This window comes from Telopea speciosissima, chromosome 11 (genome assembly GCF_018873765.1).
Source record: "Telopea speciosissima isolate NSW1024214 ecotype Mountain lineage chromosome 11, Tspe_v1, whole genome shotgun sequence".
NCBI lineage: Eukaryota > Viridiplantae > Streptophyta > Magnoliopsida > Proteales > Proteaceae > Telopea > Telopea speciosissima.
The window spans coordinates 46,740,570-46,855,129 of record NC_057926.1 but is presented as its reverse complement, the minus strand read 5'-3'; the positions used below and the strand labels follow the sequence as shown (position 1 = coordinate 46,855,129).

Below are 114,560 nucleotides of genomic sequence, written 5' to 3'. Positions count from 1 at the left end.
AACTCTGTAGTCTGTAGTGTTTTCCTGAATCCTAAAATCGTACATAAGCCCTGAAAATCAAACAGGGGAAGGGCAAGAGCAGCTCTTAAACGATTAAGACCTTACATATTGCATCAGTAAAGCTTCCATTCAAAATTATCAAAGAAAAAAGAAGCAGGGGATTATCGCAGGCTGAAGAAAATGCAATCGATTCAGAGATTAACAGTAAGTAGAAGAGATAATCGCAATGTTTACCGTTTCGGTTCTCTAGAATAGTCTTACAGTTATCGATCGAACAATAAGAACAAAAGATACAGAAACCGCAGAGAGACGAGTTGTGGCGCCGAAGAGCTAATTGTCTTGGGATTTTGAAGAAAACTAACGAAGAGAGGGTTCGCCTTGCCTAACGGCAGCAAAAGGGGATTATTTTTGTAAATCTACTTATTTTGTAATTAGTTTTTAATTTTGTAGGTTTAGGAAATAATCCCCTTTTTCCAGTTTCACGTAAAACCGTAAGTGGTTTCCACGGCTTTGGCATCGACCTTGCTGGTTTCTTTCTTGTTATGGTCTTGCTGGAGTTGCTTCACCTCCAGGCTTCCTCTCCTTAAGAAGATATGGCGAACATTACCTGTGCTCCGTAAAACACAACTGGGTACAACACGAACTTCAGGCTTGGTTCGCTTTCGATCTCCAAGTCCCACACGAAGGGTTTGTCACCATTGCCTCCTTGTTCTTTTCTCTTCCTGATGATCTTTCTTCTGTGTTTATTTCTTACTGTTTACCATGTCCTGCATTTCTTAAGAAATTCTTCTATTTGAAGTTTTTTTTTTTTTTTTTTTTTTTTTTTTTTTTTTTTTTTTTTTTTTTTTTTTTTTTTTTTTTACTTGAGAAATTTTTAAATTCAGGAGTTTTATCACTGGTGTACTAGAGAGCATGGATTGTTTTGTAAAACTAGCAACTGAATAGAGGAACCCAAATCACTTATTTGAAACTATCAGCGATATCACCTCGCAACCATCCACCGAAATTGCCGTGATATGTCAAACTGAAGAGTTTGGAATTCTTTTGTTTGAAATAAGTTTGTGATTTCTTATAATAGTTAGCCCATATTTATATCTTGACAGCTACACCTTGATTCTAGGTCTCTTAGAGACTAGGAAGTAGTGCGTATCTTTCAGATTGGGGCTGTGTTCCTCTATTGTTTGCTGCACCATAGTTCTTATGATGACAATGGGAATTCTCTTTGGTTATTTGTTTGTAATCAGCTGGTGCTGCAAATGGGTTTAACAAATAACAGCATATCCTTAAAGCCTTAGGGCTACGTTGCTTTGTAACTAAGCAAACCTAAAGAAGGGAATATACTTGGGCCAATTTTCTCCAATTACGTCCAAGAAAGGGTCAGAAAAAGAAGGTGTTGAGCTCATCAGAAGTGCAAAGATCGGGCTAGATTAATTATGCAACAAGCTTCAACCTTCAAGAAGCTGTGGCCTTTGTGCAAGCAGAGAATGTCCAAGTCCTGTCCTAAGAATCCAATTCCTTAACAGGATCCAAGCAGCTAAGCAAACATTTACCTCATAGCAGCAGGTCCAGGACATTAGTCCAGGTTGTGTTGTTTGGGCAACTGAGTTGTCAAGGATTCCAAATTGTGCTGTGCTGCAACTACATCGGGACAGAGCTCCAAGGTTTAGTAACATTCATCTAAACATTCTTTAATTTTATATGATTGATAATGTAAAGGAGTTTTATGTATGATGGTGCAGATTAGAGGAGTAACTGGACCAAAAGGTTGGCAGAAAATGACGAGGAAAGAAGTGAGGAAATATGTGAAGAATTTTGGGATGACAACAAGCATGGCTTAAAACAGAAGGAATTGTGTAGCCAACCCAATTTAGTTGGGGAAAGGGTTAGTTGAGTAGTGATGAGTTTTTTGTTCCTAGCTTAGATTATACACTAGCTATTTAAGTCTAATCAGGAGTTGAGTCTGTTTATCACTACCATGTGCATCATTTGTCAGGTTGATGTGGATCTTTTCTCAGATTTCTTAGTTTCTGTCATTGCCTTCTATATTTTTTTGTGAAACTCATGTTGAATTTGTCCCAAAGTAATGGACAGTGAATGTGTCACACGTTGGAGGATTTATCTCCTTCTGGTTAATCATGATTCTATAGTTGTCAAGGGGTCACCTAGGTGACAAGGTGTTTTTTCAACACCTAGGCGTACGAACGTCTTATTGTTTGCCTATCCTTTTTTTTATTATATATAATTGATGTCCTTTCTAACATTTTTATTGGATTGTGTTAGTTGTTTAAATACACTGGCATGCATGGAATCATGTGTTGATTAACAAATAAAATTCGCTTCCTTTTCTAGCATTTTGATTGGAATTTGTACATTATTTAGATACACTGGCATCTGATCGATAAAATCAGATAAAAGAATAACAACTTAAACTTGAGTTTTACCTTGCATCGGCCTTTTCTATCCAACCAAAAGAATATCGGAATTTTTTTTCCCCAACCTATTTGCTTTAAATCATTGATTATTTGGAAAAGAAAGATGAGTTTATCTCTCTTATGACGATCAAATTCCTGTCTCTTCAATACGTGTTGTTGAGGGTAGTTCTAGGGCTTGTCCAAAGCAAATAGGTCTAGGGTGGGTTATTGAAATCTTTGAATTCAGAATATAGTAATGTAGAGAGATTTAAAATTAGGGAAAGGCTTGGATGATTTGAGTCACCCCAAGCACCTCTTTTTTTATAAGAGTAATAAAAGAATAAACATATGTACATGAGCAATGTGGGACTAAACCACATACAAACAACTAAATAAATAAAGAGGAAAAAGTCCGAATACCCCCACGGTATTCGGCCCATATCTAACACTCCCCTCAAGTTGGAGCATATATATCATGCATGCCCAACTCGGCTAAGATAGGATGAAACAACTTGCAACTCACCCTTTAGTGAACACATTAACAAGTTGATCAGAGTCTTCACAAAGGAACACAAATGAGGCCAGCTTCAAGCTTTTCTTTGATGAAATGTCGGTCAACCTCTACATGCTTAGTGCGATCATGCTTGGACAGGGATTATGAGCAATGCCGATGGCGCAATAAAGCATCATGGGAAGATGGACAGCAACACCAATATCCTCGCAATAATCCTTTAAGTCATAGAAGTTCACAAATGCCTTGGGCCATCGCGACGAAACTCGGCTTCACACTAGACCTTGCACACAACATTACGCTTTTGTTACGCCATGTGACAAGGTTTCGACCCACAAAGGAACAATAGCCGTAGAGATAGATTTCCTGCCGGTAGAACCAGCCCAATCGGCATCGATAAGCTTCAATCTTGAGGTGACCATTGGGAGATAAGAGGATTCCCTTTCTGGAGCAGGACTTCAAATACCTCAAACTACGACTGACGCATCCATATGAGAGGAATAGGGATCATGCATGAACAGCTCACCATACTTACAAGAATCGCTATATCAGGTCTTGTGTGGGAAAGGTAGATTAGTTTGCCCACTAACCGATAACCACCCTTGTCACAACGAGTTTACCCTCTTTCTCCTTAAGTTTTGTAATAGCATCTATAGGAGATCCAAGGATGACAACCTAGCAGCCTGTTTCATCAATACATCAAGGACATATTTTCTTTGAGAAAGAAAGATGCCCTTTCAAGAGCGAGCAACTTCTATCCCTAGAAAATATTTGAGAGGGCCTAGATCTTTGACCTCAAACTCACGGCCAAGGAGAAGCTTTAAATCCCGATAGCAGACCATCATTACCAATACCACGATATCATCCACATAGACTATGAGAAGAGTAACCTTGTCACCAACTCGTCTGATGAACAAAGTGTGATCAACATTGCTCGCTTATAACTCGCTGAAATCATAGCCTATGAAATCATCAAAACCAGGCTCTAGGATCGCTTCACCCATAGAGAGCACGTTTCACCTTACGGACCACTCGCCCTTAGTCCCCATCGAGAGAAGCCTCGGTGGAATGTCCATATATACCTCCTCCTCAAGCTCCCCATGAGGAAGGCATTCTTTACATCTAATCGCTGAAGATCCCACCCAAGATTTACAAAGACAAGATAATAACACCCTGATAGTGTTGAAGTTTTGCCATGGTGCAAAGGTCTCCCGATAGTCAACTCCATAAGTCCGAGTGAACCCCTTTGCAACCAAACGTGCCTTATCTTGATCCATCAACCATCACCTTGTTTGACCACGAAGACCCATTTACATCCCACGGTTTTTCCTTGGAGGAAGAGCCACAAGATCCCACGTATTATTTTTATGTAGTGCTCTCATTTCTTCCAACATTGCGACCTTCCACTTTCCATCAGTATATGCTTCTTGCCAATTTTTAGGAATAGAGACAGGAAGAAAGAGAAGATACAAAAGCACGAAAAGATGGAGATAGAGAGCTATAAGAAACAAAGCGAGATATGGGATGTAAAGTGCAAGTCCTAGTACCTTTGCGATGAGCAATAGGTAGGTCAAGAAGAGGGGTTACTGGAGATGAAGGATCCGGGTCCGGAGCCGGCAATTGGATGGGTCGGTGCTAAAGTGGATTGCGGTTGCCCTCTTTGGATTTGCCCCTTGTATAGGTGATGATGTTGGAGTTGTCAATTCTCTTCGAAATTCACCAATAGTTCTCTCGACAGAGTCGGCTCCCCTGGATAGGAACATTAACAACACTATTTTCTATGGTCTCCCCATGAGGATTCCCATCGGTGAGGGAGAAACGGCCGGACCATCCAAAGTAGGTTGGGCAGTGTGTGGTAGTGGTAAAGAAGGTGGGCAGCAGCCATGGGTGGTAAAGAAGGCTGGACAGCAGCACGAGGAACCTCCAGTAGAGGAATCTCAAAAGGCACATCTTCACTAGAACTCTCCCCGAAGAGGTGGCGAAGAATAGTAAGAAAGGGACTCATGGAAAATAACATCCATACTAACAATGGTACGGCGGGAAGGGAGATGGTAACACTTATAACCTTTCCGGGTGGGAGAATAACCCAAGAAAATACAACGGAGGCCCCGAGGTTCAAGTTTGCCAAGAGATCTAGTATCCCTAGCATAATAGACACAACCAACCACCTTGGTAGGCACAATAAAGGAGGAATTCCCAATTAAAATATCAGAGGGGCTACGAGAGTCAAGAACCCTGAAGGCAGCCTATTGATGAGATAGGTCGCAGTGAGAACCGCATCCCCAATATTGAGATGGGACATTCCTCGCAAACATCAAAGCCCTAGCCATCTCTAACAAGTAGCGATTTTTCCTTTCGGCCACACCATTCTCAAGGGGTATCAACACAACTAGTTTGATGAAGGATGCCATGATTAGCTAAATAATTTTGAAATTGGGATTACAGATACTCTGCTCCATTATCTCAATACTTTGAGAGTAGCCTGAACTCGAGTTTGGACCATTTTATGAAAATGTTGAAAACATGAAAAAACTTGATTTTTGTGTGCAAAAATATACCCAAGTATGCCTAGAATGACAATCAATGAAAGAGACAAACCAACGATGGCCGAAATAGATGGTTTACGACTAGGGCCCCAAACATCGAATGCACCAAATTAAAACAAAAAGAACTCCTTTTATTTGAAATGGGATAATTCGAACGTGTCCTGTTTGGCGAACACAAGCCTCATAAAAAAGTCATCCTTAGTACGAAGGGTGACCAAACTAGGAAATAAATGAGCTAAAATTCCTAAAGGGGGTGACCTAATCTAGAGTGCCACCGGTAGAGTTGAAGAGACCATGGAGTTCGGTGTAGTGGAGAAGGCAATCGTGGTGGAGAGAAGCGACCGTCATCAAGCGTGCACAGCCCATCGTGCACTTTACCCAATCCAATCGTCTTCCCGCATTCCGATCCTGAAAAACACAATGAGAAGGAAAGAAAGCTTTGCGCTTAAGATCACGGGTAATACTACTAATGGAAAGAAGGTTAGTAGTAAAGTTAGGAATGTGCAAAAAGTAAGACAAGGGAAGAGAGGAAGTGCGGTTGATGATTCCCTTTCCGGATATGGAAGAAAGGGAACCATCACCACCTTAACCTTGTCTTGCCCGAAGTGGGAGAATATCTATGAAACAACCCAGAGGAACTGTTGTCATATGATCTAGCTCCAATCATCCAAGGATGGGAAGCTACGTAAGCACAATGACCTCCAAAAGGAATACCCGACCGGGCAAAGTGTGAACTGAAGGAGCAAGAGAACGGCAGGAGCTGATGTAGTAGAGCGTAGTGGCGGAAGACCTTAGCATACGTAGGAGTGCTCGTAGATCATCCCGGATAGACCAAGTGTCGATGCGAGGGCTGCAATAACGATCTCGATCCGATGGGCCTTGGTCTTTGTCTTTGTCTTGGTCTTGCAGCCCTTTTTGCTTCAAAGTCAGCCGGTTTCCCATGAAGTTTCCAGCACTTCTCTTTGGTGTGATAGGGTTTGTGAAGGTGCTCACAAACAACGTAGTAGAATCAGCAAGAGAAGCGGTTCCACTAGGTGCGGGGAGTGGCGGCAGGGCAGCAGCCTTGAGCTGATCTGCTGTAATAGGAGGGTGCAACATGGCAGCCCTACGGTTCTCCTCGAGAGGACACCAAGGCATAAGATTGTTCAAGTGTGGGAAAAGGCTTATGGCCCAACACTTGAACACGAATCTAATCATACTCCACATTCAAGCTAGCCAAAAAATCATATACTCTAATCTTGTCCATGTGCTTCTTATAGGAAGCAATATATACCACCGTAGTAGGGTGGAAGTCGAAAATTGGTCCAATCTGTTGCTGCATCGTGGAGAGTAGCATAGTATTTCAAACCGAAAGGTCTCCCGAGTGGTGTGAAAGACCTTCTTCCGAATTTCATATACTTGGGCATCATTGCCAAGCTGCCCATAGGTTTCCTGCACGCAACCCAAATGGGAGGCGGTGTCTAGAAGAAGAAAGTTATGCTTGTAAATCTGAAGTCATAGACCCTATCGGATAAGACATAAGAACACCATTATTGGCAAGCCACTTTTCCCGAAAGGTCCTTGTTCGTGGGCATAACACAAGCGCCATTAATGTGGTTGGTGAGACCACGGCCTGCAATGGCAAAGGAGGCAGATCTGGACCATAGGAGATAATTCGAGCCATCAAGTTTAATAGGATTTGGTGGGAAGCTATGGTAGTCTGTCTTGCTGTGACTCTCATTAAGTGGCTGATCTGAAGTAGCTGAAGAATTGATCGAATCACCCATACTGGCAACTAATAAGTCCAATATACACTTCAAATTAAGGGCTGAATCACCTCTCCAAAAAAACGAACCAGCAGCACAGGAAGAGCCCTATATCAATATTGTCAGGGTTTCGTAAAAAACCCTGAATTGTGGAAATCGATAAAGGGAAAAGTGAGGGGCAAAAAACTGCAGATAAATGGCTGCAACTGAAGTCGATTGACACTGTATACTGGAGAAAATAACCTGCAGAAAATCAGGTCCAATAGGCAGCAGTAACCCTAAGATTGATAGGTGTCAGGGTTTTGAAAAAAAACCCTGTAATGGTGGAATCGATCTTAGGGAAGTCTTCAAATCTGTAGGATAAGAACTGAACCAATAAAAAAATCCTGCAGCAAGTTGTGGTCTTCAAAGATAGGAGGTGTTTCTTCTGTTGTAGAAGCAATCTCCAAAAGAAGGCTGAAGAACCAATAGCGCAGGCAATCCTGGTTTGTTCCTATCGAGCAGCAGAATTATGAAGCATAAATGAGGTAATGGGGGCAGCAACTGGATCGCATGATCACCTCATCAGTGCTGCCCTATATGGGATGGAGAACAAGGGAGAAAGAGAGAAAGAAAGAGAAGGGAAAGAGACCGAGAGAAAGTGAGAGGAAGGAGATCGAGAGAGAGGGAGAAAAGGACTGAGATCGAAGGTTATTGGTCCCTAATTCGAAATCTGCTTTGATACCATGTAGAGAGATTTAAAATTAGGGAAAGGCTTGGATGATTTGAGTCACCCCAAGCACCTCTTTATTTATAAGAGTAATAAAAGAATAAACATATGTATATGAGCAATGTGGGACTAAACCACATACAAACAACTAAATAAATAAAGAGGAAAAAAGTCCAGAATAACCCCCACGGTATTCTGGCCCATATCTAACAAGTAAAGTAGCTCCTGGGTGGAGAACTTCCCCGTTTGATGGGTGTTACAATGGCTATATTTGCGATATTCCTATGTATTATTTTGGAGATTTATAATTTTTCCATTTTATCAAACTTAAAAAATCTTGCCAACTATGATTGAGGGCTTCTTCTAGTGACTGTGATCACGCCAATGAACAGGTTAGTATTTTTCTTCTTCGTCTGGCTTCTGTCCCCCCCCCCCCAAAGGTTGGGTAACTCCATCTTACAGCACCCTGGCATCTCCTCCCTGAAACCTTTCTTTCCATCTCCTCCCTGAAACCCTCTCTCTGCCCTTTGTTTTTTTATTCTCTTTCTTCTTCTTCTTCTTCTTCTCCTTTTTTTCGTCTTCACTTCTCCTTCTCTGTTTCCCTGTTTCATGTATTTTTTTCCCTTCCTTTTCTTCTTCTTTTTCTCTGTTCCCTGTTTCGTTCTTTTATTTTTCCCCTTCATTTTCCCTCTTTCTTCTTCTTTGTTTTGGTGATGCTTTATTATCCTGTTATGCAGTTGATCTATCATTTCTTGTATTGAACTATAGAAAAGCAAATGGATAAGCTTGAAATGCAAAAAGAAAAGAATAATATATGTTTCTGAATCATAGTATGCAAAAGCTTTACTGATTCTGGATCATATTCTTTCCCATTGCTTGGATAGATAACGAAAAGTACTCGCCTAGGCACCCTTCCACCACCTTGGGTCGCCTAGTCGCCTTGGCAACTATGATCATGACCATCACGGTTTCCCTGTTTCGTGTATTTTTTCCGTCTTCACTTCTCCTTCTCTGTTTCCCTGTTTCATGTATTTTTTCCCCTTCCTTTTCTTCTTCTTTTTCTCTGTTCCCAGTTTCGTTCTTTTTTTTTCCCCCTTCATTTTCCCTCTTTCTTCTTCTTCTTTGTTTTGGTGATGCTTTATTATCTGTTATGCAGTTGATCAATCATTTCTTGTAGTATAGAACTATAGAAAGCAAATGGATAAGCTTGAAATGCAAAAAGAAAAGAATAATATATGTTTCTGAATCATAGTATGCAAAAGCTTTACTGATTCTGGATCATATTCTTTCCCATTGCTTGGATAGATAACAAAAAGTACTCGCCTAGTCACCACTCCACCACCTTGGGTCGCCTAGTCGCCTTGACAACTATGATCATGACCATCACGGTGGATTCTCCCCTTCACAATTAACTGTTGCATTTGAAAACAGAGAAATGTTTACATTCTTGTGACAAGTACAATACCACTCGGAAGAGGGAAGTTGGTCATGTCTTCACTCTTCTGAGTTTTAAATGTTGAGGAGTTTAAAAAGTCCAGATTTTCTTTATTTAGTAACAGGGCTGGGAATACCACCTTCTTGTGTGTAGTTTGAAGTCATGCACTGTTTTACAGAAAACCTACATTTGTTTTTTATCCTTTTAGATCGATGAAACTTGCCCACAGAAATAAAAGGGAACAAAGTCAGTTTTTAGAACTTAAATTCAAGAACAATTGGTTTACTTTCTTATTTTGATTAAGAGTTCAAGAATTAAACTGTAAGTCTATAACCTGTATTCCTGGTCATGAAGCTCTCTTTGTCTATAAATATGGCAAACCTCATAAGAAAGCAATAGTCAATTATGAATAAAGACTCTTTGAAGCTTTGGAATTGGTGCTTCTGTTTTATACCTCACATGGAGATCTTGGGTAGTATATTCCATCTCAGAAGTTTCATTCTAGTGTGTAATAGGTTCACTTGTACCTTCTAATAAGAGCCAGTCATTCAAGGCTTCATTCATGATATATATTTTTTCTTCTTTTTGGAGCTTTAGAATTTAATTTTTAGAGCTCGTTTCGTGGATTATTTATTTCCTTTGTTAGGTTTGTTATCTTATCCAGTGCCCGTCCAATCCATACTTTTGCTAATCAATTTTGAAAAGTTATGACAACCTCATACTAAATGATTTCTCTTCTGTAACCTAAACCAGCTCTAAGCAATCCCATAACTTCAGTCCCAAAATCCTGAGTTGACAACCATATTTTCTCCTTTTCTTTTCTCTCAGTATACAGGCCATGCATACTTTAAACCTGTATCTGGAATCTGACACATCCATTTCATTGAAAATATATTTGACCAGACTTCCAGTTTTTTTGCAAATATGGATTCCTCATTTTTTCTAAATTTATTCTTGGCACGAACAACTATGAATTACAAAGGAACAAATTATAGATGGAAGGGATATGGCGGTGGTTCTCCATTTTTCAGTGGATTGTTGCTTCATTTTTTAAATTTAGAGTCATGATCATCTTCGGTGAGGGCGGGCCTTGACGCAACGGTAAGGTTGCTCTATTACAACCTGGTGGTTGCAAGTTCGAACAAGTAAACATCCTACACACAAAAAATGGTGGTAAGGCTGCATATGCATGCTCCTCCCCAGGCCCTGCAATAGCGGGAGCCTCGTGCACTGGGTCCCTTTATCATCTTGGCAGTCCTAGGATATCTAGATCATTGGGGAAGATCTGATTTTCAGTATATTCAACGACTAGTTGGAGGCTTTACAAGAGGCTTTTATATTGCTTGTGAACCAAAGGATGTTTGAAGAGTATCTCCTTGGGATGATTCAAGCTTTAAATTAGATAGCAGTTATAATTGCCTCTGGGGATGAATGACTGTTTGGGGTTCCTTTTGTAGTTACAAAGATTCATGCAGTGTAAGGCCATTCCAACCAGGCTCCTTAATGGTCCACATGGGTTTGGTTATAAGCAGCCCAAACCAAAGCCAATTCTGGCCATTGATTTGACTCCTAGGCACCCAGGTGTTGGGTATATCTCAGCCCACTGGACCATCTTTGTTCTGCCCCAAAATGCCATCGACCAGCAATATTTGAAAGATATTTTGACAGATATGGTGGACCACCTAGACAGCTGGCATGGAGGAGTGGCTGTTGAAATCTTTCAACTTATTAAGTTTCTATTTTGTTACTTTCTATTTACTCGTAATTACTAGTTAGTTATTAGCAAGTAGGAATTTCCAATTTCTAACCCCAAGGGGGTAGCGGAGTTGGCATGGGCGCTGGTCGAAATCGACAGGCGACCTGCATTCGATTCCTCTTACCTGCTTTGGACCACTAACCTTGGATTTAATTTGCTTTCTACTCAAATCCTTGAATGACCCGGTCCTGTGACTGTGGGGCTCGCATGGACCCGGGGGAATAGTCAGGCCGAAGGCCTGGATATCCTCGTTAGCAAAAAAAAAAACGAGTTTCCGATTTCTGTCTTTCTATTTCATGTAATAGCAAAGATTTAGTTTCTATTTCTACCAAGAGACCTCCATCCATGGAGAATTTCAGTTTTTTAATCTGATTTCTTACTTTATTCTAAATAGAATAAAGGGGAGTCATCCCCATCGGTTTTGGTGATTGAAATGGTATCTCTATTTAGTCATTCGAAGGTCTCTTTTATTAGTTTGAATAGCAGGGAATATCAGGGAGGAATATATTCTGTACTGTATGTCTTGCTTATCTTGAAGAAACAGCTTGACTGTGTGTGCTGAGTGATTCAGCAGCCTAACAGTTGCTATTTTTTACTTTCATTCACTTTCTGTTCTGCCGATTGTAAGGCTGCTATACTGTGGCAGAATACCACCTTAGAGGGATATCCAGACCATTAATGTCTTGTGTGATAAGGACCCTATTGTTAGCCTTCTGTTTTGGGTGATTATTGCTGTAATCAAGTGTTCAGACCTACTGTTTGGGTGTTTCTTTTATTTTCTGTTACTGGAACTGCAAACATCATGTACTGTTGATCACATTGGAAGATCCTACTGTGAGTTAGGGTCTAAGTTTTTAACTGAACCTTAGCTTACATCAAAGATCTAATAGTTTTTTCTCTCTTTGTGTACTTCAAATATGACATTAGTGTGGCTTTTGGTTTGTTTACCATGTCCTACGATTTCGTAACAGAGAAACAAGGTATTTATTAGTGGTATGGACACTGAAATTGCGTTTTGTAAGTGGTTACAATTCTAACATATATCAATAAGTTTGTGAAACGTGATTTAAGTGTACATCCTTCCTGAGAGATTATGCATCCTTCAAACATGGAGGTATGTTCTGGTATAATGCTTGTTTATTGTTTTTGAGGCTTTAATGATCCATTATGTTACTTTTTGAAATTTCCTTCGACTTCCATCTTCTCAGGTTTCTCACTGGGGAAGTAATAATCCTCAGGAGTGAGGACTAGCAAACATAACTCTCTCAAATCATGATATCTTCTGATACTCTGTCATTTATCTTGCATGTTTTTTTTTAATGGTGAATTATCTTGCATATTATTATATACTAAAACTACGCAGTTAAAAAATCTCTCTATCCTTTTGTAGGTGTCTTTATGGATGATGAGGGGATTTTGAAGGGTGACAAACTTATATTGAGAGGTCTGAAGTTTCATGGATTTCATGGCGTAGAAGCAGAAGAGAGGAAGTTGGGCCAGAAGTTCTTGGTAGATATGGATTCATGGTTAGATCTCCGAGCAGCAGGTAAATCTGACGAGTTAACTGACACAGTCTCGTATGCTGAAATTTACAGGTGAGTAGTAAATTAATTTTTCTTCTATTCTTATAGTTTCTAGTTTTCTATTGTCATATCCATGGCATACTTCATTGAAGGAGGTACTAATATTCAGATAAGCTTATCTGGAATATACCTCTTTGTTGAAAATATTGACCAGTATTAAATTCTCCTAGCTATCTTGCTTGAATTTTTTTCTGGATTCTGACCATAATTTTATGAAAAATAAAAATTGGTTTATGATTTCCAATGCCAGATCAACTTTGTTTCCGATGTCGGAGATTCCTACAGTAGGGTCCATCAAATATTTGAGTCCTAAATCTATAAGCACCACATCCCAGTAATTGAGATCTATACTCAATGTATTTCCTATGTTTAAATGATTTTCCTAGTCGTAATCAATTGGCCAAGTTGAACTGTGTATGCAGCCATAATCTCAGGTTGGTCTAAGCTAATCCTAGTTCTGTTTGTCTATAATATATATGGGGCATAGCGGCCTGCATACTCCTACATTTTTCTTTCCAAAACTTATACACAAGTGTGTGTTCTTTATTCATAATTCAAGTGTATAAAGTGACTAATAGTTTCTCCCTATTTGGAATTTCAGCATTGTTAAGGAAATCGTGGAGGGACCTCCTCACAAACTTGTAGAGTCTCTGGCTCAGCTCATTGCATGCACCATACTTGCAAAGTTCCCTCAGATATCTGCTGTCCGAGTGAAAGTTGGGAAACCTCATGTTGCTGTTTATGGCACTGTTGATTATTTGGGTGTCGAAATTGTTCGATACAGAAACATTGATGTAGAAAAATGAGCTTCATAGGTTTGGTTGGGATATTCAGTCATTATTATTTCAATGGTGCAACTTGGTTCTGTGATAGCATGTTTTGGTTTCTCTTTTTTGTGTACAATCAGAAAACGGAGTTCTCTACACAAAGCCATATAAGAACTTAAGATTTCAACAAATTTTTGCTCTTTTCATTTTTATTCCTCAAAATTTTACTTTTTTGATTATTAAAACAAGGGCTGGGTTTTCCTTGTTGGGTCAGTAGGAAAAGTTTCCTGGTGGGCATTCGATGTATCTGCTGTGCAGCCAGTTGAGTGGGATTGAAATTTTGTGGACAAATAGACCCTAAAGTCCTCTAATTCAATCCTTAAATTTTAGCTCAAATTGAATTTGCCTAGTGGCAAAATATTTCATTTAGAAATTTAGGAGTAACAAGAGAAGAGTACATACATGAGACTGCACATGATTGCATTTGAGGGTGCAATTTGAAATGTGGCACAACTAGGTGTGTGGCCACCAGCAAAACATATATGTGAGACAATCTTTCCCCTTAAAATTAAGTAATATTAAAACTTTCTGTATTTATTCTTTTTGGTTCATTGATCGAGTATGATCTGTATTGGAAATGTTCGATGGATTTTATGATTTGTATTGGTAATGTGCAAACATCAGAGCAAGTTCAATTGTATAATTTTTAGTCATTCACTTGTTCAACGGTAAAGGGTGTTCTATTGTGACCAAGTAAGTGGTCACGGGTTCGAGTCAAGAAACAGTCTCTATGAAAGCAGGGGTAAAGCTGCATACATCATGACCCTCCCCACACCCCGCAGCCCGCAATGATGGGAGCCTTGCGCACTGGATACGTTTTAAGCTTTATTCTACCATATGATAAGAGACCTTGGGCCTTCCCTAATCTCCAACATGCCGATATTAGGGTCACTCCTCCTAATTGAGGAAAAAGTACTAGAATCACACAAGAAAAATCAAGCTGCCACTTATCGTATATATTATAACTTTTTTTTGTTTTTTTTTTTTTTTTTGGTTTTGTGAAATAAACCATAAACAAAGAGATAAAGAGGGACTGCATTGTGATTTGCCCAAAAACTTGGTTTTCCAACAATGGTTAATAGTGCCAATGAAAATCAATATTTTGAACAAAATAAGATCCCAAAAGTATTTCAAACATGAAAAAAAAGAGAAATAAGAGTCCCTTTAAAATATCATCCAGGTTAACAATCGTAATTCATTTAAAAGAACACAATTAGAATATAGCGAGTAAAGAATTAAGTAGTTTTATTTAAAAGAGCTTTGTTTTTTCTTTCTGATCAAAAAAAAAAATTCATCTCCTGTTCATTCCCCCCCCCCCCCCCCTCTTTTACAAATAGGCTCTAATCAATGTCCTCTCTAAGGGTTAAACTGTTAAAGGTAGACACTTCAATTAAATGTGTACTTTAGAGCCTTTTGTGCTATTTTTGACTGGTTCACCCAATTCTAATTTAAATGCCACTCATCAATTAATGAAATTGCAGCTTATTTTGTTGAAAGAGTAGAAAGGAAAAAAATTGAGTGCCTCATCTTTTCTTCATCATCCATTTTATTCATACTAAAACTAATCCCTAAAAAGATCCCAAAATATGATTGTACTTTTTTTTTGCGCAAACACCCCAAACCCCCCTTAGTGAGGGGAAGGGGGTAATTTATTTATATATCATCGAGTAGTACACATGGAAAGAGAAAAACACATATTTTGCATTTCTACCGATAAGCTCAATGAGACTAGGAAAACTTTCCCTGGGACTTTAAACCAACAAAATGGATCCTCATACTAAATGATTGGATAATTCCGCTACCGGGATCCAGCTCCTCTCCAGGGAGCTCAGAGCCTGGGGCATGCCCAGGGGGCATCCAAGGGTGGGGTTGTGCTTCACACATCTCGGTGCATGCCTAGGGATGTGTGCAGCACAGCCCAACGGCTGGATGCTCCCTGGGCGTGTTGTGCTCCCCGGAGACGAGCTCAACTCCATCTACAGGTATATATCTAATGATTACCTCCAATAATGAGCTCTCAATACACCCTTTGATTTATTTTTAAGACATAAGTTGGGGGAAGTGGTTGCATTTTTTGTTCTTTAATGCTTATGATTTACAAAGTAAGCAATTCTTGCATAGAGTGGTAGTTGTTTTTGGTAAGACATCAATTACATGGAGAGCATAGTGGTAGACTAATGGTAGATAGGTTTACGCGTAGCCCTAGCTACTCAAATACTTAAAAGGTTTAGTTGAGTTGAATTCATTTAAATGCCAACATAATAGCATTTATTTTATTTTGCAACAACTCTGATTTGATCTACTTCATGTCTCCATATATGCATTTGAAGGTCAGCTACTAAGCTGCAAGTAATGCTCTCAATTGTATCATCACTAAAGGACCTCAAATCATCAACTACGTACACCAACTTATAATGAACTTTCCTTTCGATCTTTTAAATGTCATTTAAGATCGTTATGCATTTGTTTTATCACGCGGAAATCCAACTAGAGCCTTTCAACACTACTTTATCCATTTTAATGGTCAATTGAAAGCAATAGTTTGAATAGTTCAATAACAATGACAAGCAACAAGAGTTTTAATATCCATTTCAATGTGTCACCATGGCCGATCTCAAGTAGTTGGGATAAGTCTTAGTTCAGTTGAATTGACTTGACTTGACGTTTTGGATTTGTTACGGCTATTATCATTGGAAAACTCAATTATACAAGTAGCCATTTCCCGAGAAATCCGCTGTTTGGAATTTGAATATAGTGACGTGTGAAACCCCACCAGCGTTTGCTGTCGGTCTCAAGCCCAGATAAAGGAGGAGGATTGGTGTGTCAAATCGACAATCAACACAACAAAAAAATATCTAAGTAAACTCTTTTTACATTGATTCTAGAACTTTATATTTGTAGACCTATTTAGTTGGGATAAGACTGAGGAGTTGTTAAATCTAGGATGGATTAATGAAAAAGACAATGCACCTAATAAGATCATTTTCGTAAGAAAAAGAGAGTAGCTCTATCTATGTATGTTCTCTAAACCATCCTTAATTAGGTAATTCATCCTTGTCAACTTTTAAGCATGTCATGAGTCTATTGGGGATTTGGATCCTCTATGGCCTAGAGTTGGGCGGTCACCGTGTTGTACTCAACTCACTGGCCGCCATCTACCAACCATTGTATTGGTATTAATTCCACGTGGTAGCCTGTGAGTTGAGCACAGCACGATGGCCATTCAACGCCAGGCCGCAGAGGATCCAAATTTGTCTATTGATTATGGATTTGTTTCTCATGTAACAAGACACCAAAAGACTAGTGTTCCAGAATTATGTGAATTTCCTATAAATTTCTTCTTCTTAAAGACAATGAAGTTGTTTCTATTCAATGACAAATTTAAGAATGGAGAAAAGTTCCTTGCATGGGACGCGGAGACCACGACCAGACACATTGAGGGGCAGAAATTAACCACCCCGTTCCTATGAATGGCAAAATTTCCCCGCCCCCCAATGTGTCAGTGTAGGCTCTCATTGGTTGTCACACGCACGTGGCCCCTGCACTCCCATGCAGAGAACGATTCTCCATTAAGAATCATTTACACACAATTAGGACAAAACAACCAAGAATAGCCACCCAAGGGGTAAGAAATATCATTCATTTCTGCAAATCAGCCAGCTCATGCTTCATGGATTACCTTATTGCCATGAAGACAATGTTCCACTTATAGTATTTGGAAGTTGATGTTTAGGACTACCAGACATGGAAAAGCAAAAAAAACCAAAAACAAAACCATGAAAGCTCTTCATGAGCTCTTCTGTTTCTAAAGCCCTTGTCATAAAGACTCTTCATGCACTGTATATGATTGATAGGATCCTAGCTAGCCCTTTGCCCTAGGGATCTTTTATTATTAGGGAAACCAAATGTAGACACATTTCAACCGTGAATTCCAACAATGTTATTTGTAAGATTACCTATCTAACCTTCATATGCTGTTTTATGGAAATTTTTAAATATTTGAGAACTTTACGAATGCTCTCCTTAGTTGTGACATTGGGGAGAGGTAGGTTTCTCCATCTCAAGCAATCACTAGTGAGTTTTAAAAGGGTAAAAGATCTCTACTTGGTAGTGTTACCTACGCTCTTCAATGGGTGAGCACACTTGGGTATCTACCCAAGGGGTAGAGACGTCATCTCATGGTGCCTTGTGAGAGGGCGTAGGATACACCACCAAGTAGAGATCTCTTACCTACTTTACACACAATCCATTTAATTTCAGGTTCTTAAATTTTGAAATAATACAAGGAAAAAGGGCTTTAAGAAGATAAACTTACTTTAAACAATGGTGTTTGACAGAATACAACAAATGTAAAACAAGAATATCTTCATTGTCTTTAAGAAGAAGAATTGACCAAACATTCACATAATTCTGGAACACTAGTCTTTTGGTGTCTCATATTGTTAGGTTGCATGAGAAACAGATCCATAACCAATAGATGAATTTGGATCCTCTGCGGCCTGGGGTTGAGTGGCTATCGTGTTGCGCTCAACTCACAGGCCACCACATGGAATTAATATCGATTCAATGATTGGTAGATGGAGGCCTGGTATTAAGGTTTTCTAAACCTTCTCAACATATCTAACATACTGAGCATCCCCTCTTTTTTAATGTACCTTAGGAAAAGTATACTATGTTCATTCAATTGATTTACATTTGTTACTTTGTTATTTTTTTTTTCAAATTACCTTATCGCATCTCTACCATTAAGGGGAAAATAAGACTATGTCCGATGATTTTGCTAAGTTGGGTGAATACCCTAAAGTTTGTGTCATTGTGGTGTGTTTATTTCTTTTTATTTTTATATTATTATTATCTGTTTCTTCTGGGATCCATATAGCCGACCCCATTTAGTTGGAATAAGGCTGACTTCTTGTTGTTGTCTTCTGATGATTTTGCTTGAAAACTATCAAAATCATGGGGCTAAAGAAAGCAAAACATTTTTATTGGAAGAATTCTCATCCCCATTTGTAATAATATTGAAAGATTGTTAGGTGCCTTAGATGGTAGTATGATATTCAATTTTATGTTTTCATCTAGGTGACAATAGTGTTTCATGTCATTAATGATTGTCATATTTTAATCCACAAGCACTCTTTTTTAGGATCACGTACTTCTAGGTTCAAATGTTTTTGTGTTACTTAATAAAACATTGGAAATTATTTCTACACCTTATTCATGTTAATATTGTAAAATTTAAAAGTAGTATCAATACATATATTTTATGGACATGTTGAATATGCAATGGTTAACGATGATCATGATATTCCTAAAGAAAATGATCAAGTTGAGCAATCAAGCTTGTCGTTCAAGAATAACAATTAAATCAAAATAAAAGAGAACATTTCCAGGTAGAGGAAGGATTCCCTAGAAACTTTGAGCAATCGCACCTACCAAAATCAATTGGTATTCATAAATCACCGCAGAAAGTAATGTCCCATAACTTTCACGAAAATGATGAATTAACATCGAAATGTAACCATTTCTAAGCATTAATTAAAAGAATTAGATGGATTGAGGTTGACGGGAGCAACATTTATGTGCAGTAGGACCTTCGAGAGCCACTTCTTTTGACCTATGGCTAAATTATGAAAAGTTCTTAAAATTTCTTGAGTGAAATATTTGATTAATTCTCATTTCAAAGATAGAAAACCTAATTTTAACCAATAAATAATTCTAAATTTTGTCAAGCAACACATTCCCTATACTCCATTATTCATAGTATATATGAATCTCCAAATAAAAGAGCACCATGCATGCTACCTCGTCAATAAGATCAATTAATCCAATAATAACATTGAGAGTGATTCTAGAGCATAGAAGATTTCACAAAAAAATATTTTGTCAAAACTTACTAGAATGTTGAGTTTATAATTTAATAAACTCGCCCAAGGGAATGTTATTAGAATTTATGTGTTATGCACCTTACTAAAAATATGAAAACTTGATAATTGCAAGCTCTTAATTTCGTATAAAAATTGTGTATGCTTCTAAAGTGATAAGGTTACTAATGAACGAATATATGAACCTTGATTTGTTATTACTAAAGAATTACCCACATTAAGAATGAAAGCTGAGACAATTCACTTTCATATTAATAAGAATTACTCAGATTAAGGGTAACCACTTTTATTCACCCCCCCCCCAAAAAAATGCCGTCAAGTAAGGTATGCAGCTGACCATCAATACAAGGTTGACCACGTTACAGGCAATTATGTATGTTGTTGTCAAACATTAATTCAAGTTTATTGATTTCTCTATGAAGCCTTGATATTGCACACCAATAATCATTTAAAATTCCTCAACTTAAAAAGATACTTTTGGTTTTTTCCATTCTTCTAAAAATTTATTAACAACTTATCTAATGTCATGAGATCACATTATGGGTAGTTTGCTTTAATGATTTAACTATTTATGTGTGTTCTTATAATTTTTGAAGAATCGATTAAATCACTTAAAAACTATGAATTTTATGAAGATTTTGCAATTACTGAATTTTTCAATAAATTTCCACTTTGTTTTCCAATGTCATAATGTTATAATAATTTTTGGTAAATGGTATTGCATTTTAGTTAATAAGTTTTTCATAGTATTCTATTTGAAAGACATTTTTTTGTGAAGGAAAAAAAAAACTAGGTTTAACAAATACTACCTTTCATATAAGAAATCTCTAATAAAGCAAGATTGATGGGACTTACTTAAAATACGATATAAAGTAGGAAATCACATGATATGTAACTTCTTTTTAAAAGGAAACTAAATTGCAAATAGTTAGACTAGAACTAACTCTAAAATAAAGTTTCTAATGTATTGAATTATATAAATTTGTACAAAATTCTTCATTTGATGAAGTTCATGGGAGAATCTCCCGTGTAAGAATACCTTTCCCATTTTTTATTATAACTTCAAAAGTTTTCTAATATGATATTTATAGTTTACACTAGATTTTGATTTGCATTACAATGTATTACATTTTCATATATATTCTATTGTTTCCAATTCTTTCAACTATATATGTCTTTTAAGTAAGGATTAAGGATAAGAAAGGATGTTATCATTACTCTTCAGGTTGCTCACAGGGTTTGATAAGCTTATCCATGGTTTAAATATTCTTAGTACTATGTAGAAAGTAAGATTATAATATTAACAAACAAACAAAAGATTCATGTAATTTATCCATAACAAACTCCTATTGGTGAGGCAATGAAAAGAAATTAGGATGAGAAAATAAGAACAAATTAATGCCTAAATGAAATGTCAACGGTCATTCAGTTGCACATACTTTTGCAAAAGTGGTTTTCTTCCCCAATAGAAACACTTTCTTCACTTATTCTTTCCAACCTAATATTTCATGCAATATTTAAAGTAATAGATTCTAAGACTCTTAAGCTAGAACACACTTAATTATAAGTTTTTAAAGCAATATGTTGGTGATTGATTTATTTTGTTAAGACTCACTTGGCCTATGATGTTGATTTGTTTATATTATTTAAGCCCTCTGCTATCTATATATCTGCAATCATGGATGATTTGAAGCTCTTCACCAATATGTCTGGTTTATCAACCTACAAGTCTTTGATATTTTTCTCTAGGGTCCCTATTGATGTCAAAGACCAACTTAAGGTCCTTGTAAGCTGTGAGATTGGCCACTTGCCCATTACATTTTTAAGCCTCCCTTTGATCTCCTCTAGGCTCTCAGAGCGTCATTGCTCTCCCATTTTAAATCATTTAAAGAAAAGGCTCCAATTGTGGAAAAATAGACTTATTTCTTATGCTGGTTGGCTTGAGTTGGTCAGATTAATTATATAAGCATTCAACATTTATTGGACTGTTGTGTTTAGTATATCCCTAGTTCTGACATTCAAAATGTTGAGGCTTTTATGAGTACTTTTTTTGAAATAGAGTGATATTACGTTCCTCCACACTGATAGTTGGGTTGTTGCTTGCCTTCTAAAGAAAGAGGGTGGCTTAGGGTTGAGAAAAGTTAAAGAAGCACATAAGGCTAGCCTTCTAAAGCTTCTACAGAAGACAGCTAAGAGAAACGAAAGCTTATGAGTCAAATGGATTTATTTAAGATATCTCAAGGAAGACTCTATTGGAGATTTGGGATTGTTGCTTGTACTTCAGATGCTTCTTGAACTTGGAGAAAAATCTTAAAGGTTAGACCTTTGACGGGGGATGCAATTAAATATCTAATTGATGATCATTTCTCTACCATATTGTGGCTTGATAACATTGTATCGATGTCGAGTTCTCCTTAATGTTTTTGGAGATGGAATTAGATATGATGCAGATTGTAATAGAATGGCTTTGGTTTCTTCTATTATCTTGGATGGAATTTGGTCTCTTGGCCCCTTCCTTCCGCCGTCCTTGATCAGGTTTGGAATCAACTGTGCTTTATTCCTAGAAGACCCTTTGGTAGTGGAGATGTTATTTCTTGAACTCTCTTGTAAGCGGCAACGGAAGCTGTATAGTACCAAATACATAACAAAAATTATGGTAACAAGATCTCAATGAACACATGTGATAATGAATCAACACTAAGATGAATAGTTTAACTAGAATACACTGGAGGCATGTTCCTCCAAAGGAGTGCAGCATAATGGTGCAATCACCAATTGATTGCACCAACTCCAATGGCAAAAATCCTTGCTTGAGGAAGAAGAGGACTCTTTTGTCTCTCTCAAGTTCTCACTTTCTCTTCTCTAAGAGAATATTGTGTTTGACAAAAAAAGTAGTGTAATTTTAAGGTTTGAGTCAATGTTCTCTTAAATTTAAAAAAAAAAATCCTAATTAGGAGATTACAATCTAACGGTCAAGATCGTGTCATGTGGTGTGATCCTAAAGAGTAGCCTTTCAGTTATCCTTAATTGTACAAAAGAACATCTCTACAAAAGATGTAACCTGAAAAACCTCTGTGGTGGATATTTCCATTACACTTTCACCCCCATACTACAATATCCACATTGTACCCTCACAAGTATGGAATCAAACAATATTCCAAAATTGTAAGTGTATTGCACGTATTGCACAATAAATCGTGAGTGTTAGGATCAACGATCAACCAAAATTATTTGAAACACCTTTTAAATAATAACATTAAACTAATTTTACCGAGGCTTTGATTCCGTTTGATTATTATCCAATCATTCACATACTTGGATGTTCACTATATCATAATGTGAAACCTTATTGAGGAACACCCTCATTCATGCTTATAGACCATACACGATTTTCGTGTAGCTTATCATATATCGGAGCTACTACCAAATCATCTTTGCTACACTAAGTTTATCTATTTGACGTTTGTTAATTGCCTAAATTTCCGCATCATATATTATAGTCAGTCATATGACAATCTGATAAAATTTTCTTTTAAGCTTTATAGGAATACATTGATCACACAACATTCCAAAGGCATCTTTCCACTTCATCCATCCTAATTTAATTCTATGAACAACATTATCCTCTATATCGTCTTCTTTATTTTTGATTGAGCCAAGAAATCTAAAGTAATCACTTTATAGAATCGACCTCTCTTTAATTTTACCACCTCATTATCTGTCTTAGTGTAATTCCAGTTACACATCATGTACTCCGTCTTTTTTTTTTAATCTTTTTTCTTTTCTTCTTTTGGCAAAACCATATACTCCATTTTTTCTCTAATTATCTTAAGATTTTTTTATTCTAAAGTTGACTCCAGCTTTGTGTTATTCACTACTTTTGTCTTGTCCTTTAACACAATATCATCACTAAAAAAACATACATCTAGGAACCTCAACTTGAATGTCTCTAGTTAAATCATCAATGATAAGTCCTAACAAATAAGGGCTTAAAGTTGATCCTTGATGTAACCCAATTATAATTGGGAATTAACGATTTTGATCCCCTACAATTATCACACTAGTCACCACACTATCATACATATCTTTAATTATGTCTACATATTTATTTGATATCCTTCTTTGATATATGTCAGATTAACTCATTAAGAACTCTGTCGTATGTTTTTTCTAATGCAATAAAAACCATATGGAGATGTTTCTTGTGGCTAGCTTAGGTTATTCTACAGGCTTGAGCTGCACAAATGGAATCCAACAATGGGACCCCATCTCTCTTGGATTCCATCTGTGCGGCTTAGGCCATACGAAAATGGTTCTCCTAAGCTACACTCATCTTTTTTGCCCTCTCTAAAATCCAACACCCATTTTTTAATTAAAAAACAAAATTCTACTACTTATCAACAATTGCCTAGTGCAATTGGTGAGCTGTGGTGCGCTTCATGCCCATGCTCACCACCAAAAGGTCTCGAGTTCGAGTCTCTTGTCAACCACTCTGCCGATGGCCCACCCCTGTGAGCTTCTTCTAATCAAAACAAATTTTACAGTTTCTCACTACCGAAGATTCCAAAATAAAAGTCCTTAACAAAGGTGTATGAAGTCAACAATGGATTCACTTTTTAAATACCAACTTTCAAAAGTCGCGCATAATCACACGTGTTGGTAATAGAGCGTCACTTTTCGAAAGCTCCACCCTTACGTTACTCTTTCCAATCCCTTCTCTCCTCCCACAAATCTTTGGAGGTTACGGCTCTAATAAATCTTGATACGTGGCAACATTACCATGCACGGTGACGCACGCCAGTATCTATTCAATTATTCACACTGTGTGATACACACGCGCTCTCTCACTCTCTCTCTTACGCACAGAGGAGAAACCGAGAGAGCGAGAGAGAAAAAGTAACGGTTAGGATTTTGGAAGCTGAGCCGTGGGTTCCTCACTTTCCTTTTTTGTCCACGACAGATAAAAGTCAAAAATAATTTCCACGTGGTCAAATCTATAACGTCCAATGAAAACCATCAGACGGTTGCAAAAGCTGGTAAAACTTATCTGTGGATCCCACATGTTAGAAAAGGTTAAAAAGGCCAAAAAGTGGAAAGTGAAACCCAGAGAGTGAGAGAGAGCATTGAATGCGATTCTGACTTTTATCACCAAACCATCGTCCGACGGCATAACGACGAGTAAAGAAACGAAGTACGGAAACTGACAGAGAAATTTTTATTTTTTTAAGTATGAAATCATTTGAAAATTTTTCTGTTTATGCCCTTATTTTATTTTTATTTTTATTTTTATTTTCCTTTTGTTTGGGGGAAAGGACTATGAGGAGGGACAACGAAAAAAACAAAAAGGGGTGAAAAGCAGTCTCACCTTTGATTTTGATAGATGGATGAAAGGATGGATAACATAGATCAAAGGTCAAAAAGCCAAACTTCTTTTGTACTTCCAATCCAAAACCCTGATTTGGCCCTTTTACCAAAATGACAGATATGCCCTTGAATACTTTTGCTCTTCTTTATTATTTTTTATGTGTGTAGTGGATATGTTGGTACAAACTTCAAATTATTTATGAAAAGTGGATTTTATTCCATTTGAGTGGTCTGATATTTCGGAACAGGGTGACAGTTAGCTGGTTGGTGAACCAAAAAAATTCCTTCCAAATCTTTATATGAAAGTTTTTTGGCTTCTCGACTAAATTGTTATAGTGGTCTAGAGCACCGGACCAATTAAATGGAATAATTCTCTTTTTATGTTTTCTTCTTATTTTGTCAATGAATCTGCCGACTAGGGAACCCCTTTGTTATTAATATTACATGGTTTGAGAGTTTATTGAACTTCATAATTACTCCCTTCAACATATGAGTTTTATGTTGTGATAAGTTTAATTTCTTTGTTAAGATCATATAATTTCTTGACAGTCCTAAGGAGAATGTAATAGATTAATTGGAAAATAAATGACTAGTTTTTATTTTGTTGCAGGGTATGGAATTATGAGACTTGTCCATTAAGTAGGTTTTATATTGATTTATTATATTAAAATAAAATCGATTGATTATTATAAATTTATCGTAAGTCCCCCCCCCCGCCATAGGATATGTTAAAATTTCCTAAGTTCACAGATTCCAAAATAGGTCTCTTGTTTAATGAATCTATGGATGTTCTCTCTAATATTGTAAGAGGGTGTAAGGTATATATTCCCTTAAGTTCTTGAACATGTGTTAGTAAGGTCCATTTTGAATTCTCCTTTAAGGATCATTTGCCATTTAATTATGTTAGCTTATTGCATTCTAGATAAGAGAGGAATGTATCAAGGATTCGACAAGTCTTAATTGTGTTTCAATCCAGAATTCCAGATAGTCCATTTTATAACTTTCTTTGATGAATTTAAGAAGCTTTATTATACTTATGGGGATAATTGAATATAATAGTTCATAAATCAATGTCGTGTCTTACTAGTTTTTCTTATAATGCTTTATATTCATGGAAGTTATTTGAAGTAATGCATCATGATACATTGTTAGGATTTTATTGAGCTTTCTCATAATGCTTTATTATATTCAATAAATAATTTGATTTAATACATCATAATTCGTTGTTAGGGTTTTACTAAGTTTCTTCACTAGACTATAATATAATATATTTTGAATCATTGTTGGGTTTGATTAGAGTTTTCTCATTGGGTTTTTTATGTTGCAACAATCGTCACAGTGATCTAAAAAAGAATTAATAATATGATACGTCATTTAAAGATTGAATCATACTAATATTTGACATGTAGAATCTTGCTATTGATTGATCATCATATCTTTCTATTTAAAATTGAATCAATGCTTAAAATTCAACATATAAGTCTATCGAAATTAGGGCATTCCTTTTAATTACACATCATACATATGGAAACCAATGAACCACGTCGATGAAGCCAAGCGTCGACCTAGAAGTATTGAAAAGTCGCGATCAAAATCTCAAACTATCATGATTGTGATCATAGACCAACCACATTGTGATATTGAAAGTTGGCTATCTTTAAGGTCTATAGCCCATACTCAAAACCATTCCTATGTCCTATCATAAACAATACTATACAAATAAAAGCTTTAAAATTTGCCAAACGGGTCCTTAACTAAAAAAAAAAAAGTACACAAAAATGAACCCAAAATTAGGAAAAAGGGAAACCCATCATTAAATCAATATTCCCATAAAAGAGCATAAGGTTTGACTTTTGGGTAGAAATGGTGTATTGGTGTGAAATATGGCGAAGAGAGAGAAGTAAAGGGCACTTTGGACAATTCCATTATGTGAAACCGAAACTCCGGCGGCCGTGAAATCAACCGCCAGCGAATCGTCTTAAAAAGCTTGAAGCTGTACTACTACGACTGTGCGGATCGAACAACTAAGAAGGAGAGAGAGAGAGAGAGAGAGAGAGAAAAAAAAAGGATTTAAATGCCTCTCTCCGTGTATTCAGAAATCAGAAGAGAGCGCTTCAAAATCCTTCGGTTACCGATCATATTGGGCGCTGTCTGGTTGGCTTTTTTCTTTTGTCAAATCTTTGGAATTTAATTTGGCCAGAAAGAGAATTTTATTCTGGTTTTATACAGTATCTCTCGTGCTCCCTGATTAATGCCGATTTCACAGATTTTCCGGCCGTTTTTTCTCGTCCTGAAATGAAATGGGCAATGCAGAAGCGCACGAGGAGGAGCAGAGTAATTCAAGTCCAGAACAAACCAATCCCAAAATCCCTTCTCCGTTTAGCTCTTCCAGTGACTCTAAAGTTGTTGTACTCGATGGGTTCACTCTTACTGGACCAGTCTTCATTAATATCATGAGCAGAAGTGAAAAAACCAACTACGGAAGCAATAGCAGTAGCAACAGAAGCAACAAGAACAGACGGTGGTGGTGGTGACTAAAATGGAATCCGGTAGCGGGGGCGGTGGGTCCGGCGAGGACCCAGATTTTTCTGACCCTCAAAGGAAGAAGAAGCGATACCATAGACACACAGCTCGTCAGATTCAAGAGCTTGAAGCGTAATAGCTCACTGTTAAATATAGTTTTGTGGAAATCTGTTTCTCTTTTCATTCACCTATTTCTTCTGGAACTGCTTGCTTTTTCTTTTTCTTTTTTTCTGCGGTTGGATGCTGTTGGGTCCTCCTCTTTTTTGGGGTCCCTGATGGGTTTTTCTATTCTAGTTTCTCTTTATGTATTAGTGCTGTTGTTTGCTGTTGTGATGATACGAGTTCGTTTGTAGTTTATTATTCTGGTTTTCGTTTACTATGGAGTTTGATCCCTAGTGGAACCAAGTGTTTGTTTTAAACCGTCGTTTGCGTATTTGACTCATTTCTCGTATTGGGTTTCTTTCGTCTTTGTAAATGAGCGTGTACAGTGTTATTTTGAGTGTAATGAGTTTGTTGTTTGTGGGGATGAAGGGTTTTTAAGGAGTATCCGCACCCGGACGAGAAGCAACGGAACCAGTTGAGCAGGGATTTGGGGCTAGAGCCTCGCCAGATCAAGTTCTGGTTTCAAAACAGGAGGACCCAGATGAAGGTAATCTGTTTTATTAATTTTGGTCCAATGGGTTATAGTGTTGGTGTGTTCTTTCTGTTTCTACTATTTGTAGTTTTTGTTTTCCAATTTTTTTCCTGCTTCAGAAGTGGCAATTCCTCTTTGTTTATATGATTCAGGCACAACATGAACGTGCGGATAATTGTGCTCTAAAGGCAGAAAATGATAAGATCCGATGTGAAAACATAGCAATTAGAGAGGCACTGAGGAATGTAATTTGCCCAAATTGTGGGGGTCCTCCTGTTGGGGAGGATTCATATTTTGATGAACAGAAACTGCGAATGGAGAATGCCCGACTGAAAGAAGAGGTATAGCTCTGATCATCTCTGACCCTTTACCTATTCATCTAAGGATTTTCATCTGTTAATCTGCCCGTGGCCTTTGAAATATCTTGCAGCTTGATAGAGTATCTAGCATGGCCGCAAAATACATTGGAAGACCTATTTCACAACTCCCATCCATTCAACCTATTTCAGGCTCCTCATTGGATTTATCTGTTGGGAGTTTTGGAGGCCTGCCGATGGGCGGACCATCCCTTGATCTTGATCTTCTTCCAGGAAGCTCTGCCTCTGTTCCGTCACTGCCATTGCTGACAGGCATCTCAGATATGGAGAAGTCACTAATGTCAGAGGTTGCGGCCAATGCCCTTGAAGAATTGATCAGGCTTTTCCAGATGAATGAGCCCTTGTGGATGAAGTCTCCAATTGATGGGAGGGAAGTGCTTAATCTTGAAAACTATCAGAGGATGTTCCCAAAACCCAACCACTTGAAAAATTGCGATATTCGGGCAGAGACCTCGAGAGATTCTGGTGTGGTTATCATGAATGGACTGGCATTGGTTGACATGTTTATGGACTCAGTGAGCTCTGTTTTCCATGTTATAATTCTAGTTTTCATGTGAGAAATACCAGGAATCCATGTCTGCTGTTCTTATTTATCTGAAGGGGTTTCTTTTGAATGCAGAACAAATGGGCTGAGCTATTCCCTACAATTGTCTCGAGAGCCAAGACAATTGATGTGGTTACATCTGGAATTGTTGGAAGCTGGAGCGGTTCCCTGCAACTGGTGATTAGCTGTCTCTATTTTTGTTGTAGTTTGATTACGACACAATGTGGTTGGTAGTTTTGAGGTAATTTTTTTCTGATTTAAAATGTCCAATACAGATGTATGCAGAAATGCAGGTGCTCTCCTCATTGGTTCCAACTCGAGAATTATACTTTCTCCGTTACTGTCAGCAAATTGAACAAGGCTTGTGGGCTATAGGAGATGTCTCCTTTGACCTATCCCGAGAGATCCAGTCTGCTTTGCCTTATTACATTCGGAAGCTTCCTTCTGGATGTTTGATTCAAGACCTGCCCAATGGATACTCCAAGGTGAAGAGTTCAATCAGATATTGGCATTCTCTGCCATGGGTTTGTATTAGACCTAAATAAATTGTTATTCATTTAACCTGAATTCTTGGAAATGTTTGATAGGTTACTTGGGTGGAACATGTGGAAGTGGAAGACAAGAACCCAACTCATCGGATTTACTGGGATCTTGTTCACAGTGGAATGGCATTTGGAGCTGAAAGATGGATTAGTACTCTTCAAAGAATGTGTGAGAGATTTGCTTGTCTGATGGTAACGACTTCATCTAGTCGAGATCTCAGTGCAGGTATTGGAATCAGCGCTGTACTAACATGTAATCTTCTTCCAAAAAACTACTGGTTTTGTATAATTCAGTGGCTTAGTCATTGTTGTTTTGATGATGTATTTCAGGGATTCCCTCACCAGAAGGTAGGAGGAGCTTGATGAAGCTCTCTCAAAGAATGATTAAGAACTTTTGCACAAGCATTAGTGCATCAAGTGGTCATGGATGGACCACACTTTCTGGCTTCAATGATGTTGGTGTTAGAGTTACAGTTCACAAAAGCTCAGATCCAGGCCAACCCAATGGTGTGGTTCTCAGTGCAACAACCTCTATGTGGCTCCCAGTTTCACCACAAGTTGTCTTCAATTTCTTTAGGGACGACAGAACTCGATCTCAGGTATACATAAGCAACATCTGAAGGATTTTTAAATCAAATCAATCAGTACTAAAATTGTCTTTTCTTGTATATGTCAGTGGGATGTACTCTCCAATGGTAATTCAGTGCAAGAGGTTGCCCACATTGCAAATGGTTCACATCCTGGCAATCGTATCTCAGTTCTTCGTGTAAGTTTGTTGGAATTGATTCAATTGAATAGGCCTTTATGGTTTAATCTTCTGATATCTTACTTTTATTGTAACTGTTATTGTGGATTGGTTGGTAATTGGTTCATCATAATGGGTTCTATCCAACAGGCTTTAAATTCTAGCCAGAATAATATGTTGATACTTCAAGAGTGCTGTACCGACCCATCTGGATCGCTCGTCGTCTATTCACCCGTCGATCTCCCGGCAATCAACATAGCAATGAGTGGGGAAGACACCAGTTATGTCCCTCTACTTCCATCAGGGTTCACCATCTCTCCTGATGGCCGGCCAGATCAAGGGGGAGGAGCAGGGCCATCAACAAGCTCAAACATGCAAGGGAGCAGGTCAGGTGGTTCACTGGTAACAGTGGCATTTCAGATACTTGTGAGCAGCTTACCATCTGCAAAACTGAATATGGAGTCGGTGACAACCGTTAATAATCTCATCAACACCACTGTCCACCAAATTAAAGCTGCCTTGAATTACTCCAGTTCCTGATAGAGCTGCAAAGGCTTCTTTTCTCCATCTCCAACCTTCTTAAATATACTGATCAAAAGAACTGAGAGTTCTTGCTGGATGCATTCAATGGAGTGAGGTTGGTTGGTTGGTTTGGACTTGAATGCTTCTCTACCCAAAGCTCAAAACAACAAAACATCAACATTGTTACTGACAAAAGACCCCCTTCCATTTGATCTTTTGATAGAAAGGTCAGTTAAATAGAGGGAGTCAAGAACGCACCATAGCCGTCCTCCATTGCTGTGTGGACTCTTCTCTCTCTCTCTTTCACTCCATATCCGTTTGGCTTTATAACTCCCCACACAGCAAGGGTAATGGTTCGGGTATTGACTTCTATTCAGGGACTTCAGTATCATCTAGAATATGTTAATGACTCCTATATAGGAAAGTTTCCTAATTTAATTCTCTGTTCTGACTGTTCTTGTTCAGTTATAATAGAAAAAAGAAGTTATTTGACATTTAAATAATGTAGTTTTTGTTGTTTAGTTCTTCTGATCATAACTCTGCACCCGCATGCGCAATCCATTAATTACTATTGTTTAAAACTGGTGTGGTACAATCAGTCAATTGGTTTAACCATAACTCAGCTATCTTTCTTGGTACAAAACCTCTCGGGAAACTGAAATTGGACAGCTTTTATGGTTCGTTGTTGTGGTTGGTCACCTAAGAACTACAACCGTTTCCTGTCCTTACTTCTCTGCCTTTTATTGTCAAGCTCAAGGCATGTTCTCATTATGGTGCAACATATAGCAGAAGTCTTACTCGCTTCCTTACTGGCATACAATGCCTTCCTGTGTGCAGCACCACTCCATTCAGTGGAATGGATTGTGGTGAGTGAAAGCAGAGAGGGAGAGTGAGAGAGAGAGTGGGTGGGGAGAGGAGGGGGTGGGAATTGTAGGAAGGGGAGGTGGGGAGGACAGGTATAGAGAGAGGGGGGAAGAGGGACAGAGGGGAGAGAGAAACAGAGAGGGGGCAGGAATTGCAGGGATGGGTCCTCCCAAGTTTAAGTCCTCGTACCGCCTTCTCTGCAACTCCTAACCATGTGGGGTAGCACCCCACATGGTGAGAATCGACCAAATAGTATCTCCACCCCATTCGACACAAGGATCAGAGGGCCAGAGATATAGAGAGTATGTTTGATTGGTTCTCACCATGTGGGGTGGTACCCCATGTGTGAAGAGGATCCAGAGTCCTAACCTACTTCCTTCTGACCAAAATCACCACGGTGGGAAATGCTATCCTCTCCAGCATAGGTCATGAAGAGAAGTGGGGTTTGGTTCTACCATCTCTGAAGAATATTTACTACTCTCTTCTTAGGTGGGGTTTGGAGAAAGAAATCAATGTGTTTGACCCTTTTGTTTTTTAATCAACTTAGCTTTTTGTGGATGCAAATGCAATGCCCACAAGGATTTACGTGGTTTGATAAAATTGTCTACATCAATAGTGAGATGAGATCTACTTCACTGACAATGGAAAATCAGGTTATAATCACTTGGCCTCACACCTCTCAGATTGATTACACAGAAAGAACCCTCACTACAAAATTATAGTGAAACCCTATATAGGTAATGGGTAAGATATCTCCACTTAATCGCACGGTCTCTACACAAGCGTCTGGGTCAATGGGTGGACACGCCTGGGTATCTACCCAGGGAGCAGAGGCATCATCTCACAGTGCCCTGTGAGAGGGCGTAGGAAACACCACAAAGTACAAATCTTTTTCCCATAGGTAATTTATCGAAATACCCATATAGCCCCAAAACCTCTTAACGACCATTTGGAATAAGCCCACTTATGCAAGTGACGGAATATAGGCATTTTACCCCAACACAGCATTCATGGGATTTTACGACAATCGAGATGGATCTGGTCTAGTGCTTGTATTTTTATCTGCTCCATTTTCCCAAGTTCCTCTAATAGAGGGGGGTGGACCCCACCTAGACAGTGTGTTCGGGGTAGGGTGGTCATTACCGTCCATCTATTAGAGGAACTTGGGGAAATGGACCTGCCCAGGAAATGGAGCAAATAAAGGTCCCTAGTGCCTGGACTTCCTGTTGGGCTTCCAACGATGGGGCACTGGTTTTGCAAAGATGCAATGCCTGGGCTGTCGTTGAGTTGCAGAGCGGCGGTGATGGCAAAAGGGGAATGGTGAGGAGAGAGAGAGAGTCTGCAAATATTCCCGATTCAAATCAGAATGGGATTGGAATCGGCCAAGGCCAGGCCAATTCCAACCCTGATTCCAATTCCCTTAACCTTGATGATGATTTTCCTTGCATGATTCGGGAATCGGACTTGGATGAACATAGTATACAATAAGGTCTTGGGGCCGATTCCGATCCGATTCCTTTTAACTTTGGTTATGATTCGTCGGACTTGGATGAGCATAGTACACCCCCAATGAGGCCAAAACCATGGTAACAGCCCTTGATTTGTAGCCCATATTTTTGGGCCTGAGAGAACCAAGAATAAACTCAGCCCAGAAGCCCATTGGCTTGGGCTACTCTCTAATAGCTCAGTAGATCCAGTGGGTTTACAAATTTCTGGTCCTTCAACTAGTAGTAGGCTTTGGACCCACTGTAATCATCATAGGTCCATTGGTCACAGAAGTCCAGAGCCTCTGCTAAATGGATATACACAGGATATAGGCAAAAATATAATGTTACCACTACCCATTTGACAACATGGCTGGATCCTTGTTATAGGGAGGACCCCAAACTCAACTCATTGATGGTGAAGTTTCAGCCCCAAACAAATAGGGAAAGTAACTCAAAAGTTAGTTCAAAGTGTATGCTTCATCCAACGGTGCGAGCTGTTATTATTATTATTTTTTCTTTCTGTTTGAGCTCACACTGTTGGATGAAGCATCTTCCACGTGTCGAGCTCACAGACTCAAACTAGAAAGGCACCGCAAGATTAAGCATTGAAAAGGATTTTTATCCATGCAATTACATGGATGCCACTAGATTCATTAAAGTAAAATGACATTGTTGTTATTTTATGTAAATTTAAATATAGTGTTTTATCACATTTTTTCTACTTATTCTATGTTTAAATTTTTGTGAAATGGGTGTAAGATCTTCTATCACATGGATCCACTAAGATCCATGTATGTGGGTTCTATGGCAAATGGTGACAAAATCTAGATATAACCAACAATATTAATGATTAGATTTTACCTTATAATCTTGGGCTTTTTTTTTTAGGGGGGTGGGTGCGTGGGGGGAGGAGCGAGATACAATTGTAACACATTGTGATCCAATTCTCAAATTGTAATGCGCTAGTTACAACCCTTCATTCAAAGTCTTACTGATCTTGCCATTTCCTTGGTAACCATGTCAAAGTTGAGCTCCGACTTAAAATAGACTTTTAAAGTATGTAAGTTGTTAAGATTATCTATGGTCTCAAGCAAACTACTATGAGTTGGAACATCCATTTTGATCAAATAGTCAGAACTTTTGATTTTCAACACACTATGTGCGCATTTGCAAAATGGGAAGGCAATATGCTTCCTAATCCTTTTTGTTGATGACTTTTATTAATGTGAATGACGTGGATTGCTATCATCTATAAAGGTGTGATTGTCTATTAACTTCTCGATGATTTAGGAGGGGCAATTACATCCTAGACTTTAAGTTTGTGAGAGATCACAAAACCAAGATGTTGGGACCGTCTCAATTCAACTATGTAGACAAAATTATGGTTATATTTAGGGTTTTTGTCAAATGCCCCCCTGAAAATGTCTATTTGTCCAAATGCCCCCTTGAAACTTTTCTAATCCTAAACTCCCTTCTATATTCAATATATTGTAGCATTTTAGTCCTGTCTGTTAATTTGGGACGTTATGTTCAAACGGTTGGACTTTTTTGATCATTATGCCCTTGATGGTAGAATGACCAAATTGCCCTCAATAACTCTCAACCCTGCAACTCATCTTCCAAATCCAAACAATCCCTACTTATGCACTTTGAAGTACTCCGATTCATCCCATGGAGGCTCGTTGAAATCAGAGAACTTGAAATCAGATTCAGGCGAAGACTGTAGTTGCAGACTCATCGCTCTCTGTCAATGATGGCATGGTGCGCTCCCCACCTTACAATCTTTCGTTCCCAAAAAATCCACATTGCCTTCTAATGAATTATCCTACGGACCACATTGTCACCGTCGAACTTGCTGTTGGAGCTGGATCTGGGCTTGAATCTACTGAACCTGCATAGGGTTGAGGTGATTAACCCCTATTTGAACAACCTCCTCTGTTCTAGGGTTCTGGGTCTGATATGGATTCAGAGGATGTGTATGAAGATGGGGATTATAGGTATATGGATTCAGAGAAAGAGGATGATGATGTGTTTGGAGATGGTGATGATTATAATGTCAAGAAGAAGAAGAAGAACTTGTAACCACAGGCCAATATTTTCTCTTGAATCTGATTTCGTTCCTTGATTTCAATTAAAAGATGAAAAACCTAACAAAAGCTTTGCAAAAAAAAAAATTCAAAAAACAAATGAAAAAAAATTGAATCTCTATTCTGAACCACCCAGCTTCCAAAAAAACCTCTTCCAAGTTTGCTTTTTCTTTCTCTTTCAAAATCCAAAAAAAAAAAAACAAATCCAAAAAACCAAACCTTTGAAAGACAGAGATGATGACACAAAGGGATACAGAGAAGCGGGAATCAGAGAGGGGGGAGAAGGCCTTTGCTGCCCACGACGGACCCTACGGATTTCGACCTCCATTATTCTCAGTTTAGCTTAGAAAGTAAATCTGAAATCAGATCTCTCTCTTTCTTTCTTTCTTTTTCTTTATTTTTCTTCTATTGGGATTTGGGTAGGTGAATTAGGAATTCTGATACAATAATATTGATTGGAATAGGTCTAAATCGGGTGGAGAAGCTAAAAGAACTGGGCCCAGGAATTTTTTCCTTTGCCGCAAGAAGTTGAACGAAGTTGCGGTGGATGCGTCTTCCTCTGCGTCGTCACCGGCGATGGCATCGTCGTCTTGTTGGAATCAAGCAGAGAATGTTTCAAAGATCTCTATTCTCTGACTTAGGTTCATGGATTTCTAGCTATAGTATCTTGACTTAACTCAATCAAAGCTTATTATTATGGGTCGATCATCTATAAATTTGTATGAGATAAAATTAGGGGATTTTGTAAATTTCCGTCAACAATCTCATTGTTTTTCGAGTTATTTTATATGTTTTTTCCTGTTCTTCTTCGAAGGAATCCTCAATTGCTCGTTTGGTCATGTTATAAATTTGTTTCCTTGGCTTATAGAGCGGCTCTCTTGTTGTTTTCTTCTTGATATAATAAACTTTGCAAGAGTTTTGTTTCAGACTTCTTCACCGGGAGAGCTCAGAATCCCAGTGATGAAAGTTGTATCTGAAGGCTGAGGTCACCGTGAACTTCGCCGATAACTCCCGAAACGCTGGGAGGGCTCAGAATCCCCAAACTTCAACGCCATTAAAAGGCTGTGAACTTTACCGTTAGGGTTTGGAAGATGAGTTGCAAAGTTGAGTGTAAATGAGGGTAATTTGGTCATTATACCATATCAAGGGCATAATGGTCAAAAAAGTCCAACCGTTTGAACATAATGTCCCAAATTAATAGACAGTACCAAAATGCTACAATATATTGAAAATAGGGGGAGTTTAGGATTAGAAAAGTTTCAAGGGGGCATTTGGACAAATGGGCATTTTCAAGGGGGCATTTGACATGACGTAGATCTTTCTAAGTCAGTAGGAACTCTCATGCATGTCATGTTGTGCACTAGACTAGATATATCTGTTGATGTTGGAATAGTGAGCAGGTTTCAGTCTAATTTAGGGCAAAAGCATTGGACTATTGTCTAATACATCGTCAAATATTTGAGAAGAACCAATGATTACTTCCTAGTTTATAGTATAAATAATCTGTCAATTATTGGATATACTGATTCTGATTTCTAGACTGAGAAGAATGAAAGAAATGCCACTTCAGGTATAGGGTTCAGTCTATGAGGAGGTGCCTTCATATGAAAAAGTATTAAGCAGAAGTCAATAATTGACTCCACAACTAAGGCATTGTACCTGGTAGCTAGTGAAGCTGCCAACGAAGAGGTTTGGTTAAGAAAATTCTAACCGAACTGGAGGTAATACCTATGCTCGTCATGAACCCCATACGATTATATTGTGATAATAGGGAGGCGTAGCACATGCCAAGAAACCCAAAACTCATCAAAATAGTCAGCACAAGAAGTGAAAGTATCATTTCATCAGGGAAATAATACAACATGATGATATATCTATTACCAAGATTAACTCTACAAATAATTTCTCAACTCCCTTGACTAAGGGACCGACACAAAATATATTTGATAAATGTGTTGAGAACATGAGTGTAAAGCTTGTAAGCCAGTGGCTTTGATAAACAAGTGAGAGTTTGTTGGATTTATGTGTCCATTAAACCCAAATGTAAAGAGTTTATTCAATTTATTAATTTGCATAGTTATATTTTGGCTGATTGTTTATCCTAAGGCTAGACCTTAAATTGATCACAACTATGAACAAAATTATAAATTTTGTTTATATGGTTGTCTCATTATATATTTTAGGAATGTAATTCCAAAATACAAATATAATGGTGAGTATTCATATTATATGTGTATCAAACTAAGGGACTGTTTGACAACGTTTTGTCTCTACTGTTTCTTTGCCAGTAATGTTTCCAGCACACAAATGAAACAGAAAATCCATTTGATAAATCCATTTTGTTTCAAGTGTTTTTTATAATAAAAATCAAAATTTATAACAATTTATGCCTAAAATAACGTTTTTGACATAACAACTATTTGTTGTTTTTACATTTGTTGGCCAAAACCAAAAACTGTTACCCGACTTCCTCATCACCTCATAAAGACGAATTGACAAAAATTAACAGGGCAGCATCTCGACTCTCCTCTCTCGCTCTCTGGTAGAAGCTTCACCGGATCTGAAGGAAGCTCCATTGTTGAACGGTAGATAATCTCTCTTCCTTTCATTTCTCTCTCACTCACTCTATTTCTCGCCTCTCATCTCTATCTCTGTTTCTCGCCTCTCTTGTCTCTGTACACAGGCAATCTTGTTTAGATTATTGCATGTTGTTTCAAAAACAAAAATCTTTTTAATAGTTTATTTTGGTTCCCAAACCTAAGAGATCTTTACCGTTGCACTCAAACTTTATTGTTTTTGGTCTATTAATGGTCGATGCCTCCTCTAGCTATATATAAGTGTGCTAGATTCACAAAGTTTGTCAATCCACTTCTTGAAAAGAGTGAATATCTTAGAGAGATATCTGATTATGATTGGACGAAATTCCGAGCTCGATGACAATTTTGTAAATACTTTATAAAAACATTTAAAATAATGTATTATCTATAAATAATTAATTTTTAAAAGAAATTGATAAAAGTTTTTATGTCCAATCAATGCTCGAGATTCTTTGAGCAAGTTGTGGTGATGGATTAGGGTGGCGACAGTAATTTATTCCATGCTCGTAGGGCCGTTATGCAATTTTGCCACGTGGAATGACTAAAATGTATTTGATTCTATCTCTTTGGAGGTTTATTAGTTATATCCATCCTAGGATGTACTTATAAGTAATAGTATTGTTTAATTAGATAGAATTAGACTCATAAGTAAAAATCCTATTTACTAAGATTGAGTTAGACTCACATATGGTCACCTCGGTCCTCGGTAGGATCACTCATTAAGATCCCACCAGTTGCTTTGTTGACAATTACAGAAATTAGGTATAATTACATACTTGTCGCATTAGTGTTGTATTCCTTTCGAGGTATTTCACTTGTGGTGAAAAAGGGTATCCTTAATATCCTTCTTTTGTTTGATTGACTGTTCTAAAGCATATAAGAACAAACGTTGAATGAAAGTTTTGATTTGCATCATCCCCAACATATCAGAGCCTCCCTCGTGCACATTAGGGTTTTGGTTTTGCTTATTTTGTTTTTTATTAATTTGCATCATCCCCACCAACTTAAAACTACCCCTCATTTGTCTCAAGTATGTGTTGCATTCATGGAAGTTCTAGATATGGACTAGGACTTGGGGGATTAGAAAGTCAAACCAGAGGTAATGCACAAGACGTAAGTAGATCAGTCCTCCCCCTCCTCCTGCATGATACTCTCTCCCCATAACTCTTCTTGAGGTGGTTTGTTAAGGGTGGAGTTCCTATGCTATATATAATAAAGGAGAGGGTTCTCTGAGCAAACAACATAGAAGAGCACACCAATGAGGTGCGACAATACGACATTGTACATAGGAGGCCAGTGAGGTCATTTCATATGAGAAGGAGAGAGATAGATACAGATGTGCTAATGTACCTTGCTTGTGCAGCTCAAAGAACCTTTTCCCATTAAATAAAAGGGGATTGTCTCTCTGTTGAAGTGTTTTGGCGACAATGGTAGTTTGTATGATGTTTGCAAGAAGGGGGGATTTATTTGAATTTGAAAAGCGTATTACAAACATTTTTGGGAAATAAGTTTTATTTTTTTTTAAAGATGTATTGCTCTTAATCTAAAAGTGTAAATACTCCTACAATTACGAATTGTCGTTAATAAGATGAAAATGCTGAAGGAAAAAAAAGGAAATCCAAATTGATATAATTTAGAAGAAAATATTATTGTAACTAATAGAAAGGGCCGTACCAGTACACAAGGCTCCCACATTTTCACAGGGTCTGAGAGAGGTTGATGGTTGGCAACATACAAAACCTTTTGCTTTATCATTTTAACAAAATTTCATCCTTTATTTGTCTGCATTCTATTACACATAGCAAGAAAAGTTTTAGAAAATCATTTGGCTATCTAAACATTCTTAATCTCTTCTATAATCTTAATTGTGCTTAAGTAGTGTAAGAATAAATTTGGATGTTAACATTTATTGCTCAATAATATTTCATTGACATATAAAATAGTTACTCATCAATTCTAGCCCCAATAGGTTCTCTTGCAAGGATATTTAACAATTAAATTACAAATATTACTATTTCAAAATAAGAAGTAAATCATGATTATAATCTCTTAATTGTCTTTGATGGTGATAATATTAAGAAGATCTAAATTTAGTCATATATGATTTTTTTCCCTTTATTTTTGATACTCAACACTCAACATATATGGCTTGACTGAACCTGAATCAAGTTTACCAACCAAAAAACCTGAATCAATGTACATTTGGACCACATTGTTGCTCTATGGCTGAGATAGGGGTGCAATTGGTTCGACTTCCTGGGGCTTAAGACTTAATAGAATAAAACAAAAGCAACAGTTGGTGCCATCAAGTTCAATGAATGAAGAGGATAAGAACGAGGGGAGTGTGTGTTTTGGCAAAGATACATAAGCCTTAGTGGCACCCTGGCATTTATGCCAACGAGGGTAACAAATGTTATTATATATAATTAGGGAGAATGTTTTCTGTGCCGTAACGCAGGTTGCACCCAGGCACATGGGCCTATCACTCAGGGGAGGTAGGGTGGTCATTGCGCCAACCTCCATGTGCCTGGGCGCAGTTTGCGTTGCGGCATAGAGAACAGTGCCCCATATAATAAAACTAAGAAAAATATATATTTTTTTTATAAAAAAAAAAGAAGAAAAAATCTCTCTTTTAAGCCATTTTATAGAAGTATTTTTTATTTTCATATTTTGAAAAATAAATAATAGATTACCCTATGTGATGGCTTAGGAAACAACTTAGGCTCAAATAACCCTTTCAAAAAGAACGTTGCTTGGTTGTGTGGCTCTTGGACCTTGACATAAGAGCATGTAAAATTACTAGCCTACCCTTGTGAAATAAAAAAATCTCACACATGTTGATACCCCCTATACGTGCTATCATTGGGCCTGTGCTGGTGCAGGGCTACGTGATCGAGCATATATCAATTTCTGACCTTAAAAAAATGCAAGCAACTTTTTTGGATGGTACATACATATTGAACTATGAACAAACATCCAAGTTTTTATTTTTTTTAGTAGAAAAACAAACATCTAAATTGTCTTGTGGCAAATTGGATGAGACTAAAATTTTATTAATAGGTAAAAATCAAGGTCCCTTACTGGTTTTTTTTGGGGGGGGGGTAACAATCAAAGTCCCTTACTCATTTAATAAATTTTAGCCCAAATTGAATTGGCCATGTGATAAAATAAAGTATTGAAAACTATAAACCTACCAAGGGGTATACGTGGTAGGATATGCCCTTGCAGCGTTAATGGTTAAATTTAATTATGAAATTTGACATTTAGCCAATCAAACTTGTTTCCTAGGTATCTAAGAGTTTTAATCGTTGCATCAGATTTCGTATGGCAAAAATTGATGAGCTGATCCATATATTTCATGGGAAAATGAACTCTATCCAGGAGTGTATGCTCTGCACACAAACACATGGGGTGAAATGACCATGCCGCCCCCCATGAAATGTGCAAATGATGTCCCATTTGATGCCCTCACGTGCTCTCCCATTGACCCCGTGCATATGTTGGAGCCACGCTCTTATATATAGAATATTTCCCCATAATTTATAGAGTTTGAATCCTATCCAGCGCGCCAATGCGTCCAATGTGCATTGGACGGCTTAAGCTATCCAACACATGCCCCAAGGATAGCTCTAGCCATCCGATGCATGTTGGACGCACTGGCACGCTGGAGAGGATTTTCGTGCAATCTTATATAGGTGAAGTGTTACAATTCTGTAAATTTGTGATAAAAAATAAAAAAACAAAGAAAAAAAGATTACCATGACATTAATGTGTAGATTCTGTACACACAACACATTACATCTCACCCGTGACTCCACTTTCTCTCTCCTATTAAAATTTTTTATTCAAAGAAGATTTGATTTTTCACACAATGAAATGACATATTTGCCCCTCTATGTGGGAGGAGAGAGAGGCTTACGGAGCGCTAGCGGACGCTACGCTCCCAGAACTACAGCTACTTCCCAACAAAGATATAGTAAATAGATTTCATCTCTTTTAATGAAACAAGAAATATATATATATATAAGCATGATATTTATATATGTTGTGCTAAAACGTAGTATATTCGTTGATTTTTGCCTATTTCGTCTCCTTTTTTTCTATTTCTCTCTCCCCATCACAAAAGAGGAAGAACCCTAGAGAGCTATTTTTCAACCTGCAAGTAAGTCTTCTCTCTCTCTCTCTCTCTCTGAGTTCCTTTCTGGATTCTTTGTCTCTGTGTCCGAAATCTGTAATATTTTATTTGCATTTCGATTTCTCTTTTGAAGCATTAGAACTCTGATTCTAAATCTGTAATCTCTATTTGGGTCCTTTTTTTGGACAGATCGAAGTTTAAAACCCTAAAAGATGGTTTCTTTTCTTTTTTTTTTTGGTGATAAACGGAATGCTATTCACGAGGTATTTGTTTATGACCTTGCTAGGCATTGAAGGTGGTGTTTTGACCTTCTAAACGATGAGTTTATTAAGGATTAGGTCTGTTTTTTTTCGTTTATTGGTGTTTGATTGTTGGATCCTTGTTCAAGCTATCAATTTCTTCAGATGCTTTGGTTATTCTCTGATGTTCCGATTTTGATTTCTTTGTTCTTTGTTCTTTTCCTTTTTGTTATCTTGTTGGAATTTATTTCTGTTTCTTCTGGTTTCGAATCGTTTGTGGGTTTTGCAGGCTTTGCTAGCAGGCAATGTGGTAGATGGGTTGAACGGGAAGAAAACAAAGATTACATTTTATCAGTGATTATTCTTCCTTTATAGATATAATGGATGACGATAGCGGATTGAACATCCGTAATTGGGGTTATTATGAATCCTCCCTTAAAGGGCATCTCGGTCTACAGCTCATGTCGACCGTGGCAGAGCGAGACACTAAATCTCTTCTCACAGGACGTGAATCCGCCGTCATGGTTAGTGCCAATGGAACTTTTCATCATAGAGACTGTGGGGTTTCAGAAGCACCAGTTCCCATGGATTTTGTGAGAGATGGTTGGATGAACCAGAGAGATAAGTTTCTGCATGTGTTACCAGGTAATCCCAATTTTGCTGTTCTATCAGAAGCATCTGGAGCTCATCCCCTGCAAATGCTTCAGCAACCTGATGCATCAAAGGATGATAGGTTGATTCATATGGAAGAGGAGGTTGGTAAAAAGGAGGCACCTTTGAAGAAAAGGCAAGGTGGCCGCACCGCAAACACCCCAAAGTCTCCAAAACCAAAGAAGAGTAAACGGGCCCCTGGTGTGCCCAAGGATGAGAGTAATTCTTCTGTTCCAAGAGCAAAGTCTGGGAAGAAGAACACTGGATTTGTGAACACTGGAGTTGTCATAAATGGGGTTGATATGGATATTTCAGGTATTCCGATACCAATTTGTTCATGCACTGGAACTCCTCAACAGTGTTATCGATGGGGATGTGGTGGGTGGCAATCAGCTTGCTGTACTACTAGCATATCTATGTATCCCTTACCAATGAGTACCAAAAGGCGTGGTGCGAGGATAGCGGGACGGAAAATGAGCCAGGGAGCTTTTAAGAAGGTATTGGAGAAACTTGCTGCTGAAGGCTATAACCTGTCTAATCCTATTGATTTGAGGACTCACTGGGCAAAACATGGTACCAACAAATTTGTCACCATCAGGTAGATGTACAATGTGGATACCATAACTGGGCCTCCAATTGCATTTGGTCTGTTTCTCCTGTATATATACTTGTGGCCTGTTGCAGAGGCTTTTCGGATATTGTGTAGTCAAATGAATTTTCTGTCCTGTTACATGTCTTTTAAATTCAGACGCTCAGCTTCCCTGGACATGTGGTCCTTTTCTTTCCTCACTGTAGTTTATGAGTTATCAGTCTTATCTTGCTGCCAGGATTTAGGAGATAATGAATGAGATTTAATTTCTTGGATCCTTGTAGGACAATTTACTTATGCATTACTTTTTCCAGAATTGTTATCAACAGAACAGATTTTGTGTTGGTACCTTTTCTTTGTGTTGTTCTTAAGGACATCTCATTGTACTTGATAGTAATTTAAGCGACATTACTTTTATTGATTCAGTACTCGAACTAGTTGTTCGATTAATGTTGAGGGACGTGAGGAGATGATGCTATATGGTTTAAATTTTATTGGTGGTTCTTCTTCAATTTACCTTTGTCATTTATAGGCCTTGTATCAAGTTTGACCTTGAATAGAGCTGAATGGATGGCAAGGATCCATGTAGCCGACCCCAGTTAGTTGGGATAAAGCTGAGTTGTTGTTGTATCTTCTAGCTTCAGTCAATGGTTTTGCATACTGTCAGTGATGTATTGTATAGCAGTTGACCAATTTTAATGTTTGCATGTTGTTGTTGTTGTATCTTCTAGCTTCAGTCAATGGTTTTGCATACTGTCGGTGATGTATTTTATAGTAATGGACCAATTTTAATGTTTGCATGTCTCAAGTTCACCTATTTAAGTTGGAGCAAGTCTTCATTTGTACATTCCTTCTAATGGGTAGGTATCTAGGGAGTAAAAGGTAGGAATGTAACAAAGAAGATGTAAAAGAGGAAAAATAAATGATATTCTTACTGAGGTGAGAACCTACTGAAAAATGGGATCCTGCAGTCAACAATCTGATTTGTATATTTCATCCCTCCTCATTTAGCCCATTTGCTGCTAATTTTCCTTGTTGAAAGATGTTTGTGGGGTGGGGGGAGGGTGATGCGATTCTAATATTTCTAAATGAATTCCTGCCAATTTCAAGGAAAACTCTTATTGTCCCATTTATCAAATAGCATTTGTAAGGTTTCCTTCTTCTAGAAAGGCTTAAAGGAGTTTGCAATGTTTTAGAGGAGAAGTGGTTAGTTGCTGCCTTTTTTGTACACGACTTGATGTCTTGTTAAAGTTGCTGTATGTCTTCCAGGAAAATCTTGGTAGGCGCTCCCCCATCCTCTTGTTTGGGACTAGCACGTAAGATAGGGATATTGGAGCATAGTTGTCAAGGTGGCTAGGTGACACCAACAAGGCACCTAGGTGATGCCTAGACAATTATGTTTAGGAACAACTTACATTGATGTGGAGCATGAATGTAATAAACTCTCATACATTCTCTTACATTGATTTTGTTTGCAAACCATCTCATTTAGGTTGTTGAATACTGAATGAGAACCTTAAGGGTTTAAGCTTAGTAAGAATTAGTTTGTTTTACTTATTTGGGAGGTGAATTGGGTTTTGGCAACTTAATCATTTAAACTTTACAAAATTTTATCCTTTTAAATTTAGGATTTTCATTTTTCCTGTTTGCAGACATGAACTTGATAAGGAAGTAAGGAACCCTTGCTTTGGTTTGTTTAGTGGTGCTGCATGAGTAAGAAGGGGAGGAGGAGTAGTTCTTGTAAAAGTAGTGTTGATGTTTATTTAGAGTTAGGGTTCCTGTGTTCAGATTATCTGTCACAAGACTGATTAAAGGACAAACTGGCTATTGTGGTTGGTTGTCACTGCCATTGTTGTCTAGATATCTTCATTGATGGCTGTGTCTCTTGGCAATAGTTTGTTAGTGTTGGCTTCTATTGGTCATCTCCTTGTTAGCATTTATTTAGCCTATGGAAGCATTGACTGTTGAATGACTTGAATTCAATTCTTGTTGGTGAGGTTTGAATAGTAATTTCATTTTTCAATATTATATCCTTGAAATTGGCACTGTGTTGCTGTTCATGGAATTCTTTTTCTTGATAATTAGTTTTTGATTATGGACATCCCACCTGGTCATTTTATGGACCAGAATTGTTGACAGCCTTCTTCTGAGCCTCAAGTCTGCTGTTTGTAAGTGGATCCTTCCTAAAACTTGTTGCCATAAAATTGGATCACACTCTTATGTGGTGTGAGACATAACTTTTAGGTGATAACACTAGGGCGAACCTTGAGTTTAAGCAAATACTCGTATCAACTCACATCTCATTAGGTGACATCATAACTGCTTGAGGTCTGCGCAGAAACCCTATTCCTTAATTCCCTACGTGTGAGGCCATATTTCCTGTGAACTTGTAGGTTCTCATCTTTCTCACCAACCCAATGTCCCTTTATCCTACAATTTGCAGTGTAATCAGTTCATTGGTCTCTGTTGTATCACTTGTTTGTAGCTAAAACATCTAAATCAACTTTCCCTCTATTGGTGTCACTCCTAATCAATCCCTCTATTGGTGAATGCTTTCATTTTGCAATTATATCCTTCATAGTGTTGCCATTTATCTCAACATGTTAATTCTGCTGCAGTCATTTTATGTATGCGTTGTTTCCTTATTGCTCAGCTTTTAGCTCCATAAATTATTGGTCATCTTGTGCCCATTGTATTTTAATGGAATGAATTGATCACGTGACACTCTAAAAGTTCCTTTCCACTTCATCTGACCAGCTCTCCATCCTCTTCAGACTCTCACCCAGTTAGCCAAGATATCTGAAGTAGTTATTCTAGGCTATCTGTTGGCCATCAATTTCTTGTTAGTAACCATTGTTATTGTGGCACCAAAGCAAGGCTGAGGGTGATGCAGATACATTACCTTGGACCGACCCAAACCCATTTGGGTATTGGGTATCCAGACAAAGATGAACCAGGTCCAGTTTGAGTTTTTGGATCTAATAGGATTTTAAGAATCTATGTTATTTGGGGAAAATAATGTCTTTTTTCTTTATTTTATTTTGTTAGCTTTGTAGGATATTTGGTTTCCCAATTCTTCTTAGTTTCCTTTTTTGAATTGGTTTCCTAGTTAGAGAGGTAGTCTTTATTTTTAGGAGTTTTCTATTTCTCTTTATATATGATGTAATTCCCCATCGTTGGAGATAGATTGAATAGAATGGAATAGTTGAGTTATGGTTTGAGTAGCCTGTGTGGCTGTGCGTGTGCACTCTTCTCCCCCCCCCCCTTTTTCTTATGTGATTTCCCCCCTGCAACTCTGATATTCCCTTCTTCCCCACCGTCCCTTCACCAATTTGGTATCAGAGCCGAAGGATCCATTATCCTTTCTTGTCAATCTCTTTCAGCTCATTCTTCTTCTTCCTAGACACCTTTCTCATTACTGTCCTGTGGTAACAACAGCAAACCCCTTGCATCCTATCTCCCTAACCTTTCCATCTTCTTCCCCACTGCATTAGCAAACCCAAAAAAAAAAAAAAAAAAAACCACTGCAACAGTCTTCTTTCTTTACCATCTCCCGCAGAGAAAACCCGTCCCTCCGTTACACTCCACCCTCCCTTTGATCCCCACAGAAACCCCTCCCTTTTCCACAACTGCAACAACCCCCACTGTGCCTCAATCGAAACCCCTTTCTAGGGTTCAGCCAGCACCCAGATCAAAGAAAGAAGAAGAGAGAGATAGAAGAAAAGCAGAGAGAGCGTGAGCCAACGACCAAAAAAAAAAACAAAACATACCTGGTTTCGAAGCTTCCTTCAGCGAGTCGTCCTCCTCCTTCGAAGTCGTTGGTTGCCTGGATTTTCTCCTACAAAGTCACGCATACACTTCCTCATTTGAAGTCACACATACGATTCCTCCTTCGAAGTCACGCATACGACTCTTCCTTCGAAGTCGTTTCACCATCTGCTGTTGTTTTCCCTCTTTGGAGTAGTAGACTCCAAGTAGGAGACTACAATCAGTAACCCCCAAAACCACCATCTGCTGTTGTTTTCCCTCTTTGGAGTAGTAGACTAAAATCAGTAACCCCCAAAATCCACGACTTCTTTTTTTACCGTTATTTTCCTATTATACCCCTACCTTTTAAGTCTTATCTCTTTTATAGCAAACGACGTTGTTGAACCCCACGATCAGATTCCCATCGAAGTGACGTCTTTCGCTAACAACCATCAAAAGATTGTGACGGTTGATCATGAGATGCGGTGGATCATTGCCCCATCAAAGTCTATATTTGTCAATGCCGATCGAATGATGCTGATTCTCTCGTTTTACAAAACTCGTGGGTGAGTTTTTCTCAACACAGGGGGGAGGGGAATTGATGCAGATACACTACCTTGGACCAACTCAAACCCATTTGGGTATCCAAACGAAGATGAACCAAGTCCAGTTTGAGCTTTTGAATCTAGTAGGATTTTAAGAATCTATTTTATTTGGGGAAAATAATGTCTTTTTTCTTTATTTTACTCTGTTAGCTCTGTAGGATATTTGGTTTCCCAATTCTTCTTAGTTTCCTTATTTGAATTAGTTTCCTAGTTAGAGAGTTAGTCTTTATTTTTAGCAGTCTTTTATTGGAGATAGATTGAACAGAATGGAATAGTTGAGTTATGGTTTGAGTAGCCTGTGTGGCTGTGCGTGTGCACTCTTCTCCACCCCCCTTTTCTTCTTATGCGATTTCCCCTTTGCAACTCTGACATTCCCTTTTTCCCTACTGGCCCTCCACCAAAGGGCAAATGTCAAATTCCAGGTATGTTTGCCAGCTTCGATATTTCGATGTTTAGTTTCCATATTCCAAGTATGTCTCGTAACTCTCGACTCTCGATCATCTTTTGGGTTTGGGTGCCTCGATAGATAATGCAACTAGTCATTTTGGGCATCGAGGCCTGCCTTGTTGCTTAGGTGTTACCTTGGCATCACCTAACAATGCCTTGACAACTGTGGTGATTATCTATGTCACGCACATAAAAAAAAGGGGGGGGGGGGTTGTTATGGTCACTCTTGTTGCAACATTATTATCACAATGTGATAATAATTTTGTAGAAAGTACTAACATTTGGTGAAATTTTGGTTATTTGATTTTTTTAGTAGATTACTTTCTGGAGAAACTTAATTTAATTTGATTCTAGGAGCTGTTGGGATTCGACAAAGTGAATTTGCAAAGCAACTTCGGTACTGGTTTCAAATTTTTGAAACAGGAGGCCATAATGGAGATTGATGAGCTTAATGAGAGTCAGGTCTCTCAGTGCACCTTGGACCTCTGCTTTGGTTGGAGAATGGCTTGAGTAGATGAGCTAGCAGAAGGAGGGATGGATAGACTGCAGCCATACATGGGCATTGTTCTATTGTGTATTTGCTTATTGCCTGTAGCCTGTGTTTCTTAGTCTTGGAGGTGGACACTAGACTATCAGCTGGTGAGGAGTATTTAATGATGAAGGATCTAAGAGGTCAACATGGCTAAACAAGTAAGTGGTGAAAGTAGATGCTTGTAAAATGATCTATGATTTAATGAGACTGGATGAAACCAATGAAGATGGGAAGTCAATGACAGGAATTTGAAATTCTGGGGTAAAGTGAAGAGCTAGATTTAGTGGACTGCTGAGCTTAAATGGTTGGAAAAGGTTGACCTGGATTTTGATTCTAGTGATGTGAGGTCTTTTAACTGATGTGGGGTACTTCATACTGAAAAGTCTGAAGCTAACAAAGGACAGAGGAATAATACCTTTTGATAATTCATTAGTTTAAGGTGGGATCAATGAAGCATGTGGGATGCAATTCTAGGTACATTAGTGATCGCTTAGAATTGTATATTAAAGAGGAGCAGGGCTGAATCCCGCTGAATGGGTTTAGGGAGGCTGGTTGACTAATCAAAAGTGAAACTGTGGAAGGGGTGGAGGTTCACAGCTATTGTTATGATCTGTTCTGTTGAAAGAAGCTTAAATAGAGCTTTTTGGATTGTGATATTCTGGTCGGTTGGGTCTATTGATTGTTTGACATTCTAGGTGGGATCATGTTGTGACTTGAAGTGGAGGTTCACAGCTATTGTTATGATCTGTTCTGTTGAAAGAAGCTTAAATGGAGCTTTTTGGATTGTGATATTCTGGTCGGTTGGGTCTATTGATTGTTTGACATTCCAGGTGGGATCATGTTGTGACTTGAAGTTGCTAATGTTTGATATCTTGATGGTCTCTTACGAGTTGTATAGTGGCATCTTTAATATGTAGTGGGAGGGGTGGAGGTCCTTGGCTATTGCTATGATTTCATGGCAATATCAGTTGCCAAAGTTTTCTTCTGGTTGGTGGATCTATTGATGATTCAGGATTGCTGGTGGGATAATATTGTGAGATGAATTTGCTAATGTTTGATATGTGATGGGCTCGTGTACAAAATGTGTATCTTACAATGCTTATGGTGGGATTTTTAATGGGCTAGAATGGTTTGTAGATTGTTTCATTTGTATGGTCGCTGATGTTAAAGTCGCTAATTTTTGTTGCTGGTGTTGGCCATAATTAACGCGAAGAAGAGGAACTGTTCCTTTTTTTTAATTGCTACAAGAGTTTGTCATTTCGAAGCGTAGACATTTTATGCTATTTCTTTGTCATCTGGTGAGTTTGTCTATTTAAGAAAAGAGTTGCCATTGGAAATGCTCCTAGGAGAAATGATGCTCTTTAATCTAAGTGGTTGCAGAGATTCCGAGGGAGGAAGATATAGCCTATAGCACATGGTCATCAAAATCTAAATATGGGCTGGAGGACAAGGAATGGGATTCTGGAATGGTTCATAGAATCATGTTTTCTTATCCTTTATGTATTTGACGGCTGTTTCCTTCTTACAACATATATTCGTTATGAGGTCGGTGATGCTAGGTGTATTAGATTTTGAGAAAATTGGTGGTGGGGTAACTCTCCTTTAGTGCTAGATTCTCAATTCACAAGATTTTATAACCTTCTTAAGATGAATTGTGTTTCTGTGCATAATTGTCTGATAACTGAGGGTAATGGTCTTCCTTGGGATTTTTTGGCGTTTTAAGGGAGTTGAGATCTGCTCATGCTTGGGATGGGGCAATAGATTTTCATCCATGTCTTATGTTGTATTCATATAAAAATGATTCAGAAGATTGTCTTACAAGTGCATCTAAATCTTTTCCCAAGTGCTTTCAGTTACTATAGGTAATTTAGGAGTGTTAGATGTTTTGTTCTTCCAATCTGCAGAAAGTACGTTGCTTGCTTCCCCTCCTAACTCCCAAAACATGGGATTGTCCCAAAAATTTATTGTGTACCCACAGAAATTCTCTTTCCATCATCAGTATGTAGAGAAGAGGAAGGTCCTTCAGCCACTAGTTTCTGAAACTGTACATTAGACTCCATACCAAGGGTGCTAGATCCTTGGCCTCCAGTCTACATTTCCTTCTTGTAAGAGGTGGTACTCTCAGGGGTCATGGCCTTTGGGGGGGGGGGGGGTAGAGGGGTTGTTTTGGTTTGGTGGCAAGGGAAATACAAATTGTAGGTTTCTTTCCAATATGTCATCTTGCATTCCAAGGACCCATAGAACTGCTTCTGTAAGTGTGTTACCTGAATTGGATTTGGACCGACTTAGGACCTGGATCAGCCATATTTTTTTCATACTTTAGTATGTGTAAGTTTATAGTTGCAATCCCCCCGCCCTCCTTATATAGTGTGTTCTTGCTGCACTTATTGAGTTTGGATTTCTTTAGTTATTCTGCTACTACTGTCTCTATTTCAATTTATTCAGTTGTGGAAGACCATTAATCATTTGTTGTCATTGCTTTTGCGAGCTTTCTCTGCGTCAGTAACCTCGAGTAGAATTTGATATCATCCTGTTTTGGGTAATTTCTTTCAGAGCCTTTGCAGAAACTGATTGTTTCCATAGGATAGTTTCTCCTAAATCTGAAGTCCTCTGAAACTGTAATGTCCATTTGAATGGTTCCCTTTGTCCTTGACCAACCTTTTTTGGTGGAAGTTAAAACTCAATATGATGGACGGGTTCTTCACAAAAGATAAACAAATGCATGATTGAGGTTTTAAGAATCTAAATCTTAAGTTTGAGGCGCTTCATTTGCATTATGAGCACAGCTTCCCACATCTACCGATAAGTGGCTCATTCTATTTGATCAGCTTCAGTTGTGAGAAGACTAGGAAGTGGAAACGGCTTTATCTCTAGTATAAAGCTTCTTCTTCATTGTAGTGCTTAAATTCTTGGTGTAATTTAGAGTTATTCTTATGCCATTCGGCCCATTCCCAAAGAGCTCAAATTACTTTAGCAACTGCAAAAAGTGATGTTTGTGGATTCTTTGGTTTGGTTTTGGATTTTATTCCTAGTTGGAATGTCTTTGGGGTTGGTTTTTGTGTTAATAGTTAAAAAATTATAGTGGGAAAGACTTTTGTGTAGAGGCTATATAGCTTCATCCCTGTCCTAAAATTTTCATACTACTGCATGCTATGAGAGTATTTTCAGCTGGAACAAGTTTGTGTTTTCTGAGGTCTTCAGTTTTTTCTTTGCTTTTGGTTTCCTTCCTGATGGGAATTTGCTGAGGTTCCTTTTCACATTACTGTCAAGATCACTTGGGAGGATCTGAGGAGGGCCCTGGTGGCTGCTCTGGGTTGTACGAGGTTATAGGTATCAGTATTGAAGGTGCGATACAGATATGTCCATATCAGTCTGGTATAGGGCTGAGTCGGTCCAGCATCGGTTGAAATTTCAGAAAAGATAATTTTTTTTGCCAATTCCACCGTACTGTATCAGTATTGCCTTCCGGCTATACTGATGTATATGGATACTTTAATCCATCATCACCTAGACAGTTGCTTGAAATTTTAGTTTCTGGATGGTTATGTAGCCTAGAAATTTTAGTGTTAATGTTTGTCATTTGGAAATTGGTAAGGTGGCTCCATTGTGACTCCGCGAAGCAGAGGTAAGGCTGTGTTTATTATGACCCTCCCCATACCTTGTAGTGGCAGGAGTCTTGTGAATTGGGTACGCCTTTTTTTGTTTAGGGTAATTTACGTGATACCCCCTGAAAATCGAATGATACTCAATTCACCTCCTCTTATTTGAAACTACTCACCCGTCCCCTTGTATTAGAGTCCTATATTACAATTAGTCCCCACCGTTAGTTTTATACGGTTAAGGTATGATGTTAGCAAGGTAAATATTTTTAAATCCTTAAACTACCCTTAGCTACGGGTAGAGTTACTATTTTACCCTTAAGTAATGTTGTAAACAAGTTAATTTTGTTTAAATGTCAAGCTTACTGTATTATACTTTAGCAAAAAACCCCAAAATCAAGTGTGATGAAGGACTGAAATGTTTCACCTTCTCCAACACTGGCACCGGAGCCAAAGCCAGTATCTTCTCCTTCTCCATCTTCGATCAATCTACATTTGTCTCGAGTAAACGTTACAGATTCTAAATTTGTCCTACCCTACACCTTGATGGCATACTTCCTCATTGGGAAGTACCTCTGTTGCTTCTCTTCCTGCGGTGATTTTAAGGATTCCTGGTGCTTAGTCAAGCGTTTTCTAATGGCTCTAGTTTTCTTCAGATGAAGATCAAGCAGCAGGAACTTCTTTTTCTTGTAGGCTTCCCTCAGAGCCGTTTTTTGCTTATGTGAGATCACAATCAAGACCTGCACAATTGAGAGCCTAACCACCTTGATCTTGAAAATTTTGTTAGGTGCACCACCAGTGACCTTTGCGATTCGGAGCAGAGCAAGTTCTGGTTTCAGATCTTTCAAGAGGTTCAATAGATCTATCTTCGACTTTCCTCTGAGCTCGTGAACCTTAATCCTCGCCATGACTGTGGCTCTCCCCTGCTACTCCCCCTCTCTCACTCTTGCTTTCTATCGTTCGAAACCCTAAATGGAGCACTAAAAAATAAAGGGTAAATTACAGATCATCCCCTGGTTTTCAATCGAAATTCAGATCACCCCCTGATTTTTGAAAAAACTCAAATCACCCCCTGATTTAGACTCCAAAATGACAAATTAGTCGCTAACGTTAGTTTTTTGCTGTTAAGTAATAATGTCAGCTAGTCAAATAAATTTAAATCCTTAAACTACCCGTGACCAATGTTGAAGATGAAGGAAGGGTAGTACTGTAAATTTAATTCTAATGTTTTAGTACAAAGGTAAAGTAGTCCTTTCATATCAATAACTAATAGCAGATTAACACCGTTACTATAGAGGGGGACATTTGAGTTTTTTCAAAAATCAGGGGGTGATCTATAATTTACCTTTTTTTTAGGCAACGATAGAAAAGTAGGGTTATAATATCTCATGATACCTTGACAAATGGTTCATTAATATGTTGCCATTTGAAACACAATAGCAAATATGGATATGGTAACCCTTCTTTGTTGGTAGATAGAGAAGGGAAATGTCTGACAGATACATAGTCTTTGTAGTTGATCTGACAAAGATTGCCAAATCATTAGCTAGCTGAACAAAATCTTTAAGCTGAACCTTTCTTATCTCTTTGGTCAGTTTTCCATCCTAAAACAAGTATGGGAAGCCAAAAGCAAATATGGTTGTCAGGGGAAGAATGGAAGATAACTAACATTTAAATCAATGGATAAATAGAGTTTGTAGCTAAATCATTGTTATAAATCATATAATTATTGGTAAATTACACGTCAGCCTTTGGTTTTCAGACGTAACTCAGATCTCCCCCTAGTTTTTTTAAAAACTCAAATCACCCCCTCTACAGTAACGGTGTTAGTACGCTGTTAGTTATTGGTGTGAAAGGACTATTTTACCCTTGTACTAAAATATTAGAATTAAATTTACAATACTACCCTTCCTTCTTCTTCAACATTGGTCAAGGGTAGTTTAGGAATTTAAATTTACTTAACTGGCTGACATCATCACTTAACATCATAAAACTAATGGTAGGGACTAATTTGTCATATTGGGGTCTAAATCAGGGGGTGATTTGAGTTTTTTTCAAAAACAGGGGGTGATCTGAGTTTCGTTTGAAAATTAGGGGTTGACTTGTAATTTATCCTATAATTATTTATCATTAATTGTAAGAGGAAGATAATTAATATTGAAATCAATGAATAGTTACTGAGAAGATAAATAATATTGAAATCACAAAATAAACTTTACTATCAAAACATTTATTTGACAACCAACTAATTTTGTATAGTAAACAAAGAGATCAATCGAAGAACTATTGTTACAAATCAATTTCCCTATTTTCATAACCTCATACTCATTGATTTGTAACAATTTCCTTTACAACAAGAAATTTACTCACTAATTTTGAAATGGATAATCAAATTTTTTTTTTTTTGGTAAAAATAGATAATCAATTCACCTATTCATACTCAATGATTTTTTTTTATCGATTTCATTTGGTTTGGTTTTTGGTTTGTTATCGGTCGGTTTGGTGCAATCCAATTTTCATCCAATTCTGTCATACCCCCAGTCCAAAACCAATACAATAAGGTTCGGTTCAGTTCGGTCCCGATTTTTTCGATTGAGCGTAACAGTTCGGGCTAGGTTTGACACCCTTAATCACTGTCGAGGCATAACCCCTTGAAATGACCACCTCACCGTTTATAAAATAAAAAAATCCCTCCCAGATCGATGCCCTTGTGCGTCCCCTCATTGGCCCACCCCGCTGGCGTAAGAACTACGCAACCAGGTAGCGTTCTTCTTCCGAATAATTCACCTTTCTTTTTCTTATATTTTTTCAAAGACCTGTAATGGTGTAAACACTGGCGCGTGACATATAATACACACAAAATAACCGTTATCTGGTGTTTTGGTAGGTAACACAACCGTTATCAGTTTGACCCTTTTCGTTGGCATCTTTCACACAAAAAATCCTAGATGGAAGCGGCAAGCGCCCATACGGCCAATGCATATCCAAGTACAGGGTTTTTAAATTTGCAGTTCATAAGAACTCCGCCACCGCCATCTCTATTCTCAAATGTCCCTAAGAACAGAACAGAGCGTGCTGCTTCAAAGAGGTTGCAATCTTTTGTCGTGTAGTTATTGACGGGGTTAGAGATGGATGAAGGATTTATTTTCTCTTCTTCTTCTTCTTCTTCTTTCGAAACCTGATTTTTTATCTGTCTGATTAAATTGGAGTCTGTTGCAAGAAATTTTGGAGAGACTAAATGCAGAGTCTTCATATATTAAATCCTATGGTTAACTGAATTTTTTTTTAAAAAACCATTTTTTCCCATGATTTTCTCGGCAGTGGGATTTGCTGTGTTTGAAATTCGCTTGAATGATTAAGCCTATCGGCAAACTTGGTTTCAGTGCTTCCTGAGTTCAAAGTTTTGCAATCCAGTCTCTGTTTTCTGATTTTTCTTCCATCCTATCGGTGCAATCAGATCCCCAATATAGGTCTTTCGATGATTCTCCTCCTTTCATGTGTTTAGGTTTTTTAAGAGACTGAAATCATTCCAAATATAGGCTTAATTCCATTAATGGATCTTTCTTCTTCTTACCCTCCCCAACCCCCAAAAGGCGGGGAAAAAAAAAATCATCAGAACCCTAACATGGGGCACTTGGATGGGCTTCCATTCCCTCGCTTCACAAATCTATCATCTCCCCCTCTCGTTTTTGAATGATCTTGTTAGCTCCTAACGAAAGCCTATGTCCCTGCCTCAACCCCTTGTTCGTTGCCGATCTTCTCATCAGTTTTTTCATTTTGGCGTCTTTTAAAATTTTCAACCTTGTGATGCAACTACACCGACCCAATAAATCTTAACTGTGTCAAAGTGAGGGGGGGGGGTGGAGGGGGACGGTGTTGATTGGCAATCTTGGGATCCCAACCATTTATGTTTGGCTGATAATCTTTTCCAGCATTTATTCTCTGCTTTGGGCCATTAGCTGATATAGCTGTGGTGGTTCATTTGCTTCTTGATGGTGAAGTATATGGGTGCTTCATCTTAAAGACAAAATACTGCACTTTGTACTCTGTTCTAATGTTGGTATAGTTCTTCATAGAGTAGTTTGGGTAAATTGAGATAGGAGCTTGCATTATTTGGTCTCTTTTCATAGCACTTTGTTGAGTGATGTGTATGTATGTTGCATATTGAAGATATGCCTTTTTTTTGCTCCCGAAATTTAGTGCCTGTATGTGTCCATACCCATTTTTTGCCATACAAGTATTTACTAACTATAGCGGCATGGCCATGTAGAGTGGTCTTTGCCTTTTCCTTAATTTTAAAAAGGTTCCCTTTGCTTGATAGGGTTCTGTCACCTATCTATTGTTTTTGTACAAGAAGCTGTTGATTTTGTAAAGGCCAGTTTTGCTGTTATTTTTTCCAACTTAGGTAGTTAGGAGTGTAGAGATGTATTAGATTTGCAACTTAATAAAATTCATTCTTATTACAAGGACAATCCCCCTCCCCCTCCCCCTCCCCCCTTTTTTTGTTATGGACTTTCCTACTCATAGTCTCACACAAGATCATTTATAAATGGATTCCAATACCATATGTTTCTGTCAAGAGAATACTCAAAGTGGCAAGTTATATTTCACTGTTTTCCTATTAAGATGGTAGCAACTGATGTGAGTATTCTGCTGATAACTAATTATGAGCATATTAGGAGAGAATCGTTCCTTAACAGGCCTGTGGTAGAACCATTCCCACTTCCTCACTATTCTTTTGCCACATGGACAGTGTACGTTGTTATAATGACTTATACTGACCATTGGATAGAGAGGCCATGTTCTAAATTAGCCACATGTCAAATTTTGGAGCCTAACTCAATCTAATACCTTGCCATCTGGGACAATGCATGAGATTATCATTGTTTAATTCAAATTTTGGTCGGTAATTGAGAAATTTTTAAATAAATATGAAAAAGATTCTACCTAAAAATAAGAGTTGCATGTATTTTAAAACAAGTAATAATCATACATAACTAAAATAACTTAGTAGTGTACTCACTTTTAAATATTGGTAGCAAATGCTATTGCAGTATAATTGGAAGCATTTTAAGTAAAGCAGCAAGTTTTGCAAGTGTGCCACTCATTCAGACGTTTGTGATTGGTCATTTGGTAAAGAATAATTTAGATGGATTACTAGTGAAATTTGTAGATCTATCTCATCCATATGATTCACCTTTCATGGGGTTTTTCTCTTAGTTTCTTCTAGGGTTGCTATACTCAGTATACTGTAACTAGTTCTAAATAGAAAATCACCTTTACAGAAAAACTCATTTGAACTGTCTGGTCTTGATAAGCTAATAAGACAGCCCATCTCATTCTGCTATTGGAATGATGGTGTGGCAATTCTGCCTGTTGGGTAGCTAGTACATGCCTGGGATTAGATACATGTCAATTCAGATTCTAGTTCAATCAAATACGCTCCAGTGTATTGGCATGCATCCCATGTTTATTTTTCCACTTGACAAAATGATGCAGATACTTGGCTGGACTGGTTTGACCCATTGGGACACATAGGTCACAAGGAACTGATTCCAAACCGGGTTGTTAGTTCTCAATAGGATATTTTAGGAGGTTGGTTGTTGGTTCAATAGGATATTTAGGGAGGTTTATTTTATTTAGGATAATATTATGTAATATTTTATTTTGGGTAGGGATTAGATATGTAGGATATTTTAGTTTTAGTTCCCTTGTTCAAGTTAGCTTTAAGTTTCCTTGTTGGGTGCAATTTCTTTTCTTTATATATGCAGGTAATCCAACAAATTGAAGGGAGAATGGAATATTGATTTTTCATTTGAGTGTTGCCTGCGAGCCTGAGCAGCTTGTTGGTTGTTGTCCTACTTTTCCCTGCGATTCTGAATCTCTTCTTGTAGGTAAGCTTTTTTTACCTTTCTTCTTTGTTTGTTACTGTTACTCCTTGTTCCCTGCAATAGGCGGTGCATCTAGGATGAGAAGCGATCACTAGAACTCATCCGAGTGTTCACAGATCAGGCTGATGGTCTGAGGTTTGAATCAGCATTCTAGAGTGACCCAAAGTCCAGAATTCTACCATAGAATGCCCCATACTGTGAGATAATTCCCAGAAACCAAATCTGGTTCCTGTTTTTCCGTCAAACCCTGGTTGCTGAATTTTTGGTTGATCTTAAGATTCCAATTTGAGTGATTCTGGGGGTTGGAACCAGTAGATCTGAGCTACTAACCTCCACAAAAAGTTTCAGATCCATTGGGGGGGGGGGGTGTCATATGAGTGAGTTCTCTCACTCAGAAGTGGTTAAGTTCTTTGGCATTACGAGAGTCATGAAGAAGCAAAAATTCTTCTATTTACAGTTAAGATCATAATTTTGTAATTACTAATTTCCCTTCCTTCTTGAAATTGACTCTGTTTAATTCCCACCTTTTTTTTTAGAATTACAGAAAATCCTTTTCTTTCAAGATTAATTACCTATTAATCCCATCTCCTATTTGTGTTACCAAATAGGGCCCTCATTGTGCTGTGATATTATGAAATTGCCACTGTTCCCATTATATTTGATTTTCTGTTAATTGGGGTGGGTCCATAGTGACCCAAAGCGGGTTTGCAAACCGGGTTCGCATCACAAAATTTACTTGTGAGCAGGGGAGTGTTGGGGTCTACTTGTCCACAGCCTAGGCGCCGTCTAGGCATCTAGTTGGTGTCGTTGATTTTTTTGGCTCTGCAACTCCCTTGGATCGCCATGTCACCATGACTACTGTAGATCTGCCATGTGGCAAATATTTGGGTAGCTAAGTAAGCTTAGTATGTGTGCTGTTCTGATAAGTTTTGCCCTTTTAAAAAACACTAAAGTGACATTTGAGGTAGCTAATCAATTTCTATGAGAGACATAATCGAACGCATTGATCTTTTTAGCTACACCACCTGAGGAATTTAAAGAACCTAAAGGAGTATGAGTCATGTAATCCGCGGAACACCGGGTAGACCATTTGAATGATTCATATTGATTTAAAAATTTTAACCATGATTAGATAATGACGGAGAAATATGCCCACTAAATTTCATCCTCAATCAAACATTGTCACATGGCGGGAAAATTAGTTAGTTGGATTCCATTATCAATTATTATATCTTTCTAATTGAATGACTTTATGGGTCTTGTTTTAGCCCAATGAACTGTTCTATCCATTGACTTTAATCGTTCAGTAGTTAGCAAACGCCTCCTGTCATGAGAATTTATTAAATACTTATGAGTCATTCGTATAATTTTCTCAAGACTTGCCGCTTAAGGTCGAAAAGTCGAAGGATGCTTGCTGTCTTCCTCACTCCTTGACCCTCGTCGAGTTCATCCGAATTCCCTAGGGTGACTGTCTCTGGTTCCTTTCTGTATTGCCGGCCAGAGATTGACAATTTTGGCCCGAATGTCTCCATTTCAACCCCTCGGTCTGATATGGCATACTTTTCTTTTTTTCATGGTTCCCCAAGCCTTTGGCCAAATCCATTTGTTGAATGCATTTATTCTGTTTTTGCCTCCTCATTGTCGTTATTGGAAATCTTAATTGTAGTTTATAGTTTTATACTCCTCTTTATTGGGTTTCTTCTTAGTGCTGCAAGAGTGCAAGTTTTAAGAGTCCATTGGCCTACTGTAATGTTAGTTCTCTTTTTTCTCATATTGTTGTCACTGCAGTTCTTTTCTTTTTTCCCATGTTCTACCTTCATGAATTTCCAACTGGAAGAAGTTCTTGTGTAGTTTCTGAATTTATATTGTATGTTAAAGGTGCCGACGAAATAGACTTCTAGTTTATGAAAATTGAAATTGGAATGCCTTCTTTGTTAATGTTGTAATACAGAACATAACAACAAAAGGTAGTGGTTCGAAGGAATAAATGATCAAAAGCAGCAAATCTGTGACTGTATATGCTGTTGTTTTTCCTGTCAGTTTTTAGATTTTTATCTGTTCATTATTTTTAAATTTTTTCTATTTGTTTGATATTTGATTTTTTTTTTTAAATAGAAACAAAATTTTTATCATGTTTTCAACTCAACATATAATTTTTAGCAAAATATGATGTATGCTATTTCAAAATTACTGATAATTCAAGTCATTTAAATAGGTGTTTTGTGAGTGACCATAAAAATCTGAGTTGTCTTCTTTTTTCTTTAAGAAGTGTATGGCATTTTCATGAAAAAAGGAAAAAGGCATGTATGGGCTTTAAAGTGTTTTGATTACATTCATACAGATAATCTATTCAGTGTCGCAAAGGTTACTTACGATGGGGAAGCCTAAAAGAGCAAGTAGTAGAGCCACCAGCAATTGTATTGTTTCAGGAAATGAAGATTTAATGATCAACATACTTTCGATCTCGGCTAACAGTGAGGGCACTCTCAACATTCAAGTGTGTCAGCAAACAATGGAACATGTTGATATCTGATCCTTAATTTGTTAGTTCACACCAACCTCGGGCAACCCAAGATCCCAACATTCTCAAAGTGCCTTGGGTAGATTATCGGGATGGGTCAATTGGGATTTGTTCAATCAGGTAAAAGGAAGAGAGGATAGTTACAGTTGATTTGATTCGGCCAAATTACCCAGATGCATTCCTCCGGCAAGGTTTTGTTATAATGGAAGGGTGTCCTTGTAATGGGTTGATTTGCCTTCTTGCTGGTGGTTATGAGGGTGACACTTTGGTTTGTAACCCAGCAACAGGAAACACTATGGTAATCCAAAGAGGTAATAAGAGAAAACATACTTATGTTCAGGGACTTGGGTATTGTTCCTCACGCAATGAATTCAAAGTAGTACGCCTATGTGAAAGGTTGAAGCTTGATAAGAGTATCCCCGAGAACAACCACTGGTATGGGTGTGAGTTATTTACTGTAGGTCAAAGAGGAGCCCTGGGAACAAATCTTCTGCAACACTCACGTTCATGGAGATATGTAGGGGATCTACCTTATGAAATTGAGAATCCAACATCCAGGATCATCTGTTATGTAAATGGGAGTGCTCACTGGATGATTGGGTATGGAAACTCATCTTCCTCTGAATTCATTCTTTCTCTGGATCTTGAACTTGAAGAGTTCAAAGTAATTGCACGCCCAGAGGATTGGGCAGAAGACGAGAGTTATGATTACATGATGCCCTTGACCATGCATCTCATGGAGTTGGAAGGTAAGCTATGCGTTGTAGTTAATGTCTTTAGTAGAAAAGTATTGGAGATATGGGTGCTAAGGACTACAATAACTCCATTTGGAGTAAGGATTATCAAATTGATCATCTTGAGACTATTGATCGATCTTTATCGTCGTTATTTTCCTGTAGTTGCCATATGGAGGGGACAGCTTCTTCTTGAAGGTAAGTGTGACCGAATGTTGTCTTATGATCAAATAACCAATTCCTTTGAAGAGGTCGTCCAATTGGAACCGTTATTTCATAACTATGGAGGATCGGCCACATTTGTTGAAAATCTTATTACACCGTTTTGATCTTAAAATCAAAATATTTAAGCTGTAATTAAAAATTTTAGTGCTAGTATTTGTTATGATATTTTACTTCGGGATCTTACTCTGTGTATATATTTTTTTTAAAATTTTTTTGGGAAAAAAATACGCTGCTTGGTCTTGTGGCCACTGTGCCAGTGGCTGGCCGGGCCAATTGTAGCGCATGCACGGCATCAAACAGTAGGGGCATGATGGTCTTTTTGTGCTCCCATGTGAGACGGTGTAGGGGAGTTACTACCAAGCAGCTTACTGTCTCTTATTTTGGGAAAAAGTACGCTACCTATTTGTGTGGCTCCTGCCACCAGACACAAGGGTGTGCCAAAGTATTGCCCTGTCCCCATGAAATAAAAAATAGTATCTATGTTGATGCTCCTGTGTGCATTCTTATTGGCCCCTGCGTTGATGTAGGCGCATTGGCATAGGTGCTACATGACCATGCTCTCTTATTCTATTTTTATATATGGCACATGTAAGTTAATGATACTTCTACATTGTATAACTTGGAGGTTACCATAGAAGTTTGCAAAAACACTATGACAAAGTATAAATTACTAATATTCTTTTGTAACTTTAGAAAATAGGATTAGGGAAAAGGCTAGCAAAAAAATATCCTATGGGAGAGGGTTGGGCATACCACTAGCATGCACCAATCACAATGCTGGACATAGGAAGACAAAAGGGTCTTTTCCAAAAGGGGAGGAGAAAGGATGACACATGTTGGATAGCCTGGCCACGTGCCCAGCCTTCTGAATTAAAATCCTCTGTAATTCTTTCATCTTGTGGTACCTTGCAGTTCAGGCCTGAGAGCTTGACACGTGGAAGATGTGACATCCAACGGTTCCGAGCTCAAGAAAAAAAAAAAGTTTGGGTCGATCGTGCTCACACCGTTGGACGAAGAAAGTATAAGGTACATGGGAATTCATAATAGACAAGAACTTTAAATGGCAACACCGGCCGGACCATCCTCTATGTCGGATAGAGAGTAAAAGAAGCTAAAATTCTCTGACGGACCCCAACATAAATAAATTTTGTTGGTGCCTTAGAGTAAAAATATATTTTATGGAAATAAGAACACTCTTTGGTCTTGTGGCTCCTATGCCTAGACACATGAGTGTGTGTAATTATTGACCAGCTCCTCATAAAATTTGAAAATCCATTCGTGTTGTTGCTCTTGCGTGCGCTCTCCTTGGCCCTCACACTAATGTAAAGGCTACACGATCAAGCAACGATCTCTTGTACATATTTTATATTCTAAAGACCTAACCTAACCAATATGTGAAAAGCATCCCAAATCAACTTTGGACCGACTCGGACTTAAGAGAGGAGAAATACCTCTCTTTAAGGAACCCTACTCTATTAAAGTTCCCAAATAAAAGTGTCTTGTTAAAAAACAACCTTCAAAAGTTAAAACCTTATGGGAAGGAAAACATTCAAAGCCCAATTTAAAAAAATTAACAGTAGTATTTTAAAACTTTATTTTAGGGAAAAACAACGCTGCCTGGTGGTGTGGATCTTGCATTGAGAAACAAGAGTGTGCAAAATTATCGCCCCGCCCCTATGAAATAAAAACTCCCATCCATGTTAATGCTCCTTTGTACGCTCTCATTCCCCACCCAGGTGCAAGGGCTAGGCAATTGGGTAGCGATCTCTTACCCTTTTATTTTATGCTGTATTTCGAACACAATGTCCTGCTCAAACACAATATGTGAAATATTAGTAGGGGTGTCAATTGGTCCGGTTCTAGGCTATCGGTTTGGTTCCTTAATAGTTCTAGTCCTAAGGGGTCAGGAACAGAACCGGACCAATAAGCTTATCAGTTCCAAACTTGAATCTAGGACCATTAACTAATGGTCGGCTGGCTCCGGTTCCTAAACGATTCCAAGCAGTCCAATCAAAATTTTCAAAAAAAATTCCCTAACACATGCTACATATATTTAATAATATTATAATAAGACACTAATATGTTTTTTTGATAATAAAAGCAAATTATATTAAAACTAAACCTTTGATTGAATGTACAGAGATTTGGAAGATAAGGCAGATTTAGCTAGGTTAGTAGCTATTGCCATACAAAAAGGATCCCCTCTAAAGGTATAGGAAGTAGTAGGTCCTATATTGTTTATGTACAATAAGTCCTTTAATAGATTCCACGGCCAAGGATTAGAAATTGGAGATGGAAGAAGGTCAGAAATCCGACTGTCGGAGCACCACACTTCTTTACTCTGCAATCCTAAACTCCTTGATATATCAAGTCCTGTTCTAATGTCGATCAAAACCAAATCGAGGCCACTTGAGGTGTTAATATAGCCTGCAGCATACAAAGTGAATCTACCATCTAGCAAAAAGATAACTGACCATCCAGCAGATGTTACACCTGGTTCCTGTATTCTAGCACAAATTAAAATAGGATAATTGAATTTTGACAAATAAATAAACTTAGATAGAGAAATCTCATCTTCTGTTATTAAGTTTACATCTTGGGATGCAATAGAGGGTGGGAATATATTCAAATCCTTGATCCACGATTGAGTTTGTTTTAAAACCCATATAGGCTCTGGTTTTTCTAGCCCAATCACCACTTTGTTTTTAGCAGCCCAAATAAAATAACACTTAATAATAAACACCTTAAGAAACCAACATAAAGAGAGCTTATCTAAGTACTGATTATGTAAAGTCTCAATGCAGAAATTTTCCAAAGATGGATATGACAAGCATTCAGTTCTTAGCCCCAATGACCCAGCTGCCCATATGTGTTTTGACCAATCACATGAAAAGAATAAGTGCCAGTAAGATTCAGCACAACTTCCACAAAAAGCACAAGTAGAATCGATCTGAAGCCATTTGGAAATTAACGCCTTAATTGGAAGACCTGCATTTAACATTCGCTAGAAAACATTTTTGAACTTGGGATGAATCTTTAATTTCCAAAAAAAATTCCACCAAGAGGATCGAAAAAAGTTATGATTGGAATAAAAGGAAATTAAAGATTTTGCAGCTAGTTTAGTACTAAATTTGCCTTTTTTGGCCAAAGTACACCACCAGCTATCATCTGCGGAAGTCAAATTGATCCTGTAAACATGAGAAGACAGATGTAAGGAAAGTACTTCATTAATCAAGGAGTAATTCCACCCAGAGCTAGTAACAAACTTGCCAACCTTTTCATCTCTCCTAGATAAATCACTTAAAAAAGGAAAGAGACAACCTTGAGATGTAGAAATCCACGGGTCCATCCAGAAAAAAGTTGAATTTCCATTGCCGATCTTCCTGATCACAATATCTTGCAGTCTTGGAATAGTATGAGAAATACTGTTCCAAGTCCGGGATCCTCTTTTAAATCTAACCTTAGCATAAAAAAAGGAAGACTTGGGGAAATATTTGGCCCTGAGAATGCGAGCCCAAAGAGAATCAGGGTCCAACAAGAGTCTCCATCCTAATTTCATTAGTAAGGTCTTGTAATGAACTTCAGCCTTTCTAAAACCCAATCCTCCACTAGATTGAGGGACACACATTCTATCCCAGGAAATGAGAGTAGATATTTTCTTATTGCCTGTGTTTGCCAACCAGAAATTAAGACAAATCAAATCAATATTACGATAGATTTTTTGAGAAAATTGGAAACAGTTCATCAAATATGCAGGAGTAGAAGCAAGAATAGATTGAATTAGAACCCAACGACCTTTTCATTCACTTGAGATATGATTTTTTCTATTTTTTTGGGTCTCAAATCACATATAACTAGTCTATATTACCTTTTGTTTGGTATTGATTAATAAGTAGGAACACCACCTAGCTTGGATGACCCAGTCAATAGCATGTGCGACTGGGTCAATTTCACTCCTTGGTTTTTGATACTGTGTATACCTTGTGCTCATCATGCTCTCTATCTGTTTTATGTATTTCTGTTTTCCTTTGGTTGGCGTTGGGCGCGTATGAATGAATAGCCTTGTTTTCTACCAAAAAAAAAAATAGGAACACCACCACCCCTCATAAGTTAGGATTATTTTAAGGTATATTCTTAAGTTAGCATTCCTAAATAGACCTTAAAAATTTACAACCAAATCTTTGGTAAAATAGTAAATGAGACAAGTGGTACCAGCCAAAATTGAAAAACTAAAAAAACTAAAAGGGCTTAACCTTAGCTCTCATGACCTTCAGTCTTAAGAGAATTAAGGTTAGCATGTGAATTTATTCTGGTTCTACCGGTTCCTAATTGGTAGATTTGAAACCAGACCAATAACTTATCAGTAGATCTAGAACCGGATCAATAAGCTATTAGGTGGGTCGGTTCCGGTTCTTAGCGGGCCGGTTTTGATCCAAAATTGACACCCCTAAATATTAGGTACCTAAACTACAATTTATCAAAATGTTAAGAACCATATATGCCATTAACCCAAAAGAAAAAAAAAAAAAAACATTTGAGCCTTATCGACGGTGGAGAGTTCCTATTTATTAGGGAGTGGAACAATTTTTTTAATTTTTTTTTTTACCCATGCTAATGATGGGGAGCTTTTTTTTAAGGAAGTAGGAAAGGTAGGGAGGGACAGCATTTAATGATGTGGAAGCTATCTAGGGCTGGGGAGCCATGGTTTAAGTTTACCGTATCCTTCTGGATTGGAGGGAAAACGATACGAACTGATATATATACAGATCAGACGTATTGTTCTCCTTAAAAATATCAAATCAGAGTCATTAGATGATACCGTGACCTTTACTTTAAACCAAGGTTTAAAAACTTGAGTTTCGACCAGGTTTCGAATTGGCCAAAATCGAGTTTTGGTAGGTTTCGGTCGAAACCTGGTTGAAACTAGGGATTTTTTTTCCCATTGATGGGGAAACAAAGGTTTCGACCCCAAAACAAGGTTTTTAAGGTCTGATTTTTTACAGGTTGCCTATTTTTCACATTTTAAACACAATCCATGAATTACATTCACCAAAAAATCACTGAAAATGGTACTTGTGGTTATTGATCCAAGTTTACTAATATATGCGCTGATACGATACATACACTAAGGTGGTATTATAATTAGTTCATATAATTATAAAGTACTTGAACCCTGAATAATACATTGAATCCAAATAAAACCTTAAGATGCCCCTCTTTTTCCTTTTAAGAATGTAAACATTGTCAAATATCATCCTTTCAATGGGTATCCTAAAGATCTGCAGACGTATACACTTAAGTGAGCGTCTAAAATCGAGGTCTGAGTCTGACCTTTCACCCACAGTTTTTAAGTTCAAACTTCTAAACTGAGATGCATAGCTACGAAGTCAAAAATGGTGAGAATTGAATCGGTTTAAGAATCAAGAATCGACCAATGAATCGGTTTGATTCAAAATGAATTATAAAAAAAAGAAAATGATTATGAATCGACCAATTCAGATCCAATTTGGACTATCCGATTCCAATTCAGGTAATAACAATTAGGATTGGCGGAAATCGGAAAGTGTCAGCCAATTTTAATCCAAATTGCCCGATTCCCCAATCCGATTCCCGATTTTTAAAATCATGAACTAAATACTTTCGGCAATGCTTGATTATTGGATAAACCACGGTGGTGGAAGCCAAAGCTAACTAGGCAAGATATTTATTTTGTAAATTTTTATTCAAATGAAGGGTTGTGGTCGAGTTCGGTGATTTTAGAACCTAAAAAAGATAAGGTTCGACCAGGTTTCGATCGAAACCAGGTGTTTTGACCGAAACCTAGCCAAAACATGGTCAAAACAGTCGAGTTAAGGGCGAAACCAAAGATTTTTAAAATTCCGCTTTGGTTTCGTCTTGGGTAAGCCATGAAACCTAGTTGTCTCGACCGAAACCACAAGTTTCGATCGAGTTTTTGTTCCATGCTTTAAACCCATTTTTAGGTGCAGTTGTCTCCTCCAACAATTCTCTAACACATAACCATAATTCCAACATTGAAAAGATTTTTTTTTTTGGGTGTAGAACATTGAAAAGATATTTTTGGCGCAAGGAGTTTAGACCTATATATATATATATATATAGGGTTTTTATCAAATGTCCCCCCTCAAAATGCCCATTTGTCCAAATGCACCCATACAACTTTATAATTTACACGTGCCCCCTACTTTCAAAACATTGTAACACTTTAGTTCAGTCTGTTAGTCTGGGACGTTAGACGTTAGTTTCAGGGAATCTAATGACCAAAATGCCCTTCTGACAAAAACCTAGAAAAATTAAAGAGTAAAATGACCAAATTGCCCTCATCTTTCGCAAATCGTTTAGGGTTTGAAATTGAAAATCAAACCCTAAACCATTTGGGGAAGATGAACCCTAAAATCAATGAATCTATCCTGGCTCTTGCCTTGTTGATCTATAAGAGGGGTTACAGGCTTGCAACGGAGGTTGGAGAAATGAGAGGCCCATTTGAAGATCGAAAATCCCTTTCAAAACACTACAACCAGAAAATATGAGATGCATGGGAATTTAAGTAGTAGATGATAAGAACTTTAATTGCATTAACTTAACACATATAACATGATCTATTCCTTCAAGAAACTGATTTAAGACTATTTAGAGATTCTTTAAAAAAAAAATTACAGATTGATAATTTATGGGGATTCATTCTTTTACCGCATAAGAAGTAAGGATTTATTGAAAAAAAAAAAATTAAAGAAAGAGGTTCTGCTATTGAGGATAGCAGGATAAACAATGATCGAAAAGGGGGGCTTCACTCCAACAAACCTTAGACAATACAGACAAAGAAGCCCTTTTAACTAATAGGTGGGCTTCGCAATTCATAGAATGAGGAACAAAACTAAAAAGAACACCTGAGACCCTAATTAGGAGGGTCAATCATGATCATGATGGCTAGCAGTCTCATTAAGGCATGATATAAGCCCTAATGCTGAATGAACACATAAACACACTCTGGGAAGGGAGAGGCCCATAGCCACCATCTCTTAATGCAGGGTTCCTATTTCTAGGTAAGGGTATCGAATTAGAACTGGAATCGAAAGTTACATTGGACCGAATAAGCCAAACCGAACCAAATCAAATAAAATTTGGTTAGATGTGAGTATTAGATTCCAGAACAGATTCAGTTCTCGGTTTGATTTCGGATCAAGCATAGGGACCGAATTTGGATAGTAGTATATTATGGTAATGTTATTTTATTATAATACTCCCCTTTACCAAAAATATATATATATATATATATATATATATTATAATACTAATATGTTATAGTATATTAATAGGTTATAATACTAATATGTTATAGTATATATTACTAATGTTAGTATTAGATTTTATCACTCCCTAATTTTCAAACGAAACTCAGATCACCCCCTGGTTTTTGAAAAAACGTACTCAAATCACATACCCCCCTTTACAGTAACGATGTTAGGGTCTGCTGTTAATTAGTTATTGGTGTGAAAGAACTATTTTGCCCTTGTACTAAAACATTAGAATTAAATTTACAATAAATTTCCCTTCCTTCATCTTCAACATTGGTCAAGGGTAGTTTAGGGATTTAAATTAATTTAACTGGCTGACATCATCACTTAATAGCATAAAAACTAACGGTAGGGACTAATTTGTCATATTGGGGTGTAAACCAGGGGATGATTTGAGTTTTTTTTCTTCCATAAACCAGGGAGTGATCTGAGTTTTGTTTGAAAACCAAGGGATGACATGTAATTTACCCTAGATTTTATAATGCCAGTATATTATAACAACACTCTCAACAATTGACACCATTGTAATTGTAGGGAGTGGAAAAATTTTCACAAGTGAACAATGGAGATCTCCTATTTCTAAGGTGCTCTTCTGTTTTGGCAGTTGTTAACTATGTCAACAAATGGGGTATTTTTAAGAAAAAAAATGACATTTAACCCTTATCAACGAGGACGATGGAGGGATCGAGTTCCTATTTTTAAGGGAGTGGAAGAATCGATTACGTGTGAAGTTAGTTAGTTAGATCAACGAAAATACCCGCAAGAAACCAACAACATCAAAAACCCTAGTTTTAAGTGAATAATTTTTTTTTTGGGTCCTATTTTCCTGCTGAGATTTTGTTTATTTATTTATAATTAATCACAAGAGAACCTTCTGTGACAAGTTAGTAACCCCTGAAATGACTATCCCACCCCTATAAAATGAAAAAATATCCCTTCCTGGTCGATGCCCTTGTGTGTGAATCCCCTCATTGCCCTCCACCCCCTACACGGGTACAAAAGCTACGCAACCTTTCTTTCTTTTTCCTATATTTTTACAACACGTAAAACCGTTATTCTGGTATTTTGGTAGGTAAGACAGACAACCGTTATCAGTTTACCCATAACACGGCCAATGCATCTCCAAGGTCCAAGGACAGTGGTTTTTAACTTTACAGTTGGGAAGAACTCCACCACAGTCATCATCTCTATTCTCAAATAATCTCTGAGAACAGAACAGAACAGAGCGTGCTGCTTTTGCTTCAAAGAGGTATGCAATCTTTTTCCTTCTTCTTCTTCTTCTTTTAAACCCTATGGTTCACTGATCAGTTTGCTGAATAAATAAATATTTCTTGTGATCAATCGCAGGAAGAAGGGAAACAGTTACTACGGCATCATCGAAATCATCAACGTGAACACCAAGAAGATCGAGATCGAGGTACGTACGAGTTCCGCTTCTCTTTCCATCTTTCTTTCTTTCTTTCTTTCTCTCCAGAGTTTGACATCGGAGCCACCATTTTGTCACCTCTATCATGCTTTCGTTCACCTGATTAGACACCGAAAACTGTAGGTAGCAGAAATTATTGTTACCTGAGTCGTATATGACACCGGAGTGAGTGACGATCGTTGGCCGTAATCCCTAAAATTTCCAAACCCTAATAAGCTGGTGAGAATGCCTCTAAGCTTAATTCTGTCGGATAAAGAACGCCGGCGAAGTTGTAGTACTGATGGGGATTGCTTCCTCCCACTACAACTCAGACCTCGTCACGTAGTAATTAAGAGGATTGCAGTCGAATGGTACATACGTGGAATGATAGATGGGTTTAGTTCTTGGAACCCAGACCCGTTCTGGTTATCGGGTTGAGATACAGAACCGGGTAGAAAACCGGATCTCTACCATATTCCCACTCGGCAAGCCCCCCTTGCACCATCGTTGATGATCAAGACTTGGCCATTGAGTTTTTGGTGTAGCGTTTCTTAATTTGTTGTTGCACTTGCATCCCATTGATTAATGTTTACGTATTTCATGTTTTAGTAGAATTCACCATTTTTGTTTTATTTTATTATGGTCAGAAATAGAAGAAGAAGAAGAAGAGATGAAAAGACCAAGGGACGATGGATTTCAGTATTGCCTAACTTCAAAGGAAGAGCAGCTACTCTTTGGCGGCGGATTTCATTCTGACACATGGTGGTTGGATTTGGCACCTGTAGAAGATGATAATGAAGAGATGAATAAATTTCCAATAATGGGGCTTCCATCTATTCCCATGTATGATGATGACATATCAAATCCAGATGTTATACACAACTTTAAAGTTTCCAGCAGTAAGAAGACACCACCACCACTAGAAGAAGACATAAGTTCTGAAATGCCACCACTAGTGGAAGAAGAGATGAGCAGTGAAATCCTACCACTACTGGAAGAAGAGATGAGCAGCGAAATACCACCACTAGTGGAAGAAGAGATGAGCTGTGAAATGTTGCCCACTTCGGCTCCTGCAAACAATTTTGTTGTTAACAGTACCACAGAGTCAAGTTTAGTACAAGGAAAAGAGATGATGGAACCAATTGAAGATGGATTTCTTAGGCCATGTCTGACTTCTGAGGGTGAGCTGATACCCTTTGGCAGATTTCTTTGTCACGCATCATGGTTTCATTTGCCGCCAGAAAATGAAGAGACGGAAATGTTAGTGGGGTTTCCATCTATTCCGAGGATCATCGATGAACAGCAGCAGCTACTTTCAGTTTCAGATATAGAGACGAACTTCCAAGTTCCCAGTCGTAAGAAACCAAGGTTGCAGCTGCTAACAGCAGAAGAAGAGATGGAGATGAAAGTTCCATCGGGGTACCATTTTTGTCCTACGGATAAAGAGATCATTATTGATTACCTAGGTAACAAGTTGAACGGTGGAAATATTCCTACAAATATGATCAAGGAATTCGATGTTTACACCATAGAGCCATGGTTACTACCAGGTACTTATGGAATCATTTTCCTTTTTCTTCTTCTTTTTAGTCTTTCTTAAAATACCCTTTAATTAGCTAGTTTTTCTATTTATCCATCCCATTGCATTCCTATTAGCTATTAATGATTTAAATTTACATGCATGTATCGGTTTTTCTTAACAGGAGCTGAAATGGTTAGTAGTGGTGCCAAGAAATCACTCTATTTCTCTGTTATCTTGAGATTAATCTCAGCAAAAGGTGGGTCAAGACCTCATCGTACAGCCGGTAATGGCTTTTGGAGGGCTAGTACAGGTGACAAATCTGTTACAGACACACTTGAGCAGCAGAGGAGCACGATAGGTTACGTCAAGCAATTGACGTATCACATGTTTGCTGATGATCATGGCAAACATTCATGCAAAGAAAGTAAGAAGACCGACTGGATAATGCACGAGTACAGGTTTACGAAGGTTCGTATTATAATTAATTGCCTTGATGTTTCTTTCTAATCTTGCTTTGCTTTAATTAATTAATTATTTCATCTTGTCTATGTTTTTTGATATTATATTATCAGATTCTAACTAACCCAAATGGTGTGTGTTGTGTAACAGTCTTCAGTAATGGTGATTTGCAAAATAAAGAAACGCAAGACAACAGCTTCATCAACATATGGACTTGAATACTCAAATGAACAAAAACAATGAGTTTTGATTTGATAATTAATGTTTAATTCCTAGCTCATTTTGTTTCATTTTTGTTTTTTTTTTTCTGAGTATGTATAGATTTTCTAATGAAGGTAAGGCTTTTATGTCCCCCTTCTTAGGTTGTAATTAAATATTTCTTTTATTAATAAAATAACAGAGGTACCGCCCTCTTTCTCTAGATTGTTACTCTAAAAAGCTCTGTCTAATACTTCATTCCATGTCTTTTGGAGGCCAATTACATTTTTCTCATTTTGAATTGTTTTTAGAACTTTACTCCTTACCCTTTACATAATTATGATGTTAGATTGTTAGTTGCACCAGTTCTACCTAAAAAAAAAATTTAATTATAGCAGTTCAATTTAATATATATTTTCTATTGCCCTAAATAATTTTGCTTATGTCATAAATTTGCAGGAATTTTCTTCTTTTTATTTAGATCCCAACCATTAGCCATACATAAGGGTGTTAAATGATCCGATTTCGATTAAACGGTTTCATTTAAAATAAATAAATAAAACTCATCATAATACAAAAAGGAGGAGGGTTATGCACGTCACAATGAGTCAAAATGAAAGTTTGGTCTCACCTTTCATTATATCAGAGGGCACAATTTCTTTTTCCCTACTTGTTCCCTAAAATAAATACTTGGTCCAAGTGGTGTCCCATAGGTATCCCTTTGCTTCACTTGCCCTGGCTCCATTTGCTTTCTTCTTGGGAAGGTACCACTTTTGTTCAATATTGTCTCAAGTCCTCGATAGATGTGTTCTCATGAACTTTTTTATGTTTGGTTTTATTGACTTATTTCCCATCATTGTCCCTTAAAAATGTCTAAGGAAGAAGGCACCTCTTGAATATATGATGTATATGCATATTGCATATTGAAAATATGCCCTTTGTTTGCTCCTTAAGTTTAGTGCCTGTATGTATCCATACCCATTTTTGGCCATACATGTATTTACTAACTATAGTGGCATGGCCACCTGGCGTGGTTTTTGCTTTTTCCTTAATTTTAAAGAGGTTCCCTTGGCTATTCTGTTGTAGATTTTTGGCAAGATTATCAATAAGTAATGTGGGCTTGAATTTTCAGTGATTGGCACCTAAGAAAAATATAGAAATTTAATAATTATGAGGTGCGTCTTTTTTTAACATTCTGGCCTCCCACAAATTCAGATAAATTTTGTTTATTTCATTATTATGATCTTCTTTTTTTAAAGGATAATTATATTATGGAAGAAATTTCTTGATGGGGGAGTACCGCTCACGCCCTAGACATAGAGGGAGGTGAAATGATGGCCCGCCCCCATGAAAGGCATAAATCCATTAGATACAGACCGATCCAGATTAGTATCGACAGAGACTGATCCCATAACCAATTCTAATTCCCAAAACCCTGTTCCTTAATTAAAAGAGGAAAAAATTGTAATTACCTATCAGACTTTATTATCCTTCTTTACAAATATCTAATTCAGTTTTTTTTTTTAATTATTATTTAAGATCACATGGCTGTTTATAAGGGGTGCAAGTTTTTGACCCTGTCGGCTTGAACCCGCCCTGAATCCGAACAGGGGCTGGGCTGAGATATATGGCCCTGAGGGCGGATTAGGTTTAAATTATACTATAAAATATATATTTATATAATATATATATTATAAACTTTAAACGTCACCCACATTTTGTTATATAATATATTATATATGAAGACAATAAGTGATATAATAAATTTTATTACAGTGTTATTTTATATAAAATTGATAATTTTCTCCCCGGCCCATTCAAGCCCATGCATTTCCTTCCTTTCTCCATGATCAAGGCCAATCAGGGTCAGCTCGACGGTAGTCAGGGTTGGATTTTTCTAGCCTTTTGACAATGTCGGGTTAGGTCGGGCCTGGGCCCAGCTAAGGGTACTTAGGGTTGGACTAGGGTTCTATAAAGTCCGGTCCAACCCAACCCTATTGCAGCCCTAGCTGTTTACCTTTTTTATTCCTACTCAGTTCGAACTTCCACTAATCATAATTAACAAAGATTTACAATTTTGCATTGCAGCCACTGCACCACACACCAACACTACTCAGCCATGCACTAGCATTACTCCCAATTCTTACAACATTTCTTGTTATGTTCCCCTTGTATCATTTGCACATAGGTTGGGGAGGAAAGAAAAAATAACTTAAAAGTTTGATTTTTCTTTGAAGAGTATGCTGAGGAATTTATGTATTGGACGAAGAAAATATGAGGTGCATGGGAGTTCATAGTAGATAAGAACTTTAAATGGGAACGCCAGCTGGACCAACCTTTATGTTGGACAGAGAGTAAAGAAGCTAAATGGTCCCTGAGAGACCCCAACATAAATAAATTTTGTTGGTATCTAGAGCAAAAATATATTTTATGGGAAAAAGAACACTGCTTGGTCTAGTGGCTCTCCTTGGCCCTCACGCTAATGTAGAGGCTACACGATCAAGCAGCGATCTCTTGTTCATATTTTATATTCTAAAGACCTGACCTGACCTGACCAATATGTCAAAAGTATCCCAAACCAACCTCGGACTTAAGAGAGGAGAAAGACCTCTCTTTAAGGAACCCTACTCTATTAAAGTTCCCAAATAAAAGTGTCTTGTTCAAAAACAACTTTCAAAAGTTCAAACCTTGTGGGAAGGAAAACATTCAAAGCCTAATTTTCAAAAAATTAGCAATAGTATTTTAGGGAAAAAGAACGTTGCCTGGTGGTGTGGATCTTGCATTGAAACACAGGAATGTGCAAAACTACCGCCCCACCCTTATGAAATAAAAATTCCCATCCATGTTAATGCCCCTTTGTACGCTCTCATTCCCCCCCCCCCACCCCCCCCCACCCCACTGGTACAAGGGCTAGCTAGCAGCTAGGTAGCAATCTCTTACCCTTTTGTTTTATACTGTATTTCAAACACAATGTCCTGCTCAAACACAATATGTGAAATATTAAATACCTAAACCATAGTTGGAAAACCAAGTTTTGAATCTGCCGAATCACCCGAGTCAAGTCAAAATTTTGGAAAACCTGGTCAAGAGTCAAGGTGAAAAATGACGCGACTCAGTATTAACTCTCCCGAGTCAAGCAAGACCAGTTTTTTTAACCCGAGTCACTTTTAACTAGGCGAGTCTTGCCAATTTTTAAATACATAAATGCTCCTTGACTTTTTTTGGCTAATATAAATACTACTTGATTATGAGTGAATATATCAATAAATATAATAAGTAACAACTAATAATTGTACATCTAAATGTGTAAAACAATGAAGATAAAAAATGCTTATTACAACTAACGTTTTGGATCTCTCTCTCTCTCTTCTTGGAAATTGCCATGTAGCATTTATAATTCTGTATATAAATGAAAATAAACCATCTCTCTCTCTCTCTCTCCACATTGCCGTCTTCATCATCCAATCCATAACAATGTAGCATTTATTCTTATTTTTTAACAATTAAAAAAAAAAAACATGACTCGACCTAACCAGGTTTAACCAAGTTGAGTCATTAGGTTTTCTAAAAGGCGAGTCGAGTCAAAAAACCTGATTTTTCAACTACGACCTAAACTACAATTTATCAAAACATTAAGAACCATAGATGCCATCTACCCCAAAAAAAACACATTTGAGCCTTGTCGACGGTGGAAAGTTCCTATTTATTAGGGATTATTATCCGCTCCAATTCCTAAAGTGTGGCAGTGTGGCAGTGCTAGGTGGGGTTTTGGTTGGTTAGCATATTTATTTGTTGCAAGTGAGAAACTATGGTTTGTAATATAAGATTTCAGGCCTTTAAGAGAAGTAGGAACTATTATTTTTTTTCCTTGCAAAATTGTTGGAATCTAGGCCCAAAACCTCAAGAACCCAATGATGTTCTCTACAAGGATACCTGCAACGTTGCAGGTTTTTATTTTTATTTTTCTTGTAAAGGCATTTTTGTCAGTTCACCCTTTGATTTTAACACTGTTAAACCTAGACTAACGGAATGGGGGAATTTGTTAACTATTAAGAACCTCAGGAGGGCACGCAACATTTTTGAAAACTGAGGAATTTTTCCATAATTACGTCAAACCTCAGGTCCTAAGGTACGGGAAAAAAACCCTTAAATTTTTCTTATTTTGAATTGTTTATATCATGGTCCCCTGAAACTGTTTCACAGGTGTTTTCAAGGATTCAGGTTTCCATACATCTACAATTAATTTTTTTTCTTATTTGTTATTATAGTGAATCAGATCGATGAATGTGTAAGCATTTAATATGATAAAAAAAAAAAAATAAGGGTTGCTCTGTGCCGCAGCGCAGCCTACGCCCATGCACATGGGGGTGGGTGCAATGACTACCCTGCCCCCTGCACAGGCTGCCCATGTACCTGGGTGTAGGCTGCGCTGCGGTACAGAGAACATTCTCCCTAAAAAAAATTTATATATATGTTATTTCCCTCTTTCTTACATGAATGTTCTTGTTAGCTCCTAACTAAATCTCAATTCCCAGGCTCAAACCTCTTGCTCTTCTCCGATTTTATCAATTTTTTCATTTTGACTTCTTTTAGATTTTCATTCATTGAAATACAGAATAAAAATTCAAGGTAGCATGTGATTCAATTAGACCAACCCAATAAACCCAAACTGAGTCAACATGAGAATGAAAAAACCAATGGAGATTAGGAATCGGGGGCTCCCAAATAATTTGTGTTTGGCTTATAATCATTTCCTGCATTTATTTTCTGCGCTCTGTAGTCGGTTTCAATGTTGGCATTTTGAAAATCCGAAGGAGGAGAAGAAACAGAGGCTTGCTTTATTAGAGGATTTAGGAAAGAAGTTCTTCATAGGGTGTGGTTTGGGTAATTTGAGATAGAGGCTTGCATTTAGGAAAGAATTTTTTGTTGACCTTCAGATCACCTTTTTGAGTGATTTTGGGTTGGAACCAGTACATCTGAGCTCTACTAACTTCCACGAAAAGTTTCAGATCCATCGGCAGCCATATGAGAGAAAATTATTCTCTTCAATTCCTTAAAGTATGGCAGGTTACAGTACTAAGTGGAGATATCGACATCTGACAACTGCTGCGTCCGACAGAAAAATAAAAAAATCTTCTATTTACAATTAAGACCATAATTTTGTAATTACTAAAAATCCTTCCTCCTTCAAATTGACTCTGTTTAATTCTCACCCTTATTTAAGAATGGCAGAAAATCCCTTTGTTATCAATCCCATCTCCTATTTGTGTTACCAAATAGGGTCGTCGTTGTGCTGTGTTATTAAGAGATTGCCACTGATACCGTTATTTGATTTTCTGGTAATCAGGGTGGGCCCATAGTGACCCAAAGCGGGTTTTCAAACCGGTTCGCATCACAAAATTTACTTGTGAGTAAAGAGTCTTGGTGTCTACTTGTTCACAGCCTAGGTGCCATCTAGACTAGGGATATAAACGGATCAGATTTGGCTCGGATAGTGTTATATCTGCATCTGTATCTGATTAATTTTTGGACGGATTCGGATAGTGCTAAATGGATACGAACACGGATACAGATTGGATATGTTATCTATTTACATATAAATATAGCTTTTCAAATAGCTATATCCTATCCATATCCGTATCCGTTTAGCTTTCGGATGGATTCGGATAGTGCTAAATAGATACGGACACGGATATGGAAATGGATTTCGACAATTCATTTACATCCCTAATCTAGACACTTGGTTGGTGTCGCCTTGATTTATTTCCTTTGCCACCACCTTGGATCGCCTTGTCGCCATGACAACTATGGTAGATTTGCGACATGGCAATATAGGTAAGTAAACTTAACACGGTGTACTGTTCTGATAAGTTTTGCCCTTTTAAAAAAGTCGAAGGATGCTTGCTATCTTCATCACTCCTTGACCCTTGTTGAGTTCACTCCGAAATTTCCTAGGGTGACTGTCTCTGGTTCCTTTCTGTGTTGCTGGCCAGAGATTGACAGTTTTTTGGCCGAAATGTCTCCATTTTAACCCCTTAATCTGGTATGGCACACTTTTCCTTCTTTTCATGGTTCCCCAAACATTTGGCCAAATCCATTTGTTGAATGCATTTTACTCTGTTTTTGCCTCTCATTGTGTTTATTGAAAACCTTAATTGTAATTATACTCCTCTTTATTGGGTTTCTTCATACCATTGCAAGAGTGCTAGTTTTAATAAGGGATGTAAATGGTTCGGATTTGGATTAGATACGGATTGGATGTGATTGGATTCGGATATTCTTTGGCCGAATACAGATACCTCTAAACGAATTCGGATGTGGATTGGATTCGAATTGTTGATCATCTGTTTACATCTCTACCTTGTGTAACGCGTACCTTCCTCCCCCTAGTGGAAACAATTCACTCTTTTTTTTTTTTTTTGGTTGAGGATGCAATTCACTCTCAATCCATATCTCTTAAATCATGATTCTCTTTTCATCATATTCCAGAACCTGTGAAATCTTCAAAAACCTTCAAAATCATTATTACTGAATTTTTTATTACTAAGTATTTGCAATTTTTTTCGGACGGATTTTAATAAGAGTATTCGGATTATTTTCCGGATATCTCTAAACAAATACGGATGCGGATGCGAATTCAGATTTCGGTTATCCATTTACATCCCTAGTTTTAACAGACAACTATGGCACTTTTGACCTTTTTTTCTTTTACCTTTTTATCCTTGTCCGTACAGGTGGAGTGGATCGGATCGGTATCAGGATTAATCTCGATCGATACCGATCCGATCCGATCCGGGCAAAATCGATCGATTTGATCCGAGATTACTAACCTTGGTTAACATGACAAAATAAATACTTTGTGATATTTGAAAAAAGGGCGCAAACTGTGTGCAAGATCGCTATCAACGGCTATGTGACTCATCCAATACGAGGGGTGTTTATGGTATTTTCATGGGGCTTTTGTCCTCATTGGTCGTTGTCGAGACATAACCCCCTCAAATGACCACTTCACTCCTATAATAAAAATCCCTCCCTAATCGATGCCCTTGTATGTCCCCTCATTGGCCCACCACGTTGGCGCACGAGCTACACAACCTGGTAGCGATTTTCTTCCCAAAAATTCACCTTTCTTTTTGTTATATTTTTACAACTGTGTAAATAAGGGTCTCAACCGATACAGTTTCGATAATATGATACAGTTTCGGTATGGTACAGAAACCAAGTATCAGATACTGATAATGTACTGTACCCCATAATTTTACATTTCTAATATCGATTCCATACCAACTCAATACAATTTCGATACAATATTTAGTATTGTATTCTGTATGATATCGGTATTTGGTATTCGATATGTTATATTTTATATATAAATTAATAAAATTATTATATATAATATGAAATATATTATATTGTATATATAAATTATTATATATATGAATCATATATACTTATATATTGTATTTATATATATGCATTCAATTCAGTATGGTATCATATTCGGTAATTCGATACGGTATCGGTATTTATCGATGGTTGTAACCTTCATATCGATACTGCATCGTACTGAGTATGGTTCCATTTTTCAATACTGGTACTGTATCGAATATGTTTGGTACGATACGATACCAGTAATACGGTACGGTTCCAGTTTCGGTATACGGTATCAGTGCAGAATTACACCCTCAGGTGTAAACACAGGCGTTATCATTCACACAAAAAAACCCCAGATGGAAGAGGCAAGCGCCCATACAGCCAATGCATCTCCAAGGACAGGGTTTTTGACTTTGCAGTTCAGAAGAACTCCGCCACCGCCATCTCTATTCTCAAATGTCCTCTAAGAACAGAACAGAGCGTGCTGCTTCAAAGAGGTATGCAATCTTTTGTCTTGTAGTTATTGACGGGGTTAGAGATGGATGAAGGATTTATTTTCTCTTCTTCTTCTTCTTCTTCTTCTTTTGAAACCTGATTTTTTATCTGTCTGATTAAATTGGATTGTGTTGCAAGAAATTTTAGAGAGACTAAATGGAGAGTCTTCATAGATTAAATCCTATGGTTATCTGAGTTTTTTTTTTAAATTTTTTTAAAAACCATTTTTTCCCATGATTTTCTTGGCAGTGGGATTTGCTGTGTTTGAAATTCGCTTGAATGATTGAGCCTATCGGCAAACTTGGTTTCAGTGCTTCCTGAGTTCAAAGTTTTGCAATCCAGTCTCTGTTTTCTGATTTTTCTTCCATAATATCGGTGCAATCAGATCCCCAATATAGGTCTATCGATGATTTTCCTCCTTTCATGTGTTTAGGTTTTTTAAGGGACTGAAATCATTCCAAATATAGACTTGATTTAATGGATCTTTCTTCTTCTTCTTACCCCCACCCCAACCCCCAAAAGGGGAGAGCGGGGGGGGGGTGGAATAATGGTCTCAGGCACCTCTCATGAATGAAGAAGAAAAAAATCATCAGAACCCTAACATGGGCCACTTGGACGGGCTCCATTCCCTCGCTTCACCAATTTATCATCTCCCTCGCTTGTCTTTGAATGATCTTGTTAGCTCCTAACGAAAGCCTATGTCCCAGCCTCAACCCCTTGTTCGTTGCTGATCTTCTCATCAGTTTTTCATTGTTGGCGTCTTTTAAAATTTTCTACCTTGTGATCCCAACTATTTATGTTTGGCTGATAATCTTTTCCAGCATTTAATCTCTGCTTTGGGCCATTAGCTGATTTAGCTATGGTGGTTCATTTGCTTCTTGATGGTGAAGTATATGGGTGCTTCATCTTAAAGACAAAATACCGCACTTTGTACTCTGTTCCAATAGTGGTATTTTGAAAGTCCTAGAGAGGAGGAGAGATAGAAGCTTGCTTTATTAGAGCATTGAGGAAAGGAGTTTTTCATAGAGCAGTTTGGGTAAATTGAGATAGGAGTTTGCATTATTTTGTCTCTTTTCGTACCACTTTGTTGAGTGATATCTATGTATGTTGCATATTGAAAAGCCTTTTTTTTGCTCCTGAAGTTTAGTGCCTGTATGTGTCCATACCCATTTTTTGCCATACATCTATTTACTAACTATAGCGGCATGGCCATATGGAGTGTGGCCTTTGCTTTTTCCTTAATTTTAAAGAGGTTCTCTTTGCTTGATAGGGTTCTTGTCACCTATCTATTGTTTTGACTTGATATGAGTATGTTTTTGTACAAGAAGCTGTTGATTTGTAAAGGCCAGTTTTGCTGTTATTTTTTCCAATTTAGGTAGTTAGGAGTGTAGAGATGTATTAGATTCGTAATTTAATAAAATCCATTCTTATTACAAGGACAATCCCCCCCCCCCCTCTTTTGTTATGGACTTTCCTACTCATTGTCTCACACAAGATCATTTATAAATGGATTCGAACACCATGTGGTTCTGTCAATTTTGGAGCCTAACTCAATCTAATACCTTGCCACCTGGGAAAATGCATGGGATTATCATTGTTTAATTCAGATTTTGGTCGGTAATTGAGAAATTTCTAGATAAATGTGAAAAAGATTCTACCTGAAAATAAGAGTTGCATGTATTTTAAAACAACTAATAATCATCCATAACTAAAATAACTTAGTAGTGTAGTCACTTTTAAAAATTGGGTAGCAAATGCTATTGCAATATAATTGGAAGCATTTTAAGTAAGGCAGCAAGTTTTGCAAGTGTGCCACTCATTCAGACGTTTGTGATTGGTCATTTGGTAAAGAATGATTTAGACGGATTACAAGTGAAATTTGTAGATCTATCTCATCCATATGATTCACCTTTCATGGGGTTTTCCTCTTAGTTTCTTCTAGGGTTGCTATACTGTAGCTAGTTCTAAATAGAAAATAACCTTTAGGGAAAAACTCATTTGAACTGTCTGGCCTTTATAAGCTTATAAGATAGCCCATCTCATTCTGCTATTGGAATGATGGTGTGGCAATTCTGACTGTTTGGTAGCTAGTACATGCCTTGGATTAGAAGTATGTCAATTCAGATTCTAGTTCAATCAAATAACCTCCAGTGTATTGGCATGCATCCCATGTTTATTTTTCCACTTGACAAAATGATGCAGAAACTTGGCTGGACTGGTTTGACCTGTTAGGATACTTAGGTCACAAGGAACTGATTCCAAACCGGGTTGTTAGTTCTCAATAGGATATTTTAGGTTGGTTGGCTGTTGGTTCAATAGGATATTTAGGGAGTTTTATTTTATTTAGGATAATATTATGTAATATTTTATTTTGGGTAGGGATTAGGTATGTAGGATATTCTAGTTTTAGTTTCCTTGTTCAAGTTAGCTTTAAGTTTCCTTGTTGGGTGCAATTTCTTTTCTTTATGTATGCAGGTTATCCAACAAATTTAATGGAGAATGGAATATTGAGTTTTCATTTGAGTGTTGTCTGCGTGCCTGAGTAGCTTGTTGGCTGTTGGTCCTACTTTTCCCTGCGATTCTGAATCTCTCCTTGTAGGTAAGCTTTTTTACCTTTCTTCCCTCTTTTCCTTTCTTCTTTGTTTGTTACTGTTACTCCCTGTTCCCTGCGATAGGCGGTGCATCTAGGATGAGAAGCAATGACGAGAACTCATCCGAGTGTTCACAGATCAGGCTGATATTCTGAGGTTTGAATCAGCATTCTAGAGCGACCCAAAGTCCAGAATCCTACCATAGAATGCCCCATACTGTGGGATAATTACCGGAAACAAATCTGGTTCCTGTTTTTCTGTCAAACCCTGGTTGCAGAATTTTTTTGTTGATCTTCAGATTCCCTTTTTGAGTGATTCTGGGGGTTGGAACCAGTAGATCTGAGCTACTAACCTCCACAAAAAGTTTCAGATCCATGTGGGGGGGGGGGGGGCATATGAGTGAGTTCTCTCACTCAAAAGTGGACTGGTTCTTCGGCATTACGAGAGTTATGAAGAAGCAAAAATTCTTCTATTTACAGTTAAGATCATAATTTTGTAATTACTAAAAGCCCGCCCTTCTTGAAATTGACTCTGTTTAACTCCCACCCTTATTTTTTTGAATTGCAGAAAGTCCTTTTCTTTCAAGATTAATTACTTATTAATCCCATCTCCTATTTGTGTTACCAAATAGGGTCCTCATTGTGCTGTGATATTATGAAATTGCCACTGTTACCATTATTTGATTTTCTGTTAATCAGGGTGGGCCCATAGTGACCCAAAGTGGGTTTGCATCACAAAATTTACTTGTGAGCAGGGGAAGTGTTGGGGTCTACTTGTCCACAGCCTAGGCACCGTCTAGGCACCTAGTTGGTGTCGCCTTGATTTTTTTTGCTCTGCCACTCCCTTGGATCGCCTTGTCGCCATGAGTACTATGGTAGATCTGCCATGTGGCAAATATTTGGGTAGCTAAGTGAGCTTAGTATGTGTGCTGTTCTGATAAGTTTTGCCCTTTTAAAAAACACTAAAGTGACATTTGAGGTAGCTAATCAATTGATATGAGAGACATAATTGAACGCATTGATCTAGGTAGCTACACCACTTGAGGAATTTAAAGAACCTAAAGGAGTATGAGTCATGTAATCCGCGGAATGCCGGGCAGACCATTTGGATGATTCATATTGATTTAAAATTTTTAACCATATGAGATAATGACAGAGAAAAGATGCCCACTAAATTTCATCCTCATCAAACATTGTCACATGGCGGGAATATTACTTAGTTGGATTATTACTAATTGAATGACTTTATAGGTCTTCTTTTAGCCCAATGAACTGTTCTATTCATTGACTTTAATCGTTCAGTAGTTAGCAAACACCTCCTGTCATGAGAATTTATTAAAGGCTTATGAGTCATTCATATAATTTTCTCAGGACTTATCGTTTGAGGCAGAAAAGTCCAAGGATGCTTGCTGTTTTCCTCACTCCTTGACCTTTGTCGAGTTCATCCGAATTCCCTAGGGTGACTGTCTCTGGTTCCTTTCTGTATTGCCGGCCAGAGATTGACAATTTTTCGGCCGGAATATCTCCATTTCAACCCCTTAGTCTGGTATGGCACACTTTTCTTCTTTTCATGGTTCCCCAAGCCTTTGGCCAAATCCATTTGTTGAATGCATTTACTCTGTTTTTGCCTCCTCATTGTCTTTATTGGAAACCTTAATTGTAGTTTATACTCCTCTTTATCAGGTTTCTTCCTAGTCCTGCAAGAGTGCTAGTTTTAACAGTCCTTTGGCCTACTGTAATGTTAGTTCTCTTTTTTCTCATATTGTTGTCACTGCAGTTCTTTTCTTTTTTCCCATGTTCTACTTTCATGAATTTCCAACTGGAAGAAATTCTTGTGTAGTTTCTGAATTTATATTGTATGTTAAAGGTGCCAACGAAACAGATCTCTAATTTATGATTGAAATTGGAATGCCCTCTTTGTTAATGTTGTAACAAAGAACATAACAACAAAAAGTAGTGGTACGAAGGAATAAATGATCAAAAGCAGCAAAACTGTGACTGTATATACTGTTGTTTTTCCTGTCAGTTTTTAGATTTTTATCTGTTCATTTTTCTTTAATTTTTTCTATTTGTTTGATATTTAATTTTTTTTTCAATAGAAACAAAATTTTTATCATGTTTTCAACTCAACATATTCTTAGCAAAAAATTATGTATTATTTCAAAATTACAGATAATTCAAGTCATTTAAATAGGCGTTTTGTGAGTGACCACAAAGATCTGAGTTGTCTTCTATTTTTTTTTTAAGAAGTGTATGGCATTTTCATGAAAAAAGGAAAAAGGCATGTATGGGCTTTAAAGTGTTTTGATTACATTCCTACAGATAATCTAATCAGTGTCGCAAAGGTTACTTACGACGGAGATGCCTAAAATAGCAAGTAGTAGAACCACCAGCAGTTGTATTGTTTCAGGAAATGAAGATTTAATGATCAACATCCTTTCTCGGCTAACAGTGAAGGTACTCTCAACATTCAAGTGCGTCAGCAAACAATGGAACATGTTGATATCTGATCCTTATTTTGTTAGTTCACACCAAGCTCGAGCAACCCAAGATCCCAACGTTCTTAAAGTGCTTTGGGTAGATTATCGGGATGGGTCGATTGGGGTTTGTTCAATCAGGGAAAAGGAAGAGAGGATAGTTACCGTTGATTTGACATGGCCAAATTATCCTGATTCATTCCTCCGGCAAGATTTTATTATAATGGAAGGGCGTCCTTGTAATGGGTTGATTTGCCTTCTTGCTGGTGGTTATGAGGGTGACACTTTGGTTTGTAACCCAGCAACGGGAAACACTATGGAAATCCAAAGAGGCAATAAGAGAAAACATACTTATGTTCAGGGACTTGGGTATTGTTCCTCACGCAATGAATTCAAAGTAGTACGCCTATGTGAAAGGTCGAAACTTGATAAGAGTATCCCTGAGAACAACCACTGGTATGGGTGTGAGTTATTTACTGTAGGTCAAAGAGGAGCCCTGGGAACAAATCTTCCGCAACATTCACGTTCATGGAGATATGTAGGGGATCTACCTTTTGAAATTGAGAATCCAATATGCAGGGCCATGTGTTATGTAAATGGGAGTGCCCACTGGATGATTGGGTATGGAAACTCGTCTTCCTCTGAATTCATTCTTTCTCTGGATCTTGAACTTGAAGAGTTCAAAGTAATTGCACGCCCAGTGGATTGGGCAGAAGATGAGAATTTTGATTACATGATGCCCATCGCCATGCATCTCATGGAGTTGGAAGGTAAGCTATGCGTTGCAGATAATGTCTTTAGTAGAGAAGTTTTGGAGATATGGGTGCTGAAGGACTACAATAAATCCATCTGGAGCAAGGAGTATGAAATTGATCTTGAGACTATTGATCTTAAACATTCTTTGCGTTATTTTCCTATAGTTGGCTTATGGAGGGGACAGCTTCTTCTTGAAGGTAAGTGTAATCGAATGTTGTGTTATGATCAAAAAACCAATTCCTATGAAGAGGTCGTCCAATTGGAACCGTTTCATAACTATGGAGGATCGGCCACATTTGTTGAAAATCTTATTACACCATTTTGATCTTACAATCAAATTATTTAAGCTGTAATTATAAATTTTAGTGCTAATATTTGTTATGATATTTTACTTCAAGATCTTACTCTTTATGTAAATTTTTTCTAATTATTTGTTTTGGGAAAAAGTACGCTGCTTGGTCGCGTGGCCACTATGCCAGTGGCTGGGCCAATTGCAATGCATACATGGCATTGAAGAGTAGGGGCATGATGGTCTTTTTGTGCACCCATGTGAGAGGCTGTAGGAGGCTGCTACCAAGCAGGTTACTATATCTTATTTTTGGCAAAAGTACGCTACCTAGTTGTGTGGCTCCTGCCTCCAGACACAAGGCTGTGCAAAAGTACTGCCATGCCCCCATGAAATAAAAAATAGCATCTATGTTGATGCTCCTCCGTGCATTCTTATTGGCCCTGGTGTAGGTGCATTGGTACAGGTGCTACTTGACCATGCAGTGGTCTCCTGCTCTATTTTTATATATGTCACATGTAAGTTAATGTCACATGTAAGTTAATGATACTTCTAGATTGTATAACTTGGGAATTACCTTAGAAGTTTGCGAAAACACTATGACCAAGTATAAATTACTAAGATTTTTGTAACTTTAGAAAATAGGATTAGGGAAAAGGTTGAAAAAAAAAAAATCCTCTCCAGTGCTTTAATCTTACGGTGCCTTGCAGGTTGGGCTTGAGTGCTCGATACGTGGAAGATGGACATCCAATGGTTCCGAGCTCGGGAAGGAACAAAAAAAAAATTTGGGTCAATTGAGCTCACATCGTTGGATGAAGCATCTCCCATTTGTCAAGCTCTCAGGCTTGAATTGCAAGGCATCACAAGATGAAGGAATTGCAGAGGATTTTAATTCAAAAGGCTGGGCACGTGACCAGGCTGTCTAGCATGTGTCATTTTCTCTCCTCCTCCTTTGGAAAAGACCCTTTTGTCTTCCTGTGTCCAGCACTGTGATTGGTGCATGCTAGCGGTTTGCCCAACCCTCTCTCATAGGGTTATAATATATCATGAGGATTGGTTTGTTAAACTTCACCACATTACACACACGTTTGGGTATGGGATCTCTATAATCAGGTTCTTTCCCTAAAGAGACATGGGAAAGCAAAATTGAGTTTAGTCAGAAAGTGGAGAAATGTCATTAGGGTTTTGTTACACTGGGGAAGGCTTTCTTGTAATTTTATTTACTCCAGATATACAGTCAGATGGGTGTTTATCCTCATTACATGGACTTAGTCATGTCCATCTAATTTTGCCACATGGTAAGACAATATTACCTTGTTGCAAATTCAACCATCAGTGAGTAGTTGTTACATTTATATCATCTTGAAAAATATGCCTTTCACTTTGAATTTTCAGTGATTGGTACCTATGAAAAATATAGAAATTTAATAACTATGAGGTGCGTCATTTTTGGTACCTATCAGACCTTACCATCCTTCTTTGCAAATGTCTGATTCAGTTTTTTTTTATTCCAATTTTAAGATCTCAAAATGTTTAGCTTTGTTATTTCCTACTCAGATCAAATTCCCACTAATCATAATTAACAAAGATTTTGCAATTTTGCATCGCGGTCACTACACTACACCCCAGTACTACTCAACCATGCACTAGCATTACTCCCAATTCTTATAAAATTTCTTGAAAAGTATGTAGAGGAATTGTGTATTGAATGAAGAAAATATAAGGTGCATGTAAGTTCAGTAGTATATAAGAACTTTTAATTCCAACGTTGGCCGGACCATCATCTATGCCGGACAGATGACGGAGCCCAACATAAATAAATTTGGGTTAAATACACATGCATCCCCTAAATCATCCAAAAATTCCACATGCCTCCCTAAGATTCTGATAATTCCACACGCACCCCTTTGATAATTCCACAAATTAATCTATATTTAAGTCATGTCATTAATATCAAGCGTTAAATGCTAACGGTTTTGAAATTGAAGAATGTAATGTACAAATATACCCTTGCTAGGGCATGATTACCAAAATGCCCTCATCTTCCCCAAATCGTTTCCCCAAAATCTATCTTCCATTTTCTGCAACAACGACCCTCTCTCAAAAGCCATAGACCGCTGCAATCGATTAAGAACGGAGAAGAAGAAGAGGGCAGGGGCTACGTAGTTTCCAATTACATTGCTAACTACACCAGTCGAATCAGAACTGTCATCATAAAATGAAACACCATGGTTCTTGGACCTTGAGATTAATCTCTGCAAAAGGTGGGTCAAGACCTCATCGTACAACCGATAATGGCTTTTGGAGGGCTAGTACAAGTGACAAATCTGTTACAGACACACTTGAGCAGCAGAGGAGCACGATAGGTTAAGTCAAGCAATTGACATATCACATGGATGCTGATGATCATGGAAACATACATGCAGAGAAAGTAAGAAGACTGCCTGGATAATGCACGAGTACAGGCATACAAAGGTTAGTATTATAATTAATTGCCTTGATGTTTCTTTCTAATCTTGCTTTACTTTATAATTTATATTAATTAATTATTTAATCTTGTCTATGTTTTCTGATATTATATGATTAGAGTCTAACTAACCCAAATGTTGTGTGTTGTGTAACAGTCTTCACAAATGGTGGATTGCAAAATAAAGAAACGCAAGACAGCAACTTCATCAACATATGGGTTCGAATACTCAGATGAACCAAAACAATGAGTTTGATTTGATAATTAATGTTTAATTCCTAGCTCATTTTGTTCCATTTTTGTTTTATTTATTATTATTTTTTTTGGTTTGTCAGTATATATAGATTTTCCGATGAGGGTAAGGCTTTTATGTCCCCCTTCTTAGGTTGTAATTAAATATTTATTTTCATTAATAAAATAACAGAGGCACAACCCTCTTTCTGTAGATTGTTGCTCTAATAAGCTCTGTTTAGTACTTGATTCCATGTCTTTTGGATGCCAATTAGATTTTTCTTATTTTGAATTGTTTTTAGAACTTTACTCCTTACCCTTTACATAATTATGATGTTAATTGCAGTAGTTCATAAATTTGCGGGAATTATCTTCTTTATCTCTTAGATCCCAACCATTAAACATAGAGGTAATAGAACAAAGATTAATTATATGTTATCTTGGCAGTCATTCATTACCAACTTGGGGGCAGCGACAAGGATACCCTATCCCTATTCCACTCTATTTGAGGTTACATATGTTGTTAGACTTATCAGCATTATTTTTTCCCAGTGATTGCTTATGAATTAATAGCTGACACTGCTTTGGATCATGGTTTGAGGTATCGGTATCTGATTGCCCGATATGGTTGATACTGCTTGGTTTTGAAGATGAGTGATACCATAACCTAGCTAATACTTTATTGGTGAAACAGTACGGACAGGGGATAAAATTGTAACTTAAAAAAAAACTATTTTAAATGGAAAATCAGGAGTAAACTTGTCCAATACAGTCGATTTGTGCTGACACCATATTGGTATCATATCGTTTTGAAGGTGAACGATACTTGATCCAATACCATGCACTAAAACCATGCTTTTGGATGGAGTGGAATTGAGAACCAGACTTCTTGCAACAGATAATAGTTCAAGGGAAAGAGAAGCCACCTTGTCGCATAGTTCACGCTGCCCCTACACCCGGACACATGGGCGCGTGAAATGACCATTGCACCTCTAGTCATTTTCATCTTTCTTGTGGATGGGTAGTCATTTCGCACACCCAGACACAAGGGTGACATGTGTTGCGCGATCAAGTGGCGTTGTTTTTCCCATAGTTCAGATATTACTTAAGGTAGTATTTTAAACTAAAATTCTATCTAGTAGTGTTGAAAACATAGGTGGTTAAATTTTAAGGCACTATTTGTTTACCCCCCAAAAAAAAAAAAAGTCAATTATTTATATTCAATGATTATGCATGCGTCCACGTGAGATCTGAGTTTATGTTATTCCAATCTGAGAATTCTTTTGTAAGATCAACCGTACGTGATTTAGCTCGATCAAAATACCAAAGAAGTCACAAGTCTTGAGGTATTGTCGTATTGTAGAGGTACTCCGTGTGCGCTATGTGTGTGTGTGCACGGAAAATTATCTCCTGCGATTCTCTATTCGATACGATTTTCTAGTGCCTCTTATAAGAGGGGGGTGGACCCCACCCGGGTAGTGTGTTCGGGCAGGGGTGAGGTGGTCATTTCCATCCTCCTATGAGAGGAATTGCAGGCACTGTACCAAGCAGGAACCGTAGGCGATAAAGATCTTGTGTGCACATGTGCTACAGAGTGGAGGGATGGAGGGAGGGGAACAGACTCCTCTCCAACGCTGGGCTGTCTCCAGCGGGCATCCAACAACTGGGCTGGTTGGATGCGTGCCAATATGTGTGCCTGCAAGCATCCTGATGTGCATCCAGCCATTTCAGCCGATGGATGCACATTGGGCACTCCCTGGGCGCTGGGCTCATTGGAGAGGAGCCAGATTTTCCGATTATACTTTGATGTTAATGACTTAAGGCTATGTTTGTAAGTCCTAAAAAACACACACATACAATTATACTTTTATGTGCCTAACTGCCTATTTCTGTCTTCAAATTCAATTTTTTTTTCCTAACTTCCAAATATAGCCTAAGGAAGGAGTACTGAATTGACTTCTCAGGCTCAATCTCGGTGTCAGCCTCCTCCACCAGCAGGCAGGGTTTTAACAATGGTATGGGCACCCCCTAATCGGTACTGATATTTGATGAACATAGTACAGAGAGAGAGAGAGAGAGTAAAATGAACAAAATTTATGTTGGTAAATGTTTTGGAAAAGAGAATGTTATCTAGTCACATTAGGCACATAGACCCTGCTTCCAAACATGGAGTCGTACAAAATGATCGTCGCGCCCTTAGGTATCACTGGCTTTCCATGGGGGTGTAATGGTCATTTTGCACAGCCCAGTGTCTAAATGCAAGGGCCACGCGCAACACTCGACTAGGTAGAGTTCTTTCTCCCTAATGTTTTTAAGGCCAAAAAAAAAAAAAAAACACAACTTGAATAATTTTATATTGGACCCCATATAATGGGGTAATATGCCAATCGATTAAACCTCCTTATTGCACAAAATACAAATGTCGTCAAAATTAATGAAAGATGTTAATTTCTTTTTGGGGAGGGTTTTCATGCATGGCCACATTCGGTAGGGCCAGATTACAGGGCTTTAAATGGGGGCCAAGGGTTTCCGCTTTTGGAACAAGAGATATAACGGTGCATGGTGCACGCCCGTGTGTGCGAAAACTTTTGCTTTTTTTTTTTTTTTTTTTTTTTGGCAAAACACTTTCAACTAAAACTTTCATAAAAGGATTTTAAAATTGGGATGAACTTTCAGCTTCCAAAGAACTTTTCAATTTTTTTCCATCTAAGAATAAAGGGAAGGTATTCGTACATGGAAGACATTTACTCTGTCAAATAGAGGGATCTAGGATGTTGATGTCATTTCAGATAAACATTTATACTAATCTGATTACATTTCGTGTTAGTCGTGTACATGTCATGTACCGTCATACATGAAAACATTTTGCCAAAAAATAATTTACCAGATTGACATTGTGACTTAGACTAAAAAAATAAAAAAGAATGCCACAAGCTTGGTAGACTAGTGAGAACTAGGGATGTAAATGGATAACCGAAATCCGAATCCGAATTCGCATCCGTATTCGTTTAGAGATATCCGAAAAATAATCCGAATACTCCGATTAAAATCCGTCCGAAAAAAAATCCGAATACTTAATAATAAAAAATTAAGTAAATAATGATTTTTAGGGTTTTTGAAGATTAAACAAGTTCTAGAATATGCTGAAAAGAGAATCATGATCTAAGAGATATGGATTGAGAGAGAATTGTATCCGCTAGGGGGAGGAAGGTCCGGGTTACACAAGGCAGATATGTAAACGGATGGTCGAAAATCCGAATCCGATCCGCATCCGAATCCATTTAGAGGTATCTGTATTCGGCCAGGGAATATCCCGCTCCGATCACATCCGATCCGTATCCGATCCGAATCCGATCCGTTTACATCCCTAGTGAGAACTCCATTCTTAAAAATAGAAGAAAAAAGATTAAAAAAAGAAAATGGGTTTGAGAGATCAATCTTTGGGGTATCTATATAGCCGCACAAGTTGAAAAATGATGGGTAGAATAAACAATGATTTCCACCAACCATTTAGCATAAGTTCATGGACCTTATCATAACAAGGATGTGGGACAATAGTGTTAAAGAGCTGGAATCATGGGGTCTTTCCATATAAAAACTTTTCTCTCTTCCCCCAATATTCCAATACAACCCTGTTCTAGTTGTGTGATCTTAATGTGCCTTTTGAATTTGTAGGCCTACTCCCTTAACCATCAACCTATTGGGTGATTGTGATAAGATATTAGAATTTTAATTCCTTCTTTTGAGTTCTATCTCTTTTTCTTTTGTTCTAAAAAATAATAGTGCTTATGCTCATGCTATTTTTAAGTGGGCTTTGTACTACTCTAATCTAAATTTGTGAAAAATCTTTCAAAATTAACCCCTGCTTACTTACAGGGTTTTTGGTGCCCAAAAAAATATCCCTACGATGATTGTCGCAGTTTCCCTTATTTTGGAAAAAATCATAACTAATTATAAAAGGGCAAGAGATTTTTATTTGGTGGTTTTTCTTACGCCCTCTCCCAGGACACCGTGAGATGAAATCTCTGGCCCGTCGTCGGTGGAGAGATACTCACCCATTGGAGAACGCAAGAAACACCACCAAGTAGAGATCTTTTTCCCTGAAATAAATCCAAAAATCTCAATAGCCATGAGAGAGGACCCACAGACTGATCTATCATTTCTGCCTTCTGATGGGCATAAAAATCTCTTCATTTGATCTGATTCTCTTCTGGAGTTTAGAATAATTTTTCCAAGAAAAGGAAAAACAGAAGTGTACGAAACATGTCATTATCTTCCAAACAATGAAAGCAACCAATCCATCTCCCAACCAGAACGCGTCATGTCCATATCCACATCTTCCCCAGTTCCCCACCCACCACCCACTCCTCAACCACGTGAACTGCTGATCTCAGATCAAATCCTCACCACCCAAAATATAAACACTAACTATTAAGATAAATTTATGGAAAAAACAAATGGAAAATTACTCCTCTGTTAGGGAAAAGAAACAATAAAACCAAAAAAAAAAAATTAAAATTAAAAATTAAAAATCTCTCTATTGAGTAAGAGTAGAGGAGGCATTGCCGGTGGTGGCCGTAGAAGCTGAAGACGACGAAGAAGAGTTCTTATGGTTATGCATCCACACCTTGAAGACCTGTCGGGGTACACCAGTCATTTTGCAGAAGCGTTCGATCTCAGCGTCTTGGTCTCTTTGAATCCTCCAACCAAGTTTCTCTGCAAAGCCAAGCATTTTCTCCTTCTGCTCCGCCGTGAACTTCGTTCGAGCACGCTTCTTTACGCCTCTCTCCAGCTCTAGCAATTCCACAGGGGTCACCACCTCTGGGTGGCCACCACCAACACCTCCTCCTCCACCGCCGCCGCTGCCGTATTGGATTAGCTCCATTTCTAGGTCGTCACCGCCACGGTTAGAGCTGTTTCCGGCTCTGCCAGTGCCGGTTAAGACCCTAACCTTCCGGTGGAAATTACGGTGACAGCCACAGGCTTCGCATTGTAGTCCACCAGGTGTGTCACCGTCGGGTGTGAATTCGCCACAACCATCGGTAGCGTAGCTTCCTAGGCTGGCAGCATGGTTTTTCATACACTCCTTGTAGAGCTCATTTGGGCCATCTTCCTCCATTCTCATCTTTAGTCTGCAAGCGTCCGAACCTTCTCTAGCATTTATATAGTAGAGTTGTGTTGTGGGTCCTACAAAAAAATAAAAAATAAAAGTTTTTTTTTGGGTAACAAAATAAAAAGAGTTTGTGTTTTGGGAGAGTTGTGTTACTCTTATGCCCTCATCTGCTCTAAGTTTATACGAAACTACTCAAGGTGCTTGTCTTTAGTGTTTTTGCATAAACAGATAGCTTTTGTCTCCTAAAAGCAAATCTTGAGTTAGTGTTTGTGTGGGAAGTCTGGTCTCACTTTTTTATTATTTTGGTAAGGAGTATGGTCTCACTTTACTATTTTAAGAATGGGAAGCAGTTTTCTATTCGGAAGTGTGGTCTATGCCAGCACTCTCATGTTTCTATCTCTCTCCTCCTTAAAACAAAAGGTAGAGGTGTCTTTTTACATAGGGAGGAGAGAGATAGACTCTTAAATTGAAAAAAAAAATCTTTTTCCCTTTAAAAATAGAGACATGGATAGACACATCACACTCTGTGGCAAACTAGTCTGCTACACCAATGGGGGTACAGGATAAAACATCATAAAGGAGAGGCGGGGTCATTTCATAAAGGTTAGGGGAAGAGAGAGATGGACAAAACGCGCACTAGTTTGCAATATATGGACGTTGTGCCAAACCTTATATAAACTATGAAGGATGTATTTCCATCCTACCAGTCAAATGTTTGGGATAGATTAGTGTTTGTTTTGGCCTAATGGTTGATAATCTGAAGATGGTTCAACTTTGAGTCAAGGTCTAAAACCTAAAAATTGGGTGCACAACCTCATTGCTTTATATTTAAATCTTAAAAAAATTGGTAGAAAATGACTAAGAATTTATTAGAATCAATTACGTTCACCCTCAGTTGGCCTAACTTGGACAGATTTAATATGAGTAAATTAAACCGTGTTTATTCTTAATCGAACCTGCTAATCAATTCTGAGTTGAATAACTTAGTCGATACAAAATTATTCTCGACTAGGTGACATTGTATCAACATAATCACTTAGTCTATTTTTTATTTTGTTTTAATTGGTCATACACTATTCGTAGACCATAAGTTTGATCTACAACTAAAGAAAACCTTAATTTTTTTTTGTTTATTATTTTCAATATTAGTCATTTTTCCCCCCACTCTCAAGTAAATCAAGTAATCATAGCTTCCATTGCTCCTCACTCAAAAAAGGAGAAGATATTAAAAAAATGACTTGCCCCAATTAGGATTGACTCACCCTACTCATTAGAATTTGAAAAGGAAAATAGAATCGATTTCTGTTTGGGACTTTGGGAGTGTGGCCTACCCCAATAGTCTCATGAGTCTATCTCTCTCATTTCTAAGTGAAAAGACACCTGTGACCCCTTATTTTAAAGAGAAGAAAAATAAACACATGCGCCACACTTCCGGAAGGAAAACTACCTCCAAACAAAAAAATACACATAGCAATTCACGTACTCTCTCTCTTGAATTAAGATAGAGGAGTGATTAACTATAGAGAAACTAGTGGCATTATCGTAAGATTATGAAAAGACTAGGGGTGAAAATACAAAGAAACATAGGGAAGAGAAGATAAGACTAAAAATAAGGGGTTGTTTGTCTTGGTTCCATGATCTTAAATATCTCCCCCCTTCTCAATTTCGAAAGACATTCTCCCCCGTTGGATCACGTGATTTTGAGGGAAAAGGGCAATAAGGTCAAAAGAGATGTAGCAAAAAACTAAAAAGCTTCGTCGTGCACGTGAGGTGTATGTTGTTTGTTCTTAGCCAATAATTCGCCTGGGGAATCGATGAAAAAAGGTGGTCGGGAATTACTAAAATTACGAAATTTGACCTTTGAACCTTTCTCCCCACTTGCAAGAGAAAACCTCACAAAGTTCCTCAGCTACTGCATCACATTAGGACCTCTCCAACTACATGCTTGACAAGTGGCATCCATAAAGCAGAAACGTGGGTCCCACCAACAAAGCTTTCGTGATAATCGGGTTTCTCAGACCTTCAGCCACTTGATTGATTGATGGTTGTGAAAGTGCATGGAGGGAGGGAGGGCCCTGAAATACGCTAAATTTAACTCGGACAAATTGTCACGTTGTGGGTCCCACACTCTCAGTACCTTTAACCGTCCTCCAGGCCCAGCGATGCGGAAGCTGTCTCAGACCAACTTTTCTCATATCCCACTACGGACGGGATGGCTAGAAGCCTAGAATAGTGAAAGAAGAATCTCCCACCAGTGTCCGAATCTGAGAAAAATACCATTTCATGGACTCATCCGACCGGTTTGGCCGCGTTTTGAGGATGGTGCAAGCGAAATGACCGTCATGCCCCTAAGAATTTCTGCCTGTTCATTGGGTATTTTGCCGGACCTTATGTTTATGCATATGAATCGCATGCTGCACGTAACCCGGTAGCATTCTTTCTTCCTAATTTAAATTATTGAGATTTGAAAGCATAGTTATAAATATTGGTATCGGTACCGGTATCTGGTATCATTTCGTTGAAAATCTTTAGCTTTTAGAGATGCATGATTTTGAATATTAATATTGGTACTGGTTTCGACTATATCGATCTCGTCCAATAGCTATATCGATTGATCCGTATTTAATGGTTTTGTTCTCATGTCAATCCAATGGTTGATAGACGATGACAATTCAAATTCAAAATTACCATTCAAAATTCAAGAATGCCAGGCCGTCATCTATCAACCATTAGATTGACATAAAATCCATGTGGCAGCTTATGGATTGAGGGCAGCACGATGGCTGCTCAACCCTACGCCTCGGAAGATCCAAAATATGAAAAGGGAAAAGAAGACCGACCCTCTCTCTCTCTCTCTCTCTCTCTCTTTTCAGTAAATATGTGTTTCTCTCTCAACGGGCATTGTGTAGATTTCTATCCTAAAAAATAGGTTCAATAAAGTTTAATAGCGATTGTATTTTCATGTGGCCAGAAAAACCATTGTCTATCAATTGGACTCTAGTACATCAGCCAAGGAGAGGTCCTACTCCCTTAATGGTTTATAAATAACTTTATAATCAATCAAATATTTATTATATAATGATCCCCAAAAAAAAAAAAAAAAAAAAAAAAAAATTAAAGACCACCTTATCTAAAATAAGAAAGTAATTCTTAAAATTAAAAATCATTTAAAAGAATCAAATTTTGTCAAATTCAACAAGGCCTAATGGTTGAGACTCGACACTAGGGACCACTGATCTCTTGACTGCCCCTGTGACCTTGTTATGCATAGACTCAAGTTAATTTTATGGAAACTCTATTTGAGGGAATCCATTAAAAAAAATTCTTTTCTAGAGAACATTAAAATCTGTACATATTCTAAAAAAAAATTTACAGAGACTGAATGAGACATGGATGACCACGCCAGGGGCATGATCATTGATTTTTCCTAAACTATCATAACATAGTTGGAAAACTAGGGTTTTTCGACTCGATTCGCCCTTTTCAAAACTATTAAATTAGGCAAGTAATTTTTTTAAAAATTTTTGAATAACTTCATTTCTAAGTGAGGAAGGATTGAGACCATGATTGCCTCACAAGTGAAAAATACAAAATGGAAGAAAAAAAAATTCTAGGGTTTTGGTTGATTGTAGATAAAATCTATGGTTTATGAAGTATATGATCCAATAAAAATAAAAAAAATTCTAAACTAAATGAGTTTCACATAATGAGAACAAAAGTCCCAAATCAGTAAAATCTTGAACCGACTCATTTCTTAAATCTTGGCAAGTCTTCGTAACTCCTAATCAGGTATTATTTTTTTTAATTGACTCAAATGACTCATTGTGCTATCACATTGAATTTATTTACAAGAAAACCCTAGATGTATTTTACTAAAAAAGGAAGACGGATGTATGGCTCTCAGCTCTTCCACATCCTGGTTACCAAACCAATTCTTGTCCAACTCATGTGGACCACAAATTAGTCCAAACCCTTATAATGGCAATGCCTTAATCAAATATCAACTCAAGAATTTGGTCTAGTATTTGGCCAACAAAATGATTAAAAATATATAGTAATGTTTCTGTATCATGACTCAGCCGTACATATTTACAAATTAGGGAATTGATCTTGGGAGTCGGAGAGAGAGGAAGTGACTGGGGGTGGGGTCTTTGCCATTTTTGGAAACCCTAATTTTCTTTTCCCATGCAACTTGACCATTACTCAAGTCAATACTGCCATCTGTCAAATAATCCATGGGGCATGGACGACATCTCACATTAGTAGGATAAGACGTCATTAGACTTTAATTAATTGTAGCTTAAAACTCAAAAGGTCCTTTAGAAAGAGAAAATATTAAAAAAAACAAAAAATAAAGTAATTAAGACGTGCGGCCAATGAGTTTTGGGATATTATATTTGTTAATCTCATCTTTAAAGCTCATGAATCATAACGGACAGGAGACTTCTTTGATCAGATCCTATTGGGATTAAATTAAGCATTAAGAACAACATTGTATGGGTCCCCCTTTTCGGATCTGCGCAGCCAATTTAGACTTCTTCCTTTTCCTTAAAAAAAAATATTTTCAGTAATCTAAATAACTAATGAGCAAAAAACGTAATCCGATCATGTAGCGCATGCTGCTGCCTAGATATATGGATACTCATAATGATCCCGCATTCCGTGAAAAATAGAATTGACAAGGGATGCGGCATTCATTTTATGCATCCCTATGTTTAAGAGTAGAGACGCCATGCGCTGTGCGATCAGATGGGGTTCTCTTTCCCTTTATTCCTTATGAGTAGGGGTGTTAGTTTGACTCTATTGGCCCGAACCTGCCTTGGCCTATCCTAAGCCCGAACAAGGTTTGGGCTGAGATACCTACCCCTAAGGGCGGGTCAGAGCTGGAAATTGCTGGCCCTGAGTCAGAGTCAAGTCAGGTTAAGGTTGATGCCTCGGGTTGAGCCCGGCCCGGTCAGATTGACCATATTTTAAGTTATACTATATCAATATATATATATATATATATATATATTGTAAACTTTAAATATCACACATATTTTATAATATAATATATTATATATGAAGATAATAAGTGATAATATATTTTATTATAGTGTTATTGTATGTAAAATTGATAATTTTCTCCCAGACCTTGCCCAACTCAATCCAGTCCATGCATCTCTATTTCCCCCCCCACTCCATGATTAGGGCCAATCAGGGTCAGCCTGGTCCGACCCTGAGGGCAGGTCAGGGTTGGATTTTCCAGGCCCTGAGTCAGGGTCTGGTTGGGCCTAGGCCCAGCTGAGGGGAGTCAGATTTGAGCTGGGGTTTTGAAAAGCCCAACCCAACCCGACCTTGTTGCAGCCCTACTTATGAGTTGATCCAAATAGCTAATCCTTATCTATAATTAAGTTAAAGGGCAAGAGACCACTGTTTGGTCACGTGGCCCGTGGCCCCTGCACCAGCATGAGGTTAATGAACACAGACGTAGGGACATTAACATGGATAAAACTTTTTATTTCATGAGGGTTACGTAGTAATTTTGTGCACTACTATATCTAGTCGTAGGAACCACACAACCATGCAGAGTTCTTTTTCCTTAAAGTAATTTTTTAATAATTCAGTATTCTAAATAATTAATTGACTTGGAGTTGGGGGCTCGGCTACTTACGAACTGATCCAAATAAAAAATAAAGGATCAGAATCTATCTTGGCCGACAAGTTGTAAGCAAAAGGTTTTCATGCAAAACAAGAATCATGTGTCATGTTTGGGGGGAAAAGGCATTTAAAGATTAATTAAACAATACTGATAAGGGTTTATCATAATCATGTTTGTACTTATAAGGTGGGGAGCCACATATTAAAAAGCACATGTAAATAAATAGTGGCACCCATTCATGTATCTAATCAACTTGTGCTGTGTATCCCATGCACGATTGATCCAAGAATGATAATATTCTTCTTTCTTTTTTCATTCTTTTTTATGGGATCAGATTTTATGAAGAGACCTGTAGATCACCTATGATCCTCTGTTTTTGAGCCTTGGAGTGGCCGAGGGAGGGACACGTCTTAAAATTGGAGGGTTTACATGATTTATAGATAAGAGTATCTCTTATCTCATGTTTGGGTATTGTGGTGCCGTATCTGGAGTCCCCATTTTCAGTGAAACATGTTTTGATGCCTTCCACGTGGAAACTGATGATACTTGTATTTTAGATTTGGGACTAAGGGAGGGATTTTTATTTTGGAAAGTTAGGGATTGCCCCATCCCTCATGAAAGGTGGAAACCCACATTTGATGATGTTTTCACATGTGCTTTTGGCTATGCATGGCCACGCTGTGTTTCAAAGAACCCTCTCTCTTAAAATTTGGACAAAAGAAGATCGTTGCCAGAGATTGCATGGCCCCTACACAAGTGTGGGTGATTAGGATCACTGAGAGCATGCACAAAGGCAACAATAGGGATGGGATTTTTTCATTTTTAAGGGTGTGGTGATTGTTTCGTGTAGTTTTGTGTCTGGGTGTAGGTTGTACATAGCTTGAAGGGGGTGGGGTTTTCCAGGATTCCACCCTAAGTATTCAGTAAATAAAAAAATTCAAAACAAATAATGTCTTGCTTGGTGTACCTACGGTTGGTTACACCAAATTGGTACATAAATGAAATCCCCTTGGGGTGTGATAAAATTACCCTTATTAATTGGTTTGTCTTATTTGGGATCTGTTTTTACTTTTTATCTCTTGTGTGTCACACAGGGTGGTGATGACTTCTTGTTACCACTCATGGTTAATTAAATAGATGGACAAAAGTTTTCTATGGGGGAGTTACTGCCCACGCCCAAACACAGAAGGGGGAGGGCGAAATAACAACCCTGCCCCAAATAAAAGGTGGAAATCTCACCCCTATGATGCCAATGTGTGTTTTCATTGGCTTTCACATGCGCGTAGGAGCCACACTCTCCCCACAGAGAAGGCGGACCCTTAGGGGGTGTTTGTTTGATAGAATAAAATGGGATGGGCAAAAAAGGGTGGGAAAATTTCTTATTTTTCTATAAAATATCAAAAATGGATGTCATTTGGATGCATGGGTAAGATATTAACAGACAATGTCCCATAAATCATGGATTTCGTCTGTCTAGGTGGCACCATTATTTATCCCACCCCACCCCTCCTTCAAATCCCACCAAATCGGTGGGACTTTTGTATTGTTCATAAAAAATGTGCAATGGTAGGACTCATCATTTTAATATTTTTTTATGAGAAAAAGAACTCTGTCCAGGCGAGTGGCCTACGTCAGCACTCCCATGAATCTATCTCTCTCATCTCTATATGAAAAGACACCTCTGCCCCCTTGTTTTGAGGAGGAGAGAGGTAGACACATGGGAGTGCTGGCGTAGGTCACACACCTAGACAGAAAACTGCTTCCCCTTTTTATTTATATAAAGAACTACATTTCACCATTTTGCCATTTTGGTAGTTTGGGATTTGGGATAGAATTCATATCTGCTTAACAATGTTAGTATATGTAGCTTTTAAACTTCAAAAAAAAAAAAAAAAACAACCCATGTTATGAGACATTTGTGCTGGTTATGAAGTTTTCTTCTTCTTCTTGTCTGGGAGAGAATATATTGCCTAGCTCATCATATTAGCTTCCATGACAGACAGCCAGCCAATTAGATAAGTCATGTAACGTTGGGAACCACTGAACTTTTGTCTAAAGATTTGGTTATTGTAAGGTCAGCTATTGTTGATGTTTAATTTATTTATATAGAACTTTTAATGATTTGGTTGGAAAAAATAATAAGCAGAATAATATAGGGACTTGTATCTTATTACTTTAAACAATGTTATCATAAACCTTTGTTATATGGAAATGAGGCTATCGAGACTGATTCCCTTGCCTATGAGAAGGATTATTTTCCAATTCGTAATCTCACTTGAGGATAAAGACATGCCCAATTTATTAAGGTCACAAAAGTTAACAAAACATAGCAATTGACAGCAGTGTGCACCACTATGTCATGAGTTCCAGGAATTTTTATCCTCTCAACTGTGGTACACTGCCCAGTGTACCTTTAAAGTGTGTTGGATGTCGTACCATATTATACTTAAGACTTGGATTTTTATTCTCCCAAGTGCAGTGGTTATTGTCCGTATAAGAGTTAGACTTTGGAATGAATTCTCCTTTATCGTTTCTTGTGATAGGTGAGATATTTATAAGTATATTTCAAATATTTACAACAGCTATCTTAGTTACAGTGGATAAGAATTCCTTCACGTCTCTTAATATTTATAACAGCTACCTTAGTTACAATGGATAAGAATTCCTTCACATCTTTTCCTATCTTGTAGGAGTGAGTTTGGCTTGAGGAGTTGAAGTGTCTCTACCGGACTTTGACTTGATCAACGTTGAATTTGAATTTAAATTATTTGTTACACTCCCCCTCAAGCGAAGCGGTCACTCGTAGACGGTGAGCTTGTCCTTTAGTAGCTTGAACCGTGGTGCTGGTAAGCCTTTGGTGAGAATATCTGCCACTTGATCTTGACTTGGCACAAAACGAACACATAGTCGATTAGAGGCTACTTGTTCGCGGACAAAGTGGTAGTCTATCTTGATGTGTTTCGTGCGTGCATGGAACAATGGATTTGATGCGAGATATGTTGCTCCAATGTTATTGCAGTACAAAACTGGTGATGGAATTTTTATACCTAGATCAAGCAGAAGCTGGTGAAGCCATATTAACTCAGCCAACGCATTAGCCACACCCTTATATTCTTATTTAGTTGATGACTTGGCAACCGTATGCTGCTTTTTAGAACTCCATGAAACCAAATTGTTTCCAAGATAGATGCAGTACCCACTCGTGGACCGTCTATCATATGGGCAACCTGCCCAATCTGCATTCGTATAGGCATAAAGCCGTACTGCTTTTGAAGGACAAATTTGAATGCCTTGGTCAATAGTGTCCGTTAGATAACGGAGAATCCTCTTGACTGTGCCCCAATGCTCCACTGTTGGTGAGTGCATAAACTGGCATACCCTATTGACAAAAAATGCAATGTCTGGCCGAGTTAAAGTCAAGTATTGCAAGGCTCCCACAATACTTTTGTACTGTGTGGGGTCTTCAAAGGCCGATCCAGTGCCGGGTACGAGTGTTGTTGTTGAGCTTGGGGTAGACATTGGCTTAGCTGCAGCCATGTTTGTCTTCTGTAGGAGATCCAATGTATATTTGGTCTGTGAAAAATGTAACCCTTGGGAGGTCTTTAGTACCTCAACACCTAGGAAGTAATGTAATTCACCTAGGTCTTCAATAGCAAATTCGATGCCAAGCTTGCTTATGAGATCCTGCAGATGGAAGGAGCTTGCTCCTGTTAGGATTATGTCATCAACATATACTAACAAATATATGTTAAGATTCCCTGTCGTGTGAATGAACAACGCGGAATCTGATGATGATGGGTGAAACCCAATTGAAACTAGAAAGGTTCCAAGCCTGTTGGTCTAAGCCTGTGGAGCCTGTTTAAGGTTGTAGAGAGCACGCTTGAGGTGACACACATGATTTGGATAGGCTGCATCAATGAACCCTTGTGGTTGTGTCATGTACACATTTTCCTAAAGGGAACCGTTTAGAAAAGCATTTTGGACTTCTAATTGGCGCAAGCTCCAGCCACGTGACACTGCAATAGAGAGTACAGTCCTGATTGTGGTCGGCTTTTCCATAGGGCTGAATGTGTCAAAGTAATCAATTCCCTCACGCTGATGAAACCCCTTGGCCACCAACCTTGCTTTGTAGTGTGAGATTGTGCCATCCGAATTTCTCTTGATCCTATACACCCACTTATTTCCAACCAAGTTCATGTTGGGTTGCTTGGGTACAAGCTGCCAAGTGCCATTCTTTAAAAGAGCATTAAATTCTTTGCTCATTGCTTCTCTCCAGCGTTTGTCCTTGCTTGCCATGGTGTGAGAAGTTGGCTCAATACCATATCAAAGTTAGACTTTGGACTGAATTCTCCCTTACCGTTTCTTGTGATAAGGTGAGATATTTATAAGTATATTTCAAATATTTACAACAGCTATCTTAGTTACAGAGGATAAGAATTCCTTCACATCCCTTCCTATCTTGTAGGAGTGAGTTTGGCTTGAGGAGTTGGAGTGTCTCTACCGGACTTTGACTTGATCAATGTTGAATTTGAATTGATAATATTTGAATTCAAATTTGAAGTTGAATTGTCTGTTACAGTCCGATGCACTTTAAAGGTCCACTAGGCAGTGTATCGCACTTGAGAGGATGAAAATCCGGGTTCGATTCACAAGAGAACAAAAGTGATAGAAGGATGGTTTGCACCCGGAGGTCTTAAGAATGTGGGGTAGTAGAGTTAGAGCCTAGCAACTCTGGTGTGCCTTTGAAAATAGAAAATTTTCTTAGAGAAGATCTTAGCTCCGATGTATGCTCTTGCGTGGGTGGAAAGAAAGATTATTGTGGTTCCACGTGAAAGCAATTATCTACAAGGAATGTGAGTAGACCACAATGTCATGGGTTCAATTCATAAAAGCACAAAAGTGATAGAAGGATGACTTGAATATGGAAGCCTAAGAATGTGGCGTATTAGAGTCAGAGAAGTGCAACTCTAGTGTGCCTTTGATGATGGAAAAAAACTTCTTGGAGAAGATCTTAGTTCCGACGTATGCTCCTACATGGAAGGAAAGATTATTGGGGTTCCAAATGAAAGCAATTATCCACAAGGGATGTGAGTAGCTCGATGTAAAGGCTTATAACGACTTGAACACTACCCTCTCCTTAAGGCTAACTTTTAAGAATAAATGATACCTGAATTCCAACAGATCCATCTCAAGCCCAAACTGACCTAAGGTTTGACCTTTGCCCAGCCCAAGCCCAACTCAAGAAAAATTAATTAAGCCCATAATTGGGTTGGGCTGGTTCTTTGGTTTAATAAATGTATTGTGAGAATGGAACAACTCCGTTTGGTTGCAAGGGGAATTAAAGGGAAGGGAAGAGAAATTTTCATACTTAAAAAAGGAATTTTTATAATCATTACCCCATGTGACACCATGTGACAATATCAATAATTCCAAATCATTCCATATTTGATTATTAAATTCCACTTTATTTTGCATCCAATTCCCTTTGGTTTAAAATGTAAAATAAATATTACATGAAAAATGTATATTTACTATATATGGTAAGAAATTGAAATAGTTTATACAATCACATGGGGTAATGATTACAAAAGTTTCTTTTTTAGGTTTGAAAATTTTCCCTTCCCTTCCCTTTAATTCTCCTTGCAACCAAACCGAGCCATAAGACTCGTTCACATTATATTGTATATGAAAAACGAAAAGAATCATCCAATAAACAATTCAAATGAATAGCTTCACAGCCTAATGTAAACATGGTTTTGTCATTTCATCTCAGGTTGGCAATTAGATAAATTCCATTATTATTTCAAATTACACTATACAATACATGTGTATATTTATGTAATATATACACATAATATGTATATCCATATGTGATATGATTCCGATTGAAGGAGCTAAAAGAGTTAGGAGGAGACCTAAAATGACTATAGGAGAAGTGGTGAGGAAGGACATGCATAGTCTAGGTCTGGTCCCAAGTATGATCTCGGACAGAGCCTATTGGAGGGCAATGATCCATGTAACAGAGCCCATTTAGCTGAGATTATCCTGACGTGTTGGGCTGTGCTTTTTGCCTCTTACTATCTTTCATCTTTTCATTTGTCATTTTCCTTTGTCTTTTCTCATCTCTTTCCCCATCCCTCTTCTCCAATTTTTTCTTCCCTTTTTTGAGTATATCTATGTCTTATCTATTCTGTTTGTTTGAATTCATGTAGCCAACCCCATTAAGTTGGGATAAGACTGTGTTTATTGTTGTTATTGTAATATGTATATCCATAAGGTCCGAGTTTTTCAGGTTGTCTTAGGGTTAGACAAGTTTTCAGTTACTACCTAAGGCATCAACGAACCCAGTAACCTCACCTTGGGCTAATTATTAGACAAGTCTTCAGGTTATCTTAGGGTTAGACAATTCATGCTTTATTTCCAGTTCATTTGATTTTATGTTGATCGGAATTTTATGGTCTAAGAGTGCAAATGGGCCGCCCCCTACGTTGGACAATTGATATTTTTAGCTTAAACCATCCTGAGCCCAGCCCATCCTGCCTGGTTCAACGTTGGGCCGGAATCGCATACCGATTGAGGTATTCAAATTTCTGATTGGTTCTTTGTTAGCCTTGACACACTCAGCATCCAGAAGGATAATGACATACAAATTTGCGGTTAGGATCGAATCCAACTTGGTTTGAACCACGAGGATTCTTTGTATATTGGGGTTCTCTTAAGAATAAAGAAGATGAATAGAATCTAATTCATGTTCAAGCTAATAGAAGAGTGGATCCAATACCAAGACGACTTACTTTCTCAGGAAGTGCAACAAGTACTTGAGGAATTGGGAGATGTCATGCCCCACGAGTTAGTTGCAAGCTCGCAAGAACTTTTAATAGTTTTTTTGTTAAAGGTTAGTAAAAGATATATTAAAAACTAAAAAATTTACAGGATTATTGTCTAGGCATACCTGGAAAATTAAATAAAAAATAAAAAATTCCACAGGTTGGACTTACTTGTTATGCCATAGTGATATTTTAGGAATTTATGGAAAATATATATATATTTATATATTTGCACAATTTTCCCAACAATCTAACTCTAAAGAACCCATTCCCATATTTACTTCAAGTTCTAGGTTCATCACCCTAGAGAAACTGTCTTATTTATCTTCCCAGACTAAAGACTAGAGAATAACTTTGAGGTTAGGAATAAAATTCTAACAAATTGCTCCGTCTGACTTGATACACCTAGAAATAGGCAAATGACCTAATCATGGGATCCTCCTCTTTTTCTCCTTCCTTAAGTTTGGTGTATTATCTTTTGCTGGACAAAATTTGAGTGCTGCCTGGGTTGGAGTCATGTTCCTGCTGCCCCGATCATAGATGTAGACTTGGAATCTTGAAGGATATTTTTGGAAATATTAAAATCTAAAGGGGTATTTGTGAATCCAAAGGAGAAGGGAATTATTCGAAGTTGGAGTCTACCATTGGGGGCAGTAGGAACATGGTTGTAACCCGAGTTGCAGTCAAATATTTTCATCTTTTGCTATGTTACTTCCCTCCTTGATCTCACCCGGATCTTTATCCCTTCCAATTCCTTGCACGACAGTTCCCCAGTCCCCCTAACAAGGGTGGTGCAATGACCACCCTACCCCTATCCGAACACTCTACTTGGGTGGGGTCCACTCCCTTATTAGAGGTACTAGGGAACTGGGCCTGGTAGGGAACTAGAGGACATAATTTTCCCCTCACCCCCCCCCCCAAGTATTTTGTTATATCCCCTTTAGATGGTGAGTTCAGATCTGCTACCCACATGGGGATGGGTGGGGACAGATCTGAACCCTCCATTGGGGTGTGGGATCTGCCTCTAGGGTGTGGTACTCACAACCCATGGAGGGGTCAGATCTGTCCCCACCTATCCCCATGTGGGTAGCTGATCCGGATTTTCTATGGTTGTTTCTTTAGTTAGATGTTTTCCTCTTGATTGCCCTCTTGGCCTGTGTATTATCTGTTTCGTTTAATATATTTTTTTATTAATGTAAAAAAATAAATAAATAAATAAATAAATAAATAAAGAGATCAGAGAATCTACACCCTTTTTATTAAGGATAAAATGACTAGATAATTGATTTTGTGGTATAGAAAGAGGAGTCATCCATCATGTCCAAGAAATATGCAACCTTCTTCATAAATATACTATATTTTATTTCATTAAAAGCTTAACAAGCCACATACATACTAGGGGAAAAAGAGTAAGGGAAATTTAAAGATGGAAACACACACAAGAGAGAGATATAAAACCATAAAGATAAAACTTCCACACTATATGAGTAATAGAAGTAAAAAAAAAAAAAGAAGGATGGGGCCTTCAATCAACGGCTACGTAGAATCCTATATTGTGGCATGCATGATCTGGTACCGTTCCTCGTTAATTCTTTGCTCCTGGTTTGCCACCTTTGACCTAGAAAGCAAATAAAGCACATCATCAATCAGATCAAATAGATAAAACTAAGAAGAACAAAGAAGTGGATATAACCTGCCTTAATCCAACTCATGAAAAAATAATCACTCTCAACTCGAAAAAGAACATGTAAATCACATATCTTAGGTAATAACAACAAAGTATATATATATATATATATATATATACCTCCTTCTTAATCTCCCGAGGCTTCTGCTCAACCTTCTTGGGGGCCGGCTTGACGGCCGAAGCAGGAGGTTTGGGTTCACCAGCACTCTGCTTGGTGGCCGCGGGAGGAGGAGCTTTGGTTTCACCACAAGTCTGCTCACAATATTTGGCAGGTTCTTTCTTGGTCTGCGCAGCCGGTTGAGTACCTACAGGTTTATTATCAGCCTTCATTGATGCCATATTCTCACAAAGACTACTCTAGTTTTTTTCTAAGAAATGAGAAGGTTGGATCTTAAAGTTGGCCTCGAATATTGTTGTGTTACTACCACTAGCTATATTTATATAGCTAGTAGCTTTGCAACTTATGTGACATTATATGGGATTAGAATCACAAGTTTTGGTGAATAAAGGTGATAGTTGAGGGGATAAGAAGAATAAATGAAATGGAGGCCACTTTTATGGGTATAGCATATGATTCTTACTATGGACCATCTTAATGTCTTCTAGTGGACATTGATTGAGAGAGAGAGAGAAGATGCTATATATGTGTATCTGAATATTCTTATCACATAAGCTTTTAAAGTTTATATGGATACTTGTTAAGTCCTTCATGTGTAAGAATGAAAGTACAAAGTATGAAGATTTGAAGTGTTTGGTAGGTGGTGAATTTGCAAGCAATGAAGTTTAGAACTATTAGTTCTAAAACAAATACGGTCTTTATAAACGACTAAAAAAAAAACGTCGCAAAAAAGCTATTAGTGATAAAAAAAAATAAAAAAATAAAAAATTCAATCAACGTTTAGAGAGCACAAATAGAATTTAGGACCACAAGAAGGTGCATGTACATAAGAGAGTATGACAATATAAAATGGAAAGTTAAATAATTGAATTGGAAATTAAAATTGATAACTACAAAGGTCATTAATCCAAAAGAAAAAGAAAAAACAGTTTTGACTCTTAAATCCAAATTGGGCTTGACTAAGATACCTTTTTAAGTTCTTCATACTTAACCCATTGCCTCTTTTCCCTTAAGTCTCTAATCTTCTCTAATCCTCTCTTACTACCAGTAATTAGCAGTAAGCCTAGCTCATTAGATTAGTTATAAATTAAAGGTCAATACCTTTGAGATCAGAATTATATGGAGGCTTATAGCCTATTTGTTTTCATGCAAAACAAGAATCATATGTCATGTTTGTACTTATAAGCTATGGTGGTGGGGACATTTTAAAAAGCATTTGTAAATAGTGGCAACCATCTCATGCACGACTGATCCAAGAATGATAATATTCTTTCTTTAGGGAAAAGGAATAATGATCTTTTTAGCCCTTACGTTGGTCATGAATTTACCGTTTTATCATAGTGAAATAAAAATTTCTATTCATACAGATCTCCTTTTATACACTCTCATTAGCCCCTATGTTGGTCCAAACGCTAGACAGTGATCTCTTAAATCCCTTTCCTTACCATTCTTTTATGACAAGAAGCTTTACGGACGGACCCATTAGCACTAGTACGTGTATCTATGAATGATGAGACCATATATCTATGCTATCTTTTTTTATCAAATATGACCCTTGGAGTGGCCGAGGCAGGGACACGTCTTGGGATTGGATGTGATCCATAGAAAAGAGTATCTTCATCGGTCTTATGGTGTCGTATCTAGGGTGGTCTGGACTCTGGATACATGCACCCATCACAAGTTTATGGGGATCCCGCTCCACTGCAGCACGAGGTGCGCCAGAGTTCTTATGGTGTGGCACCAGAGCTCACCATATGGATGATCACCCATTTGGACAGCGTGGGAGCTCTTTCATGTGGCAAGTTTTAGTGCCGTGTCATAAGATGTCTAGCGCACCCCTGCACTGCAAAGGAGCCTGATCTGGTTTCAACAATCGTGTTATATTTCTTTCCAGATTTTCTCAAATCTACATTTGGCCTTGTATTTGGGACTTGAGAGGGATTTTGGATTTGGAAAGCTAGTTTTTAATAATTAAAAATTTGAAGGATGGTGAGTTTCCAAGATTCCAGCCTAGGCATTATGAAGTCAGCAGATTAAAATAAAAAAAAAATTTTAAACAATTGCATCTTCCTTGTGTACCCATGGTTGATTACACCGAGTTGGTACCCCATCGAAACCCCACCGGGTATTTTGGGTAATGAAAAAAATACCCGTATTAATTGATTTTGTCTTATTCGATGTGTTTATGCCTCTTGTGTGAACGATTAATTGTATATGGGTTGGAGGTTCGGACCAATGAACCTATTTGGAGTGGTTCATTTCGTATCAAAATTCAAAAACCCATGTATGAACAAGGATTAATTTTACTTCCCCATCTAGTTATTCTAGGGTTGGGGTCAGAATGGTTTGTGGATTCCGAACAGCTACGGTAGTTGAACCTAATAAGTTAGCAATTACGACCATAGAAGTAATAAGTACCTGGGCATGAACTTGGAAATTTCCTATTGCACCTCATTGGTGTACTCCTCTATGATGCTTGCTCAAAAAACATTTTCTTCTTCCTTTTTTTTTTAATTTCACTTTTTTTTTTGGGGGGGAGGGGGTTTGGGGGACCATAATATAAAAATGCTTCTTTAGTGTATTAGATTTTGTATCAAGCATGTTCTTAAGTAGAAAAAGGGAGATCCCTAACTTTCGGAACATGTGCATCAAAATGCCTTTAATATGTGGCTTGGAGATAATCCTTTTCGATTGTTAGATTCATTTGAAGGATAAGAATTTCCATATTTTTACTCACAAATTTCTAATACAAATCGTATTGAACACTTGCATAATCGTATCTTGATTTTTACTGTATCTTTTTCTTTTCAAACCAAAATTTTAAAATTATTATTGAATTTCTAGTATTTTTTTTTTTTTTTGGGTGAAGAAGTTCTAGTCTGATTAGTACATGAACATATGGGTGTCCCTTTGTCGTTGTAACCTTATTTAATAACTAGTAAATGTATTAGCTAAGGGTGTCAAAACCTAAAGCAAACCAATCAAACCGGACCGGCCTGATTGAGCCCTATCCAAATCGAATCAAGGTTTTATTGGTTCGGCTTTGGTTTGTAGGTCAGAGCACCATCCGGTTTCAGCTTGGTTTGGACTAAACCGAAGGGCCACAGATTGGCCTGACCAATAGGACCGAACCCAAACCAAATCAAACATTGAATCCGATTCCGAACTCTAAAAATCCTACCTAATCTCTACCCAAAATAGACAATACCCGGTTTTCAAACCGAACCAAATTGAAACCGATAGCACAAATAGAACCGAACTCGAGTCCGAACCAAAAGTCCTTTTTGGCTCAATTTCGATTTCCTTGAACCTCACATCGAAACTGAAAAATCGAACCGAACCACCCGATTGACACCGTTGCTACTACCTAATCCTTTTTTTTTTTTTTGGTACTACCTAGTCAAGGCATAGTTTCCATTTTTTTTTTTTTTTGGGGGGATGATAAAACAAGAAAATATGTATTAAGATAATGAGATATATACAGTTTTGTTGATTAGTGCATGGCGAGCTAGATTCATAGCTATAGTTATACAAAAAGGATCTCCTTGAGCTATAAACTTAATGTTACTATATGAGTCTGATATATAGAGCAAATCTTTTAGATGCTGCCAGGGGCAGGCTGATTTGGTTGGAGATGGAAGAACATCGGTGATCGTAGGGTAAGAACACCATACTTCTTGAATCTGCAACCCCAAAACTGAAGCTTGATCCAACCCAGTTCGAATACTGTAGAATACCGGCTCCAATTCCGATGATAAAAACCAGCTACAAAAAAGATAAGTCTTCCTCCTGTCAAAAAAATTAAGGCCATCCTGTTGTACTCAACCCTGGTATGTAGTATCCTGCACAAATTAAAACATGAAAGTCTAGTTTTGGTAAGTCATGGAATTGCGAAACCGATAAGCAAATATCCGGATCATTATTTACAGTCGGGGATGCAATATTGGGGAGGGGGGGGGATAATTTCATGTCAGTTAAATATAGTGAAATTAGCTTTATAATCCGAGTTGGATTAGGACTCTCGGACCCAAACACAACCATATTTCGGGAAGTCCATATAAAATAGCAAGTTATAATAAAAACATTAAAAAGCCAAACTAGAGATTGTTTTTCGAAGTTGGGTTTGAGGAACAAAGAAATGCATAATTCTAACAGATTTGGAGAGGCCAAAAATTCAGTTCTCAAGCCCAGAGGTCCCGCCATCCATAGATGCTTAACCCAATCACAAAATATGAATAAGTGCCAGTATGATTCTACGCAGTTTCCACAAAGAGCGCAAAAAGGGTCGATCGGAAGCCATTTTAAGAGAGCAGCCTTGATGGGGAGTCCTGCATTCAGAAGACGCCAGAAGAAAATTTTAAATTTAAGATGGATGCGAAGTTTCCAAAAAAATTTCCACCAAGCATTGTTAATCAGATGACTGTGCTTAAGGGAAGGATTTAGTCTAGTGGCAACTAATTTAGTTTTGAAGAGGCCTTGCTTGAAGGGTATATACCACCAGCCATCTTCACAATGAGAAAAATTGAGAAGCTTTAAATGCGAAATGATATTGGGAGGTAAAACTTGGTTCAAGAATCGACATCCCAACAATTTCTTATCCTATACTTTTTTTTTGGTTCAACTTATCTTATATTTTTCAATAGAATAAGAGAGCATATCCTTATTAACAGAAGTTAAAGAGTGCTCCAAAAGGTTCCCAGGGAGGGAAGGAATCCATTTGGCAATCCAAAAGAAGGTGGATTTGCCGTTGTCAACCTTTCTAATGACAGATTTTTCAAGTTCTGGAATAATATTTGTAATACTATTACAAACCCACGGACCCTTTCTTTTCCTACTAGCAGGGTCAAAGAAGGAATTTTTTGGGAAGTACTTCTCCTTGATAACTTTGGACCAAACCGAAGATGTTTCAGTTATTAACCTCCAACCTAATTTTAAGATGAGGGCTCTATTATGGTGTTTTGCCTTTCTAAACCCCATCCCTCCCTTGGCTTTGGGGAGGCACAATTTGTCCCAGGAGATGTAACAAGCCCTTCTTTTTTTACCCTCAGGAGTTCCAAGCCAGAAATTAAAGCAAATAGAATCAAGGGAAAATATCACGTACCTCCCCTGAGATATGACTTATGTACACTTTCATCCGCGAGGTTTGGGAAATTCCATGTACCTCCCTTGCTTTTCAAACTAAGTAACAAAAACACCCACTTCGTTAATTATAGACGTTAAATATTAGAATTTTGATTTAAATGGCCAAATTGCCCTCATCTTCTTCCCCAAATCGTTTCCCCAAAACATAAATCCTTAAACCCATTTTAGGGTTTCAAAACCCCACTGCCGCCTTTAGCAGCGGCCAAACCAGAGGACCGATGGCCTGGATGTTACTGGCGAAGGATTGCCGTGCTCCGGGGATTGCGATGCCGACATCAGATCCCCGTGAAAGTGGACGGCAATGGTTATGCCACCAGATCAACCATGTCCCGACTTCCTTTATAAACTAACCTACTCTGATATGTTCTTGAGATTTCTTCCGTAACTCCTAAGCGATTTGAAGGGAAAACGTAGGCGAAGTTTTAAAGAACATGGCTTCGGACACGGTTGGTGAACTTAATACTTACCAGCTGTTTCCATGGACATGGAATGAACCCTTAATTTCTCTGCTCCCTAACCAGTCTCTTAAACCCTAACACTAAATGTTTCAATTTCAGCCATAAACTTAACCCTCAACCCCACCACCACCGCCAAAGCCCAGGAAACAGAATCAGATATACCACCACTACCACCACACTGATCCAACTACCCAAATCCACAGTAGACCACCATACTCGACAGGAAATAAATTCTGTATTTTCTCTTTTCCCCCGCTCTTTTCTTCTTCTTCTCGATAACAAAGAGACAAATAATGAACAGGGGAAGTAAAAACAGAGGAAAGAAAATGAAAAAAGTAGAGTTCTAATAAGCCTCTTTAGTCTTTTTTTAACTCTATAAAGATCATGAGAGTGAC

General features: G+C 37.9%; 7 protein-coding genes and 1 long non-coding RNA gene across 11 annotated transcripts; 6 read left to right on the top strand and 2 right to left on the bottom strand.

The window, feature by feature from the left end:
• The first annotated feature begins 12,475 nt into the window (after positions 1-12,475).
• LOC122645778 (dihydroneopterin aldolase 1-like) lies at positions 12,476-13,559 on the top strand. The gene is made up of 2 exons (XM_043839143.1): positions 12,476-12,708; positions 13,298-13,559. The coding sequence occupies exons 1-2, from the start codon at positions 12,512-12,514 to the stop codon at positions 13,500-13,502; spliced, it is 402 nt and encodes a 133-aa protein (XP_043695078.1). The 5' UTR covers positions 12,476-12,511; the 3' UTR covers positions 13,503-13,559.
• Positions 13,560-25,397: 11,838 nt separating this feature from the next.
• LOC122645780 lies at positions 25,398-35,592 on the top strand. Its single transcript, XR_006330519.1, has 3 exons — positions 25,398-25,408; positions 35,370-35,444; positions 35,559-35,592. It is a non-coding gene; the product is annotated as an uncharacterized LOC122645780 (long non-coding RNA).
• Positions 26,835-31,159, top strand: LOC122645776 (homeobox-leucine zipper protein ROC8-like). Of its 3 annotated transcripts, none has more exons than XR_006330518.1 (10): positions 26,835-27,424; positions 27,824-27,941; positions 28,079-28,267; positions 28,357-28,818; positions 28,923-29,024; positions 29,123-29,332; positions 29,435-29,615; positions 29,720-29,988; positions 30,066-30,751; positions 30,888-31,159. XR_006330518.1 is itself a non-coding variant. In XM_043839140.1 (10 exons), exons 1-10 carry the CDS (start codon positions 27,309-27,311, stop codon positions 30,672-30,674), a joined length of 2,127 nt encoding a protein of 708 aa, XP_043695075.1. In that variant the 5' UTR covers positions 26,838-27,308; the 3' UTR covers positions 30,675-31,159. The 3 variants fall into 3 exon arrangements, 2 of the variants coding, with proteins under 2 accessions (XP_043695074.1, XP_043695075.1); XM_043839140.1 differs by having other exon boundaries at positions 26,838-27,424; positions 30,066-30,155; positions 30,285-31,159; XM_043839139.1 differs by having other exon boundaries at positions 30,066-31,159.
• A 6,129-nt stretch (positions 35,593-41,721) lies between the features above and the next one.
• Positions 41,722-43,653, top strand: LOC122645777 (protein BASIC PENTACYSTEINE2-like). Of its 2 annotated transcripts, XM_043839142.1 has the most exons (3): positions 41,762-41,853; positions 42,113-42,164; positions 42,355-43,653. In XM_043839142.1, exon 3 carries the CDS (start codon positions 42,446-42,448, stop codon positions 43,316-43,318), a length of 873 nt encoding a protein of 290 aa, XP_043695077.1. In that variant the 5' UTR covers positions 41,762-41,853; positions 42,113-42,164; positions 42,355-42,445; the 3' UTR covers positions 43,319-43,653. The 2 variants fall into 2 exon arrangements, with proteins under 2 accessions (XP_043695076.1, XP_043695077.1); XM_043839141.1 differs by lacking the exon at positions 42,113-42,164 and having other exon boundaries at positions 41,722-41,853.
• Positions 43,654-52,760: 9,107 nt separating this feature from the next.
• Positions 52,761-75,948, bottom strand: LOC122646850 (60S ribosomal protein L35-like). The gene is made up of 2 exons (XM_043840461.1): positions 75,925-75,948; positions 52,761-53,180 (listed from the first exon to the last, which is right to left on the bottom strand). The coding sequence occupies exon 2, from the start codon at positions 53,141-53,143 to the stop codon at positions 52,772-52,774; it is 372 nt and encodes a 123-aa protein (XP_043696396.1). The 5' UTR covers positions 53,144-53,180; positions 75,925-75,948; the 3' UTR covers positions 52,761-52,771.
• Positions 60,850-62,529, top strand: LOC122645229. Its single transcript, XM_043838558.1, has 2 exons — positions 60,850-61,579; positions 62,519-62,529. The coding sequence occupies exons 1-2, from the start codon at positions 60,850-60,852 to the stop codon at positions 62,527-62,529; spliced, it is 741 nt and encodes a 246-aa protein (XP_043694493.1).
• LOC122646849 (zinc-finger homeodomain protein 11-like) lies at positions 75,926-94,338 on the bottom strand. Its single transcript, XM_043840460.1, has 2 exons — positions 93,715-94,338; positions 75,926-75,945 (listed from the first exon to the last, which is right to left on the bottom strand). The coding sequence occupies exon 1, from the start codon at positions 94,302-94,304 to the stop codon at positions 93,717-93,719; it is 588 nt and encodes a 195-aa protein (XP_043696395.1). The 5' UTR covers positions 94,305-94,338; the 3' UTR covers positions 75,926-75,945; positions 93,715-93,716.
• LOC122645228 (putative F-box protein At4g38870) lies at positions 85,324-86,520 on the top strand. The gene has a single exon (XM_043838557.1). The coding sequence runs from the start codon at positions 85,324-85,326 to the stop codon at positions 86,518-86,520; it is 1,197 nt and encodes a 398-aa protein (XP_043694492.1).
• Positions 94,339-114,560: the final 20,222 nt, after the last annotated feature.

What these genes read in the sequence shown, in the direction of transcription:
- LOC122645778 (XM_043839143.1), top strand. Translation starts at nt 12,512, where the DNA reads ATGGATGATGAGGGGATTTTGAAGGGTGACAAACTTATATTGAGAGGT. An exon ending in TCGTATGCTGAAATTTACAG is followed by an intron (nt 12,709 to 13,297) that starts GTGAGTAGTAAA and finishes TTGGAATTTCAG; the next exon opens with CATTGTTAAGGAAATCGTGG.
- LOC122645776 (XM_043839139.1), top strand. Translation starts at nt 27,309, where the DNA reads ATGGAATCCGGTAGCGGGGGCGGTGGGTCCGGCGAGGACCCAGATTTT. An exon ending in ATGCCCGACTGAAAGAAGAG is followed by an intron (nt 28,268 to 28,356) that starts GTATAGCTCTGA and finishes AATATCTTGCAG; the next exon opens with CTTGATAGAGTATCTAGCAT. An exon ending in TTGACATGTTTATGGACTCA is followed by an intron (nt 28,819 to 28,922) that starts GTGAGCTCTGTT and finishes TTTTGAATGCAG; the next exon opens with AACAAATGGGCTGAGCTATT.
- LOC122645777 (XM_043839141.1), top strand. Translation starts at nt 42,446, where the DNA reads ATGGATGACGATAGCGGATTGAACATCCGTAATTGGGGTTATTATGAA.
- LOC122646850 (XM_043840461.1), bottom strand. Translation starts at nt 53,143, where the DNA reads ATGGCGAGGATTAAGGTTCACGAGCTCAGAGGAAAGTCGAAGATAGAT.
- LOC122645229 (XM_043838558.1), top strand. Translation starts at nt 60,850, where the DNA reads ATGGAAGGGTGTCCTTGTAATGGGTTGATTTGCCTTCTTGCTGGTGGT.
- LOC122645228 (XM_043838557.1), top strand. Translation starts at nt 85,324, where the DNA reads ATGCCTAAAATAGCAAGTAGTAGAACCACCAGCAGTTGTATTGTTTCA.
- LOC122646849 (XM_043840460.1), bottom strand. Translation starts at nt 94,304, where the DNA reads ATGAGAATGGAGGAAGATGGCCCAAATGAGCTCTACAAGGAGTGTATG.